The 144,179-nt window shown below is 40.1% G+C and overlaps 6 protein-coding genes and 1 long non-coding RNA gene across 13 annotated transcripts in view; 2 read left to right on the top strand and 5 right to left on the bottom strand.

Moving 5' to 3' along the window:
* Positions 1-15,410, bottom strand: part of LOC307016415 — a 59,443-nt gene extending 44,033 nt beyond the window's left edge. The window contains exon 1 of one of the 2 annotated variants that reach the window (XR_013801799.1): positions 15,304-15,410. This is a non-coding gene — a long non-coding RNA (uncharacterized lncRNA). Of the gene's footprint in view, positions 1-3,152; positions 3,219-15,303 lie in introns of those variants that run through there. The other variant, XR_013801800.1, reaches the window with a different exon arrangement.
* A 36,170-nt stretch (positions 15,411-51,580) lies between these two features.
* On the bottom strand, positions 51,581-56,612 carry LOC307016360 (zinc finger MYM-type protein 1-like). Of its 2 annotated transcripts, XM_079645435.1 has the most exons (3): positions 56,289-56,612; positions 55,528-55,611; positions 51,581-55,383 (listed from the first exon to the last, which is right to left on the bottom strand). In XM_079645435.1, exon 3 carries the CDS (start codon positions 54,809-54,811, stop codon positions 52,964-52,966), a length of 1,848 nt encoding a protein of 615 aa, XP_079501561.1. In that variant the 5' UTR covers positions 54,812-55,383; positions 55,528-55,611; positions 56,289-56,612; the 3' UTR covers positions 51,581-52,963. The 2 variants fall into 2 exon arrangements, with proteins under 2 accessions (XP_079501561.1, XP_079501562.1); XM_079645436.1 differs by having other exon boundaries at positions 55,528-56,600.
* A 139-nt stretch (positions 56,613-56,751) lies between these two features.
* Positions 56,752-58,307, bottom strand: mrm2 (mitochondrial rRNA methyltransferase 2). Its single transcript, XM_079645437.1, has 2 exons — positions 57,967-58,307; positions 56,752-57,340 (listed from the first exon to the last, which is right to left on the bottom strand). Exons 1-2 carry the CDS (start codon positions 58,298-58,300, stop codon positions 56,910-56,912), a joined length of 765 nt encoding a protein of 254 aa, XP_079501563.1. The 5' UTR covers positions 58,301-58,307; the 3' UTR covers positions 56,752-56,909.
* A 373-nt stretch (positions 58,308-58,680) lies between these two features.
* On the top strand, positions 58,681-62,510 carry nudt1 (nudix (nucleoside diphosphate linked moiety X)-type motif 1). Of its 2 annotated transcripts, XM_079644137.1 has the most exons (4): positions 58,682-58,861; positions 58,952-59,112; positions 60,646-60,791; positions 62,165-62,510. In XM_079644137.1, exons 2-4 carry the CDS (start codon positions 58,961-58,963, stop codon positions 62,335-62,337), a joined length of 471 nt encoding a protein of 156 aa, XP_079500263.1. In that variant the 5' UTR covers positions 58,682-58,861; positions 58,952-58,960; the 3' UTR covers positions 62,338-62,510. The 2 variants fall into 2 exon arrangements, with proteins under 2 accessions (XP_079500262.1, XP_079500263.1); XM_079644136.1 differs by having other exon boundaries at positions 58,681-59,112.
* Position 62,511: 1 nt separating this feature from the next.
* Positions 62,512-73,662, bottom strand: snx8a (sorting nexin 8a). Of its 4 annotated transcripts, none has more exons than XM_079644133.1 (14): positions 73,526-73,662; positions 72,267-72,333; positions 71,433-71,560; positions 70,569-70,698; positions 69,588-69,778; positions 69,145-69,265; positions 67,606-67,742; positions 67,379-67,459; positions 67,128-67,288; positions 66,815-66,944; positions 66,651-66,719; positions 65,980-66,129; positions 64,319-64,468; positions 62,512-63,907 (listed from the first exon to the last, which is right to left on the bottom strand). In XM_079644133.1, the coding sequence occupies exons 2-14, from the start codon at positions 72,286-72,288 to the stop codon at positions 63,827-63,829; spliced, it is 1,551 nt and encodes a 516-aa protein (XP_079500259.1). In that variant the 5' UTR covers positions 72,289-72,333; positions 73,526-73,662; the 3' UTR covers positions 62,512-63,826. The 4 variants fall into 4 exon arrangements, with proteins under 4 accessions (XP_079500259.1, XP_079500260.1, XP_079500258.1 ...); XM_079644134.1 differs by having other exon boundaries at positions 73,530-73,631; XM_079644132.1 differs by lacking the exon at positions 73,526-73,662 and adding an exon at positions 72,431-72,637.
* ttyh3a (tweety family member 3a) lies at positions 73,647-99,415 on the top strand. Its single transcript, XM_079644131.1, has 15 exons — positions 73,647-73,940; positions 74,285-74,464; positions 77,791-77,960; positions 79,388-79,499; positions 79,951-80,171; positions 81,078-81,173; positions 82,453-82,525; positions 83,414-83,489; positions 87,258-87,313; positions 88,143-88,235; positions 89,495-89,587; positions 90,338-90,474; positions 92,566-92,739; positions 93,129-93,204; positions 97,100-99,415. Exons 2-15 carry the CDS (start codon positions 74,339-74,341, stop codon positions 97,373-97,375), a joined length of 1,779 nt encoding a protein of 592 aa, XP_079500257.1. The 5' UTR covers positions 73,647-73,940; positions 74,285-74,338; the 3' UTR covers positions 97,376-99,415.
* Positions 99,416-107,706: 8,291 nt separating this feature from the next.
* Positions 107,707-115,302, bottom strand: lfng (LFNG O-fucosylpeptide 3-beta-N-acetylglucosaminyltransferase). The gene is made up of 8 exons (XM_079643024.1): positions 114,799-115,302; positions 110,967-111,015; positions 110,654-110,756; positions 110,418-110,571; positions 110,226-110,311; positions 109,740-109,905; positions 109,543-109,628; positions 107,707-109,270 (listed from the first exon to the last, which is right to left on the bottom strand). Exons 1-8 carry the CDS (start codon positions 115,195-115,197, stop codon positions 109,204-109,206), a joined length of 1,110 nt encoding a protein of 369 aa, XP_079499150.1. The 5' UTR covers positions 115,198-115,302; the 3' UTR covers positions 107,707-109,203.
* Between the last annotated feature and the right edge of the window lie 28,877 nt (positions 115,303-144,179).

The raw sequence follows: 144,179 nt of genomic DNA, 5'->3' as shown, positions 1-144,179 counted from the left end.
ATCATCTGAAGTCTGCTGCTCTGAGCATGTCAGTTGGAGTTATGACATTATCGTGTTCCATGACAGAGGTGTTTATATTTGAGCTAACAATGTCCAGAGCTAACAACATGTCCAGAGATCAAAGGTTTCCATGGTGATGTGCAATAATCAGTGAGAGGAGAGCCTTTTCATTGTTCTGAATGAGAGATAAACCTCTTACATGTGAACGTTTTGTTGAAGAACCATAAAAGATATCAGTGAAATTTCAAAGCCTGAAGCATGTCAAGGAACTTGAGCATCTGAAGTCTACTTTATATTATGAATGGAAATATAAAAGGGTTGGGCTGGTGTTAACAACAGTATTCAAAACTAGAGAATGCAATTCCTGAAGAAATTGCTAGTGGGAATGCTTTATGCTGAAAAGCTGACGCTGAATTGCTATGCTGAAATGTATTGTGTAAGAAGAAAGGGAAGAATTTAGATTGAAATGATACATGAACACCGGCGGCTTGAATGTGTGATGAGAGAAGAAAAGAAAGTAAAAAGGCTTGGAAAAGCAGCAGAATATTTGAACTGCACATTTTTTAACTAACTTGATGGCGAATGATCTGTCGCCATGGCAACGGCATTTGATGACACCCTATAATACGCTTAGATGTGTTGATGGCTGCATCGTTACCAAACCTGTGAAGTTTTGGGCTATTTCGAGAATTTGAACTGAAGTTGGGAGAAAAACGTGTTTCATAGTGAGCATTGTGTTGCCAAGGCAACAACATTTGAAGAAACTGTCAAATAGACGTCTTTACGGCTGGACTGTTAGCACACATGTGAAGTTTGAGAACTTTTTTACCATTTTCATTGGAGTTATAGCAATATTGTGTTTTATGGCGAGGGATGCGTTGCCATGGCAACAGCTTGTGAGGAAAACTCATTAATGGCACATAGACATGTTGAAGGCTGGACCATTAACCATTATCTGAAGTCTGCTGCTCTGAGCATGTCAGTTGGAGTTATGAGATCACCGTGTTCCATGACACAGGTGTTTATATTTGAGCTAACAACGTCCAGAGCTAAAAACATGTCCAGAGATCAAAGGTTTCCATGGTGATGTGCAATAATCAGTGAGAGGAGAGCCTTTTCATTGTTCTGAATGAGAGATAAACCTCTTACATGTGAACGTTTTGATGAAGAACCATAACAGATATCGGTGAAATTTCAACGTGTGAAGCATCTGCAGGAAGTTGAGCATATGAAGTGTGCTTTTTGTGTACTTTCGGGTTAATAATGTGGCCTTTTGGCAGATTAACTAAAGGTGTGCGACTAATGCTGTGAGTAAAGATCAGCTTGAATTTATAATTGGCTTTAATGGAGACATGTTGAAGGTTTTTGTCACTTCATGCCCTCAAGAGGCATTTTGTTTAATTATTTTTTGCTTAATTTATTTTCATTTTTCAAGCTATGAGATGTTTTCCTATGTTTGTCATGACAAATTATGTCTCAGGAGTGTAGGGTTTGGAAATTATGGCAGGTTTAAAAACAAATATCAATGCGAATTTCAAGCTGTCCTCCACTCTAGCTTTGAGATCACACACCTTAACGAGCTGCTCAATACACAATAATGTTAAAATCTGAAGAAGGCCTCTTTACCAAGGTCTGAACAATGTTTAATATTTCTAAAAGTAAGAATCAGATTTAAAAGTTGTTGAACAAGAATAATGTCAGAAAGATGTGTAACATTTTAAAGTTGGAATGAGTTTCTGAGTGAAAGTATGAAGGAACAGTTAGCAGTTGAAGTCGAATGAAGATTTTTCAAGTCTGAAGAGTTTCTCCATTGACTTTAATGTTAAAAATGTGATGAATTATGGGATGGAATTATGAAAGTTATGAATGAGAAAAGTAAGCTTTCAGCGTCTCCATCAGACGGAAAAGAATAGGCTGAGACAGTGTGACCACGTCATTAGTCTGCTGCTCTAATTATGTCAATTGGAGTTATGACATCATCCTGTTCCATGACACAGGTGTTTATATTTGAGCTAACGACGTGTCCAGAGATCAAAGGTTTCCATGGTGATCAGTGAGAGGAGAGCATTTTCATTGTTCTGAATGAGAGATAAACCTCTTACATGTGAACGTTTTGTTGAAGAACCGTAACAGATATCAGTGAAATTTCAAAGCGTGAAGCATGTCAAGGAACTTGAGCATCTGAAGTGCACTTTTTGTGTACTTTCGGGTCAATAATGTGGCCTTTTTGGCAGATTAACTAAAGGTGTGCGGCTGCTGTGGTGGGGAAAGGTGAGGCTGAATTTACAATTGGGTTTAATGGAGACATGTTGAAAGTTTTTGTCACTTCATGCCCTCAAGAGGCATTTTTTTAAATTATTTTGCTCGATTTTTTTATCTTTCAAGCTACGAGATGTTTTCCTACGTTCGTCATGAAAAATTATGTCTCAGGAATGTAGGGTTTGGGAATTATGGCAGGTTTAAAAGAAAATATGAAGGCAAAATTAAATCTGTCCTCCACTCTAGCTGTGACATCACACACTCTAAAATCTGAAGAAGGCCTCTTTACCAAGGTCTGAACAATGTTTAATATCTCTAAAAGTGTTACACGAATAATGTCAGAAAGATGTGTAACATTTTAAAGTTGGAATGAGGTTTCTGAGTGAAAGTATGAAGGAGCAGTTAGCAGTTGAAGTTGCATGAAGATTGTTGAAGTCTGAAGAGTTCTCCATTGACTTCCATGTTAAAACTGTGATGAATTATGGGATGTATCTCTGGAATTATAAAAGTTATTAATGATAAAAGTAATAGCCATCGATTCCCGACCGAGCTGAACGTTGTGATGTTTGAACGGAGTTTCTGCGATGTTCAATGTGGGGAAAGAAGAGGCGCAAAATAACCCGACGGAATAATAAAGAATTTTGTGCGTAGCATAACAGATAGTTGGAATGCTGTGTCAGCATTCCAACTAAACCATGTGTTGCACTTGACTCAGCAGTCGACCATGACTTCATTTCCCTGCAGTGTTTACATGTTGCCTTGTCTAGTTTGAGTGGAGTTAACATCTTATATCTTGTATATTAAATATATAAGATGATTCAATATACCCCGGAAATACTTGAAATGTAGTAAACAAACAAAACTAGCACAATTGCAAATAACCCCCCTCTCACCTCAACGGAAATTTGATCTCCTTCATGTTTGCGACCACCTCTGCTCGTCAGTGAATTGCAAACGTCCTATCAGACACAGACAGATGTGTTAGTCCATTAATAAACAATATTATATGAACAACATTTCCATACTGTAGTATTTAGCACCTTGACTCTGCTGTAGACTTTGTTTGAATTTGCCAGAACGTGCCATAATGACAAATGATGGTTAAGCTGGTATACATCAAATCAAACAAGTTTCAGCTTATACTCCTGGACCAGACCTTGGTTTCACGTAGAAGTATAACCTTTTATAGTTATATAGAGGATTTGAACAATATATCAGTTTTATATAGATTCTGTGACATAACACTAGATATCGCCTTAGATTTTCTATATCATCATCAAAGTGTCTTTCCTTGTTTCAAAAGGCTGCATTACAGTAAAGTTGTGTCATCTAACCTGACCTGTCCTTGCTGTTTCTAATATTAGCCTCTATCCACTTAGCCATTATATCGACATAATTGATTGTTATCTATCAAGTCTATGTAAATATCTTTGGTCAAACCTACAATATTGTTGCAATATCAATAATGGTAATTGGTTAAAAATATGGGGATATTTGATTTATTTCCAACACGTGCAATTTCTGAGATGCTGGAGAAGCTACTTCTACCTATAAATGTGAGCCATCCCTTTGGCCAAGAACAGCAACCATTTTAAACTGGCAACTCACATCAATAGATCCTTTGGAGAAGCAGGTTCATTAGTCCATTACCCATCAGCCTACTGTTGCCGACACTGATGTTAAGTTTGGGGATAATTAGTTGTAATGTACACTGGGATAATTCTGAACATTAAGAAATGCACACTGCAGTAAAAACAGCATGATGCAACTCTAATGAGCGCCCAGAGTTGGTATCAAGATGGAAGAATGAAATATTCATGGAGGATTGTGAAGCCCGGTCTGAACAGAGACACTTTACAACCCTAATGAACCACTTAGCCTTCTCAGGCCTTCACCCTACTTTTACAGCACCTAAGACAGTCACATCAGATCACGGGTGCTATATTCACCTGAAAGTGGAGAAGTTCAATCAACCAGACTAACATTAATGACATGCATAACATAGCTAAAAATGTTCAGCTCGAACTGTCAAGGGTAGTGTCCCAAAATGCAAAACATGAGGGAGACACACACTTGTGAAAACTGACTGATAAATACCCCAATTTGTTTAGCAGCGAATCTAACAAATCATTTATTTGCTTGAAAAAGCAATGTTGATTTCTGAATCATTTAGCTGAGCAGCAAATATGCATGAGACAATAAAGACGTGCCGTGTTAATTTATCTGGCAAAACATGAGTTTTAATGAATTTTAATACCATCATGAACATTGACTGTAGTGCCTTCCACTAATGAAATTGCATGCAATAATAAGGGACTTCAATTACATATAGTTTTAAAATATAAAATATTATGTCACTCATTTGACAGATAACTTACACACATACCACAACTACACAGCCTGTATTTTTGTTAGGGATGCTCCAATCGCCAATTTTGGGGGCGATCACAGATCGCCGGAATCAGTATCGGCCAATACCGATCGCCGATCCGATCGAGTGGGCGAGGCCTAAATGGAAGATTTAAACATCACTTTAAATTTTCCATTTAAAGTGATGTTTAAAACTCAGTTAATGGGGCTCATTCACTGGGGCTTCCACAAACAACAATCAACTTAATTATTACATTCAAATGATGTACATTATTCAAGTTTACATTCACACTGGAGAAATGAGCGGAAGCACTCTCTTTTCCTCTTTTCCTCTCTCCCTCTCCTGACAGCCTGTCAGTATCTCATGGAGCTCACTGATCCAGTAATGAGTGACCCGACAGTGAAGAATACATATATTTATAACTAATTTAGCTTGTTCCAGACGTAGATAAAATAGCTAAGTGTGTTAGGTCTAACTCTTGTGTGTTTCGCTCCACTCACCGGTCCGGCGGGCAGAGTTGCAGGATTTCTGCTTCGCATACTGCTATTTTACTGTCTTTTTCAGACACCTTAAAATAATGCCAGACCGGTGAAGCCATTTTGGCGAGCTCGTTTTGCCGCACACTGAGAAAAGTATCATGTATTTTACGTCATGCGATTGGCTCTCGCGATCGGCATGTTTAGAGAGCACCGATCGATCAGTAGAGTGAGTATCGGCCGATCTCGATCGGTGACCGATCGATCGGAGCATCCCTAATTTTTGTACATATATACAGTACATATAGTCAGTGCTTGAATTGGGCCGGTACTCACCGGTACTCAGCCGCCGGCAATATACGTATATATTGTAAACGCAACGCAGCGCAAATGTGGGTCTGACTCTGCCTCACAGAGGGTGACTGGCTGTCTACATGACGTGGCCTGCCGACATTGCCACTTTCATACAGATCATACTAATGCCCTCGATTGGTCTCTGTGTGTCATTCAAGCTCGGGAGGGTGTGTGTTGGTGTATGTGCGCACCGGTTACGTGTATTGTTGTTAGCATCTGGTGCTAGCTAGCTGCGCTAACGGATATAAGGAGCTGTTTCAACAACAAGGTGGAGGGAGAGTCCTTTGCTGTCAGACTGAGAGGCTGATAACTACAGCTCTGGTGAGGTAAATTACTCTCTGAGTCTTTAGATAGTTAGCTTAGTTTAAGTTATCTCAGTGGGTCTCAAATGGTTCGGTCACTGGTTATGGCCTTGTACTTATGATTTTATGATTATTTAAATGTATACATTTTTGTTTCATATGGGTGTAGTCTCTTTATTTCCCCCTCAAAATGCACCAGATTGATGCATTTAAGTCCAACATTTAAAAAGAAATCTTACTGGGGGAGCATGCCCCCGGACCCCCCTATAGGATTTGAGGCCCGGGTCCACTGTTCCCAAATAGATTTGCAATTTTTTTTAAATAGTAACCCATCTCCATATGTTTCTTTTTGGGTAGTAGATTTAAACTAGAGGGCTATCACTTTGTGCAGCAACGCTATTGACAAATAAATCCAGCAAAATGGCACAAAAAACTGGTAGTGGCCTCAGGGACGAGGAGTCATTTAACCAGCCAGTAGGAGCCAAGCTTTACTTTCTTTTATATCCATAAAGAAAAAGTAAATCTGTTTACAGTTGTTTCAATATGGATGTTGAGAGGTATCCATATATCTCTTAATTTTGCTCTCAAAGTGCACCAGAGTGATGCATCTAACTTCAATATTTTTAAAAAAATGTTCCCAGTCCACTCCCCACTCATAAAAATAGCACTTTACCACTGCACCCCCTCTAATCTCAGATGCACCCTGATTCATTTTTGTTTAAGTACAGTGAGCCTTTCTAAAATATACAGTAAAGAGACAAACCCACCAGCATTATAGGATATACTATGACTTTGTGCCAAATACTTGTTGCTGATTTAGAGTACTGGCACCTTTTTTATTCCAATTCAAGCACTGCATATAGTGCTAGTTTTGGCTTCAACACCCATCAAAGGAGGGATCTGTATTTGCCAGGAGAGGACATTGTCACAACTTTTTCTTTTTTTTATCTTGGCCCTCAAACCAACCTTTGTGACAGTTTCTCACATGTTCTGTTTAAGTTTGAACCCGAGGGTACAGAAATGGTAACATTTCAAAAAGCCTGCCAAAAGTCTTCAGAGATGAGGGTTAAAGAGGTCATGTAGTTTCGTGTAACCACCAAAGTTTGGCTGCCCGTAGAAAAGCATATCTGACAGTACATGTCTGTGCCTCGGCCGGTGGGCAGACAGGAGTGAGCGGCCCTCCCTCGGGGTCTCACTCTGCTGTGTGTGTCTACTGAGAGGAGGGGGCGCGCTGGTAAAGCCTCTCTGCGGAGCACCCCTGGGACCCGGGCTTGTGAACGTTCTGTCAAAAGCTGTGAGCACCCACGTCAGGCACAGTTTGCTCGGTTACATACACTCCAGCGGAGGCTTTAATGAGTCTCTATGTTTCAGGTTTAACAGGCATATTTAATTACATTTAGCTATATATTCATTAATCATCACCTGCTATGATAAAGAAAACAGGACAGCTTCTCTTGGACAATTTAAACCGACTAAATCTGAAAGCGTGTTACACATTGCTGTTTGTTCCTGCAGTGTTCTCCCAATCATCTTATAAAACATTTTAAAACATTTTTTAGACAGAGAATTAAATATAATGTCATTTCACACCTATACCGGTAAAAAAAATGATGGGAAACCAGTAGGGACAATATGGCCTATTATCGATTGAGATCATTCATTTGTTGACATTTACAGCTTTTAACTTTTGCAAGCATTTTTTTCAATATTTCCCACTAATATAATTATTTAATAAACATTACGTGGATCCCAGATAAGGGGCATGAGATTGAAGGATGGAATAACCACTTATACATTAAAGTAATTTCTTTGCTAAAACTGACCTGTTGGCCCCTTTGAGGCGATGAGTGTTTGATACATGTCTAATGGCACCTACTCAAACTCCACAACAAAAGGACTATAAACAACCTCCCGGACGGTCAATCTAATGGCATTTAACCACTATTTAAGACATATGTAAAGGAAGTTAAAGACATGTTAATACCTACCATCTAATATGGCCTTTGTTAACGGTACTGATTTAATTGCTTTTTAAAAGACTTGTTTACCAATATCCTATTAACTTGTAAAAAATAAATTCCAAGGAAAGACTGCAATTTATAGTTCTTTATTTTAGAGAACAACAACATTGAAATAAACTACGATTTCTTTATAAGAATAGATCTGAAACCTAAGCCAGTCAGTCCCTAAAGCCCAATTGTGTGTTCACCTAGGGCCCAATTAGAGGAGTAGTAGTGGCAAGTCGAGCATTACCGGTCTCCGCAGGCCGGAGAGATCTGGACTCTTGTTTATCTCTCATTTCAATTGTAGGAACCAAGCATTAGACTATTTCTCCGTCACGTTATTAATAACTGCCAAAACAACGTATGCTGCCCGGCCAATATATGTGTTCAATTAGGATTATCCTGAGACACAATTCATCGGGGGGGTGGAGTTCAAGTCTCCATGCAGCTTGTCAAACTGCACAAACTTCCATAAGGCTTTAAAGGGTTCGGATTTGCAATTAACTAAAGCGACAGTGAGGAGAACAATGCACCTACCGCAGCCACCCCCACCATAGAGCTTTTCCATTATTTTAACAAGCACAACAACATATTGTATGTTAATAGATTTCCTCCCAGTCCTCTAGAGCTCGCCCTGCCTGTTGTCAGTCTTGTTGATTACCAGGAACGCAATTAGAATTTCAGGGCGCTGTTCAGCATTGGTATTCCTGATAATCAGCTTAATGCACCGACATGGTCTTCTACGTGTCACCCGCTGCTTTTACCGACCTGTTTCATCTTCAGGGAGTGTCTCTATTCGACCTCCGATGAGCATCATGTTTAAACTTTTTGTTCCGTTCATTTGAGACATGATTACATCTCAAATAAAGCCTTTAGCCTATGCAAATGCTTCAAGAATACTAATAAGCAATACCTCTGTTGCACATGTCGAAGCGGAAAATGGTTACTTTCATTTGACTCAAGGCTCATTAAAAAGGAAGGTAATTGCAATTCTACCATAATATTCCTGAAGAAAGGATAAATTAAAATAATTTGTAATTAGTCGTAAATGAGAAAGGCTCCCAAATCGTGTCATTGCAAGATAAAAGTACAGTAGAGCGCATATTTCTATAATTTCACATTTCATTCTAAGATTAATATTTTTGGTCACATCCCAACTGAGTATCAACGATGCATTACCTTGGACTTAAGCCATCCCCTGACTTTTTCTCAGTCCCACCAGCGGCCTTTAATGTTAATTTGTCGATTCTTCAGACAAAATATGAGCAAACTAATGACGTTAAAGTGGCAATATTAGGCTTTATAGTGTTTACCCTTTCCTGCTCTGTGTTTTTGTGCATGTAAATGGTCTGTAAAAGGCCAATTTCCTTGCCTGCAGATCCTACAGTTCACGCCAGAGGGAGTTTCTTATTTTTGCTTAGAGTGAATACAAAAATGCCGCAATTTGGCAATAGCTTGGCCATTTTGAAATTGCAGGATGTCCTGAGTTGCGTTGGAGATAATTCTCTCTGGAACCTCGACCAACGTTGTACAGAATTAGTAAAGTCAAGTTATGTAGAGCAGTGACATACACATTCACAATCACAAGTTCCAGCTTCTCAAATATGAGGAATAGCTGGTTTTCTCTTTTGAATATGATTGTAGAGTGAATATCTTTGAGCTTTGGAACATTAGTCGATCATGCAGAAATAATTTGTTTTCAACAATTCCAAGAGCACACACAGTTTTATGGATTTGTTTAAAATAAGAGGATCGATTTTCAACAGAGGCGGCAAATTCAGACCACTTTACCTCACTTGTTTTTTTCCCATAGTGCTGTTGTAAAACTAAAGTAACTATCAAATGTATGATGGTTGAATTAAAGGCCTGTTGTGAATGCGATGAAGACATCAGCTGTTAGTCGTACAGTGGGTCCTGCTTCTATCCCACTCCTACGCAGACATCCCACACAGTTATCAGGCACTATGAATAATCTATTCAGAGCACTCCACCAGTGTGATAATATGTTGGAGGGCGCTGCCAGATAATGATACACTTGTGATTCTTTGTATGAAAGTATTACAGACCCTGAAAAAAGAGGTGCAGGAACACCATTTTGTAATCTTAACTTTTTTATTCCAGTTCATATGTCTATGAAAACAGTTTTCTTGTATATTTTAAGTGCTTTATTCCAACCAAACAATGAACTCACTGCCAATGTATATATGGAATAGAAATTAGAACAAACATGGCTGCATGTTATGCAACTCATGCTTATTTAATGTAATGCATAAAATAATCATTTGCAATGATGGGCACATTGTGTATTTCATATTAAGGATTTTTTTGTGCCCTAAAGCTAATAACAAAAAGGTATATCATCACCTTTTACATGATATGGTTGATATGCAGCAGTAACTTATCACTTAACATTATCATTTATTTAGAGTCTTGTATCCGTCCACTAGGCCTAATATTTATTCTTTCAAAGCTCTATTTTTATTAAAACTTGTAGCTTCCAAGCTAAACTGTATTTGTATCACTCGATTAGGTTTCTGTCAAGTTCTTGTATTTATATTACATAGTTTTGAAGTATAAATGATACTTTTAAAAAGGGCCCTATAAGCTTTTGGGGGTTTACCCTTTCCTGAAGGGGGATATATAGGTTTGTGTGCATGTAAATGGTCTGGAAAGGCTAAAATCCCAAATTTCCTTCCAGAGGGAGTTTCTCTCGAACCCCGCCTCGAACCCCCCTGTCTGAAAGACCTCCATTGAACTCCTTGTTTTACATTGTTAAGATCAGGACATCATGTAACACTGGCGCTTCTATTGACTATAGCGATCCAACACATTGTATGTGATTGTGATTAAGGGGTGGGACATCTCTAATCGGTAGACCAATCACAACAGAGCCGGCCAGCTAACCAATCAGAGCAGACTGGGCTCTGGTTTCAAACAGAGGGTGAAAAGAGGTGCTGCAGCACAGGCAGTATGAGAAAAATAAAGACCTTGTCACAGCAGAGGCACAAAATACAAATATGAACCTGAAAGTGAGCAAATACGGCCCCTTTAAGACACTCATTGGTTGTGATAATATTGTTTAAAGTTGGTTTAATTATTTTCATTCTCTAGACTGCAAATGTTAAACTTTGAGCCTTTCATCAATGTGACCTATGAATAGCGTACTAATGGCCTCTGTTTCACCCGAAACCCTCCCTCTCCAGACGGCTGTGAGATGTTCTGTTTGTGATTTAACAAACCGAGAACCACTTAGTCATCAAGCTTAAAGCGGCTGCTTACTGTAGCTCTTTAATGAGCTGAGTTCATTCCAATTATGTAAGCATCAGAAATGGAGAACAAAGCAGATACATCTGAAACGTGTAGGCTTTATTCAGATTAAAGGCAATAATAGGACCTTGAAAGGCTTCTATGTCAGTGTTTATCTCCTTATATTTAATAGTTTCTCAATAAGCAGACGACTTGAAGTGGTGAAGAGGTGCCTGTTTTCATTTTTGCAAAGCAATGCCAGCGTCTTTCCCTTTGAGCTAGAGTTCTTGTTCATAACAGCCACAGTACAGACATTTAGCAAATTTATGCAGTCTAACAAAGTGCTTTTCCCTTTCATGTCTAAGAATCTAACAAACAAAGAGAAGATTATGCAGCGTGTATATCATCCAAAGCCTCAAATGATTTTGGTCCCACTTAAAACACAACCTGCTGCATAGTGTCTGCAGCTTCTCCTGCTTTCATTCAGCAAATTCCAGTAGCAACAAAATATGAAAGTTCTCTGATTATGCAAATTCAAAAAGCAGTTTTATGAACCAGCCGTTCCTGTACGTTCATTTACAAAACAGCTGACTTCTTTGAGCTCATGTTTAACAATTAAAAAAGTTCTGTGGAAAAAAACGTTTTCATCAAAGTTTTATACGCAGCTCAAGGCTTTTTTCACGCTGAAAGCCACTTGTAAGGAAGCATGTGAGCACATCATCACATTTATGTCAATCCAATCAATGCTTTCCATTAAGACTCGGAATAGATTTACGTAATTAAACCTCCGGGGCCGAGTCACAGCAACTCAATGATTTATCTAAATGGTTAAACGTCTCACTGATACCTGTCGTAATTCTGTGAACTGCTGCAGCAGACAACATTGGAAATGAAATACTGCAGGGAAAATGAAAAGATTTGTTTCTTATTTTATTCCTGCTCACTGCAAATAGGCTAATACTAGCCCGTCAGTACGGCACGAAGATGGCATGAATATAAATAACAGTTTTATTTAAATGATGCATTTTTCTCAAATCTGTGTACGACACATTATGTACAAACAATTCCATAACTGAAACCAGCCGAGAGCATTTTCTCGGATGTTCACATTATCCTCAGACAAACACAAGACGGATATTTACAACACTGTCAGACACCATGTCTGACAAACCATTCCAGTCACAAAGATGCTTCTTTGTCTGCATCATTTGAATAACATGTAGGTCGAACAGAATAACTCTATTAGTAGCAGCTGATATTCATCACCTCATCTACAATGAAAATTAGGCAACATATTTTCTAACAAAAGGAAATAGACGTCACATTTTGCCACTGCACCTGCAGCCCATGAGTTTCTTTAAATTGCTCTCCTCTCTAACAATGCTGGCTTTCCAAAACGCCCCAATTACACAGTCATTCACATGCCAGGGCTTTATCAGCAAATCTTTTCTAATCTGTTCACTTTTGTGCCTCTGAATTGCACTTTAAGGGGGCATATATATTTAGGAGGGGTATTTAAGCTCAATTGAAAAGATCCTGTTATAGATCCTTCAAGCTATTTAATGCTTATGTCCTCTTCACTGTTTTTGTCCACGACTGCTAAAATCTTGATGGAAGTGAAGCGGGCCAAGTTACTTACCCAGCTTTTGTGGTGAATTAAAAAGTTAGAAATGACATATTTATTCACAAAAGAAGTGAAAATACACTGTCAAATGTTACACAACAGGTGGTTTCCTTTGTATCCAACCTACAAATGCATTTGTTATTGATCTAGTGAGGAACAATAATATTGCATACTGATGATATTTTAATAAAATTATTTTATTTTTTATATCAATTAAAAAACCTGCAGCACATTATTTAGTCCACAGGCCAACACAGAATTTCTATTACAATGTATTTTATCTGCTACACTACTGAGCCCGTTTGTAAGCATCTGTAGCATTCATGCTGTGCCTTTATTGTCCTTCTTTCAATAACAGCTAAAACACTACGTCAATAAAAAGGATCTATTGTGCAGAGCTGAGCCCTAGTTTGAAATTAGAAATGTGTATGAAAAGCAGATATCAAGCAAAAACATATTTTGAGTTCTTGCTTTCACGACAGCTGCGTGAATGACGCCATACTTATAAAAGTCTTTGAAAAACCCCAAACAGTAAGTATCTCAAGATAATCTAGTGATCATTTTAAAGTTTAACGTCAGCTTTGCAGATTCCACAATTGTAAGATATAGTATAAGTTGTCACAAAGAAGAAATAAAAAAGGTTAGAGAAAGTTATGTAAAACAAAAAATATGAAAGTATTAAATGTTTGCTCTCTTATACAACTGAGAAATATATTGGGGATTGTGTTAGACCACAGCAGGCAGAAATTAATGGTCCGGGAGCATAAACTAATAAAAGGGAATGTTTATCTTCCAAAGGACATGTGTTTGAATATGGCTTGAATTTGAGGACAAAGAGGAGGAAACTGCTGCAGGACACACAGTTTTAGTGAGCTCATTAATTGGGTGGCAATTATGGAAACAAGTCCTTCAGGCTGTTTTCTGCAGCTGTACTGAAACCGTATATATTGCTCTTGGATCCATTAGTGATAGTCTCTTCAGTCCAGTTGAAAAAATGCAAAAGTTGCTCTGAGCTTGAAGGGAAATGTCCTGAGATCACTTAAAATGCAGTTCATTAAATTTGTTTTAGTTCTGTGTCTTTCCTTTTCCAGATATACAATTGTCTAACTGGCAACAATGCATACATAAGTTTACGAGAACAGTAAAAAGGACGCTTTCGGGCAAATGAATTAGAGGAAAAGCCTTTCACTAAGAGAATGTTGTTGTCATTCTTTCTCTTTTTAAACATAAAAGCATTTAATTCTTAAGGATTTTGCTAAATTGTTCCCTTTAAACCAACTTTAGGATGAAAGAGAATACTAAAGTTTGTCACTTTTGTGTAATATTCCTCGTTATCCTAACATCTGAGATTTCCAAATGTTATATTTTCCAACACATGAGAATGCCTTTAGATTAGAGTTGAGTTGCTCACATTTCATGACACACCGTTTGTTGTTCTTCAAAGAAACAAATGGAACCATTTTGTGAAATCTCTCAGTAGTCCATCAGTAGCCGAAGATGAAAGCGTAAAGATAGCATCATTCAATATTTAAGAAAAGCTATACATCAAAAATAATTTCATAGTATCATCACTTATTATGGTGGTGGCATCGTTTGCTGCTGCAGGAAATATGGGGAATGGATGTGTTTGTCACTCACAAATGTAAGATCTTGATACATTTAAGAGTGAAAATGTGATTAACACACACAAAGTATAGATACACTTTGATGTATGGTACACAAACACACGCTACTCTGGGGAATTTCTATACTTATTTTTTTAAGAAATTCATGTTTTTGCTCATATTATTTCTCATAGTATTTCTCCTTGTAATAACTCCTACAGCAAGTGAATATGCTCATAATTCACATGGTACCGTGTTAATATTTGGCTTGCAGCCTTTCATCACTCCTTCAATGCACCAAGGTTTGCACAGCAGAGGAAACTTTCCATGATAAACGTCCCCCCAGTGCTGCATTAAAAACAGTTGGAGTCTTATGGTATAAGGGGCCCACAAATCTAAACACCTGAATCTGACATGCATCACTAGGCTACGATAATTGCTAACAGTATCTCAATATTCATGAGTTGAAGCAGATAATCTTCTCTTATGAAATGTTGTGAAGCGATGATAAGATGCAGATGACCATCAGTACATGACTATTAGATACAAATGTGGCAAAGAGTGCAGCTGAATGTGGGAACAGTGTACTTCATGAAGCAGAAGCTCAGCAGTTTAGATGTGATTATGATATGAGGAAGAGTAAAGAAAGTGTCACATAAACCCACTGAAAGAGGAAAATGTTTCTCTAATGCTTAGCTGAAGGGACCAAATAGCACTTTTCAGGCTCAATCCAAAATGTCAATAGGCTGCTGTGTACACGACCACAAGAATGTTTACAGCCTTCAAGCCAACACACTATTTCACCTCTATTAGTCTGCAGCGAGACAATAAGAAACCCACAATAACAACAACAAACAGAGAAAATACTATCACACAGCACAATGAAAACATCATAACAGACAAGCCATAAGAAGCTTAACTAGCATAACAAAAGCGTTTCACAATTAGCATCACAACACAGCAGAAATAAGCAGCCAGCAGATGCTAACACATTTCCTAGAAAAACATCAACACAGCACTCAGAAGTAGCTTATTAAAACAAACAACTGTTGACGTTTACTTACTTGAGTCAGGCATTCAGTCTTTACCTTGGAAACACTCGCTGACAGCCCTGTGAGAGATTAGAAAATGGGTAAATAGTAGCTGTTTTGGTAATTAGCTCACTCTTAAGACCCAACCCAGTCTCATGGCATTTCGTGTTCACCAACACGATTTTTAATCTATTGATTCGTGTTCACCAACACGATTTCCCCCTTTTTTTCGTGTTGCACAGCACGATTTTAAAAGCAATGTATTTCTATTGGTAGTCTCACGGCATTACGTGTTATAGGAAGACCGGAAGCTGTGTGGTTCATAAAAACATGTTCTTACTCAATATCAAGCCACAATTATTGCTTTTATTTTAAATCGTATAATTTCTGACTTTTGTTGCCGTCTGTGAGAAAAATAAATGGGTCTGAGAGCCTCACGATACTGAAATCTGTATTTTTTTAATATTTTTTTCCTTCTAATTTGTTATTCTTTTCAAAATAACACACTGTTATTTACTCACCAATAACACATAATTATCCTTGTTTTTATTTATTGGTTTATTTCCATAATCTCTGGCTTTTTTGGCGTCCGTCAGGAACTCAATTTCAAAATAAAAATAACCGGAAACAGACGTAGGCCTCTAGGAGTTTAGGATGGCCGAAGACACTACATTACCCATAATCCCCAGCTATCGTTTAGGACTACAGTCCCCGTGATTAATCTTCAAGCTCTGGGATTGGATGTTGGAGTGGCAGTGCGCCAAGGTTACGCCGAGCGTCAAACAGCTGTTTGAAATGGAACGAGACCACGCCAGACTATCCAAAACTGGAATCGAACGCCCCCCCAGAACTACACATGCTGGCTATTGTGTTTCACAAAATGTTCTATGGGACGTCTCTACTGAACGTTTTCGTTTTTCCCACAATTAGAAGTTGCCATGACATTGGTGTTATCAAATGTAAAACATATAATTAATAAATGGGTGAAAATCGCTTGTGTCCATAATGCGCAGCATTAATATATACCCACATGACAGCTCATTGTTACTTTGTAATGTACTCCACTACAATACAGAGCTTAACCTGGTATTTTTACTCCACTACACTTATTTGAGTTACTTTGCAGATTCTGATTAATGATGTGAAATATAAACAACCCTTAAATCAGACTTTAGTTACACCTGAGTAAAATTCAGGGAAGGTGATTGTCAAGTGCCAACAATCAGGAGAGATATTTGATAGTTGGTGCTTGAGAAGACTAAACATTTATCTGCAATTGACATGAATGGAAACGAGTAATAAAGTATATTCATTACTCGTTATTCTCTACTAATAGTTAATTCAAGACTTTATAATGGCTATTTTGCACATCCCTTTCAAGATTTCAAGATTTTCAAAGTTTTTTTGACATATAATACACAACTACGGTGTATGCAATGAATGAAAATCTTGGGTCACAGGTTCCTCAACAGCGCATTACAAGACATCTATCAATGTGTGTGTGTACCTCTACAGCCATAATAACTTTATATTATTAGAGTAGGACACTTATGTATGTACAACATCTGAAGATTTGTAGTTTTATTCATGCTTTCACATAATTTTACAGCATATTGCTATACTATTTCAGACTCAGTATTTACATTCTTATATTAAAAGAAAATCAGTAATATCTTTAAAAACTACAAGTCATTTTATATCAGCTACGAACCGTTATGGTGTAAATACAGGGCCGCCCCTCCCTATAGGTCAATCACGCAGGCTGCATGGGGCCCCGCCTAGAGGGCCTCAGCTGCTGAAAAAAACAAAACATGAATAAACTAGAGCATCACTCGAAGGTGGGTTATTGTATGAGTCAAATGTACAACTTGCGAATGTTGTATAAGTCAAATTGCCGATTGCCATATTAAAACATTAACTGCAATTCACGACATGAAGAAGGCAGTCTCTGCATAGCATATAGGCTAATGGAGATGCAGTTATTTCCAGCATTCTTTATTTACCATTCATTCAAGTATGTTATGCCTTTTATCTGCTAATGTACAGGAGGAAGGGTGATAAACTGTCTGTCTAGTTGGCTTACATAACAGTTAAAGTTTACAGCCTAAAAAACATGGAGCATTTTTTCCCCTTTTATTCATTTTTATGTCAATTTGCACATTTCATGGTGATGCTCAGCCTCTCCCCTTAACTCCTAACAGTCATCATCATGTCAACCACAACACAGAGATATACTGATAGAAATATGTGTGTAGTTGTTGATACATTGCTGGGGAACTACATTTGAATACAGATTTAAGAAATATCAGTTTTTGAGCATGTAATAAGCATGTTTTGTCTTGACTATAGTATAATATAATATAGTATTTACATTATTGAATTGATTATGATTATTAGTAGAAGTAGTTTATTTGCATTAATTATATTGTAATCTTTTTGAGGCGGGGGGGGGGGGCCTCATCTCACAATGTCGCTTGGGGCCCCAAGTTGGCCAGGGGCGATTAGATCAAATCTAAAAGTCAGCCGAATTAGTGTTGATACTGCAAGGAGACGTATTGTGTGAAGAGAAATTGAAGATGTTGTTTAATTGTTGATATATGTATGATCCACGTCAAGTATTCAGTTCCGGCCGCATTTCTTCTAGTTTTTCCAAAGGTCTTCTCATCAGGGCTCTATAAATAAAAAACTACGGCAGATCTGTAATATGTAATGCAGCCGAACCGTGTATTACAATGCCGTTATGTGATGACTTTTAAAGAGAAAAGCAAGAACACTCGGAATTAAGTATTATTTTATTCTTTTTAAATGTTTTCCGATTTCATATCATATAAACACCAAATCCCAACATGCATTGCGGCTAAAACATCCAATCAGCGAGCTTAAACCATAGCTGAGGATCTTGGGTAATCGCTCGAAATGCCTACGTCTGTTTCCGTTCCGGTTATTTTTATTTTGAAATTCAGTTCCTTACGGACGCCAAACAAAAAAACGAGATTATGGAATTAAACAAATAAATAAAAACAAGGATAATTGTGTGTTATTGGTGAGTAAATAACAGTGTGTTATTCTGAAATGAATAACAAATTAGAAGGAAAAAAAGATTTAAAAAATACAGATTTCAGTATCCTGAGGCTCTGAGCCCCATTTCTTTTCCTCACAGACGGCAACAAAAGTCAGAAATTGTACGATTTGAAATAAAAGCAATAATTGTGGCTTGATATTGAGTAAGAACCAGGTAAGAACATGTTTTTAATAACCACACAGCTTCCGGTCTTCCTATAACACGTAATGCCGTGAGACTACCAATAGAAATACATTGCTTTTAAAATCGTGCTGTGCAACACGAAAAAAAAGGGGGAAATCGTGTTGGTGAACACGAATCATAGATTAATAATCGTGTTGGTGAACACGAAATGCCAAGAGACTGGGTTGTAAGACCACATGATACATCAGATACAAGCACTCACCCTGCTTAGGTGAACTAGTAAACTCCTCAGGGGAAAGATATGTGATTTAAAGTTTGAAGGAAATCTCTATTTGTGTGTGTTGAGGTGTTTAAGGTCCATAGCTAATACGAATGATGAGCAGCACAACGGTTATTTCCTCTAAAAAGCAGGTGTTTTCATGCTAGCTTCATTGCAAATTGACAGGCTAACTTTGAAATCGATGCTACGTGCTCAGCGGGCCCTGACAGTTTAAACACACCGCCTAATGAAGGAACTGCTGTTACTGGTGCCCATTGTGTCACATGTCTGCACTGCATGTCGTTTAGAATCCCTACACCAGTCACCGTTAAAAGAGAAATTACAGATGCAGCAGTTCCATCTTTATTATTTTCCATAATATGTGAAGATGTTGATGTTTACAGCTTTAAAAAGAAATCCAGATGTAACCAAACCAATAGGCCTACTATTTATTGGAAACAGAACACGTAACAAATTAAAAAGAATGCACCTGTAATCAGGGTTGGACTAGGTAGCAGTAGAGGTGGGAAGTAACTAAGTACATTTACTCAAGTAATGTACTTAAGTACAATTTTAAAATACTTGTACTTTACTTGAGTGTTTCCATGTTATGCTACTTTTTACTTCTACTCCAATACAATTCAGAGGTAATTTGTGTACATTTACTCCACTACATTTATGGAGTACCTTCTGAAATATAATCAATTCTTTAACAAGACATTAGTTACATCTGGAGTAAATCATAAGCTATCCTGCAGAATACAAAGTAATTAAAACTAGATGCACCTTTACCAGCTGTGATAAACACAAATTCATGCATCAATAATTATAATAAATATATACATATCTGAAAGAGGCCAATCTGCATAATGAGTATGTTTACTTTTGTTTCTGTAAGTATAGTTGTATGCCAATACTTACTTGTAACAGAATATTCCTACACTCGGGTACTTCTACTTTTACTCAAGTACAAAATCTGAGTACTCCTCCCACCTCTGTTACTGTAAGTAGTCTACATTAACTCAATGAGTGATCTTCAATTTTGAGTCTGTTGCGAGTATTTCCTTTCTCTGCTTCTTTATTCTTTTAGGCCTACTCTACTAGATATCATAAATAAATATTGTATTTCTTACTCTCAAATATGAAAAATAAATAACTTATCATCTGTTATTAGGATAAACGTTATTGATCCCTTATAAATCTCAAGCTACCCGGAAGTTTATAAAGTTAGATTTTATTTGTTTTATTGGAATTATGGTGCTTATGCTTTCATACTGTTAAACTGTGACAGAGTATTTGTACAATGTGGAAATAAGTTTTCTGAAGGAAAATATCTGTGTACTTTGTCCACATCTGCTTACAGTATATGCAACGTAAAATATGAGACTGTATAATACAGAAAGTATTCAGGAGGCAGGGAGGCAAGCAGCGTTTTTTTTACATTACAATTACATATAATCCACTTAAGACTTGCAGTGTGCTGTAACGTTTACATATTTTCATAAAAACATTTTGAATAATCCCTAAATACCTGCATCATTATTTTTAATAAAAAACAGTTTATCCTAATATAGAATAAGGATGATGCAATGTGATAGAAACCAGGTTGACTTTTCGGTTCATGACTGTTGAGCGGCTTTCGTTCACATAAAGGAAAGTGTGTTCATTGTTTACCATTTTAATGCTGAGTTTTCCTATTTAAGCCCAACCTGAAGACAATTGTTATCCCTCTTTCAGACTTGTTTGAGTTGCTCTTTGTTTTTCTCTGTTTTCAGCAGGTTTCTTACCAGATTTAATAAGCATGCATGCTGTTTTAAAACCAATTATAATGTACATAAGCCTTTATTTGTGAATATAACTAATGACAACTATAATTCAAAGTGACGCTTTCCTTTTACAAACCAGTGACACACTATGCATCCCCAAATAACTATTAAGGCCTGTAAAGTGGAGAAAAGTTTAATTTCATGTCGCTTTAATTGTAGAACAAATTAGCCAAAACTATATGTTACACAAGGAAATCAGAGATGCATTGTGACAGCACAGCATGTTGCTGTTATTGCTGGCATTATTGGATTTTGTGCAAAACATAAAAGTCATCATTTGCCAAAACCAAAGGAGCTGAGGCGTGAGGCGGTAAGAACTCAGAATGCAGACTCCAACAATTTCTCTAACCAGACATGAGACATAACATTGACATTATCTTCATATTAATTTTACATGGCATTTATTCAAATCTATCTCTATAAAATGAGCATCGGCACCTCATGTAGTCATAAACCTCAGCAGGAATCACATAAAGAAGGAGGAGAAGTTATATTCCAAATTTAATGTAATACAATTAAATTCCATGAAGATGAGGTTTCCTAACTTTATTGAACAAGTGTGTGAATCTGTACAGGCCCAAGCTGTTGTCGTTTTGCTGACCTTCTGAACTCTCATATCCTCCATAATTCAGAAATGAAAGAGGCAAAAGTTAATCAAGCAACAAGAGATAACACATTACTAAAGCTGACTCAAGATTTTAAGCCCACAAATACACAACAAGGGAAATCTTAAGGTTTTCCTCTGATTGGTGTATAATTATGTATAGCAAAACACCCAAAATACTGAGTCAGTAACCTGGCAAGACATCAAAGTGTAGATAATGTGAAACATTTTCTGCAGCCTTCTGTTTTAAATGCTGTTATTTTGTTTCTTTGTCATTATTTCTATTTTATTAAAGAAATAAATAAAAATAAGTGCGGAACTTTTTTCCATTTTATGCTACTTTGTACTTCTACACCACTACAATTCAGAGGTGAATAGTTTACTACTACATTTATTTAATCCTTGTGTGGTGTTCGGGTCAAATTGACCCGATTTCCATTTTCAATGAATAAAACAAAATATAAGGATATTTTCGTTCAACCTGAAACTCAATGGCCGGGGCTTTTATTGTGAAGGACATGTGGAATTGTTTTAATTTTTTTCCACTTATGAAAAATGCCCACCCTGGAAGACCCCCACAGCCAGCCGCTGAAGGACCCCCACAGCCAGCCGCAAGAAGACCCCCGCAGTCAGCTTCTGGAAGACCCCCACAGCCAGCTGTGAGGTCTGTGGACCCTCAAAGGACTCCAAGGCACAGACTACATGCAGCAACTGCAACAAGTACATCTGTGCTATACACACAAAGAAGTTCTGTACATGATGTGTTTCCTAAACGGACTTGCCCATTGACTCACATTATGTTCTGCAGCGTCACTTCATCAATATATTTTTCGGATATACTGTATTTTATGAATAGTGACTGTTAATTGTTTTTATTTGCTTTGTGCATGTTCTATGTAATTTATATGGATGTTTCATTCTCTCTATATTTCACAGCCAAATACTTTTGGATGTGTGGTTCTTGTGTTCCAATTGCTGCTAAATTGCTTTATTTCCTTCAGGGCTTTGATTATTATATGACAGATTAAAAATAATAAACATTAATGAAAAAAAAATGTTCATTTACATTTGTCCTAGAAAAGCATGAGCAAAATGTAAACCTAGTTTTTATAACAGTGTATTATTACAACATAAATTACATTTTTATAACAAAAAACAATGGACACTTCCATTGTTAAATTTGATCTAGCAAAGAGTATTTTCAAAAACTAATCATATATTTCATTTATATTGTTGGGGAATGATCTAAAGACAATATATATATAAGGAATTGTGCATGTTGAATTTAGTTCTGTATTTTTTTTAAACCCTGAAATATGTCCCGGGTCAATTTGACCCGAACATTACCAAAGGGTGCGAAATGTGAACATAACACAAGGGTTAATACCTTTAGTTACTTTACAGATTTGGATTAAGGATGTGAAATATCATCAACTCTTAAATCAGACTTTAGTTACACCTGGAGTAAACTCACAAGCTACCCTGCAGTATACAAAAAGTAACTAGCTGCACCTTTACCAGCTTAACACTTTATGCATCAATAATTATAATCAAAACATATAATGTATATTATTCTGAGATGGACCGATCTGCAGAATAAGTACTTTTGCTATTAAGTATATTTTGATGCTAACGCTTTTGTACTTTTACTTGAGTAACATTTAGATTGCAGGACTTTTGCTTGTAACAGAGTATTCCTACACTCTTTTACTTCTATTTTACTCAAGTACAAGATCTGAGTAGTTCTCCAACCTCTGCCTTTATATACATATTTTAATTAAAGTAGCTTTCAATCTAACAATCTGAATGCATTTCTCCTCAGTGGAGGCCAACAGGAGCAGATGTTGCCTACCTGTTAAGGTTTAAAACATGCCATTAAATACACAGCTCCACTCGTTTATAGTTGCTGCCAAAGATACATGGGACGGATGCCTGACTGCTGACCTGAATTAGCTGTTTGATGCCTTTGGCTGTGCCATGGGAAAAAGGACAGTCTGTACTTTGAACAGCGACAACTAGTTTCAAGGGTGGGGTAATGTTAAAATTAGAGCATTTCAAGAGTGAGGCAGAACATTGGATGAATACACTCGAAGAAGCTGGCTGAGATGGAGGGAGAGATGTGAAAAGGGAATGTTTTATATTACTCCCGATGCTGTTATATTTGTCTTTTAGTTTGAAAAAACAGAATAATATATCAATCATACATTCATTTATTATCCTAATATATATTGTTTTTGTATAACCTCATACTTAAAATACAAGATAATTCAAGAAGGACATTTTTACAATATTAAGTGCAGGCTTGTGTGCAGGCGTCTTGCAAGGTTTAGAAATGCAATTAAGGTGATTCTCAAAATTGCTCAACCAGAGTAGGTTTGTTTTTGTCTCCCAGTTAAACTGGCCTCCAGATGATAGGTTTCTCTTCCATTGTCCCTGTGATTACACATCCCTTGCGATGCTCATTTCAATTTTGTCAGGGATAATGCCACTTGATTTTCTGCTGCTGAATCTTTACAAAACATCTATCTATCAAAGTATCCATATAAATCATCCCTGACAGGGTATTTAAAAACAAATACACATTCAAATCATAAACGCCAATTCACACAGCACCTTGGCACTGACTGGAGCCCAGCATCAGATTATCAGACTCTCGTCTTCTTCTCCTTCTATCAGTGTCCACAATTACATTGATTAATAGTGGCATTTCATTCTATTCTTTTCATGACTGGCAATTGCTTTCTGTGCAACAATGTGAACATGAAAACAATAAACAGCTAACAATAAACAGCCATGCACAGAACATGTGTGTGTGTGTGTGTGTGTGTGTGCGTGCGTGCGTGCGTGCGTGCGTGCGTGCGTGCTTGGAGACGCTGTGATGAGAAACAACGTTCAGCTACATGACTCACATATTTGGATGAACACACAGAATCAGGATTTCATTGAACGTTGGTGCACCACTGGCTTGGAGACAGATTCCACTGCTTCAAGAAAACACACTTTGGTCAAGAATAATCAATGAGTGTGTTCAGCCGTGAATCAAGTTGAGTGGCTTCAAAATACGTGCTGGTATCCTGCAGAAAAATAAGTGGTACTTTTAGTGCTTTGATTTTATTTAGCTCTTTTTTATAGGCAACCCTTTAAGAAAGAGCATAGGAATGAGTGCTGGGAAATATGGAGAAAAATGAATTTTATGTTATCTTTGAAGAAAACCTCAATATCGATATTGCATTCATTGTTTTACTTCTGTAACATAGTGACATTATTATGTAGCACTCAAGCTTCTATTGGCTAGCGTTCCTACACATTGTACATGATAGGTTTCAGACAGAGGGTGAAAAGAGCTGCTGCAGCACAGGAAGTATGAGAAAAATAAAGAGCTTTTTGAACGTTAAAGACTGGAAACATGTCACAGTAGAGGCACAAAAGACCAATATTAACCAGAAAATTAGCATTATACGACCAATTAAACCAATTGTTTTGGTTACCTTAACCTCAAACTTCCAGTCAACAGCAGCATAGTTTTTATCCTTATCACATACAAGCTAATAGTCGCATTTCTTATTTTTGAACATACGATTATCCCTAGAGTGGCCATCATATGAAACAAAAACTGTTCAAGATAGAAGCGTCTTGATTTTCAATTCATCTGTGTAAAAACGACCTGTAGTTGTTTGTGTTTTCGTTTCACTGAACCATGACTGCATCCCTGCAAGAACAAGACTGCCTCTGGAGTGTGTGTGTGTGTGTGTGTGTGTGTGTGTGTGTGTGTGTGTGTGTGTGTGTGTGTGTGTGTGTGTGTGTGTGTGTGTGTGTGTGTGTGTGTGAGTGTGCAATGATGGCGATGATACAGACCATTTTCACTAACTCAACCTTGTATTTTACTTATGTTTGGTTCTCATCAGTATTTTGCTGCTATGTTTTCTTGAAGGTAATGTGAAGCAAATGTGGCATTATTGATTGGAAAGTCTACTTTCAACACATCGCAGTGGAGCGAATGTGTAATCACCATGACTGCAAGCTATATAAACTTTCACTTGAGTAATAAAGCTTCAAATTAATCAGGCAAATTGTGTTGTAGTGTTTGCTATCAGTGGCCCAGGCTGCTGTGTATCATCAACACACAGCAAGCCAATACTCGCCAGGTTCCAGGAAACACAAGCACTGTTTGGAAACCACTCACGTCCTCAATGGGGGATTGAATTGGGCTTTAGAAGAGTTTAAAACAATTTAACGTAAATTGAGGTTGTGGGACCACAGGATTCACGCTTGAAATGAAAAGTAGAAGCCATGCCCAGACAATCAGACTGAATGAGGATCACTGGCCAGATAACTGAAGTACACACATCTTTGAAACCTATAACTGGTGTTATTTTACATGGCATTAAGTGGGTAAGATGTTTTATAGAATGTAATAGTGGTTTTACGCAAAATGATGTCAAAAAGACATGCAAAACTACCACAAAGCTACGGAGGCCCTGAAGTGCAAGACGCCACAGCATTTCACAAAATTCCGCAGCATTTCACAAAACGCCGCAGCATTTCACAAAACGCAACAGCATTTCACAAAACACCACAGCATTTCACATTGGACGGAAAGGGTATTCCTCAGGGAGAACACTTCTTGTTTGTGATTGGACAGAGCCAGAAGCACTCCTGTGATTGGTTGTTTTTGCTTCCAGTCAAGAAATTACGCTTAGCCCAACACATCAGCTGTTAGCTGTTAGCACACACTCAGAGCTCACAGCTCCTCATACAGGGCTGCCAACACTCACGCATTGAGCGTGAGAGTCACGCAATTAACCCATATCTCACGCACTCACGCCACACTTGCCTTTCCTCAGGCTAAGTTTTCGTCCAAAATAAATGCATATAAAAATTAATTGAAGGAACAGCAAACCGAGCGGTCTACGAAATGGGACGGTCTTCTAGCTAGTTCAGTAAAGTTGAAGCGATATTGGGAGATTATGATTTCATGGATCAATAACTCATGAACAAAACGTTATTCAGACACAAATGACGTCTCCTAAGTACCGTGGTAAGGTTGACGAACTACAATCACATTTTGATAAAAAAAAGCCAATATGCGCCGTCCTCCGAGCTGGACACATTACATTGGTCTCTATCCGCAGCCGGAGAAGAAACGAGTGCTCAGGGACCGTCTGCAAAGTGCAACTCCCAAAAAAGTGAAAACAATAATATTCAATCACTATTATACATCTTATTACTACCAAACTCACTACACACATCAATAGTCTCCTGTGTGTCATACTACAGCAAGGAGTTTGGAAGAATATGCTTTTGAATAATTTTGGGGAATATTTATAATGTAAAATCTTCAATAAATATGGCATCATCTTAAATAACTTTACTATTATACAGTATATTTCTACCAAACTCACTATTTGCATTGTTGTTGTTAGCATCTGCTTAGCTAGCTGCGCTAACGGATAGAAGCTGTTTCTCAAACAATGAGAGGGAGTCAGGGAGAGCTCTCTCCTGTCAGGCTGAGAGAGATAACTAAAGCTCAGTGAGGTAAGGGACTCTGTTTAGATAGTTAACTTTAGTCTATTTATCTCAGTGGGTCTTAAACGTTTTGGTCACCATTTATGAGAATACATGAAAAACAGTTATGAAATACTATGACAGTAAAACAAGAATACAGGTTAAAAGGGGAGTGATTTGTAAAATATCCATAAAGAACAAGAAAATCTCTTTCCAGTTCTGTTTCATATGGGTGTTGAGAGATATCTTTAAATTAATTTTGCTCACAAAATGCGCCAGGTGGATGCATTTAACTTCAATATTTAAAATATATATCTTCCCGGGGGAGCAGGCCCCCGGACCCCCCGGAGGTGAGGACCCCCCACTTATAAAATAGCACTTTACCTCTGCTTACACCTATGCCATTTTATATGCTGTGAGCTGATTATCGAGCCTTCATTGTAAGAGTCGCGGGTACACTGTGTATGTGCGTATCCCACTGTAGCGCCTGGTACATTAATGGGAAACCCTAGTTTGTACATGTTCAATACATTTGTAACATTGTACACATGAACGTTTATTTTTTCGGTTCACCAAAAAAAAATCTCACTCCAAGCTGAACTCAAATGTTGGCAGCCCTGCCTCATATCTGTTCAGAAACTGGACAAAAGTTAAACATATACAAAACACAGACTGTCTATGTCATGGCGAATACAGTCGCTGCTTTATTTATGTCTGTATGACGTTGTTGTGAGTGTGGACGGAGCAGCTACAGGTTAGTTTAGCCCAGCGTTTCTCAAAGTGTGGGGCGCGCCCGACTGGTGGGGCGCAGAGATGTGATAGGTGGGTGTTCTTTAAAATTGAAAAGGATATTGCATTATGTTTGTTACTTTCGTTGCAGTTGTATGTCTTAAGTGTAATTTGGCATGCTTTTATTTTGAAGGCGAGTTTACGCTGTTGACAGTTGTTGTTGCTATGGAAACAAGACCATTACTCTCTCGTTCAGTTACTATAGCTTGCCCTCTGTGAATTCATAGCTGGACGTCCAATCAGCTCCTGTCATCACCTCGCAGAGACAAGCTTCTTTCATTTAACACTTCACATTCAAACATAAACTGAATAGGCAGATTCAAAGGATTTATTTCTTTGGAAATGTTATTTTAAATACAATTTAATCAAGTTATTTTTGGTAAAACTAATGACAAATATTACTAAAAACATATTTAAAAAATATATATAAAGCAAAATATAATTTGTTTTAATGTTTTTAAATGTTATTTTGTAGAATATCTTAGGCCCTCAGAGACAGGCTCGCCACTGGTAAAAATCTACACACATGTGAAACGCTCTCACAGACACACACAACAGCGTTGGAGTCGGGAAGAAAAGCAATGTGGAGCGAGAGAGAGAGAGAGAGAGAGAGAGAGAGCAAGAGAGCAAGAGAGCAAGAAAGAGAGCACACCTTTATCTATTTAATAAAGTTATAAAAATGAAGTAAGAAATCATTCCAATGTGTACTATAGGACAGTAAAAGGTTTAAAAGGGGAGGGATTAGTCAATTATGCATAAATAAAAAGAAAGAATGCTAACTAGGTAACATAAGATAAGAATAAACAAGTTTAAATTATTTGTTGTGATCGTATTCTAAAGATGTTTGGATTATTGAAAAGTATACAGCTCCCTTTCCTCTGAGTGTTGAGAGCTGTATCCATAAATTCATGTTGGGCTCAAAGTAGGGCTGCTCGATTATGGCAAAAATCATAATCTCGATTATTTGGGTCAAAAATGTATATCACGATTATTAAAAACGATTAACCATTTACTTTGAAAACATCAATTTATTGAAGAAAATAATTTGAAAAGTATGTTTTCAACAGTTGATTACCCTGAACTTTAAGTATAATTCAAATGAAAAAAATAAAATTGTTTTATTTCGATTATGTTGTTTTCATAATCGTTGCAAACCAAAATCGTAATTGCGATTCAAATATGATTAATTGAGCAGCCCTAGCTCAAAGTGCACCAGATTGATGCATTTAACTTGAACATTTAAAAAACATCATCCTGGGGGTGCATGCCCCCGGACCCTAGACTAGAGGATGTGACGTCCACCACCAAATAAAGCAGGTTAAAATAATTAATTATATAATAATTTTATTTTAGTAAACACTGAAAACGGGTCCTACAGACCCAGACAGCAAACAAAGGTTAAAGGTAGCATATAATAATGTTAAAATGTGCTAAATATATACACTGCAAAAAAACAAAAAAGAGGAGTAAAAGTAGCTCACGACTTGTTTTATTTTTTGAAAGTAGCTCTCATCCTAAAAAAGGTTGGAGACCCCTGTTATAGAACAATACATTTGACAATTTGAAGCTTGGCCTACCATTTTATTGGAGCGATGAGGAACAGGTGGGGCTTGAAAAGGCCCACCTGTTAAAAGTGGGGAATGACAGAAAAAGTTTGAGAACCACTGGTTTAGCCTGATGGATCCGATCCCGATAGGATTTACATGGAGATACGCCCCACATATTGCGCTGTCGGGCGTTGACCAATCACGAAGCGTCATTTCTTGACTGGCAGCAAAAATAACCAATCACAGCAGTGCTTCTCTGGCTGGCTCTGTCCAATCACAAACAAGAAGTGTTCTCCCTAAAGGAATACCCTTTCCGTCCAATTTTAAATGCTGTGGTGTTTTCTGAAATGCTGCAGCGTTTTCTGAAATGCTGCGCCGTTTTCTGAAATGCTGTTGTGTTTTGTGAAATGCTGTAGCGTTTTGTGAAATGCTGTGGTGTCTTGCACTTCAGGGCCACCGTACAAAGCCATGTGAAATGGCCACAAAGATATGCGAAATTATAACAAAAAGACACAAATAAGACACAAGAGATGCGAAACCATTGTAATGGGATGCAAAATGAACACAAAGAGAAACAAAAACGCCAACAAAACGTGTTAGGAACCTTGACTCAATAGTTTAGAGGACTCAAATGCACAACCCAGAGACAAAAAAGGTTTGAAGAAAATAATCTTCACTTGAAAAATCACTCTTTCAGAGGATATAACAAAATGTCAAAAGTAAAGCGCTCACAAAAACACTGAGTCTCTTACGCGATGGCTTGGATCTGGCTTCTTGGAGCAAGACGAACCGACAACTAACAAGGGGAGACAGGAAAATATATACATGAGGTAAGTGGACACAGGTGGAAACAATCAGGGGCGGGACAGACGCTGACCATGGCGGGAAAAAGAACCAAGGCAGGAAGTAAAGGGACCTCGAATGAGACAAGGTGAGTACAAAATAAAACAGGAAGTGGAACATACATAAACTAAACTAACATGAACATGACAACCACAAACATGACACAACTTAACATAATTGACGGGACACTACAAAACGGCATAACACTACCACAAAAAGACACAAGAGATGCAAAACGTCTACGATGAGACACAATATAATAAATATAAGATGCACATCTAAGAGACACAAAACAACTATAAAGTGATCAAAGAGGCAATTGTTTCAGTCTCTCACTGTCCTGCTCTGATTAGGCAGAGGTGGGACACAGTGTCACATTTTGTGCTCATGCCTGTAGCTTAAACCAAACATTATACATGTTGTGCAACAAACATTCCTTCAAACATAAAGAGTAAATCAAATAATTCATTATTAAAACTCATGTCAGTCAGTACCATCCGCATTATATTTCATCCGGCTAAAATGATGTTCTGATCTGAAATGGCTCAGTAAGTAGGAAGCCTGTCAAAAGGTAAAATATATGCCTCTTACTTATAGAACTTCAATAATATGGATGTTCTATCTGCAACTTGCTCCTTTGATTAACTCACTTCATTTGGATCTAATCTCCTGGGCTTGTTTCAGTCCAACTCCAATCGATGACCCTTTCTGTTTATTAAACAGTCACATGATCGTGAGTTGTATTTTTAGCACCGGCACCATAATCATTTATTGCATTGCCATGCTGATTCCAGATTATGTGGTAAATTCTTTATGTCCGCTATAAAATGCAGAAGCAGCAGCGTCAGACAAATGGCATACACTACAACATGATTTATCATGCTTTCTACTGTCATGATTCATATTTTCAACATTATACAACCAAAGGTGTCCTCATGATTTAATAATATTACATCAGCATCCCTTAACTTAATTCAAAGCTTTACTATTGCATGCAAGTTTCTAAGCAATTCCATCTTTAGAATCACCCTTTTTCCTTTCTGGTTCAATGATGAGCTACGTCTTTGTAGTCGAGAGGACAATTACTTTGACAAGCGCTCTTCATTAAAAATCCACAGCTCATTCAGAATTGACACATGTTATTCCCTTGACTTTCAGACCGAGCTCTCTTCATAATGATCCACCTCCTTCTGGTGACCGCTCTCCTCTCTTTTAGCTGAAACCACAGGGCCACAATCCTCATGAGGGCTGGTAAGCTGCTGCATTGGCGGTGATTGTCAGTTACAGTTAATGTGATGGATAGATGCAGCCTTTCAGAGCAGCATGGTAGCTGACAGGAGTGGCTATAGGTCGTGAGTGAGACAATAGCTTGCATTGTCTCATTTTGCGTGTGGCAATGGCTTTCTAGTATTAGAAATGTAAGCGTTAAGATAAATGAGCCTACACATGACATTTAAGAGTGATGAACTAGCAGTGGAATTGGATTAAACCTGTCTAAAGACATCATTGTTCTGGTCTCCAGCAGCATGACTTGCATTGATCATTTATTCAGACGGACAAAAACAGGGCCTTGTGTCAACAGAGGTCAATTTTTGTTCTGCTTCATTAGTCCGTTTTTTATTTCATTAATACAAACTCAAGTCACATCTCCAGTTGAGAATAGCAGCCCATTGTTCCACATGAACACAAACTAAATGCAGCAAGTACTCCATCCCAGTCACAGTCGATTTAACACAAGAATGATTTGAAGAAAAATCTGAGGTTTATGACTGCTGATTTTTTTTTATGTTACCACAACAACAGCAGTAGCCTAGTGCTTAATACATTTAGCACATTTTTACATCTATAATGTAAACTGATTGTATGTGTTATCAACAACAACAAAAACAATAGTCTAAAAACATTAGTTTTCTGTTAATTCTTCAAAGAGGACATAATGTGTTAATTTTCAGGTTGATATTTGCATGTAATGCTTCTTCTGCGACATCTGCACCTTTTTTCACCCTCTGTCTGAAACCAGAGCCCAGTCTGCTCTGATTGGTTAGCTGGCTGGCTCTGTTGTGATTGGTCAACCGCTAAGAGATGTCCCGCCCCTTAAACTATCACGTACACTGTTTTGGAGCGCTAGCCAATAGAATCACAAGTGTTACATAGTCATGTCACTATGTTACAGAAGTAAACAAAGGAGTCCAATGGAAGAGTTTCGGGCAGGTCGGAGGGAGTGTGTGGGAGAGAAACTTCAACTTTTTATTTGATCCTTTGCAGACCATTTACATGCACACACATAGCTTAATAACACACTTCAGGGACACCCTTAAAAGCATAAAAGGGACTCTTTAACAAGATTAGGCATCAAGCGGCTCAGTAAGGCTGCACTCGGGTACAGTTACGTAGATTACAGTTAGGCTAAACTTGTCTAAATGCTAACACACTCACAACAACAATGTCAATATGCTAATGTTAAGCAGGTATTATATTGTACCATGTTCAACATGCGAACACAAAGTCAAGCTTTGAATTTGGATTGTTTCCGGTTTTTTCAATCAAAAACTTGATCAAAGGACAATGAACGTCAGCATCAAATGTAATTATCTAACAGTTGATGAGAAATCTCACTCAAAACCACAAATATCATGAGAATATGACTTGAGGAAAAGTCAGTGAATAAACAATTTTCATACGTGAAATATGTGTTCATTGTATTCTTTTTCTATTTTTTTTTATTCTTATCACATTTATAATAAAAATGTACTTTAAGTTTATAAGGACAGTGGTGGACTACCCATATTTCAGCTATAACGTTTTATCCGACTTATACAGGTTGATTCAATTATTAATGTACACTGCAACATATTAATAGGAAAGGAGCTGGACTGAGAAATAAGAATTGATTATAAATATAATAAATGTATTGTTATGCGTCTCATGTAGTGACCACAATGTCACAGCAGAGCACTCGTATGAATATAACTTCTATTAATAAGCGGTGTGTACACTGAAGGACAGACCGAGCCTCCGGTGTCTGCACCTGCTGCATGGATCGTCTCAATAAAAGAACAGGAGATTCTCTCACAGGTTAACTTTGTTATTTATCGTGTCTTGACAACTGCTGAGATCATTTTCTCCAGGAGATAAGACTCTTCAATTAGTCAAATCATGTTCTGCATTGCTGTGTAAGTGGCAATATTCATTATTGCTCACATTGCAACATAAGGAATCTCCATGCAAACAAACCTCTTCATGTGGTGTCCAGCTGCTGGCTGATGAAGACATTTTCTGTTTCTATTGAACACTTTCTTTTTTTTTACCTTCACCTTTTTTTCTTTCTTTTTTCAGCCTTCATCCTTGCAAAAATGTTTTTATCAGATTTAAATCTGTTTGTTAAGATTTTCCTGGGCAAGATTGTCACATAAACCAACACAGAATTCACTCATACAGGGATGTGATGGCGAGAAAACAAATCCAACCTAGCCGCACTGTGAAATAAATTAATTCCTGGGAAATTATACATTGAAACATTTGCATTTGTAGATGTCAAATATATGCACATAATTATATGAAACCCTAAGACTTTAATCACATAGTATTTAATGCAATTATCGAGGCACTTGGGTCAACTGTAGTATACAGGATGTTTCACTGATGGTGCATGTGTGAATGTGAGAGGCAAACCGAAGGCAGAAAAAGACAAGGACAGAGCGACCTGTTCGGTTATTGTCTTGAGGACGGGTCGTTTCATTTTGTCTGCATTGACAATCGTGATTTTTCCCTATTAGGTTCCATTAGTTTAAGTTTAGCCTTTTTTAAAGGAAATCATCTGATATCATTTGTGTCACGATTCTCATGTTATGTCACGTTTTTAGTTTTGTATGTCTGGTTATGGGTGTTTTCCTCTTTGTATATTGTCTGGTCCTTCTTCCTGTGTTTTTCCTCCCTGTCGTTAGTTTCCCTGGTGTGTCTAATTGTCTGATTGTGTTCACCTGTCGCCCTTGTGTTTCTCCTCCCCTGCCCGGCTGTTTCTCGTCTTGTGATTACCCCTCCCTGTATTTAGTCTTGTCTCTTCCTGTGTTCAGTGTTGGTTCGTCTTTTGTTGTTGACTGTGTTCACAGGTGAGTGTTCTGTCTGTCCAAGTTCTATTCGTTATCCTTGAAATAAAGGTATAATCAGTTTAATCTGCATTTGGGTCCTGCTTCCTTCGCTCTACCGTAAAAGAACCAACCAACCAGATATGGGCCCAGCAGATCCTTTTGAGCAGGAATTATTAGATTTGTCCTTTTCTTTGACTTACTGCTCTGATCGATGGAGGGGAGCGTCCAGGGTTCAGCAGCGAGAGGCAGAGGCGCGCCAGATGGCTACGGAGAGACCAGGCTTGGTGAAATTCTTATCTGGCTGGATTTTGAATTTCCTCTCGGTGTGTGATTCCTGGCCTGCTAGCCCCAGGCATGCTAGCTCCCTCCCTGCCTCCCAATTCCCAATATGACACCACACGCCTCGGTGTGTTCCGTTTGGAGTCAACCCTTGCTTCTGCCCCAGTTCCTGCTCCTGTCCAGGAACCGTTCTCTGGAACTCGTCCGGCTTTTGGAGGTCCACGGAGACTCCAAACGGCTCCTAAAAGAAGGAGTCGCAAGTCCAGGCTAGCAGCCCGAGCCCCAAGAGCCATGGTTCTGGCCCCAGTTCTGGCCCCAGCAGTCATGGTTCCGGCCCCAGTTCTGGCCCCAGCAGCCATTGTTTCAGCCCCAGTTCTGGTCCCAGCAGCCATGGTTTCAGCCCCGGTTCTGGTCCCAGCAGCCATGGTTCCAGACCCAGTTCCGGCCCCAGCAGCCATGGTCTCAGACCCAGTTCTGGCCCAAGCGGCCATGGTTCCGGCCCCAGCAGCCATGGTCCCTTCTCTAGTCCCTCCTCTAGTCCATCCTCTAGTCCATTCCCGAGTCCCTCCTCTAGTCCCTCCTCTAGTCCCTCCTCTAGTCTCAAGTAATTTCTCTAGTCCCTTCTCAAGTCCCAACTCTAGTCCCCTCTCGAGTCCCATCTCGAGTCCCCTCTCGAGTCCCCACTCAAGTCCCTACTCAAGTCCCTACTGAAGTGCCGTTGGAGGTTCCGCTGGGGGTCCTGCCAACTCCATGTCCTGTCTCGTTGGGGGTCCCGCCGACTACTCTCCTGCCGGGGGTCTTGCCAACCCTATGTCCTGTCCCGTTGGGGGTCCCGCCGACTACTCTTCTGCCGGGGGTCCTGCCAACCCGATGTCCTGTACCGTTGGAGGTTCCGCTGGGGGTCCTGCCAACTCTATGTCCTGTCCCGTTGGGGGTCTCACCGACTACTCTCCTGCCGGGGGTCCTGCCAATCCTGTGTCCTGTCCCGTTGGGGGTCCCGCCGACTACCCCCTGCCGGGGGTCCTGCCAACCCTATGTCCTGTCCCGTTGGGGGTCCCACCGACTACACTCCTGCCGGGGGTCCTGCCAATCCTGTCCCGTTGGGGGTCCCGTCGACTACTCTCCTGCCGGGGGTCCTGCCAACCCTATGTCCTGTCCCGTTGGGGGTCCCGCCGACTACTGTCCTGCCGGGGGTCCTGCCAACTCTATGTCCTGTCCCGTTGGGGGTCCCGCCGACTACTCTCCTGCCGGGGGTCCTACCAACCCTATGTCCTGTGCCGTTGGAGGTCCCGCCGACTACTCTCCTGCCGGGGGTCCTGCCAACCCTATGTCCTGTCCCGTCGGGGGTCCTGCCGACTACTCTTCTGCCGGGGGTCCTGCCAACCCTGTGTCCTGTCCCGTTGGGGGTCCCGCCAACTACTCTTCTGCCGGGGGTCCTGCCAACCCTGTGTCCTGTCCCGTTGGGGGTCCCGCCGACTACTCTCCTGCCAGGGGTCCTGCCAACCCGATGTCCTGTGCCGTTGGAGGCTCCACTGGGGGTCCTGCCAACTCTATGTCCTGTCCCGTTGGGGGTCCCGCCGACTACTCTCCTGCCAGGGGTCCTGCCAATCCTGTGTCCTGTCCCGTTGGGGGTCCCGCCGACTACTCTCCTGCCGTGGGTCCTGCCAACCCTATGTCCTGTCCCGTTGGGGGTCCCGCCGACTACTCTCCTGCCGGGGGTCCTGCCAATCCTGTCTCGTTGGGGGTCCCGCCGACTACTCTCCTGCCGGGGGTCCTGCCAACCCTATCACCTGTCCCGTTGGGTGTCCCGCCGACTACTCTCCTGCCGGGGGTCCTGCCAACTCCATGTCCTGTCCCGTTGGGGGTCCCGCCGACTACTCTCCTGCCGGGGGTCCTGCCAACTCCATGTCCTGTCCCGTTGGGGGTCCCGCCGACTACTCTCCTGCCGGGGGTCCTACCAACCCTATGTCCTGTCCCGTCGGGGGTCCTGCCGACTACTCTTCTGCCGGGGGTCCTGCCAACCCTATGTCCTGTCCCGTTGGGGGTCCCGCCGACTACTCTCCTGCCAGGGGTCCTGCCAACCCGATGTCCTGTGCCGTTGGAGGCTCCACTGGGGGTCCTGCCAACTCTATGTCCTGTCCCGTTGGGGGTCCCGCCGACTACTCTTCTGCCGGGGGTCCTGCCAATCCTGTGTTCTGTCCCGTTGGGGGTCCCGCCGACTACTCTCCTGCCGTGGGTCCTGCCAACCCTATGTCCTGTCCCGTTGGGGGTCCCGCCGACTACTCTCCTGCCGGGGGTCCTGCCAATCCTGTCTCGTTGGGGGTCCCGCCGACTACTCTCCTGCCGGGGGTCCTGCCAACCCTATCACCTGTCCCGTTGGGTGTCCCGCCGACTACTCTCCTGCCGGGGGTCCTGCCAACTCCATGTCCTGTCCCGTTGGGGCTCCCGCCGACTACTCTCCTGCCGGGGGTCCTGCCAACTCCATGTCCTGTCCCGTTGGGGGTCCCGCCGACTACTCTCCTGCCGGGGGTCCTACCAACCCTATGTCCTGTCCTGTCGGGGGTCCTGCCGACTACTCTTCTGCCGGGGGTCCTGCCAACCCTGTGTCCTGTCCCGTTGGGGGTTCCGCCGACTACTCTCCTGCCGGGGGACCTGCCAACCGTGTGTCCTGTGCCGTTGGAGGTTCCGCTGGGGGTCCTGCCACCTCCATGTCCTGCCCCGTTGGGGGTCTCGCCGACTACTCTTCCGCTGGGGGTCCTGCCAACTCCATGTCCTGTCCCGTTGGGGGTCCCGCCGACTACTCTCCTGCCGGGGGTCCTACCAACCCTATGTCCTGTGCTGTTGGAGGTCCCGCCAACTACTCTCCTACCGGGGGTCCTGCCAACCCTATGTCCTGTCCCGTCGGGGGTCCTGCCGACTACTCTTCTGCCGGGGGTCCTGCCAAACCTGTGTCCTGTCCCGTTGGGGGTCCCGCCGACTACTCTCCTGCCGGGGGTCCTGCCAACTCCATGTCCTGTCCCGTTGGGGGTCCCGCCGACTACCCTATGTCCTGTCCTGTCGGGGGTCCTGCCGACTACTCTTCTGCTGGGGTCCTGCCAACCCTATGTCCTGTTCCGTTGGGGGTCCCGCCGACTACTCTTCTGCCAGGGGTCCTGCCAACCCGATGTCCTGTGCCGTTGGAGGTTCCACTGGGGGTCCTGCCAACTCTATGTCCTGTCCCGTTGGGGGTCCCGCTGACTACTCTCCTGCCGGGGGTCCTGCCAATCCTTTGTCCTGTCCCGTTGGGGGTCCCGCCGACTACTCTCCTGCAGGGGGTCCTGCCAACCCTATGTCCTGTCCCGTTGGGGATCCTGCCGACTACTCTCCTGCCGGGGGTCCTGCCAATCCTGTCCCGTTGGGGGTCCCGCCGACTACTCTCCTGCCGGGGGTCCTGCCAACCCTATCACCTGTCCCGTTGGGGGTCCCGCCGACTACTCTCCTGCCAACTCCATGTCCTGTCCCGTTGGGGGTCCCGCCGACTACTCTCCTGCCGGGGGTCCTGCCAACTCCATGTCCTGTCCCGTTGGGGGTCCCGCCGACTACTCTCATGCCGGGGGTCCTACCAACCCTATGTCCTGTCCCGATGGGGTAATAATAATTACAAAAAAAATCTCTTTTCCAAAAGAGAAACGGTCCCACTGCATGGCCAGCCGATTTAGCTTTTTTTCATTTCTGAAGGATATCAAAAAATCAATTTTTACTAGTAAGAATGATAATTCTTGATATCAAAAATGCAATTCTTACTAGTAATAATGTTTATTTCTGATATCAAAAATTGAATTTTCACTAGTTAGAAAGCGAATTCTTGATATCAGAAATTAAATTGTAACTAGTTGTAATGTGTATTCTTGATATAAGAAATGCGATTTTAACTAGTGAGATTTGCTTCGTTTTTCTCATTCATTTCAAGGGGAGTTGGAATTTGAACTATAGTTCAAATCCCAATTTCTGATATCAGGAATTCAATTGTTACTAGTTATAATTCAATTTCTATTTAACTAGTTACAATTGAATTCCTGATATAAAAAAAAGATTTTGAACTAGTTCAAATTCCGACTCCCATTGAAATGAATGAGAAAAACGAAGCAAATCTCACTCGTTAAAATCGCATTTCTGATATCAAGAATACACATTACAAATAGTTACAATTTAATTTCTGATATCAAGAATTCTCTTTCTAACTAGTTCAAATTCAATTTTTGATATCAGAAATAAACATTACTAGTAATAATAGATTTTTTGATATCGTTCAGAAATGAATAAAAGCTAAATCGGCTTGCCATGCAGTGGGAGGGGCTCTGACTCACCGCATCAGGGCATTTTTTAGGTTGACTTCTGTGCTTCCATCAGAAAAATGTACACATTTATAAAAAACAATCTCATTCTTGCAACGTGGCCTTTGAAAAATAATAATAATAACAAAGAAAAATCACTTTCCCAAAAGAGAAAAAGGTCCCAGTGGGAGGTGCTCTTACTCACTGCATCAGGGCATTTTTGAGTGATTGTAGTTTTGGTTTAAGGGACTTATGGCCAAGTGAGAGCATCACCCTTTGAATAAATTCAAAAGTGTTCTTAAGTTGTTGAGGGTATTGCAAATTGAGGGCGTAGATTAATCCAAAAAGTAGTAGTTATCTTGCACATTGTATCTAACCATCTCCGTTTCTAACTTTCAATATATTTTAAAAGAGATCTCTCTCTCATCTGTGTGCGGGGGCGGGGCTTCACAGACACGCTGCATCTCTCTCTCGCTCAGACATGCTGCAGCGCTGTGCAGTGTGCACACAGTTCTGCCGGTAATGAATATTACATTTTGTGAGGAAACTTTTCCACCAATAACTCCAATAAGTATTCCAAAATGTATTCACTTCAGGTTTACGAAAGTAACTGTAATCAGATTACTCGTTTTTCAACTGTAACGCCAGCTTAATACAGTTAGCCTACTTGAGGCTAACTGTATTAGCCTCAAGTACTGCGAGTACTTGAGGCTAATACAATAGTCCGTTGTTACTGTTTGAACTAACGTAGTAATGGCAGGAACTGCTTCGATAGTGTTTTTGAGGAGCTTCTTGATTACAGATTTGAAAACATCGTTGCTTCCTTTAAAAGTAGCACAATTCATTATGTCAAACCTTGGAAAGTATCTAGATATCCCCGCCCTAATGCCAAAGTAAATATCAACTGAATATGTGTCGCCATCTATGTCTGGACCAGTGGCGTTTTCTCCTGGAGGCCAAGGGAAGCCAGGCTTCCCCTGTTTTTTCGGATTGTAGTTATAATTTTAATAAATAAATAAAAACACTTCGTTTAGTTTCGGAAATTCTTTGTTGTGTGTTGCTGCCGGCCCGTCTCTCCCCCATTCTCATTGAGTATTTTACAAAGAGTGAAACAGCGCCCCTCTAGATGTTATGGTGAAACAGTAGATTGCACTCTCTGTTGCGAGAGGAGGCCAGCCGAAATTTGCTTCCCTTGGTGAAAAAAAATGGAGGGATTGACCAATCAGATGAGGCTCACATCATGCCCCTGCCAACCTGTGATTGGTCAGGGCCATGCCAAGGGAAGCCAGAGGCGGCTGGCTTCCCTTGCCTCACGATCCAATCAAATTGCATCAACTTAGTGGTGCAGTGACGCGTCCCAAAAGCGCTCGGTTTCCCTCGACAAAATAGCAATGGGATTTCTCCATAGGATTTTGGAAAATAGCTCGAAAAAAGGTCAGTGGAAAACGAACCTGTTAGGTAAATGCACGTTTTGTTCAGTCGGATAATATCCACATGTCTACCCTACTTTTATAATTTTCGAATCATAAATCTAATCGATAGAAGATAGATAGCGTCACTGCACCACTCTTACCGCCGTTAGAAAGTAGCAAGCAACTGAAGCAAGTGCAATTATGGAGGGTGGAGATTTGGAGTATTTAATCAAAAATAATTGTACTAAACTTCCGCTGAAGCAGCAACAACAAATACAATCTGATGACAGCGAACCGGACGTAAAACGTTAAAGGTCTCCTGATTTAGTTTGTGAATGAATGCTTATTAGAGTTTGGGCTGGAGAGTGCGTGCGGACCTGTCGGTCAGATAACAGGCGTGTGTAAGTCCTGCATCTGTATGATACAAATGTGTGTAAAATGATACCTGGCGCTGTAATCACTCATCTGGTTACGTTATTACATTGACCACCAAACCCCCCCCCCAAAAGAAAGGACGTATTATTGGCTTCCCCTAATTTTTTTCCCACGCCACGCTACTGGTCTGGACCGCATGCGTAAGGAGGGTTTCTGCCCCGTTACTTCTCTTCTTACTTCTATAAGAATAAAACACGGAGGAGGGAGATCTCTTTTTCTCCCCTTCTTCTGAGAGCCCTGCAGCTGATCTCAGAGCACGCTCCACTCCCCTGCAGGGGGGCGTGGTCAGCTGCAGCTCACAGAATCGGCCTTTTCTTTAAATATAATTTTTAAATGTCGATACAGTAGCCCCTTTTTTAAAATAGCTTTTATAGGTGTTGCTATCTGTTTTGTGTAGCGTGGTTCTACAAGCAAGTCAGTGCATTCATGGGGCGGTATCAGAGAGTAACAAGGGTCTGTAAATGCAATGAAAACATTTGGCCACAGCTAATCATTTATATTAAACATGTAATTTTTACTTTTGAATATTTCAGTACAAAGGATGTATTGATTAATTTAAGTGATATATGTGTACACATAGGCCTATGCATCATTCATTAGTCAAAACAGGGCTACATTTGATTTAATTATAAAAGGTATAATATGTGGTAAACTGAAGAGCCGTTTGGGAGCCGAAAGAGCCGGCTCTTCTTGGTGAGCCGAGCCAAATGATCCGGCTCACCAAGAAGAGCCGGAATTCCCATCACTACTTCTTCTTCAAGGCAGGGGAGGTTTCGCAGTAGGCAGTCTACTGTCCCGCAGCTGCTGCCTCTCTGTTGGACTCTGTTACTGCACCTTACTCACGAGACGATGTAAAAAAAAAAAATGGGCGAGGGGCGAACGCAGTAACCACTCCGCCAACGCCACAGTCACCCAAGTGGTTATGGCTAGAAAGGATCCGTCTTGTGTAAAACTCTCGCGAGAGTTTGGCTGAATGTCACATGGCTGAATTTTTACGTTTGGCAGGCAGCCTTTCAGTTACGATCGTTAACATCAGTGGGCCACAGCAAATGATGATGAGAAGCTAAACTATCTATTAATTATGTCAATTACAGGGAGTGTGATTGTTGAAATAGGGTGTTAGCGGTCTTGCTGGTGTTCAAAGAAGAATGACAACACTGTAGATCACCAACACTATGGTTTATTTTTTATTCACAGGCAAGTCAACGTTGTCGCAGTAAAAGTCCCAAGATAGCTCCTGGTGAAATAAAATGTTCCCTTGCAGTGTTTTACTATTATGTCTGATGTTTCTCTATTAATATTGCTGCTGCATTAATGTGTATGTTGCATCATGTTACGGCTGTAGATGTGTTTCCGAGCCTCTCCGATTACAACGAGAGTTACAACGAGAACGTGACGTCATTTTTACACTAGACGGATCCTTTCTAGCCATAACCCACCCAAGTCGCGCGGGCCGGATGAGAATGTCTGGCGGGCCGGATGTGGCCCGCGGGCCGCCAGTTGGTGGTCACTGGTGTACAGCATGGGAAAAACACAACGGCCCTTACGACTGCCCAGCCTACACTAGGAGAACAAAGAAAGTCCCTTTTTTTTTATTCCATAAAAGGGCTGATATTTAATTAAAATGCAAGGTATAGGTGGACTTTCAGTTCATTGAAGTATCCGACACAGCATTGGCTGAGCAAAGAGAAACCACCATGTAGTGTCAAAACATTCTCATTCCTTATATTTGTTATTAGATATTTTTCCATATCAGCAGAACAATAAAATAAAAGTGCACACAGACATCTTTAATAAGCAGATAAAGTAAATAAAACAGACAGTGTTAAAGACATATGCAGATACATTTTAATAAACCAAAATTGCTAGTGTCTTTGAGATTTAATCGTATCATAATACTCATGTGTCGCCCCTACTGTGCAGCTTTTCTGTTGGTTGCCTGGCAACCTAATGGTACCCTGGAAGTTAATGTGCCTGACTGTCAATGTGCCTGACTGTTCACCAGGAACAGATTTTGGCATATAAACTCCCCTAAAAATACGAACAATGATGATAAAAATATTGTATGCATTATAAGATGAACAACACATATTACTTTAACTATTTGTGGTATTTGGTGGATGAGTTTCTCTACACCACTGAGGCTCCAGGTGTGAAGTCTGTGCAACCAGGCATGACTCAGGCAAGCAGCTGGAAAAGTGCTCCAGATCTCCTCCAGGTGTGTCAGGGGCACCATTGTAAAGGAATGGCAAGATTGGTTTGTATTTAAACAGATGATATGTGAGTAAACTGCCGTTTGTTATTGTTTTAAATGTGTAGTTCAAGTAAAGCACTTTGTTACCTTTTTTGCTATCAGTACATCAGCAGTGTACTCCACCAGAGAGCAGGAGTAAACGTATTTTGGTAATTTCATCTCTGACAGTTTAGTACACTCTGCTAAAAGTTGATGTAACTCCAAACTTATTATAAGTAAATAATACATGTTTTTACCTCCAAAATGCACTAGGCTCTACAATCTACTTTAGTACATTTATATACAGTAACTTGGTGCCGCATTTCACTTAAGTTCAATGTGTAATACCACATGTTCTTCCAAACAGTATTGCTGTCTGTGTATAACTATAAGTCAAACACATCATCGGCTGCTAACAGCTAGCTTTCTTCACAGTGACAGTAATTGTATCAGCAGGAAGAGGCGTGCTCTTTTGTCCTTTCTCGATCTGTCTTTTGATAAGTAATAATTGTAAATACATGCAAAATTCCTGTTGTCCTGGAGGCATTGCAGGGAAGAAGATTCCAAATTGAAGCAGTTGTTGATCACTTCCGGCCTCTACTGGCCAGTTAAGAGCAGTGATAAATCAGCATTCAATGATGGAATAAAAGAGAAGATTACATTTGTTTTTCAAAAATTGTCAACCACAACAAGTCCTTGATCATACATTTATAAATAAGCACAAACGTATTCAATGATTAGCTGTGTACAGAGAAAAATATGCATACACATGACCTAATCCCAAACAGTTGATAACGAATCAGCAGGTTAGTGTTTAGCCGTGATCACTCATAGGTGTCTTTTGAATTCTTAAATCTATAAATTCACTATTTGGAACATTCTTCATAATCAAAACAAAAGATATGTCCTAGCCTACAGTTTCTAAACTTTCTTAACAGTAAGTTACCTAAAGCCTGGGGTTTCTTCTTTTCCCTCTTCTACCATCTCAGCAGCCTTGCCTAAACCCAGTAAAAACAGAAATCATGCCCTGAGGAAAAGAGGCGCAAAAAACAACAATCCCGAAATGCAGAGTTGTTTTTCAGGCAACATGTGTTCCTCTTTCTTTCCTCTTTTCTTTCAGGAAACCAAAGGACCATGGCAGGAGATTTTCTTTCATTTAACAGGAGGCTGAGGAAAAATGGATGATAGTGCATTTCTGAAACAAAATCAGAACAATAACATTGGAAACAAAGAGACTGCTCATCCTGCAAATGGAGGCGAGTCCTGTCACAAAGGAGAAGTTTTTAAAATGGTGGCTCCTGCCTAGGCACAATGAAAATAAATGAAAATGACGGCAGCAAAAGACTATTTTCATAAAAATGAAAGCCCTGAGAGCGAAAGATGAAACCACCATATGGTGAGGCGGTGGAGATTGTGACTGTGCAGGAGGAGGGGGACAGATATGGAGAGGTAATGGGACTCAGGTGCTGCTCTTTGTCTCATCAGGCCGTCCCTCACCCCCCACATCAACAACACAGCTCGGCCCTGCTTCACCACACTCATCCATCTTATAATGTTTTTTTTCTTTGTAGTGTTTGAATATTGCGTCTTCAATTTGTTTCAAAGTTGTGGAAGATAGGGAACTGATTGAAGCTCCCTTTCTCTTGTTGTTTTGCACAACTCTAGAGAATGGTAGATTAAGTTTCCCATAAACTTTATTATATTATTTACGTTGAAAGCTCTTACATGCTCCTGTGGCAGTGAAGCAAATCAGGAAACATCCTAAAGCAACCATTGTACTGAATAAATACATACTGTCAGATTGTTCTCTGCGTGTATTATCATTTTACACTAAGAAAAATAAACATTAATTGCTAAATGTTTGATGATTTTAGCAATTATTCAGTACTATGTTGCATGTCAAAACTGACACTGATAATATATAAACCCCCTTCCAATTAAAACAAGTCCTCCATGTTAACAAGATATTTGCAAATGATATGAATATTTCAAATCACAGCTTGAATCCACCAAAACTATATAAAAAAAAGGTATAACTCACTTGTCTTGCATAACAATGAGGATGTTTTTCCCCTACATTCATCAACCTCCCGCTGCTCTCCACTCTGGGAGAATGTTAAGACGCTTTGCCAAACGTGTTGTGTTCCTCTCCTGCTGGTAGAATGACAACTCCCCCAATAGGCGAAGTTTTACACCTTCCAGTGATGAGCCAAGTCAACATAACAACCACTCAGCACTGTTGGAGCAAGCAGAACCACCTTTCTCGCGTTATTCTTGGGAAAAACAAACCCCAACACAACACCCCTTGCTGTTCAACCGACCCTCCCCACAGTGCTGACATGAACCCAAGGGGCACCTGCTGCAACCATGTCGAGTTCTGCCTGTCGCTATGGAGAAAGATTAATGAGACGGCACACTCTGAAAGACTCCCCTGCTTCCTCTCCTACTTTCCAAGTAATCCGAGGGGGTATCCAGTCATCACATGGGATAGCCTCCCATGTGATGTGGGTTAATGTTACTTCAAAGTCTTGGATTTGATAAACTTCATTTATATAATGATAACCAGTGATGGAAGAAGTATTCAGATGCTTTACTTATTAACAGTACCGATACATTATTGTTAACATATTTCATATTGCTAAAATACAAAATTCTTTAAGTAAAAGCCCTGCATTTAAAATATGATTTACTATGAAGTAAAACTACAACAGTATTATCAGCAAAAGTAATCAAGTAATCATTGTGCAGACAAATTGCATTTGTGTGTGTGTATATCATTATATTGTGTACATGTGACATTTCTAGATAATATTGTTGCATCAAGTGGCATTTTCTAGACAAGCACATTTCTGATTGACTTTTTGATTTTATGAGATACATTTTGTTAAAAGTATAAAGAAGCATAAAATGGAAATACTCAAGTGAAGTACAAGTACCTTTTAAATTGTACTTAAGTAAAGTAGAGTACATTTACTTAGTTACTTCCCCCCTCTGATGATCGCCCAGCACCTTCTATTTGGTGTAAAAGTGTTATTTTGCACCAAAAACTATTACTTTTTGCTAAATTAAAGGAGACAATATTTTTTTGCAGGTGAGAGGAAAGGTGTATTTGCATGAAAATACAAAGTGGTTTATCATATTCACATTACACTTTTATTAGATTTTTTTGCAAAAACATTAACATTTTGCCTCTGTTGGAATAATGATATCTCCTTTGTCCAATCTGTAACAGTTACATGAAGTAAGATGTCATACAATTAGCCCTTGCACCATCTGTCTACTGCCCCTGCTACACTCCCAGTTGTATTTTCTCATTTTTTAATTCACCAGCAAACAGATCGGCCCACAATCCCCAGAAGATAGATTCCCTGTTGTCCCATGACAAGGTAATTAAATGGAAAACAAAACAAAAATCCAATTAAAACTTCTATATTTCGGCCCTTCTCACAGAACGCTTGAACTGGGAAATATTGCAGGCATGAGGTTCTGTTGTTCCCCTCTGAAACATTGATGACTCATTCAATGATGACAAGGCTTTTCTTGCTTTGTTCCCCAGTACAAAAGACATTTCTTATATGTAGGTAAGGAAAATGCCCCATAACTATTAGAAAGAGTGGAACCCCAGAGATATTTAAATAAAGATGAAATCGCTATCGTTGCAGCCATGTCCACTTAAGTCAAGTTTATTTGTGTATAGCCCAAAAACACAAGCAATGTCTCAACAGAACATCATCACCGTCCTGGTAGCTCTGGGGAGTTACGACAGTGATCATGTGATCTGCCCGGGGATCTTTGTAACATGACATTCCTTCTCTTTCTTCCCTCATTTCCTGTCACCTCTCTACTATCCACTATCAATATCAAGTCAAAACTGTTTTCTTTAAAAGTCACATCATCACTGTATATGTCACTATCATAGATTCTGAAATGTCATTGATATTCAGAATGTCATTAGCCTTACAGTGATCAAATACTGTACATAATCTATGAAGAAAATACTTGTTTGACACAGTCCTTTGTCACTTTCTTGATGTACAAATCTTAGGTGTCAGACACTTTGTTGCCTTCTGAATAGAATGTACGATATGATATGTAAATCTGTACAATGTGGTTGAGTTGGATTAAAATCAAATTGGAAGTAATTAAATGAGATTAAGATTTTCATCAATCAAGTTTATTTATATATATATCACAACTTTACACTTTTATTTCACCTTGAAGTCACACTCATGAAAAGATGAGACTATAATAACTAAATACTTTCATAATAATGGCTGTATTTATTTCATTTGAATGGAATCCTTATGGTTTACAACTTAAAAAACTTAATACATATTCAAAGAAATAATAGAAATATAACTGTAAGAATTTTTGAAGGAGAGTTAAAAGAGATGTAATGCAACATTTAAAGTCTTCGTTGACATACTGCCGTGACCCCAATAACATTGTCCAGCCTGTCCTCCTACAAAAAACGACCATATAAGTCAATTGTTCAGCAGCTTATTACGACCCAGAGTCACATAAACGACCCTCTGTAACGTTTGCAATCAACGGGAGCACTAGAGGTCGAAAACTTTAAAACGTGATTATACTGTAGGTCGTATTAAGCGCTTGAACAAACAACCTATTTGGTCGTATGAGTTGGATGACTTGTTGCATTATCCATGAGATGATGATGAGATGATTAAAAGTCGCATTGCAGGAAAAAGTTGCATTCGTAATGACACTGCTTCATGGTTTGCTGCAAATAAGAGTCAAGCTTTTCTAGATAAAATCTGTTTTGTTTTTTTGGTGTGGACTGAACCCTAACCTCCACTGTCTTCCACTCACTACAAAAGGGTTGTACGGTCAACTGATCAGTATCTTGACCAAACAAGTCATCTGGTTTTATAAATTATGTCTACTTAAGTAACAAGATGGTGTAGCAGAAACATGTATTTCATCCCTTCTCATTAGCTGATGCATAGGGCGATATTAAGAGCTTACCATTAGATAAGTGTTTAAAGAGCCTGATAACTGCTCTTTATTTCAGATCTTCAAAGAATTTCTATTATAATGAAGCCTTATTATTCATGATCTCCAGAGGGATAACAGCGACACTGAGAACTGCCACTTAAAGCCATAACGTTTCATCAGCTTAGACACAAGTAAGTACTGCAATTACAAATAGTGACCAGGCAGTTCATCAATGTAGTAAAAAATGCACTGTGAAAAAGTATTTGAAGGTGATAACGAAGATGGAATTAAAGTGCAGATATAAGGAACTATATAATCCCCATCCCCCTCTCCCTTTTCCTCTAACACACATCAATTCCGTCCCTGCCTGACAAACGTTCTTCTTTTCCAATATCTTGTAAAGTTAATAAGTCTGACACATACCTGAAGGAAATCCACATTGGCAGTGAGAATGTTAACATAAGGTCATTAGCTTTCAGTTTCCATCTGAACTCACTTTCCATACCCGCTAGTAAATGTCAGGCTCTGCTGATATGAGGATGGAAAATGGAGCCACTGAGTGCAACCTGTGCTTTGTTTGTTCTCCGTAGCCTGTGTTTTGTTTCTCCCCTGTCCCTTTGACCCTCCTCCCACAACAATGCTTCACCCTGTTTGCAATAATGTTCCTGACATTTTTCTGCAGGATTGACACAACCTCGAAAAAGCAGAGATCAAGAGGAGATTGCTTGACTATTCACTGACAACCCTTTTGTATGACACCCCCAGAGATACAGAAACAAAATACCTGAAACTTTTGGGAAAAACTTGAATAAGTCACACTGTGATATGCACTGGAGCACCGTGACTCCATCATCATGTTTGAACAGGCATGAATATTTTAATTGCATGCTTCATTTTCAACTCCCACATGAGAAACTTGGTTGTTTACGGGGAAACGTCCCAGTGTCATTATGTCAAATGACTTGCCAAAACATCGACATCGTAAACTGGAAGTGGCATCAATAAAAAGAGTTTGCATTGTCGTACCGTCCTCAGATTTTAGATTCATTTAGCTGAGAAGATGGTATAAAATTATGCTCATAATAGCACTCATTGCTTTGCATCAGTGAGTCCCTGCTTGGCTCGGTGTGCTAACATTCGGGGCCGAGTTCAGGGAATGATGAATGTTGTCAAAGGAGCAGTGCTTTTTGGCAGCTCAGGTCAGCCGAGGGAATGAATGGCACAATGGTTAGAAATGATATCACAATTGTCTTTAATTTCCTGTGCGAGAATGTTTGCTTCTGTATTGATGGAGCAAAATGTATAAAGGCAAACTACAGACAGAAGAGATATCTGTTATATTGCAACAGACTCATGAACATAATTCACCATTATCTTTGGTTGGAGGGGACTTATTATGCTTTTGGGGTTTTTCCCTTACCTGTAGTGTGGTATAAAGCTTTTTGTGCATGGCGATGGTCTGCAAAGGCTAAAATCCCAAAGTTCCACCCAGAAGGAGTTTCTTTATCACACACCTCCCCCCTTGTCTCCATTGGACTCATTTGTTTACATCCGCGACTAAGTGACATCACTACGTCAAACTCGTTTTTTTAATTGGCTAACGCTCCAACACATTGTACGTGATAGGCCATCGAAGCTGTTGACCAATCACAAAAGACTGGGCTCTGGTTTCAGACAGAGGGTGAAAAGAGGTGCTGCAGCACAGGCAGTATGAGAAAAATAAAGACCTTTTTGACCATTAAAGCATGGAAAAATGGCACAGAATTGCGACAAAATAACAATATAAACGTGGCGATTTGCATAATAGGTCCCCTTTAAAAACAAGCTTTTATTTTATGTTCCTTTTTTCTGAGTTGTTAACAAGTTGTTTTGCCTGTGTTAATAAACGACACACAGGTTGTATAGTAAGAGTAACATTTTTTGTCTATTTTCTCACTACAATATATTGTTAAAGTAAATTACAAAAGCTGTAAGGAGATATTAACATAAGCCCCTCCTTTGTTTATTTAGCCAATAAAAGCCTACAGGCGGGGGAACAAATCAATTCTGGGCTTTTCTAATTTCATGTATTCTGCAAGGCCTTTATCTCCAGAGCAAATACAACAGAGCACACAGGACGAGGCAGATGTTTCTATTAGGAAAGTCACTCGAGTGAACACAATTTTATTCATAATTACCTGTAAAAAGAAACACCTTCCACCCGAAGACTGTTTGTTTATGCACACAAATTCCCAGGTAAAAAACGTTTACGGTGACACTAAGTGGCAGCTGATTATACTCATTTTCATCCTCAATGTTATTACAAATACCCCTTTAAGCCTAAAATGACAGAAGAAGGAACTTGGGTTTATTTTACCAGCTTTTAATTAGTTATCTTAAATATAAAGGGTATTGTTGGGTATTGGGGGTCATACTTGTATCAGCCAGTGTTACCTTTGATAGCCTGAAAAGCATTGGAGAAAAACAAAAATCAGTTCAAAGAGTTCTTTGTTTTCAAAAATGACAACCATTATAGATGTAGATAATAGCCTCTCAGCGCCAAATCTGAATTTAAAATCTGCTGCTCTCTAGCATCTTTTCCCTCTTAGTTTACTCATCTCGCAGCTGGCCAGAGAAGAATGTATTAACCTGCGAATGAATCATCATTTATTCTCAGCCCCGGTGGAATTAACATAAATCCCATAGAAATGTTGGAATAATTTGAATCCAAATAGATACGGGATGGGTAATGAGAAGTTAATTTGGTCATCAGTTCACATCTTTCACTATCAGCTACATCGACAGGTACGGATGCTCCCATTCATCCCAAACAATCCTATTTAGAGGTCAGCCCCCTTTTATATGCAGTTTATTTAACCAAGAGTAAAGAGTGTTACTCATTACTCCTGAGACAGAAAGGCTAAACAGCCGCCCTATTAATTTATTCATGTGAGCCATCTTTTCCTTTGCTGCCATAAATGCAAATCCAGTCTTGATTAAGCTTCTAATTTTCATTTATTCAGACTTTGAAAATCTATTTAGGAATAAGTTGATTTCATTAACAATAATTTATGATATTATTTATAATTTGAAGGAGTTCATTTTCATAAGAATTGCAATTCATACTATAAGGAACATGTATTCAAGGATACAATAAAAACGACCAATTTAGCTTAAATACATATAGACTTCTATAAAGTTCAATGTTTAACTTAAGTGCTTTTCTGTATACAAAACAGATGTACTGTATAATCAACGCTTCTCAAAAGGTTACCTACAGGCATTTTGCACAGCACCCCTAACACATAACACCCTCTAAGTGCTTATCAGGCCTGTTATTAATCTGTAAATGGCAGCAGGGGTCTCAGTCTCATAGGAATTGTGGAAGAAACTACTGGAGGCCTAAACACAGGGAGGCGATTCAAGAAGCCTGGAATTAAGGTTAGTCTCCATCTGCAATCTTTTCAAATGTTTTGTCTCATTAGTCAATTATTATCAGATAAATAAACAGATCTTTTAGTGTATTAAATCAAATATTCGAGCCTCTTGTGGGCTCTCCCCACCTGTACGGGCTGCAGATGGTTTAATCCAATAGCAATAAGGTCAAACCACAGTAATTGCATGCTTTTGCGGGGGAATTCAGAGACTTTCCGGCAATAATGTCATACAAAGAAGAGCAAGACATTAATAATAATAATTGAGGGAAAACGGCTGGTAACAAAATACTTTTCAAAGACAGAGGAGTAAAATACAGCAACCCTTTCCCATGCTTAGGTTGTATTAAAGACTTAAAAAAAAACAGGAAAAAATATAATTATATATTTACGCTCAATAGAAGACCTAAGTATCTCAGATCATTGAGTACTTTGCATCTTAAAAGCTGAACCTATTGAAAGCATACACACAAGAAATGATTTGTACATGTATGAGAAATTATGTATTTAAAAAGGAAGGAGGTCCACTGAGGTGGAATATGCGCATGTGCTATGCCCCTGCTGTATGGAGTTATTGCAATTGAAGAAGAACAATTGTGTTCATGAAATTGTAGACATTTTTTTATTTCCAAGGTACTGTGAATCCCTGATACATTAAATAGGACTTGTCTTTTAAACTGCAGCTATGATAGAAACATAATTTCAGTACCAGTTGTTCTGAACTCTTGTCAGACCAGAATCAAAGCGGTTTACAACAGCGAAGACACACAAAAAAAGAAATGGTACTTTCAAAAGTGTCCAACACAGTGATTTACAGAAGATTCTTAAAAGAAAATCTGTCAACTGGGCTGTAATAACTTTCACAGGAAACGTACATCTCTGCACTGTCAGACAGCAGAGCTCGACAACACTCGGCAACACTTCAGTCTCATCGCACTTCCCATTAGTCATGCTGTATGTGACTCTGTATTAGGTTGTCCCATCATAAGCTATCAATGAGAGAATGATTACATATTTCTACATGACTGGCAGTGCAGATTATTAGCATAAGCAGCACTGGTAAATGACTTTCCGTAACAAAGCAAATACCAAACTGACTGTGTAGAACAAACACTGTGGGGAAAACAATAACTTCAGAGAAAAACACAGCATTGGGCTCTGGAGGAATATCACACTGATGTTTCTTGCATAGCTTTCCATATTACTGATTCACTTCTGTTACAAGTTTGCATGGATAAAGATCAGTAGCAGCAGTATTGTGTCTGTGCAGGGCCGGCCCTAGACATTTTGGTGCCCTAGGCGAGATTATGATTTGGTGCCCCCCCCGCCTCCAAGCAATACACAATAGAATATATAAAGAATAAATGAAAAATCTCTACAAAAGACCAATACACTACAAAAACTGAAACTTATTGACATAGTTAATATACATAAAGAAGGTTTCAAATGTATTCATTATTGTATGGACATGTTTTAATTGGGGGGTGGATGTCACATCCTCTAGGGGGGTCCGGGGGTATGCCCCCTTCGGAAAGATTTGTTTTAACATTTTAAAGTAAAATGCTTCAATCTGGTGCACTTTGAGCAGAATTACTAGAGACTAGATCTAGGGGTACAACTCTAAACACCCATATGAAAAAGATCGGTTTACATTTTAATAACCAAATAAGTATGTGAACATAACCAATAACCCACAGCCAATAACAAATAAATGTAACATATTTTTTATTTATTTTATCCTTATTATTATTATTGTAGTTATTAAATGAAAATCACTCATCAAACAAAAGTAGCTTCTCTTAAAACTTCAAGAAAAGAAAGTGCAAACGTGGACAAAAATATAGCCAACGGAGCTCTTACAACTGAGGTTATTGCAAATAAATTAAGATAATGAACAACATTACACACACTATAAATCAAATGAAACAGGCAATCAGAACAACAAGTCTCTGCTATGTTATTGTGTCCTTTAATTAGTCCAAATCCTTAAAGTCGGACACGTCTGGACTTCCTTGCTGCAAATTCATTTATTGTGTCGTCAAATGATATTTGCCCCGAAACCTTGCGATTGATGCTTATTAAAGCTAATCCATTGAGGCGTTCTTGAGCCATTGACGACCTCAGGTATGTTTTAATGAGCTTCAATTTGGAGAAGCTCCTCTCCCCAGCAGCAACTGTCACTGGAATAGTGACAGCGATCCTGAGGGCCACCCACATATTTGGATACACTTCGTTCATTTTCTTCTCCTGTAGGAAAGTCAGAAGTTCCAGGGTAGTCATGTTGGCTTTTGGCAAAGCTGGGAAATTCTGCATCTCCAGTGCAAGTTCCCTCTTATCCAGGTCTGACTGCCCACCCCAGCTCAGGGTGTTGCTGAGTGTTTCACACTGCTTCGTCAGATCTTCCTTTGGCAGGTCAGGGAAGTTGAGTAGCACCCCAAACTTTTTCTCTACTTCACCTAAGGCCTTGAATCGCTCCTGCAGTGATGCAATGGAAACATCCACCACCATATTGAAAAAAGAAACTTCGAGTTTCTTTAGTGCATCACTCACTTGCTCCTCCTGGGACTCATAGGAGAACTGTCTCTTGGTTGATCTCAGCCTCTTCTGCTTGAGAACAGCTTCCACATTCATTTGGCCACAGATGTCTTTGGCAGATGCTTGGGCAGAAGCAAATCCATTGCCTCTGTAGCTGACCAAAGAAACTTCTGTTTTTCTCAGGAGGTCAACAGCAATATCCAGCTGCATTGACACTGATTGCAACATTTTGCTGACATGTTTGATGTTGGTCAGGATGTCATACCATACCACAGTGCATATTGCAAAGCGGTATGATCCAACCTCTTCAGCCAAAGATTGTGCCTCAATTTTTACGACTCCATCTGTGGCTTTATCCCTCACCTCTAGAAGTGCATCTCTGACTTCTGCAGCCTGATACCTTACAGCCTCTATGCTGTTGATCCGACTCTCCCATCTGGTATCAGACCATGATTTCAATGTGATGTTCACATGGCTTTTTAGGATGGACCATCTCTGAGTGGAGGCAGAGAAGAGTGTGAAAAGCTTCTGCAGGTAGCCAAAGTAGCTAGTGGCTTCTGCAGAGCTTTTTGCTGCATCAGCTACCACCAGGTTCAATGTATGTGCTCCGCATGGCACAAATAAAGCCCTTGGATTGATTTGAACAAGTCTGGCTTGGACTCCTTTCCTCTTTCCTTTCATATTTGCACCGTTGTCATAAGACTGCCCTCTACAGTCTTCAAAAGGGATATCAAGCTGTTCTAATCTCTTTAGAATCAGGGTTGAAAGGCTTTCTCCAGTGGACTGTTCTACCTCAAGGAACCCCATAAAATGTTCTTTTATTAGGGGCGTGTCCTGGGTTGTAACTAGTCGAATAATGACTGATAGTTGTTCTGTATGGCTCAAATCTGGGGTGCAATCCAAAATAATTGAAAAGTATTTGGATTGTTTGATTTCCTTGACCATATGGTCCCCAATCTTCCCACTGATGCAATCTATCAGTTCATTTTGAATTATTTTTCCCAAATAGGAAATATTGGTGGTTCCTCTTTGGACCTCAGCAACATGCTGTTTGAGGACTGGGTCGAACTTCGCCATGAGCTCTACCTCCTTCAGGAAGTTGCCATTATTTGGCTGGTTAAGTGTTTCTGTCGTCCCTCTAAAGGCAATATTTCGCTCTGCCAACGACTGAATTATTGCCACCAACCTGGTCAGGACTTCACGCCACTTCCTCTTTTCAGCCTCCATAAGTGCCATTTCTACCTTGTCTATAGTTAGGCCCTTTTCAAGTCGAGTCTCCAGTTCCTTCCACAACGTCATGTGCCTAGAGTGTTCTGGGCTGTTCTCATGTGTTTTTAGTTTGTCAGTGCAATTTTTCCAGTCATTTAGTCCACTGCTGATTAGTTGGTACTCTTTTTGGGAGAACAGCTTTCAGCAAAAGCAGTAAATACTTTTGTTTTTCTTGGAATACACAACCCAGCTCCTCTTGATTGTCTCTCCATTCACTAATCTTCTGTAAAAGTAGTGATGATGGCAACTTCTCCCTCCCTCCTTTTTAGGAAAAGTGAAGTCGGATTTTAAATGATATGGCCCACGTCTGACTAACTCCATCCTCACTGTATCACTCAGTGCTGGCCAGTCAGCAGGATCTGAGGGGACTGCAATGGTGGACTCAGGTGGGCCTGGGCAGTCAGCAGGATCTGAGGGGACTGCAATGGTGGACTCAGATGGGCCTGGGCAGTCAGCAGGATCTGAGGGGACTGCAGATGGGCCTGGGCAGTCAGCAGGATCTGAGGGGACTGCAATGGTGGACTCAGATGGGCCTGGGTAGTCAGCAGGATCTGAGGGGGCTGCAATGGTGGACTCACATACTATGCTCGTTATTCCTTCACCTGCAGGCAGGCAATCCAAACATGCAAAGAAGTTATTCATGCTTCAGTTTTCATTATTTATCATAATAATAACAATAATAATAATGACAAAAAAGTAGTGTATGAACGATTACACAGAGACCATAAATGTTTGGCAAAACTTACATTCTTCAGAGTGTGATGTACATGGGAGATCAGATGTTCCTTCTCCAGCAACTGGGGGCTTTTTGAGGTATTTCTCAAGTGCAGCTGGACATTTATAGGGTAGATATTAGCACATTACAAGCAAAAACATTTATATACAGTCAGGCAAAAATAACTGCTGCAATCTGCCTCAGCTGTATGCAAGTTCACAACTGGCCTATATAAAAGTGAGGTTCTGCTGCCCCAGGAGATCATTTGCAAACATAAGTAACAACTAAATAATAACACATGCCCATATTGGTTGGTCAGCCTCACTTTATACAAAGGAGCAGTTATCCAGATAGCTTTCTTCTGGCTAACATTAACATTATTTCGTTACATCAGCATATAAAACAAAGCATTGCACAATAATTAGACATTAAAAAGTGCAGAAAAATAAAAAAAATATAATAGAAAATAAACAGAAAAATAAATATATATATATACACACAAGTTGACCGTGAAAATAAACTATCTGACAAATTAAACACTATTGGAGGATCAATTTACAGCTATCACAATATAAAAGTAGGATATTATTTACAAAAAGATTATATAGGAATAATAACACATAAATAAAAACTTAAAATCATTTGTATCTATCATTCTGTATCAGAGGCTCGCTGCTAGCATGGCATCAAAGCTGTATCATGGCTACCTCCTTAGCTAGCTAGCTAGCTTAAAATCAAATGTCTAACGGTACAGTACATACTGAATTTTTTTTTTTACACAAGCCGACTTACCTCTGTCTTTGACTTTCGATTCCTCCTGTTCTTTTTTCCGTTTCCTTCCCGTTGCCCCAGAAGGCTTGGACCTTTTCATAATGCTAATGTTTTGCCTCTTGCTGTTGCGATCGTTGCGATCTCCGACACTTTCAGCTGGAGCTGCCGCGTCACTTTGGCTGTGAGCCACGGCCTGTGGGTGCCTGATAATAAGCGACCATCCCCCCCTTTCATCACTTACAGTTACAGCGCCCATCGTACAGGGCAAATGCAAAATGTTGCCGCCGGCCCGGGGTGCAAAGGGTGTTTACTTTGTTCAATTATTGTAAATGTATTACATCAAGGGCAGAAAATTAGGCAGAATAAAAATAAAAATATTTTTTTTTTATTAATTTTTTTTTTCTCCCAGCGCAGCGCGGCAGCGCCCCTCCAGATCTGGCGCCCTAGGCGACCGCCTAGTTCGCCAGTGGGAAGGGCCGGCCCTGTGTCTGTGCCTGCAGCTGTGAGCCTCACTGATGCCTCAACAGTGCCACCTTATGATCAAAGTCTATACTTCATGTTCACTCATCAAAAAAAACACAGGTTGTGAATCTCCAGAAAACGTCATTTTAAGACACACAGAAGACTACAAGACAACTAGGATTATTTTTCTGGCTTTTTGTAAATTCTAGCGAGGAAATATCTCTCAGCTGAATCCTTTCTGCTGGCGTTCGGCTTTAAAGTCTGAACATTGTTAAATACTCTTGAGAGTTTCTCCTGGAGTTCATGAGTGAGGATGCCGTCCCAGTATTTACAAAGCAGAGAGCCCCCCGGCAGTAAAATCTTCTCGGCCAGGTCTAGTAAAGAAAAACACATTGTGATGAGTTTCACATGGTCCATCTCCCGGAAACCGCTGGCGTTGGGCGCCATGTCGCTCAGGATGACATGAGCCTGACCGCCTGGGAGCAGCTCCAGCAGCTTAGCGTGGGTGGGGGGGACGGTGACATCATGACAGGACAGGAAGTGGGCGCCATCCAAAGGTGGTATGTGCAGCAGATCAATGCCAACTACTGTACCAGGTGGTGCCGCTGGATCTAGTATGCAAGAAAACATTACATCTGTAATTAACACAAAGATATTTATGTGGAACGTGAATGTTTTAATGGGTTACTTCCATCATATTTGATGGTAAGCTGCAATGTTAAGTCGATTAATTGTAATTTATAATAGTATTATTTCAAGCAAAAATGTAAAAATAAAATGTAGATTTTCTATTTTTCTCTTTTATATCGTATGCAATTGAATATCTTTGGGGTTTTATCTTGGACAATAAACTTGAATATATGAAAAAATATGCCAACATTTCTCCAGTTATATTAATTCCTGTATCCAGATTATTGCAATCGTATGAAAAACCAAAAGACATGTGACATTTACACATTTTACAGTAATGGATTCAAAAATAAAATCTCATTCACCAATTAAAAATCATGTTCAACAACTTCTCTAACACACCTTTGTCAAGGATAATTAAAAGCAGGGTGTCCCAAGATCTACAGCACTTTAAATGAACTGGGAACACACTACAGCATAATGAAGAGTTGAATCATTCTCTTTGACATAGCCTTAATAAAACCTGAAGAGTGTGCTTTACATACTGCTTTAGTTTTGCATCACAGTGTATCCCTTTTATTTTGTCCACCTGTTTCTCCCCTCTCACCTGTCCCGGCTGAGTTGACCCTATGCACGGCCACCTGGCTCCAGGCTCCAGGGGCAGCTCCGCAGTCCACCACACTACATCCAGGCTGTAACAGTCTGAACTTGTCATCTATCTCCAGCAGCTTGAAGGCACTTCTGCACCGGAAATTTTGTTTGTGAGAAGCTTTGACATACGGGTCTTTGAGCTGCCGCTGCAACCAGCGCTGCTCGGCAGCAGTTTTACTCTTCTTTAACTTCTTCATTAAACATAAAGAGGAGTGGAGGAATCTCCTCTGGAAGGAGAAACCCCACATTGTTTGACTGTGGAGGGTCAAAGCGTACGGTAAACTGCGCATGCGTGGAAATACAGCACGCCATTGGTCAAATACAAACACTGTGCGTCATACTTATATGTCCCCCATTGCAAAACACTCATAATAATAGTTCCTACTTGGGTGGTTTGGTTTATTTCAGCTAAATGTCACAATATGTAAAACTTTTAAAAATGTATCTCCTCTTAAACAATACTGTAATAAATTAACTTTCTATTAAGGGACTGTTGTGAAAAATACCAAAGGAAATCAGATTTGTATTTGATTTTCAACATAAGTAACATAACATTATATTGACACCTTGTGTAATTCATATTCTATATTTGAAAAGTGAGTTTAAATTAGCAGCACAACACACGTTGGCATACGTTTCTAGTGGATCATATTTTAATGTAACACATGGCTGATGTTGATTAGACCAGAGCCAGAGCCCATTACTCTGGATTAGACCAATCCGTGCTTTTACACATCTGCGTCATCTGACCACATTTGTACTGCTGCACGCGGGAGTCATAAATCCTGATTTGATACAGGATCTTATTTTTTCTCCTGACTTTTGGGGTTTACAGAGCAGACATTGATCAGGTGAGGACGTTAGGCTGAGCTCACACAGCACAGCGTTAAGAGCGAGTTTTGCCTCAGGCAGGTTCACGTTGTGTTTCACTTCCCCCTCAGGCAGGGGAGATGTTGAGCTCCAAGCTGCTGACCCTGGTTCTGGTGGTGCAGCCGGGCAGGGTGCTGCTCGGCATGAAGAAGAGGGGGTTCGGGGCCGGGAAGTGGAACGGTTTTGGGGGAAAGGTTCAACCTGGAGAAACTATTGAAGAGGGTGCAAGGAGGTACATTTATCGCCCCAATTGTTATATAACAAAAAGTGTTTCTGAAGTGAATTACCTACCCCACCTTTAAGTTTAAGTTTTCTTATAGGGTTTGTTAAAGGAAATGAAAAGTTTAATTATATTTAATTAATTTCACAATACATTTCTCGGCTCTTGAATGCATATTCTCACATCACTGATCAATCATAACACCTTTAACTTGAATTATTGTAAAGATAGGTTTTACTTCTGTAAAAGTAGTGCTACAAGTGTAGAAATACTGTCTTTCAAGTAAACACGCAACAGCATTAGAATAAAAAAGTAAGAAGGTAAAAGTACTCAATTTAATTTTATATTTTCAATATATGTATATTATACATATATAGATCAATATAAGTGTATCGTAACCTGTAATAATACTCAATACATTATTTGTTAATCTATTATTATTATTATTATTATTATTATTATTATAATTAATTATTATAATATCTGAATCTTCAAAGTATCATAAGTATTTAATAAATGTAGTGTAGTATGTACACTACATTTGTACAAAATTAACATCAAGGTTGTAGTGTAAGTATATCTTAAGCATATTTAATTCTCAAGTAAAGTTCAAGTACCTCAAAATTCTCCTTTGGTACATTACATAAAAGTAAATGTACTAAGTTATAGTCTACCACTGAACATAACACAAGATATGACGCAGTGTTTTTCCATTTAGATCAAACAACACAAGTGTTTTATTGTAACAGCATTAGTCAACAGTAGTGTGGTGTCCACGTGTTGAGGGGAGCATTGAAGAAAAAAAGGAGTGTGTGTGTGTGTGTGTGTGTGTGTGTGTGTGTGTGTGTGTGTGTGTGTGTGTGTGTGTGTGTGTGTGTGTGTGTGTGTGTGTGTGTGTGTGTGTGTGTGTGTGTGTGTGTGTGTGTGTGTGTGTGTGTGTGTGTGTGTGTGTGTGTGTGTGTGTGTGTGTGTGTGTGTGTGTGTGTGTGTGTGTGGTCATCAGTCATCAGCAGGAAGTTTGTTCCAAAGGGAGGAAGGCAATCAGGCCCATATTTTCTCTTAAAAAGAAAAAGAGACCTGCTTTGTGTAAAAATTATAGAAAGGCTACATAAATAAGAAATATCTTAAGGCTATGTTGGTAATGCCTTTCAACAGAAGCAAGTGACTAATCATAGTTCTTATTTACTATGAAACTCTTACATTTGAAGAGTTAACAATAAGCAGGCTTGACGTTAGTGTTTGGAAATATAATTAAAATGTAAAATAATTGTCCAAGAAATGTACATATACAACAAAATATCATGGCATAAATATGTAAAGTTACTCAAAAAATATTGAGTGGCTGAGATTGGAATTCAGGGCAAAATTATCTTTCAAACTCAAAGATCAGCTCACTGTCAGCCAATTTAGTTGACTCTAAAAACGAAATGCTGTCTATTTGTGTGAGCCACATACAAATAGACCCTTTCTTTTTGTGTGAAGTGTACTGTGAGCTTATTTTTAAAACACACTTCATAAAATATTCATTGGATGTTTTCTTTTTAGAGAGCTGCAAGAAGAAAGCGGTCTCACGGTGGATGCTCTCGAGAAGGTCGGAAACCTCAAGTTTGAATTTGTTGGAGAAACGGAGCTGATGGATGTCCATGTTTTCAGAGCTGACAGTTATAATGGAGAGCCAACAGAGTCAGAAGGTATGACTTCCACTACAACAATGCGGAATAACTGGAATGACACATTTTCCATCTTAAATATGTATGCAAATTATGATAGGATAAGTGGAGTTAGAAATCAGCGCTATGCTGTAACGGAACAGAAGTGCCACTTTTTACCTTCATAACCGATCATGCACTTAAGAGTTGAAGGGGAACTCCACATTGTTGTTGCACATTATTCCAAGTAACTCATGTTTAAAAAACTGCATTCCTGCAACAAAAAAGTCGCTTTTGGTTCCTTTTAATGTTGACTTCCTTTTTTGTTATCTCACCGCCAGTCTTCGTAGGTCAAGTTTAGATCTAAAAGCCAACTGAGAAACAGTTTTCAGTTCAACTTTTTAAACCACATAGACCAAAATGATCCTTCTAAGTAAATTGATTCAAACCGTCTTCTGGGAACTTCTTCACAGACATGACTTTGAGCAGGGACAGCACATTAGTTAAGGGCAGGAATATCAGTGGTGAAGTTAGAAACAACTGAATGAAGGAAACAAGGGGCCCTGTACAGAAGGAATGCAGAGACCTGCAGTGATCTTTATTTCCTGAGAGTTTAGTCAAGGTCGATTGGGTGAAGAGTACAGACACAGTGATGAGTCAAATAAATAGAGTCTGGAGGTCAAGAAGAGTCATCCAGCCAAGGGGCGCAGAGATAAAGGGAGGAAACAACTTCAATTAAATGTGCTGAAGTTAGTGAAAAGACTGGAGCTGGTGACTGAATTGATATATTCAGGTAGGAAGCAACAGGTGACGTAGAAGGAAACCTCTTCAAAAGTGGTAATGTTAAAGAAAGGATTTCATCCAGAGGGCGGATAGAAAAAGTTACCTACATATTATAGTTCAAGGAGAAACTGGGAAAAGTTCTGTCTTGTTTTAATAGTAAGACGAAAAATATGGATTTTAGAAATGTCCACACTTTTAAATCTGGTGATTTGTTTATCCCCTTCTTAACAAACATAACTATGTATCCATATATACTGTATAATTGTTGGCAATGACACTGAAAGGGTATGTTCACATTGTTTTACGTATTTTTGTACAATTTAAAAGTTATTTGTCTATAGGACCAAATCCACAGTGCTCATTAACTGCAACATTTCTAGCGTGTTACTATCCTTTTACTGCAACTCAGCAGGGAAAAGGAACAAGCCGCTTTTTCACTAAAATGTACTTAATAAGATTCCAACTTTGATTTGTTTATCCAAACAATGAAGACATGGATTCCTCCCTATATTTTGATACATTTGCGTTTGTCATTTATTCAGACCCCCCCTCTAACAGCTCAAGGTAGATGATGTACATGTTGGCTTCGAGTAAAGGAGGTGTGCTAATTAACTTTCCTTTTTTGTTTTTAGAAATGCGGCCTCAGTGGTTTGATCGTGACCAGATTCCCTTCAGTGAAATGTGGGCTGATGACGTCCTGTGGTTCCCACTGATGTTCCAGAAGAAGAAATTTGTCGGATACTTTAAGTTTCAGGGTCAGGATGTGATCCTCAGCCAGAAACTGGAGGAAGTGGAGGAACTGTGAGACATCCTGTGTTTCTGAGGACATTTATGACTGTGACAACAAGAATTGGGCTTCCAAATGTCTTCTTTAAACAGCAAGACACTGAGGACTAAACCTCGCACATGGAGAGTTTTACATGTAAAATGTTACTGATTTATTTTTTCAATGATAAATAAAAAACAATCAAAGCAGAAGTATATCGACAGAAATATTCATTCGGTTATTTTATTTTCAGTATAAGTGATTCAACACAATTTAGCAAGGCTTTGTTTCATAAAGTATTTACAATATCTACAGGTATAATTCAATTGGATTTCATATTCTGTGCAAGTTAGTAAACCTGATTCTTCTTTCCTGACAAAACAAATGTGTTTCATACTGTTTTATAGTTAATCATAAAATAAAAGTTTCTGTGAGGTAACGTGAGCCCATATAAGTGTCCCTTCGATTTTCCCCATTAGAATAATACATAATGTTCTGGTAAACCATATGTGTACAGATATTAATGTGCATTACGGGTTTCATGACAAATATCTGAAAAGTAGAGAGCCTAATATGACTGTTTGCCGTTATACACAGTAACACACTTAAGTTAGGATTTCTAATAGAATTGTGAAAAGATATCCTCCATATCCAAGTAGTATGGTCAAAAAAATTCCAGTGGCAATTATTTAATGTTAAAATACGAATTGTTACAGTTTCTATTGCACCGCAACTTGAATTTATATCATTTCTCTTTGGTAGTAAATCAATAGCTTATTGACATTAGGCCACTAGTGTTTAAACTTCTATTTTTTTAATCAATAAACTTTAAGTCTCTGCCCCTTATAGTATTATACATTTTGAGTGTTGGTTGTTCAAAATAGCTTATGAAATTAAACAGGGAGAGATAGAAAATATGTTGCTCCACATAAAAGTAAACACTTATAAAGTAAGAGAAACAGCACACTTGTCCATAACAAATATAAAGTAGACTGCTCCACGTCCTTGATAACTCAAATCTGTATCAGAAATACAATGGTCTGAGGTTTTTTAGTATGTAAAGCCTTCATGACTGGAGATCTACAATAATCCCATTCTTTAATAAAGTCAAACTTTTATGTCCCTCTCATGTTCTCTTCTTTAGTGTATAGAACTTCTTCAAATGTTAAGGTATAAACTGGTGCTTAAGGAAACGAGTTAAGCATGAATATAATGTCATCCCTCAAATCCTAAATGCTGACTGGTCCCTTATAAAATCCCTTTTAGAGGATTTTCCTTCCTACATTATTTCCTCATCAAGCAAAGCATAAAATGACAGATGTATGAGCCCACTGTATTTTCCGGTTACATGGTGGATGATCAAATCCCAAAATAAGCTGAGAAGTTGAGAACTCATTTACATAATGAAATACTCGTATTAAATGGAATGTATATTGAGTTATAAGAGACTTTCTTGAGCACACAGAGCGAGTTATTTTCCAGTTTGGGATCCTCTTCAGTGGCAGAGTTTCTCTCGTGCGTTCAGGTTTCAGATGGGGGGCTTCGATCCGTTATTACCCCCAAAGAGACAGCCAAGCTTTGGCTGGAGTTCATTCCACACCGCTCCCATCTGGAAAGAAAGCAAAAAGTAACTTCTCTTCACTCTTCACAGTTCGAGGAAGCTAATCTTCCTAATAAAAATAAACAATCAAATGTTGCTATGGGGTTTGGAGGAAATCATTTTAATATGTCTAAATAAAAATATCTTTAACCTTCTCAAAGGAATTTGAGGCGTCAGATAGACATCCAAATAAATCCAAACTGTGTGCTTTATTTGAGTTTAAAGTCAGGCAAAGGAATATGTGAGATTAACTTCCTGTGAAACTCAAGCCAACTAAAATACTACATGTAGAGAGTATCCTTCCACTGATACCATCCATCAACATTAGTTATTTCATTGGATTTTGAAAGCCAATTTAAAACTGATATAACCCTGCCGAAGCGTCTGTAAAAAAAATGAATACCAGACAAGCAGCCTCACCTCTCTGTGTCCTTGGACCTGGGAGTTAACGAAAGCCCCCAGAATGTGAGAAGTGATGGGAAGGTAGATGAAGATAAGCTGCGTCTCTTGATGAAGGCAGAACAGGGAGAAGTAGTTACGCAGCTCCATGGTCTGGATGGCGTTTTCTTGCTATTAACAGAATAATAAAAAGAGTAATTGGGAAGTCACCACTTATCAAATTATGATAATAATCAGTAAGAAAAGAGGAGAGAATAGAGTTCTCTGTGGGGACATTTCACTCCATTGACATCAGAGATGAGATGAGGCCATAAATCATCCCATTACATTTAAATTGGCTCTTTATTTGATTTACAATTGACCTATTGCCTCACCCTGTTCATCACCAACTCAGTCACTGTAACTGACACCAACACTGGTGTCCGTCTGATGAAGGAGTCTCAAAGAAGTTAAAGCATAATGCAAAGGAGTGAAATGGTCACAGTCACAGGACTTATCAGACATGTAGAATTACAAGCAAGCTGGCTTGCATTCATCTTAGCATATTATTTTACTGTTGCTAATATCTGTTTTTAGCCATGCTAGTTTTAGTTGGACTAACCTCAAAAGTAAAACATGAATAGCCTACCTGAAAACCCATGACATTCCCATTAGCCTCAGTGGTCTAGTTTTAATTAGCAAATGTTAGCATGCTAAAATGCTAAACTAAGATCGTGAACATTGTAAACATTAAAGACATCAGCATGTTAGCGTTTTCAGTGTGAGCATGTTGGCATTACCACTCAGCTAACCTCTGTGCATAAGTACTGTCTCATGGAGATGCTAGCATGGCTTCTCTCAAGAAAGACAGAGGACCCACCTTTTTGGAATAACGTAGCACAGCCAATCTTAGTGGATGTAAAGGGAGTTTTCTCAAACGGTTGGAAACCAGGCCCAATTCTATGCGATAATGTGCACATTTCCTAAACTCGGTAGTTAGATAGTAACTGCTTAGGCCTAAATCAATTTATAATAATAATAATAATAATAATAATAATACATAAAACACTTTTCCCAGTCCTCAAAGACGCTTAAACTTTAGTTTAAGTTTATGGCAGCTTTTATTAGATACATACATCTACTGAACCTCCAATAGAAAAATATTTTGTTTAAGATTTTGGGTAATAAACTGTACATAAAAGTCCTTCTATTTAATCTCCCTTATCAGGGTCCCACAGATCCCAAAAAAGTCTTAAAAAGAATAAAATTAATTGAACTAAGGTGGTATTCAAATGTCTTAAATCAATCTTTCAAATACTTTCACATGGAAATTAGGATTTTAATTGCAATAAGGTTGCACTGTAAAATGTCAAAATGATTGATAACATGTATTATTTTTTATGATAATTTACCAAAAATGTTCTGTACTATACTAACATTTTATTTCAAGCAGCCTTAAAAAAAAAAGTGTACTTTTGAATACCCATGGTCGTTTATTTATTATGCACGTATGGGAGTATCCAGTGGAACGGAAGATAAGGACATTTGGCCACAATGCATTTGGGAGGAGTGTATAAGTTATAGATCAGGCTAATGTAGCATTTTATGTATCAAGTACTGAAGTAAAACCGTACGCTATCAATCAGGAGGCATCCTGTTAGTCCCAAAGTGTGAACACAGAGAAACATAAAGAGATTGATCACCTGAACGATCCGTGACTCCAGCTGCTCCACAGACGCCTGCTCTTTGGGCTGCACCGAGGCGCTCATCATCTGCCTCTTCATCATACCGTACTTGTGCAGAGCTCTCTGGTGCTCGTGGAGCACGCCTTTCTCATGTCGCTCACAGAGATCCTAAAGGGGGAAAACAAATTTACATAAAACTCTTCTTATTTGCCTCAAAATATCAGGGAAATATAATATATAACAGTGATACACAACACCCAAGGAAGATAGGGGATTTGTTGTAAAAAATAGACACTGTTAAATTAGCATACATATTACAGTTAATGGATTTAATCGAGGCTATAGAAAATGCCACTTTATCTACCCACCTGTCCCCTTGTTTGATCTTTGCAAACCACCCACTACAAGAACTATGTTTTCAAGTGACTGGTTGGGTCTTGGTGCATCGTTATTAAAATGAATGATTACATAATATCCTGAATTTAGTTTGGCCCTGGAACATAGATTTACGAATAATACAGCAGAAGATTGTTTTTATAGCCCTGGTGGATATAAACCATTTTCTAGTTGTTGTTTTTTAAAGTAAGCATCATTGGATGTGAAAACTGCAAAAATAAAAGCAAAAATCACCTGTCCCTGGAGGTGAACTCAATTTAAATGAGCAGAGCAGAAACATAAACCTGACTCACTCTGTACGATTGCAGCAAATCCAAGAAAATATTTAGTTTTTCCACAACATCATCCTCTTCCCGTCTGCCCTGAGGACAGAAGCAAAACAACATTGTTTACCCAGTGCCAGTTTTGGACATGCAGAGCAGAGCAGGTGCTCCAGATGAAGGACTGAGGGCTGTACCTGCTGAGCAGCTTTGTCAGATAGCACAGCGAACTCCACCGACAGACTCTTCAGAGACTGACGCAGAGTCCCCCAGGTGCTTTGTGAAGAGGCCAAGGAGGGAAGAGACGAGCCATCGGAGCCCAGCGTACTGTCAAAAAATACAAATTATTACCGGGCAAGGATGTAGCATTGTGGTGTCTTAGCTGCCAAACTCATTTCAAACTAACAACCATGAAGTGGCACAGCAACACGGAGGATTCGGGTTCTTATTAACATTTGTTTTCACAATCCAAAACCTCTGGACAGACTTTTACCCATTTTAATGAAATACCTGAGCTCTCTGCCAAACATGAGAAGATCAGTTGCATTCTCCTTAGAGCGCTCGGCCATTTTCTCAGCTCTGTCCCGCAGCTTCTGGAAGCTGTTGTGAATATTCCTAATCAGCTCTCGGCTTGTTGAGAACTGGGCCTGAATATCAGCGGGGAGATATTCCTACAAAAACAGATGCAACAAACTTAAATAAAAATGTATGATGTATTGAGAAACGTATGTCAGGATGTCTGCGTGGTACATGTGACAAACCTTGGCCAAGGTTGCAATTCTGTTGGTCATGAACTCATCACCAGTTTTTTTGTAAGCGTCACGCAGCTTACTCTGAACATCCTGTGTGGGAAGACGGGTGTAGAGTGTGTGAGTGGAAAAGGTCACATGGAACAGGATGCATTTTACACAGTCATCTTCAAGATAAGGCTTATTGTGCAACAGACAGTGTCACAGCCGAGGCAGCTGGTTTCAGAAATGTTACGTACAGAGCCACTGAAGGTGAGGAAGGTCTTGACAAGCTCGTCCTCTGAGAAGAAGGGATGCCGAGCCACCAGGTTAATGAATCTTCCAAGAGCACGTCTCCTGCATTCAATGAACTCCCGCTCAGAGACGGAGGTCAGGACTGTGGACCGAGAGCAGAGAAAACAGCATGAGAGCGCACCAGGAGCGTTAGAGGTGTAATAGTTGGGGCAATTAAATAAAAAGGTAAAGACCATGAGGATGATAAACTAATGTAACATCCAAGGTTTTCCTCTTCTAAAACATTTCCTAGTGGACTAACATTCATGCGCTTCTGCCAACCAATCGATTTGTTTATTTAATTGACAGATCGGTGCTTTTCTCCACCAACAAAATCATACAAAAAGACACCACTTTAAATCTTGTGTTTACCAGAAATGTGCTTATAACTTTCTCAAGATAAATCATTCAGCATGAAAAATAAAATAAAAATAAGCAACTAATGAAATCTTAATCAAGTGAGAAAAAACAACCAATGAGCCTTTTTAACTAAGAGGTGACAGCCCTAGTGACTTCCATGTTTAAAGTCAGTTGGGTTGGAGAGACAAAAGGTGTATACAGCCTTTGTGGTTCCAAAGGGAGCTGCTCAAAATCAATGTATTTCCTTACACTGCCTTACGAGTTTGAAAATGAAAGTAATCTGGGGCAGTTGAATAAGAAACATGTGACCTCTTTGGCTCATCATCTCTGCCTGAGGCTAGCAGCTTCAGGCTACATTAGCTGCTACCAACATAAGACACACAAATCCTCAGTCGACCTATTGGTGGACAAGTTGCATTGTTAGTAATGTAAGCACTGGGTTTGGACAAGGACAAATAATGTATAAAATAATATATATATCTATCTGTTATAGAACCACTGTGTTTTATTCTGCTGCATCTATTTTTAAGATGTTTTAAACCTGTCCATCAGTGTTGATTCAGCTCTCTTTCTGCATGTACATTTAGTTTATTCACAATCTGAAATACAATTCCTAACAAATATAAATAATTGTACAATCTTTACTGACCTATACACTTTTAACTTTTGAGAAAAAATCTGCTTTAAGTCGGATCCACGTGTGGCATCATACATGTTATATAATTGATAAAGATCTCTCATTGAGACATTGTCTAATTAAGTGTGCAGCATATATTCATCAGAGTGTGTTGATATGATTATCCTTTATGAGGTACACTACTGTAAGTCACTGTGAACTGAATCAGGCTCATTAAACGCATCACTAGTTTCCCTGTTTCTTCCAGGCAATAACTTTGATGAATGGCAATGCCTGTGTTTGAAATAAAAGGGCCTGCAGGATCAGTTTGTATTCAAATGTAACATTCATTTTTAATCAAGCAGAAAAAAACACCCAGCTTCCAGAAGCACCTGGGTATTTACAACTGACTTTTCAGTAAGGCATATAAACCCAAACAATGTTTTAAACAATAATGGTTCAGAAGGAAAGATGAAGGGAATGTAGAATCACAGAAATACAATGGTGAGTGTCGAGTTCAGCTACATACCTCCCTTTAACATCCTTTTAGGTGGCAGTGCCGGCACCACTCTGTAGGCAAATCTCTGAAGCAAAATCTCATGGAAGACATCAAAATCACTATAGCGCCTATATACTGAAATCTTCAAACGCTAAAAAAAGATAAAGCAAAGAAAGAAAATGATCAGATAATGGGCAGGAGCATGCAAGATTAGGTTTTCTGTTGGCTAACGATGGAAAACAAATCTGTACTTTTCTTAATGTCGACTGCAAACTCAACAAAGAGCCCTTGCAGTAAAAGTAACCCACAGAGTAAATGATGTAAGCCACACAAGATTTAGAAATGAAAAAGATAAGTGAAAAGAAAATAAGTAAGACAAACATGAAGTATACTGCACCACATGTTCAGCTTTTCTTGTTGAGGTTATTCTAAGACAATCATTTACATGGAGAGGGGTATATGGGGTCCCTTGCCTGGCTGGTGACCTGGTACTCCACATGTTTGAGGAACAAGCCCTTCTTCTCCGGTATGAGCTCCAGCTGGACTGTGTCTCTGCCCAGCAGTTTGTCCAGCGTCTGGGACATCGTCAGAACGTCCTCCTGAGCCGGCTGCATCCTCAAAGCGTTCAGCTCCCGCGGCTCCCCGAGCTGAGGTTTGGGTAACTCTGTAAAGCACACAACCAGTACCAACTTTTCACAATTGTTTTCATGAATAAATCAAATTAAAACAAAATGTATTTCCTAACTGTGAGGAAGGCTGGTGTTAAACCCACTTTTCTCTATTCAATAGATGTGTCTCACTGTATTTTTCTTCAGCTAGAACAGTATTGTGCCTGTTATTCATCCCTTTCTGTGCATTCCATGAAGGTTGTGAATTGAATATAGAGTACTGTGACGAATGCAGAAAACTTGTTCTTGCTCAGATGAGGAAGTGGCATGCAGCTAGATGCCATACTGGCCACACCTGAAATAACAGAGAGAGCCTTAAATAATCACAGAAGGTTGGGAATGAATCTAAATCAGGCCAGAATAATGGCTACTCCTATGAAAACCATATAACTCCCCCCTATCATCTTCCCACTGTCGGACAAGTGAAGGAATGCAACACTTAAACACTGCTTGTGTTAAGTAAATTCTGTTTTTGTGAAAGAAAGGAAAAGTATGGGATGATCCAATATGGGGTATCATTTCCTCTTTTTTTTTTTTTAAATACTCCCAACTTTACTTCTGTTGAATTGAAAAAACATGGTGGATATGTCCCAGTTGTAAACTGTCACAAATAATTTCTGTTAGGAATGAAACCTTGAGTCTATATGAGCCAATAAAAGAGTGACATTTGCCCTGCTCATGTGCAATATATTACAGGATAGCTGAGGTTGTCCTCACAAACACAATGGGACCATCAAGCTACTCATTAAGCAAAAGTATAATTGTCACTGTCACACTGTCACCTACCTTGAATGCAGTTCTCCAACAGTTTGGGGCTTGGTTGCTTCCCTTGTTGAACAAGAGCAATCAACGCGAGCGCTTTATAGAGAGACAACTTGCTCAAGAATCCATCTGTGGAGTCAACTTGCTCAGCAATCTGAGAACGACAAAAGACAATATGGCGCGTCTCAGTACAAAATCCAAATTCAACTGCATTCCTCTACGCAAAAAGTGCTCACTAGACAAAAATGCGATGATATGCTGATGGTCAGGAAAAGGGAAATTCTACTGAAACATGACAGACATAACACACTCCCAGCAATGTCATCACACTCATGTGTTGAAGTATTACGTAATATGTCAGCATTGAAGGAACAACATGTGATAGTTTGTAATTATAAGCTCATGTCTTTATAAGTCTGCTAGCATACATCAAGCTTGTACCAACCCCCTATTGATAAGACGTTGAATCTATAGGCTACCTACATTATCTGTTAGCCTTAATACACTCACAATATCTTATCAGAAACAAACCAGTATTTGCAAAAGGATATTATATACCCCAGTGTTTAACTCATTCTTAATCCTTTTATTAGAACAACACAGGATTAAGCCTTTTTTAAAATATCAATATTTTTATATTCCAGTCCCTTACCACCCTGACAGTCTATGTTAGCCAATACATGGATATAAAGAGTGTGGGATAGATGGATGGATGGTTAGACACGAGGTATAGCAAGCTGCCACATGCCAAGACAAGAAGCAGAGTCATTATTTGCAAATGTTATTTACTGTTGCTTATGTTGTTTACAGTGGCGTTGTTAGTGCTTTTAACAGCTTTTTAAAGACTTATGCTCCAACTTCTTGATTATTTAAGTGTGAACCCCTCACCTGGCCTAACACCGGCTTGGAGATGTCGGTCCTTTGGAGCAACCGCTGAAAAACTTCAACCTGCACTCTCTCATCTGTCCTACAGCGGATGGCCTCATATACTTCCCTGTAATAGGCAGGAACTGATCCTAAAAGAGGAACAACACCTACATATCATCACAACCATCCAAAGTACTTAATCAGCAGCACATGCCTTGTAAAAACACTTCAATATAACACTTTATTTTTTGCATGTGTGGCACTCAATACTGAGATAAGGGTGATCTTACCACATTTTAAAGGACTTTATTTGAAATGATTTGCATTATATGACTATTTAATTATCCCAACACATATTATAACGTTTTCTCTGATGATTTTATGGTAATTAAATCAGACACCGTCAAATGAACTGTAACCCTATCCTAGCTTTAAAGAAGTGAGTCGTTTTTACAACAAATCTGAGCGCTAACTTATAGCCTACTGCAATGCACAATCGACTGTTTTTCACGTGGCAGGAAAATAAACACATTATAACGTCCATAAACCTGACATAATCTTTAATATTCATAGTTACAGCATCGAGTATCAACAAGGTATACCAAAATAAGATCAAACCCTCATAGAGTGTTGAAGGTGTAGCAACTTCATTTCGAGATCTTAATGTACCCAAAAGTTCTCAATGGTTTGTTCACATAGCGACTCCACCGAACAGAAATGTCAACCTTCTAAAAACATCTGAAACATTATGTTTAACCGGCTTAACAATGCAACAACAAACAAAACACCAACGTTGTTCGAAAATGATAAGTCAGCCTTGTGTTAAGAGGAGTATAAGAAGTTTTCGCTCTGTACCTTCATTGATCTCTCCTGCCATGGTTCAGACTGTCATGTGAGCGCAAGAGCACCTCCATGTGATTTCCTGCAGAAGAGAAAAAACAAGTAATTTATCTCTTAAAGATGTAGTGAGCGCTGGTTAAAGTCCAACTGTGGAGACAAGCACTATAAACTGAACTCACAGGCAGCTAATGGGCACATCATGTTTTGCAGTAATCTAAACATTAGGGTTATAAAGGAGTGAAGAAGCGCTGGAGGCTGTTTTCATATCAAAGCAGCTCAAATCAGTAGCTCTCTTAATGCAGTCTATGTGTCACCTAATATTCCTGGAAATATTGTCTTACTAACACATCTGATGTTTCCTTGTTTCACTTGTGCAAGTAAACTTTCCTTAATTGTATCTTCCTCATTCTTCGAACACAACAGAACGCTGCCTTCAAGTACTCCTGGCAAATTTGACTACATGTACAAAATCGTTTTTTTCAAAATTTGACTTGCCGGCATTTGTACATTTTGTATAAAGCGACAATGCTATGGAATGTAAAAGTGGGCTTTATAATCTACCTGTTATGCACATTACTTGTCCCTTTTTTCACGTTTTCACTCAGGGTGGTGGGAAGGGGGGGCTACCAACCTTGGTGCCCCTCATTTAAAAATTAAACAAGGCAAAAGTTCCATCTTGGATGCCACTATGGAAGTTCAAATATAACAACATGCCCTTAAAGCAGTCATTCTGGTGTAAAATATCAGATGAATTGCTCTCCAGATAGAGCTAGGCGATATATCAACAACATCTAACATCATATTTTTGACCAAATAACTCAATAAATATATTGCAGACATTTAGTTGAATGTGAATATTGGTTCAGTCACAAAATATTGATTTTTAATAAATAATCAGTGATGTGGAGACATATTGCTGACTATGACTAAATGGGTAATACTAATATGACAATCTATGAAGAGATAGAACAGTCTAGTAAGGTCAAAAACTTTTCAGTGGAAAAAACGAAACGCACTGCACATACTCCCCAACCACTGAGAAAATGCAATATTGTGTGGCATTCAGATGAAAAAAATATGAAGCAGCCGCAGAACCATACAGGCTATTAGAAAACATATTGCCAATTATGAACCAGAGCATACAGTTGGTGTCCTTTTTATTTTGTAACCCCTGCCCTTCAGAAATCCTGAGACTGCCACTGGCCCCGAACATAGCAACGCTTTCTTAGCTGTATTCACTATTTAGTAGTAGTTTTTACTAGTTTTACTATTACCCACACTACTTGAACTCCTCATGAGCTCCTCGCCATGGAGCCTCTGGATGGCGCTGTTGGGTCACTTTGTGCCGGGGAGGAGGGCTGTGTGCGGGCCGGGCCGGGGAGAGCCAGCTGGTTGAATGTCGTGAACAGTCTCCCTAGTCTCGCTGCACTCAACTCAACTGATAACTGGATTGAGCTTTAACTCGGACGAGCTTGTTTGTGCTATTGCGATGGAGTAAGACTGTAAAAGAGGAAACGAAGAATAACCGACTAAAGAAAAAAAGGATGTAACAAACCGACAACCAGAATGCGAAGTGGAACAAAAGAGACTTCTTGTTGTTATCCGCCTCCGTGCCCGAGTTCAGCGGACTGAACTAACCAGCAGCTAAACCGGCTAACGTTAGCTGAGTTAACGATAGCTACATTACCGGTAAAACAAGCTTTAAAATCGTTTATTTTTTATTAAAAATGTGAATAAAACCCCTGCACTCGGCAGTTTACTGCTAATATTGCACCAGGATGACCGCCAGCGACACACAGTTGACTTAAGTTGACATGTTAACAAGCTAACTAACGCTAGCTTCAGGTTGCCTGGACAAATAGCTAGCCACTAGTTAATGTTAGCAAGCTACTGGATCTACTTTTATTATATTTAACGCGAGCCAACGCAAGCTTACAAACTTCGTTTCTCTTGCTAGATGAGCAACACTGCTTTTGTCTTTCATCCCGGATACAGACGGACTTTATAAAGTGGATTCCTTTCTGTGTTTACAGTTTCGAGCATCCTTGTTTGCCTGTTTGTGAGTGAATCTCATTGACTTGCTCGCCATGGCAGCAGTGGTTAGCTACTCCCCACCATGGTGGGTGAACATCATACACAGACTTCCCCATTTCAACTTGATGTTCGAGCAAACAAGCAGTGACTTCCGACCAGAAGACTGGACATATCAACAGGTAACAGAAAATCCCTCTCTGACCCCTCTGTTTCATATCAAATGACCCTGTGATTCCCAGACATCCCATAGATGCATACAGCTACTGTTTGTTTCAGTGTAGAGTTCACTGTCCACTTCCTGGAACAGGATTATAAAGTGAATGTGGTTGTGTTGATACTTTTAGATCTGCAGCCTTACATGTATTAGTATTTTCTCAGTGACAGATGACCTGTTCGCACCTGTTCCTTCTTTTCACCTTTTGATCCATGTCACCATCTGTGTGTAGCTGTTATAGCCTCGTCTTGACCTTTGCCAGACACAAACCAGCTGTCTTTATAAAGTGTAATCAAAGCCACCTAAACTGTCATATCCTTTATATTTAATCTATAACCATAACCTGTATTTGTTATGGCAAATGAAAGGCAGTTAGACTTTTCCCCTTAACTACTCTACATGTCTGAACTATAGAAGTTCAACTGGTAGCAAAGGTTTACAAGTAGACTGCCCAGCCTAATGAACAGCTAAGACTGGGGGAGGGCAGAGCAGCATATTTTTCACAAGATAAATATGAAAGAGAATCCCTAAATGTGGGTCAAGAGGTACTTTCCTTTCATATGGCAATCATAGTTTTAAAGGATGTTTAGCACGTAATGTCTCCACATTAATGCAGATTGCTTTCTGCTACTCCTCAGTCGATGTGCAGAAGTGATAGACACAAACAAAAACACCAACCCTGACCCTGTTACCTTTGACCCACATGATGCAGTGAAATGACTGCATACATCCTGTTTGAAAGAAAAAGAATCACTGATTGTGTCAGATGGCACAGCGTTAATACGGATTACCTGTTTGGTTTAACATTAACGAATAAATCCTACAATCCTTCAAATCCCCCTAATAAATGCTGTGCAAACTGTTAATTAACTATTTAGTTCATTTAAACTGTTATTTTGCCATGGGCACGATAAATAGTTAAGTTTACCATCCTAAAATGATAAAAAAAAAAAAAAGTATTTAATTCATTTAATAATGGACTTTGTTTATTTTTCAAAATGCATCATTACTAATGCTTTTGTGCAGTTGTGGTTTTTAAAAGGCTCTGAGAGATTGGGTGATGAGGGCAGAGGGAATACATGGAGATAGAGGGTAATTTTCTAACCAAGTAAAAAACAATTGGCAGACATGGGTGTAAGAGAATGGCGTGGGTCCACCTTACAGTGGGAGTAGAAGTGATTCATGGTTCCTGAAAGATGGGAAGACATGTTCCAGACATGCAACGGTGTAATGTTAAAGCGTACACAGACATTCATGTTGAAAAAAAAAAAATAGGAATACAATACTTGTTCATTTGACTTTGTGTTGGTGTTATATTTTTGCTGTCTTATATCTTAAATTAATCCATGATTTAGTGGCAATGCTGGCCCCTATTTCTAACTGAGGGAATATGTTAGGGAGTGTTGAGTTTGACTGAGAAGGTCATCATTGTACCATGATCTTAGTTGTTATTGCCCAGCGCTGCGCTATGATCGGAGCCTCTTCCTGTTAGCATACAGGAAGTGGTTTTTGGCTGTATAATGGCTGCAGCTGTGTGTTCTTGGCGCTTAGTGTGTAACAGCTAGAATTTCAATGTAAACAAAATACATCTTAAAAGGATATTCAGTGGAAACATATACAGGTGAAACAGCTGTCGGAGTACAATTCTATCGCTTCCCTTACACCGTTAGCACCACAAGAAGAGAAAAAAGAGGTCATGATTAGACTAGCTTACTAAACTATTATCATAACCTTACTGTGATGACAGGCTGCTCATTATCGACGATGCAATGCTCTCACTGGCTTCAGGGGGAGTGTTGAATTGTCAGCTGTCAGTGGTGCTCAATGTAGGACTCTTTTATCATGATGCCACCTGGGGTGCCTTTTACATTGGCACCCTTACCACACACACATCAGAAGCTTGTGTGTTTTAGTCTTGTCCTGATAGTTCTGTAATATTATGTTATTCTGTGTGTTTTAGTCCTTTTGATATTTATTATTTTTCTTATGGTTATGATGATTGGATTGCCCTCTGCCAAACTCCAGGAAGTGTAGCTGCTGCAATGATGCAGATACTGTTTTATTTAGCTGTGCAGAGCAACATACAGCGGCCGAGTCTGCCAATGATGTACCTGATTATCCAGTCTCATTTCTTCACAGTCAATACTAAACAGGGTTGGTTTAAAGGAATAGTCTCACCAAATATTGTGTTGTCAAGACTGTGATTTGAGGCTTCAATTGTTCTGAGATTGAGTTCACTCAGTGCCTTGAAACAGACAGACAACCACAGCATCAGGGCGTGTCAGCCACTGTGATGCATCGCTGAGAAACCTGAACAAAAAGATCAACCCTGAGTAAAACAAAAGTGGCAGGATGGATATTGGCCCCAGCCGTGAATCCTCAGGAGCACACAGTGAACACAGAAGCCCTCTGTCTGACCTATATACTGTAGGAAGTGCTGCTGTTGGCGGAGAAGTTTCAGTTTGATTGTAAATGGCTCTTTCGCTAGCTTTGACATTATGCCATTGTATCATGTTGATAGCTGTAATATGCAGCATAGATTACACGTTGTGTCTTGTGCAGTTTTTCAGATTTTCAAGTATTGAGCTTTCAATTTGTCTTTCATTTGGAAAGCTTTGTCACTAAGCTATTTCATTAAATAGAGGGCTTTCTTTTCATTTGAATGAAAGTGATACGTCCTATAGTATTTACTGTATTACTTAATCAGCAGGCAAACACTTTTCTTCCATCACAGTGAAAAATTAACCTGTAAGAGATTTTAAAGGGGTCCTATTATGCTTTTTGGGATATTCCCTCATGTAGTAATCGTTTTTTGCGCATATAAATGGTCTGCAAAGGCTAAAATCCCAAAGTTCCCTATTGAAGTTGCATAGTGACATCACTATTTAGCACTCAAACACATCGTAGGTGATAGGCTAAAGGGCGGGACATCTTTAAGCGGATGTCCAATTACATCAGCCGGCCAGCTTACAAATCAGAGCAGACTGGGCTCTGGTTTCAGACAGAGGGTGAAAAGAGGTGCTGCAGCCCAGGCAGTAACAATAAGGCACTTTTTGGACATTAAAGCATGGGAACCTTTCACAGTAGAACATGAGCATTATCGGCCCCTTTTAATATTTGAATATATCATGCAGTAAAAAAAGGCAATGCATTTGATAGGTTATTGTTGTTCTTCAGTGCTACTTTGTGGTGTTTCTCTGTGGGAAACTTCTGAAGCCTATTATTCCAACTGTTATTGATGTGAGAGTGGTTTTGGCAATAAAGCAATAACCCCATCCTTCTCTCCACCAGTCTATCCTGCTACTGGGAGGAGTGGCGCTCGCCTGTCTGGCCCTGGACCTCGTGTTCCTGCTCATCTATTCCATTTGTTTGTGCTGCCGGCGGAAAAAAAATGAGGGTCAGCCCAGCGCAGACTGCTGCTGCACTGCCTGGTGTGTCATCATCGCAACACTCGTCTGCAGGTGAGTCAAAACACAATCAGAGTGGTAAGCATTCAGTCCCTGTTTCCAGACCCACAAGCATGTCCTTATCTTTTAATGCAGGCTCATGCGTCCTTTTATCCTGAAGAATTTTCCAGAACAACCTCAGGAGAGTTTCAACCATTCATCGATTTGTAAATAAGTAATTATTAAAAACAATTAAATGTGAATCATTAACCACGAAACACTCAACATTTTGCACATTCCCTTCTATATAATTTGTTCAATACTTTTTTGGCAGTTCACCACAGACATTGATCCCAGGTAGATTTAATGGAATGCTACTTTTGAGGTAAATGGTGTGAGAACTGTACCATATGGACATGCTTTCTATCCATGAACACTGCATTTCTTTCCCGTTTTCCTCTTTCTGTTGATGGGCCACTGGAGAGCGGTTGATTCAGAGTGGCACAAAGAGCTTGGGGACCTGATGAGTACAGGAACTGCATTACAATCACTGTGTCTGTGTGTGGGCTTGTACCCACGCGCACATGTGTTTTTGTGAAAGGAATATCTGCAGAAAATCCTACATTTCTTTTAGTTTTGTCACGAGAGTCAGAGTCCATCCCTGCACGCCTGTTAGCAATAATGAGATTGTCCTATTTTTGTGTGTGTTTTCGTATCTATTTTGAAGTTTTTCTTGAGGTATAACTGGAAGTTTCCACCAGTCCATCATCACAGCAGGGAGGTTTGTTTTGTCTGACACTGCTCCTGTTCACCTTTTTCACACTGTGGAGTGTGAGAGGAAGAGATTAGGAAGCGGGGAAAGCCCGTTGATTCACTGAGGGCTGCCGGCTGAACATCACTAGATTTAGATCCGAGTGATTCGCTATCATCCTCTTACTTGATCAAATCCACTCCGGCATAGTACTGGGATTAGCAAAAAGACCAAAAGCTGCAACACAGGAAGAGATATCAGATCTCGCTTTAAATCACTTTTTAGGGTATATAAATTGAGTTTATTTCTTGTCACTGACATTTACAAAGACATTTTGCAAATTGTACACACACACATTTTCTGAATATTTTATAGTTATTTTGTCGATCTACCTATAGAAACTGTTTCTCATGCAGTTGCTGGATCTGTTTTCCTGCAACCTGAGGCATGTCTGTGCAAATGAGAGCTGATCGCCTGCCTCAGTACAGCCTTTGTCAGGCCGAGTGTGAAGTTTTGGGGCATCGCTGGTCCATTCCTCCGTGTTTCCATGGTTCCGTAAGGAGTCTTTCTGCTGGAGCTGAAAGGGGCCCGTTGACCGGGGTCTGAGCCGAGGGGGTTAATATGGAGTTCACACGCCTCTCTGCCTGCCTGGCTGTCCCTCTCGCTGTCTCCTCTCTGGATTCTTTTTTAGATAATCCCTCCTCCTCACCACCACCCCTGTCTCCCCACCCTTCCTTTTGTCTCCCCTCAGCGCTGGCATTGCTGTCGGTTTCTATGGGAACGGCGAGACTTGTGATGGAGTGAACCGGCTGACGTATTCCCTGCGCCATGCTAACCGCACAATCACCGGCGTGGAGAAGCTGGTAAGACTCGGGGCACAAATTATACCAAAGTGTTTAATAATTCATCGTCCTGCTGCCATGAGCATCACTCGTTCCCCCTCCCACCAGAGCCCCCTTTACTTCAGGAATCACAATCAGAAACAGGTTTATTGCCCAGTAGGTTAACACAAACAAGGAATTTGCCTTGGTGTTTATAAAAAAGTATATATAATAAAAAAAGGCTATTGTAACATTCAAATATAGAACAATATTAACATGGAATAAAGATATACCCAAAAACTACTTACAGTATAATAAGTCAACATTCATAAAAATAAAATAAAAAAATGTGCAGCATTGGTATGAAAAGTGGAAAGCTGTGCAGATATTGAAAGGGGTAGCTTTGTGAAGGATGTGCAGGACTGACAGTATTATTATTATTATTATTATTATTCAACTCCATCATGACCTTGTTTTTATATTCTGGCTCCAGGTTTATGACAGCACATCCTCATTGAACCAGACGGTAGAGTACAATCTGCAGCAGCTCGAAGGCCAGTATGCGCAGCATGCCGACTACCTGTCCATCATCCAAAAGCTACAGGGCCAGCTGGACGAGCTGGTCAAACAGATGGTGGAGATCCCCTTCTGGGAAAACCCCAACATCTCCCTGGAGGAGCTGGCTGTCAATATTGAGCTGTACGACTGGTACAGGTACGACTCTGATGGTGCAGTCCAAGCAACTGTTGAAACAAAGAGTGCCATACAGAATCATGCAACACATTATATATGCAGCCCCTGCTGATGCTGCAGAGCAGGGAGTGGCAGCAGCAGGCAACAACAGACCATGATTCTACGTCTCTTTATTACACTTTCAATACAGATACACACTCTTTCAGTAATTCACTGGCTTGTGAATACTGTGCTGACGCTCATCTCTTGAGTTCACATATCGTCAAAAAGTCACTTCCCCGGCTAGACAGTGCAGATGAAGCCGCTCGCATGTCTCTGAATATAAATCTCTGAGGGAATTAGGAAGCAGAGGCCGGCCCAGACAACAAGGGATTAATTGAAGTTGTTCAGCATATCATCATGCAGCATACATACCAACAGCCTCAAACCTGCGTTGAGTTTGGTGCTAAATATTCAAGAGTTTGTAATCTCTCGGGGGTGCTTGAGTTTTCTAACATGTATGCCTAATATTTAAATATGCAAGTAGCTTAAGAAATGGAGTCATAACATGAATTCAAAGCAGAAAGGATGAGATGCATATTGTAAATACAAATGCAGGGGTTGCAAAGTCACTTATGTTGTTCAACTTAATCTTAAATAATCTATAATTGATATTTTTCATAATGATGTCAAATGAAGATGTGAAAACATTCAGGCAATGTAAAAGGCAGTTATCTCCTTATCATCCTCCTTTCCTTTTAATGAGATTTAAATAAATGATTTTTGGTTAGAAACATCTAGCTAATTGTTTATAGAATAAGTATTTTGCTTTAGTGGGTTTTAACAAAATTGTGTTTGCTCTAAGGGTAAAGCGTATTTGTTTTCATTAGGAAACGCTTTGCTGTGCTGCTCTTGGCCGTTTGTATTTACTGACATGTGTCCCCACAGGTGGCTGGGCTACATAGGCCTGCTACTGTTCGACATCCTCATCTGCCTCCTGGTGCTGTTTGGCCTCATTCGAAACTCCAAGGGAACGCTTATAGGGTGAGTCTCATCACAAGATCATGGCCACAAGAGCACTTAAGGGAAACTATTTGAGCTGTTGTCACAGATTTAGTGGCAATTATTGTACATGAAGCTTTCAACTGATCAAGGCCACATTGTCATTACAGTTTAGTCAGGATGAGTCAATGCCCTCTGAAATATCAGCACTGTCACAGTTCATTTAACATAAGGACCCTGATATCCTCAGTGTGTGGGTGACCGATAACATCACTTTATGAGACACTTAGATATACTAGTTTGTCCTTACTGTTTTATGTTCATTAGAGCAGCTGTAGAAAGTCTATTTGCTTTTTATAGGCACTGCCAGAGAAAATAAAACCTATTAATGTTTGCCCAGTTTTCCCTTTAAGGGCACTTAAAGACTTAAAGGCAAGTGTCTAATCAAACAATTCATTTTTACACAGTAAGTTACACGGTGATGGCAATACTTGGAGTTAATACATTAAAGCCATATATTTGTATTGCTTCATTTAATAGGGTTCAGTCTGTTACTGTGATTCAATGAGTAGTTTGTTCTGCTTATTGTTTCCCCATTGAACAGTCTTTGCTAAAGGGATTCCGCATCCAGATCCAGTCGTATTTAATTTAAAGGTGCCCTAGTATGCATTTTGGGGTTTTCCCTTTCCTGTAGTTGTATAGGTGTTTGTTCATGTTAATGATATGCCAAGGCTAAAATCTTAGAATTCCTTCCAGAGGGAGTTTCTATCCCCCGCACCCGCCTGACACGCCTCCATTGGGCGTAACATAGTGACATCAATATGTAACACTTATGCTTCTATTGGCTAGCGCTCCAACACATTTTACGTGATAGGCTAATGGACGGGACCTCTCTACGCAGTTGACCAATCCCAGCAGAGCAGGCCTGCTATGCAATCAGAGCAGACTGGGCTCTGGTTTCAGACGAAGGGTGAAAAGAGGTGCTGCATGTCAATGTAGAGGCACAAAATACAAATATGAATCCTGAAAATGAGCTAAATATGGCACCTTTAATAAAAGATGAAACCGTTATGTCAGCCTGTTGATGGACCTTCCGACGAGTGTTGCTCTTTCATTTGGTCTTTCCGTAGTATATCCTTTCTTCATCACAATGATTGGAGATGAGATTAGTGTATTGTGATTTAATAAAAAAGGTTTAATTATAATGTACCAACTTAATTAGCCTTAACACGTTTACTGCCACACTGTATTAGTTGTTGTAGTACACATAATAGTATTACAGGTTAAACAACCCCCCCCCCCCTCCTCTTGCTCTCTGCAGGGTGTGCTTCTTAGGTGTCGTGGCTCTGGTGATCAGCTGGCTCTCCCTCGGGCTGGAGGTGGCTGTCTCTGCGGTAAGTGACTCCACCAGAGCATGATCCTTTTTTCTTGGTAGAGCAGCACAGTTCATTACCTTCAATTGGATAACAATGTTTTTGTGTGCTAAACCAAAGACTACTTAATTTGGCCTTGTAAGGAATTGTATTTCCCTTAATCTGTAAAGTTGAGGAGTTAAGATGATTAAATGGTGACAAAAAAAAAAGAAAACATTTGTGTGATGTAATGAAATGCTGTAACCTCGCCATAAACATAACCTTAAATATCTCATTCTGGCATGTTTTGAGACAAAAAAACACTTGAATTCCCATGTTAAATCTACCCCTTCTCCCTTTTTAAAAAAATCTAATAATATGTGTGTGTTGTTCATTTCAAATGTTTAACTGCTGAATGCAAGAAGTATCCTACTTGACTGAAACACATCACATGTCTGAGCTACATACTTCACATCATTCTGCAAAGTGAAACATCCAAGTGAAATAACATTGAGCAAAATACGTTTTTAAGTTAAATATGATCTGTTTGTTCACAACCACATAGGACCCGATAACAAACACAGAGTATTCAATAACTACAGAATGCTTTCACTCATTCAGTGAGAAATGCCCATTGGTTAATGATCCATTTTGATTTGTGATCAACATTGAAAGGAAACTAATTGGGATTAGCATTGTCAGCAATATATTGCAGCTATTGTCACAGAATAACCCAAAGCAGCTGCCTTGTGGAGGACTGAATCTACTGTATTGATGCTGGGTCCTCAGCTGGAGTCCGCCTGTCCCAATGTCAACATGTTTTTATAGCAGCAATCAACAACTCCCATGTTGTACTGTTGGTAAGCAGGGAAAATGTCACTACAACTTCCTCTTATTCACTGTCTTTATTTATTGTGGGTTTTTTTCTAGACCTCCAGTGACTTCTGTGTTGCTCCTGATGTATTTGTGACCAAAGTGGCAGACCAGTATGGAGTCATCAATAAAGGTATGGACGAATCACAAGTGTCACTAAAACTACAGGGATTACCGTGTTGTGTTAAGTTGTTTTTGTCATACAACTCTGTGAATATTAGTCATATCAAATTGTGAAGGACGCCTGAATTGTTTGTCCCCTCCCCCTTCCTGGTTTGAATGCTCCGATTATTGTGCAGCAGTGAGGCGGCATTGTTCTAAAGAGTAGGTCGGGGTCTTGTCCATGAAATGACTCCCCTAACATCTGCGGCAAGGTCAAGAGGGCGATGAGTTGCCTTTTATAAGCCGTACAGAAGCCTCTCTAGTACTTCTCCTTGTAGTAATTGCCCAATCTGTCTCTTGATGGGATGCGTGTAAGGAGAAAAATGATAGAGCCTCAGGTGTGTGTGTGTGTGTGTGTGTGTGTGTGTGTGTGTGTGTGTGTGTGTGTGTGTGTGTGTGTGTGTGTGTGTGTGTGTGTGTGTGTGTGTGTGTGTGTGTGTGTGTGTGTGTGTGTGTGTGTGTGTGTGTGTGTGTGTGTGTGTGTGTGTGTGTGTGTGTGTGTGTGTGTGTGTGTGTGTGTGTGTGTGTGTGTGTGTGTGTGTGTGTGTGTGTGTGTGTGTGTGTGTGTGACGGAGATAAGAGCAGTAGAGGAGAGGATCAGGGAGCCAATATGTTTCCTGCATCCCTCTCCAGTCCTTGATAATAAAATGAGAAGATGGTGCTTAGAAATGAAAACACCAGGGACTTCCTGTCTACTTGATGTGCTTTTTTCCCCTGCTTCACTTCTTGTTTTTTTTTTCTGCTCTCTTCTCTAAAATATGGAGATTGCTCCATACACAAACCAAGCTGCTGGTTAGTCAGGGCAGGAATCAGAGCACCAGCTGTAAAATGTGTGATTTCCTCTGAACCACGAGCAACCAGCCTTCTCTGTTCTGTATTATGCTGCAGATATGGAGCTGTATTCTGCCCCAGGGCTGAAACTAGACAGAAAGTATTTCAATCAGGACAATTGAAGAATATTTATCATAATTCCTGTCATTTTGCAAATTGCAAAAACAAAGTACACAAACTCAAGAGGTTTTATTTGCTTTTACTTCTCAGTTACCCTTAATTTTCTTAAATAAAGATACATCTTACTCGTGGTTTTATATTTTTGCTTCACAGCTCATACCTTCTTGTTATTTCACCAAACAAATCTCTGGACATCTCAAAGTATTTTCTGACTACAGTACATTTATTGCGCTCCTCCACTGGATAGCTGTTATATTTTCTGGTACATGCATCATTTTAACAGCCCTCATTGTTTTTTTCTATTCTTTTGCTTTCTCTTCATTGCGCAATTTTTCCAGACCCATGGTCTCAATCCAGATGGAAAGTGAGAGTTCATCTGTGCAATGTATCATGTTGCAGCCTGTATCACTCTGGGCTGATAGGTACATTAGGTAGATAACGTTTTGCAAGCTTGGAAAACACAAAACAGCTTGAAAACAAACCACTCTGAGAGCAACTTTACTGAAGCTATATGTAGGTTGCACAATAGGACAAAATATGCCATAACATTGTTGAGAATTGCAATATAATAATGACTTCCAATAGATAAACTTATATTAAATATACTTCCATCTGCCTTTCTGTTACTTTAGTATACAGCTCAAATACAACAAAATTCTTGTTGACTTAAAGAAATAAGAGGAAATTATTTCAAACATTCTTTTAGTGAAAACATTGAGCACTGAACTGAACACAAAGGGCACAAATTAAAGTGCAGTTTTCAATTGCAACTTGAAGGTCACCAGTTCAAGTCCCGGCAAGACCAAGTGCCACCGAGGTGTCCGTGAGCAAGGCACCGTTCCCTACACTGCTCCCCGGGCGCTGTACATAATAATGGCAGCACACTGCTCCTAACACTAGGATGGGTCAAATGCAGAGAAACCGTTCCGTTACTAGCACCTGTACTATGTGATGACAATAATAGTTAAAAAAAGAAAAAAAGTAGCCAAATAGATCCCATAATGCAATACATCAAAGTCTTTAGCAATAATCGGTGCAGTTGACATGACGATGACAACGTTTTAAAAATACAAAACCCTATACAGTATCATCCCTAGCTTTAGGGACTGGCACAAGCTTTGTTTTGACTCCTTCACTCTGCCAGAATGTTAACCTGGAGGGATAAAGTGTTGCTAAATATCTATCCAATGAGAAAGCATGTTACCTTAGCCTGAGGCTGCTACTCACTGATAATCAGTCTTGATTGTAAAACAATCTTATGTTCTCAAATTCACAGTTACTGTAGCATTATTCTAATGTTCCACCACTGAGTTACTTTCAGAACAAATTGTTCATTTTTTGCTACAGTACATGGAACAGTGGCAAAACCAGTAACAGAATTATACTAAGGTGTTTCTTGAAACTTCTATAGCCATATTTTGTCTTCTTTCTGCCCACTGCATACTGACAGCCAGGATTTATAAGTGATAAGTCAAACAAGAATGTCAGTCTTTCCAACCATTACCATAAGTCAGATTCTAAGAAACCTTCTCTTCCTGATATGTATGTGTGTGGGCGTATTGGTGGTTGAAGCCTGCTTGAAATACACTTCTCCTACCGGAAATCCTCCTCATCAGTTCACTCAACTGTGTGGGAATGAAGCTCCTGACTCAGCAGTGAGCGCGCACGTCACTCCATGTGCTCGCTCGGCGCTGGTGTTCTCACAGCTTGTATTTGTGGATGTAGCTGTTGCTTTTGAGTCACTTAGGAGTTCTCATCCACTCCTACTCACTGCTGGGACTTTGGAACTGGAGTGGGTTGTTATAGCCGGTGAAAATCTAAAACATTAATTACAGTCTGCTGTAAACTGTGAACTATGAACAGAATGCAAGTTTGGTCATGTTGTAGTTTTAACAATAACTCAAAGGGTACCTGAGCTTTTCTATGGCTTTGTGTTCTTTTGTTGGGTAAGTGTTGCCGCATCATTGGAGAAATACTTCATACTTTTCCACCATGTGAACCTTATTATTTTGGAAAATTGCCCCTCAGTGCTTAGCTCAGCAGGAGTGCAGTTACAGGAGCACAAAATACCACGTCTCTGCATCGGCCTGTTACCTGGCTGTTGGCCTCTCTCCCAGAACAAAACATTGGTGGCTGAAGCAGCAACTCAGCAAAGAAATATCAAAACGCCACATTAAATGCAGATATCAGAATCCAAATACATGACTACGTTTGAATTATTAATATAAGAATGAGCAGCTATGATTGAATATAATAAAAAAGACAATGTTCTTATTGTAGTCCTAACACAGTGTGGGAGAATCTCTGCCAAGCCCCTATGTCAGTTTTTAGAAATAGTCAAATAGAATATTGCTGCAACTACCATAATTGTTATTATTATCGATCAATCTGCCAATTATTTGCCCCATTTACATAATTATTTCTCTGATCAATGATAGACGATTTCAGAATTTCCTTTCTTGAAACCATATCTCTTACCGGTTCAATGTTTCATGACTAACAGTCCATAACACAATCGTGTTGACATCTTGACACACACAGGTGTTTGATTCCAATATCAGTGTTTGGGATTTTATGAAAATAAAATTGTATTTTCAAACATAGTTAGGCATTTTAGTGAGACATCTGTATTAATCTTATGATAAACAACCATAATAAGCAGAAAATGAATCTGCAACTTATTTTTGCAGGATCGTTAATGAACATTCTTGTTCATCTTTCAGCCCTGTGTGTGAATGTATGTGGCTCTGCTGACATATTCTGTTCCTGCTGTCCTCTATATTCACAGATATCCTGATGCATTACCTTAGTTGCAGTTTGGAAAAAACCAACCCCTTCCAGCAGGTTTGTTGCATATATTACATTTGTTTCTAGAGTTTTTAACATCTTAAACCAAATAATTTACCCTTCAGATGATTACCCAAATACATGTTTTCCTATTATTTTACTAGCTCAACGTACATGTGATACTCAAATCTCAGCAGATATAACTATAGACTTTTATCTCTTCATGATGTATGAGATTGAATTAGTGAGAATTCTAGTGGGCAAAATTAGCCCCTCCCATTGCCTTTCCATGTAATAGTACAATACTTTCCATTCTGCCATTTTGTGTGTGTGTGTGTGTGTGTGTGTGTGTGTGTGTGTGTGTGTGTGTGTGTGTGTGTGTGTGTGTGTGTGTGTGTGTGTGTGTGTGTGTGTGTGTGTGTGTGTGTGTGTGTGTGTGTGTGTGTGTGTGTGTGTGTGTGTGTGTGTGTGTGTGTGTGTGTGTGTGTGTGTGTGTGTGTGTGTGTGTGTGTGTGTGTGTGTGTGTGTGTGTGTGTGTGTGTAACATGCACTAGCATCGGAGAACGTCTGTTAGAAGCTAGGGAAGAAAAGTGGCACTTTTACTGTGAATCTATAGTCTGCACTAATGGAATAGCTTTCATTTCATTTTGCAAACTGCATGAATAACTCAAAGCGTTTGAGTGCTGCTGAGGTCTGGCCTGCTATTGTTAGAGTGTAAAGAAAAGGAAGCTATATATACAGTATGTAAGCCTTTAATCTCACATCTATAAACGATCAGCCTCTACTAAATCTCCACGTGACTTCACACTGAAAGCTCTTGCTAATGTTTAAAATAATGGAAATAGTTTTGAGATGTGCCGGGCTGATACAGTATTCTTCATTTCAGAAGCTCTCTGGGAGCCACAAAGCGTTAGTGGAGATGCAGGACGACGTGTCCGAGCTGCTGCGCTCTGCCACCAGAGAGTACAAACAGACTCAGGTACATTACCAGCCCCAGCACCACACTCTTCACTGGACCTGCCAAATTACAACATTACCACATTCAAATGTCTGTCCCATGGCAAACGGATCAGGGTTATAATGTTTCATTTGAAATTGGAAAAGATCAAATACAAGGAGTTTTTCATCCTTCAAATGTTCCCTTGTGTTACCTAGAACTCTTCAAGACTTTGTTTTCCTCGGATGCCTCCTTGGTGAAAAGAGAATTAGAGTAAATCATTGATGAATGGATGTTAGGTTGAACTGCAGTAAAACTATTCCTGAGTCTCATTGGTTTAGTGATTTGCTCCCATACACATTTAACCCACTTTCGATTGTAAAACTCCCTCTGAAGGGAACTATGTGATTTTAGTCTTTGCAGACCATTAACATGCACTTCAGCCTTTATAACACACTACAGGAAAAGAAAAACCCAAAAAAGGATTTATATGTAAAAATAATAAATATATACAAATGTTAAAATTGTTCATTTTACTAAGCAATATATTTTTTCCAAAAATAAATGCTACATCACATGGTAGCTGTTTCCATACACAGTCCCGTCCCCCCACACCTTATCCGTGCTGTTTGTGATGACTAGTGGCAGTGAATGGGACTGACCTGCAGAGAAGTGAAGTGCACCTGTCCATAAAGACCTGCTGACGGCCCACCTGGGACCTGCATTATGTCCATTTAGCTGCATTAGGCTTTCACCGGCCCTTGTCAATACATCGCTGTGGTATTGTCCAGTGCCGGTCCTTACACTGTGTTGACATAGGCACAAATGGGAGCTGACATTGGGAATACAGCGGGGTATATTTCACTCAACATAGCCACACAGGGAAATGTGCTGAGGTCGTGGAAATGTTTATATCAGGCTATTATCAGACGTATTTTCTGTCGGAGCTGCACGAAGAAGGGGAGTACGGTAGTCCATTAAAATGTATCATACATTAAAATCAGCTTTCTCAGCTAGAGCTGCTGTTGTATATTGATGAAAGACACTGATGTGTAGAATGCATAATCAGGGAATAATCAATGTTAAAAATTGGTTTACTTCCTTATTTTTGCAACTGTAAGCGTTTACTTACAAGCAGGAAACTACGACTTAGCATTTTTCCAATGTAGACAATGATAATTAAATGCATTTTATTTATTTTTTCCAATGTATTTTATGGTCGTTTGTGGGATCCAAGAATACTCAGGTTCTAATGTTCGATTTTCAAATTAAGTTTGTGTTTTTTCCTCTTTCATTTCCAGCGAGATTTAGAAGAGATCCAGGGGATCCTGAACACCACGGAGATCAGCCTTCATCAGCTCACCGCTCTGGTGGACTGTCGCAGCCTGCACATGGTGAGCAGGGAGGAGGACACTTACAAACGGAGACATGCTTACTGTAGGGTTGCTCCATGTCTATTTAAAAAAGGGCCCAGCGATGTGATCTGTTGCGACGTCTTCACAGTGCAGCGTAGTTGTACAAAGCAACCTCTCTGTTCATGCTTGTGCAGCTGAATACACCTGTCACCATTAATAACATTTGCTCTCCTGAATGCGAGTTCTTGTCCAATTGATGCTGGCTTTGTACTCTTTATGAAGCTTGCTGAATGACAAGTACTTGGCTATCGCTTCGCTTGGGAGGATTGTCCCTCAGCGGCGTCCAAATTCCAAGTGCACACATGCAAGAGCAGCACTTTCTCTCTGCTTTCTGCTCAGCCTTCTCTGCTTAACATCCAGCCGCCAGAGCTTATTATTTCATGAAAATAAGAGTATCTCCAGGAGAATACCAAATGTGTTACTGCTGCGCTGTGCATACAGGAGGAAGATTTGTACTCATGATATTATGGGGTGAGTGGGGTTCTTTTCAAACCTAGATCGAAATGCACTGCTTGTAGGCCAATAGTGAGCTCATTGCTTTGACCTAGTTTTAAATTGAGAAATCTCAGCAGATGCATTTTAAAAACAGCCTTTCCACTACCTCTTCAATCTGGTTTTACTCTATTTCATTTCTTAGTGGTTTCTCAAATGTCTTTAGATGTTTGAATGCAGCAACTGATGTTATTATACCTGCCATAATAAAAGTGGTGTCTCCGCCTCTTCTTGCAGGACTTTGTCCAGGGCATGACGGGACTGTGCTACGACGGACTGGAAGGCCTCATCTACCTCGTGCTCTTCTCCTTCATCACTGCCCTCATGTTCAGCTCCATTGTTTGCAGTGTGCCTCACACCTGGCACAGCAAGAGGTGAGACATCCATTGCATATAAAGCCATCCACTCGTAACCACATAGGAACCAGTGCAAAGCTTTTAAGCTCCTCTGCAACCCTGTGTATACACTGCGAAATAATTTAGGAGGAAAAGCCTATCAATTAATTATGGTTTCATGGCCGTTTTTTTAACCCTCTCTTGCTTGTTTTTACACACATGGGAGTGAAGCTACGAAGTCAGGATTGATTGACACGATTATGGTGTGTGTTAGGCTTTGTTTACCACTAGTTTGTCTATAAGGCTACATCCTCAAATAGATTGCTTCCTGCATAATTGTGCTGAGTGAGCTGGTGTCTTCTCCTCCAGCCGAGGGGTGAAATCATCCTGATGTCTTCGTCATATCAGCGGCAGATAAGGTTTGCAGGATGGCTCATGGGAAAGAGGTTTTCCCAGCTGTCAGCTCAGCCGCACTCATAATGAAGTGATCCCTCCTAACAATCAGAAGCATGTTGATCAGTTTGGTCTCAGCTGGGGCTTCCTGTTATAAACCAAAGGATTACACGCCGCCAGTGTGTTTTCTCAGTGGTCCCCACTAAGCTTTTACTGTTTAATGATGCAAGATTACTACATGATATAAACCCTCCTGGAGTTAGGTGAGAATGTTTAATGTTTCTAGGATTGGTATTCGATATGTATACTCTGTAAGTTACTCTCAGGTTAATAGATGTATTGAAAACTGCCCTGAATTATTATCTGTGATCTCATGTGTTAGCTATGCAGGGAAATGCCTAAGGGATGAACACTAGAGGGAGACAGGCTCCATGACAACGCTATCATTGTTGCTCTGTTTTGACATGTTTAGTGCATTGTTGTTATTTAGCTTCACAACTGGGATCACTTTCTCTCTGCACGAAGGAGGCCACTGCTTTTTTTTTTTAAAACAACACGAACAAATGCATTTATTGTCCTGATGCAAATAAGGGCCGTTACATTTTCCTGCATAAACTTGATCCAATTACATAAGGCTATTTTTACCGTCTTTGTGTATCCCCATTGAGGTCAGTGGGAAACAGCATCTTTGCTTCACACAGCGGAGAGAACTCACCGTGTGTTTTCTGCCCGCTGTCATGAAGGTGAAACAAAATGTGAGAATAATCACAAATGTGACCATGTGGCACTTTTAGACTTCTTTTGTTATCAGTCAGTCAGCACACAGGGTCCCTCTGGTGGTGGTAAGGTTGCAGTGCAGCGTGATCTTTAGGTCTGCAACTGACTATTTTCATTATCAATCTACATAGTAAAAAACAAATGTTCCAATTTCTCAAAATCTAAGGTGATATCTTTAAAAGTCTTGTTTTTGTTAGACCAAGACCTAAAGATATTAACATTACAGTATATTAATAATAATACATTACATTTGTGCCTCTCAAGGGACCCAAGGCCGCTTTACATGGTGAACAAACAAACAAAAGGGCTAAATAATAAATTAAAAATGAAATAAAGAGCAAGGGGACTTTGATGGGTTAGGGGTCAAAGGAGTTTTTAATGATGACTTGAAGATGTCCAGGGAAGCAGAGAAAAGTTGTGATGATACATGTTTTAAAGGATAAATCATTATAAGATAAGATAGGACTTTATTTATCCCGAAGGAAATTGTTGTGCCAGAGTTTCAAAAATACAATAAACACAGCAGCATAATAATACAACTGTACACTAACATTGCAGTAAAAAGAGCAATTCAATATCTACAGGAAACATAGACGGTCACATAATTAATGTAAATATTAACAGTATTTAGTAGTGCAAAGAAATGTCGTGGCAGATACGTAATTGCACGTTATTATAGAACATTATTAATAATAATAATATTGCACATGTTATATAGCAGAAAGTGTTTTGTAATGATGGTAATGGTATTTATATTGCACATAGTGGGGGTGTGGAAGTTCTCAGTTCCCTTTACTGAAGGGTGAAGAGTCATAGAGTTTGATGACCACTGGGAGGAAAGACTTCCTGTGGTGGTCTTCGCTGGTCTCAGTCTACAGCTGAAAGTGCTAGTATTATAGTTGTATTTGTCAGTTTTCTTACTTATCCATTGGTTGACCGAAGGACTTCTGTTGATTGCAGGGACGACGATGACAGTGAGGATGAGTCTCTGAGCCACGGGGGGCGGCAGAACCACGACAACCTGTACCGGGTCCACATGCCCAGCCTGTACAGCTGTGGCAGTAGCTACGGCAGCGAGACCTCCATCCCTGCCGCCGCCCACACCGTCAGCAACGCACCTGTCACCGAGTACATGTGAGTCACCGTGCAGCAAACCACTGAGAACTGAGGAAAACCAGAAGTGGTAGAGAATGTATTTTCACAACCAAACCAGGTGGCAGATATTAGATATGTCAGGAGTCCGGTTTTATGTTCCCTGAGAGTCAGGCAGTGGACAGCAGATGCAGCTGTTGATCTCCAGCTGTGAAGCCTGTGAAACTCAAACTCATGAGTGTTCAGTGTTGGGGGAAACTGGGGGAGGGGATCTTGTAGTTTCTGTGTTTTTAAGGCCTTGGTATGCTGGAAACTGACGTGGAGAGTTGCATGTGTGCAGTATATGGTTTCATATCTTTAAAGCAGTGTGTAGGGGTTTATGCTCTTCTCAGCTCGCTATGTTTGATCCCACTGTTTGTTTAACTCAACAGGGCTCAGAACGCCAACTTCCAGAACTCTCGCTGTGAGAACACTCCGCTGATTGGACGAGAGTCTCCTCCGCCCACGGTAAGTTTTGCATTTCCTCAACAAACAAAAAAATACACAAGTACAGAAACACCTATGGAATATATATCTAAAGTCTCTGCTGAAACTGTAGAACCACCTTCTAGGCATTTGGCAGTATCTCTTGAGGGGCTGACAATTCAAACTTGTTGAAGAAAATTATATTAATTAATATTCATATAATGATGAAGCTAAAATCAGGAAGCTAACAATGAAATAAAAGCGTTCCTGTGTGCGTTTCCATCACATCTAAAGAAATTAGAAAACCATACAAATAAATCCAAAGACACATACAAAAAAAACGCGTTGCGAAACACTTTTTACGGTCGTCATGTTCATTTTCTTTTTCATTGTTATGGGAACTTTTTTCAACAGCAGAAATGCAGAGAAGGGAAAGGAGATTGCACATTTTCATGCATAAGAACATATTTTCTTAACTCCTCCTCCTCACTCACTATATTCCCTTATTGCCCCTCGCAGGACAGCAGGTTCCTCTCTTGTTCACTCGCTCGTTTACTCTTTATTCGATGAGTGTGGAAGCCGACAACAAACCATGTAAAAGTCCAGATTGTTCAAATCAAATTAGGAAAAGACCTCTCTCCTACAGAAACTCAATTGAGTCCGTCACTCCAGACAAAACACAGGTTTAGTTCCTCAAAAGCTTTGTGGTACCGAGGGTAAGTTGCTGCGCTCCAAGCGCCCAAATGAAAAACAGACACTATACCTGGACCTTTTTTATGAATAGGGTTGCAAAACAAATACATCATTTGTGTCAAACTGCCACCTGACATGAAATGTGTCTTGGATAGCGATGTTTTCTGTCTTTTATTTGACACAAGTTGGGCGGGGGGGGAATAAAGAATCCTGCACACTGTCACTTGACCTCATTTTATGAATTTAAGACCTTAGACACATTCGTAAAGACAAACAGCAGCACCATACATACAAACATGACCAGCTCTCACCGAGGATTTATATTGAAAAAGATCATTGCAGAATTATAGGAAAGTGTTGCGGGCATCCTCTGATTGGCAGATCTTTTCCCGGGTGAGAGCCAATAGCTTAAATTTCAATGTTGCTGTTGTTTGTCTATATCTTCCTGAAGGTCTGTATAAGCACCAATGATAGATCGTATGTGGAGTCTTTGTTTGATTTTGGTCATACGCGTAAGTCACTAGGACTTCTTGCTGTGTGTTTTCTGAAATTGTGTACCACTTTGACCATGTTAGGAACACACCTCAGTGACTCCCCCCAGCCTGAACCTCTAGCAGAAGCCCCCCACCCTCCCTGGTGTCCGTGTGTCTGCCTGGACCTAGACGCTGCTCTGTGTATCTACTCTATACTCTCTTCTTGTTTTCCTGCGAATCCATCCAGTTGTATTTGACTGCCGCGGACAGTAACAGCGGTCAGAGCTGGCAGTTAAAGCCTTCGGAGAGTTCAAGATCCTTTTGGTAACCTCATCTGCTACAGTGTGCTAACAGGTACAAAATAAGCCCCGCCTCCTCCCCCCCTGCTGGCCTGTTCCTCCTCTGTACCACCTCCCAAACTCCCGGCTCACCCTCTGTTCAGGTCCCACCTGGGCTGCTGGACCCCCCTTCCCCCACTCCACCCTCTGTCCTGACTCTTGCGTGTCTCACCTAAGTTTTGTGTCCTGTGGCCCTGGGCTGCATGTGTCCCTCCCCCCCGCACCACAGATGTATTGGGAGGAACATGTGAAGCTTTATCGGCCCTGAGGCTCACCGAGTCAAACTCTCTGGATCTGCTTTGTCTCGGTTTGGAGGGGGGACCCGGGGGCTAAGAGAAGAATATTTCTCACTTTTATTTAAAATAACAAAGGCTTCTGTTATTGGGTGTGCAGCACAGAGAAAATACCACATGACGGTCCCAACTTTGTTTAGTATTACCTTGTATATTTTTTAGCAGACGTCTTATTTTCTGGACTTTTACTCACTTCCACTGCATTTTGTCGTATAGACAAATCTGTCTGCTGCGACGGAGTATTAGGGCCACACTTAGAAAAAAACACAGAGAGATTTCGAGAATAAAGTCGTAATATTACGAGAATAAAGTCGTAGTTACGAGAATAAAGTCGTAGTTTCACAAGTGACTGGAGAAGGAGACAACAGGAGCGTCCTGCAATAAAATGAGGAATGTGGAGCATCTTGTGAAGCAGTACTTTAGTTTAGGTTTCTCCAATAACGAAGTACCTAATCTTTTGGCACATCAGCATCAGATTATCATAAGTATTAGAACTTTGAAAATGTTGTGCAAGAAACTATGATTATTATTTTGAAGAAAGAACCAAACGGACTTGGAGGAGATTGTCTCCTTTCTGCAGGAGGAAATGGCTGGTTCTGGCCGACTACAAGGCTATCGTTGGTTACATCTACGAGCTGTTCAAAGGGCATTTGTTGTTTCACAAGAAACGATGAGACTTGTAATCAAGGCTTTGGATCCAGAAGGAGTCTAACGATAGCCTTGTAGTGGAATCGGAATGAGCTCCCCATTGAAATCAGGACAGCAGATAGCTTACACATCTTCCGGCGCAGACTGAAAACTGAAACCTGATGTACTTATATGATTCTGTTTTCTTCAAGTTTGTATCTTGTTTGTCGAACGCACTTATTGTAAGTCGCTTTGGATGAAAGCGTCAGCTAAATGTAATGTAATGTAATGTAGTCGGCATGAAGCAGCCATTTCCTCCTGCAGAAAGGAGACAATCTCCTCCAAGTCCGCTTCTCAAGTCACTTATGAAACTACGACTTTATTCTCGTAACTATGGCTTTATTCTCGTATTATTACGACATTAATCTCGAAGTCTCTCTGTTTATTTTTCTTCTAAGTGTGGCCCTAATACTCAAAAAAGGCTGACTGCTGCTTTCAAATATCGAGACATACTTCTTTTCTTTTTCCCAGTTTTGACTTTTAAAACAAGGCATTAAACCTGGCTTTGAAAAACTGGGATGGACAGCTTTCACTATTTTCTTACATTTTATAGATCAAATAAATCTGCGTAATCCATAAAAGCAAAAATTAGGCATGCAACAGGCATTTTTTCTTCTTTTATTTGACATATAAGGCTTTACATTTAATTAAAACTGAATCTGTTATGAAAGTCATCTTTAGTTTCTGCATTAAAAATTGTGCAATTGTATTTAACATCCAAGTAAGTCACTTTTTATGAAGCTCATGTTGGTGCAAACACTGAAGGCTAATCAAAAACAAAATGTAAATAGAAGTCAAAGAAGTGTTTCCACACGAGTTTGAGATGCAGCCTTTCTGTGCTTGTATCGCCTGCATCCAAAATAAGCATGGGTGCATCCTAAATGTATACGAATGTGCACGACAGTTAAAAGCAAAAACTAGAATATGTGTATGATGTCCTCGTCCACTGTAGCTGTGATGTTCTCTCTCTGTGTGAACTATTTAACATCCCTTTAGATTCCAGCAGTCTGGGGTAACTAGTCGAAGGTAACTCGAGTCTCTGATCTGGGGAATCATGTTGTTCTGTTGTATTTTCCATCACTATATTTGTATGACCCTCACTTGCTTTTTGATGTCTTTTTTCAGATATTTCTTTCGTAAAACCTTTTTTTTTAAGCTACGGACCCAGAATCAGCACTTCTCTAACAGTGCTGAAATAGAGGGGTATGAGGCATGGCTAGAATGGGTGATCTGTTTGGTATTTTGAGCAAAACACTTTATAGACATGTTTTTTATATATTTCTATATATCTGAGACCTATAATAAATGCCTCAAAATAGTATAATAGGAGACCTTTAAAAGAAGGGATATTTAACATTGTTCTAATACTTGCAAGTCATTATTCAACTATGAAGAGCAAAATCCTAATTCTCGTTTTGTTTTGTGTGTGTCATGTTCTCTTTTTCATCCACAGTACACCTCCAGCATGCGGGCCAAGTACCTGGCCCACGGCCGCCCGGACCCCAACAGCCGCCCGGACCCCAACAGTCTCCCAGACCCCAATAGTCACCCTGAACCCAGCATTCGCCCGGACCCCAACACCCGCCCGGACCCTAGCAACAGTCGCCAGGACCCCAGCACCCGCCCAGACCCAAACAGTCGCCCAGAACGCAACAGCCGCCGGGACCCCAACAGCCGCCGGGACCCCAACAGCCGCCGGGACCCCAACAGCCCCCCACCCGCTCACTAAACCACAGTGGACCCCTCCTGTCCGCCGCACTGACATCTCTCCTGTGTCCTTCACTCATTTCAGCCCCTCCTCCCTCTCCCGTTCCCTCCTCCATCTCACTTGAATTTAAACGGAAAAACCACGTGTGCTTGTTTGCTGGTTTGTTGGAGCAAAGTCATAGTGCACAGAATCATCATCGGTGCTGGGAATCCATCTGCAGCTCTCAATGTGATGGAGCCAGGGCCGACTTTTACACTCCAACTTTCTGTTTTTACACATGAATGCACCACGACATGCACAGTGTCACAGCTAACAGGGAGTGCAGTGTTGAGGACTCTGGAAGTGCTCCTTAGACTAACACTGATTACTACTGGTTGTTGTTGTTGTTTTTTAAAGTACTGTAATGCACTCTCTCAGAAAGAGTAAGAAAATGCCTTCACATGATAAATACAGGAGGAATACGGGAATAGGTGAAGTGTAAACATTAATTCTCACATAGATAAAACTGTAAAATAGATACATTTCATGTCGCAACATCTCATCTTTCTGCTAATGGGATTTAAATTGCAAGTCTGCTTAAGATTTGCAAAATCCTCCAGTTATAGCCTCTGATACTGTATATATTACACATGTCGATTGACTTTCTTTTAGCATTCTAGGTTAAATCCGATATCTGGGACCAGTTTTTCATGCAGCACGTCTTACAGGTCTGAAATTGAATTTTTTGCATCTCTGGACAATATCTCCTGTGGCATTTTTTATTTTTAAATACATTGGTGAGCCACTATTCTACAGCGATGACTGTAACCTGTGAAGCTGTGAACTCAGCTCGACTCTGAGGATTTGAGAAGGACAAAGATGAGCTGTTTGGTTGAAATGCAGCTGTTTGAAGAAAAGAGTCTCAATAGGAGGACCATGCTCATCCAAAAAAAAAAAAAATGGGAGAAACCTTTACGAGTTTGACAAAGATGAGAAGTTTTTTTTACTACTGGAAGCAGATTTGTGTTTTTACAGACGATGGTGAAGCAGAGGACATTACTCCAGACGTTACGGTAATTCACCTCTTCACCAGACTGCTTGTTATTCTCTCCACGTTGCTGTTAAGTCGTAAAGCCTCATCTCCCTGAACAGAAGCGGGAATTGTCCAAACATCCTTGACTGTGCAGCAGTGATCATCTCCACCAAAATGAGTCAGAAATTCCTATCACAAGAATCTTAATTCAAGTTTACGTGACAATATGCATATCACAGTTTCTTAGAGAATTTCAGAGAGAAACCTTTTTTTGCATTCACAAATGTGTTTTAGCATTTATAACAAAAGTAGATACGAGTGAGTGGATGCTGTGAAGGGATCATGATTACCTTGCTCTCTATAAACCAGAAATGGTCAAAGGAAACCTGCTGACTTCCGGTCGAAGCGTGACGATCCTTCAAATGCGGAGAGAGATGTTTTGACTTCTTCTGCTTCAACTTGCTTCTCTTAGATGTGCGCTGTGACCAGTACAACAGGTGATTTTTTTTTTCTGAGACTGTGCCAAGAAGTAAAGCACAACTCTTTTATTATCTGAATATCTTTTTAAATGTCTTAACTCCAGGCCACTCTGTAAAGTTGACTCCTGGTTGAATGAGCCTGTCTTTTAAAATCATGTATGCTCTGTAAATGCGTTATTACACTGATGCAATCTTTCTGTCTTTGGTAGTAGTCATATTCTCTTTGTTGTTTGTAATGCAAGGCGGTTGTACGGATTATAAACATTTACAAAATGATGAAAAAAAAAGTGGTTAAAATTGAAATTCTTAAAACAGCTTATTCCACATTTTCTATTTGCTTTTAGTGTTTTTTTATTTCATAGAATTTCTAGAAAGCACAATGTGTTGCTTCTTTAATGTGAATACGGTAAATAGGTTTGACATTTTCTTTGAGTTTTTTTCTGGAAAAAATCACTGTAGATGTAACCTTTTTTTCTTTTTTTACTTCATTTTTGCAATCTCTAAATTGTGTACATGTGGTTATATTGAGCTTAAATGCTGTGTTTTGAAATTAAACAAATGTTAACTGTAGTGCCCTGCTCCATGGATTTCCTTTTTCTTTGCATCCTGACAGGAAACAGACACTAGGGAGCAGCACAACTTCACTGCAGCTCTGGGGTCTCCCATCTACTTTGACAGGGCACTGGTCGTTTGTCAACACTTCTTGTATCGCGTGTGGAAACAAAAAAGTAAAACACATCGCTTTAATAGTAAGAGATAAACATGTGAAGCAATACAACACCATTTCATTTTCTATTAGAATTATAAAAGTTTGTAAAGTATTTTTGATGTTTCCTTTAGTCAGTAAAAAGAAGTGGACCAAGTATTGAACCTTGTGGTACTCCGGTGCTTAAGTCTAGAGCTGGAGAGAGTTCATTATTGACGATAATATGCCAACGCCTACCAGTGAGGTATGATTCAATCCAACTGAGTGTTAATGGAGTGCAGTTAAAAGCTGACAGTTTGGACAGAAGGACCTTATGATTGACTATCAAAAGCTTTGCGTAGATCCAAGAATACTGCACCAACAACACCTCCTTCCTTTGTCAACCATTGCTTTGACCTTTTTTATAAAAAAGCAGTTGGCTGTTTTGGAGGAATAATTTGCCCTGAAGCCAAACTGCATGGGATGAAGTTGAAGGAGACGAGCTGTTCTGTCAGCCACCTTGGATACTACAGGTAAGATGCTAATTGGGCGGTTGATGCTCAGAGGGTCACCTGACTTAAAAATGGGGGTTACAATTGCAATCTTCCAGGCACTTGGGAATGTCCCATGTACCTAATACAGATGAATTGATAATTTGGGTAAGAGGGCAGACTAGGTAATCTTGCAATGATTTAAGCATTGCAGAATCCATAGCGTATGTGTCCTTAGCTTTTTAAGTTTTAAGAGACAGCAAGCCTTGTATTTAATATCCTGCATAACTACTAATGACATCAGAACCATGAATGTTCTTATTATACATCCATTGTTAAATGCCCAGCATTCTGTGCCACTTTATGACGTAGTATACTTGAAATAGTTGCTCTGCAGCATGTGTACTCGCGATTGAGAAACGGCCTCTGTCGGAAACCAGAGCCCAGTCTGCTCTGATTGGTTAGCTTGTCGGATCTATTGTAATTGGTCAGCCGCTTTGAGATGTACCGCCTCTTAGCCTAACGTACAATGTGTTAGCCAATAGAAGCACAAGTGTTAGTGATGTCACTATGTTACAGTGCAAACATAGGAGTCCAATGGAGGCATTTCAGGCACGGGGGTAGTGTGCAGGAGAGAAACCCCTTCTGGAGGAAGCTTTGGGATTTGAGCCTTTGCAGAACATTTACATGCACAAAAAAACTATAACACTACAGGAAAGGGGAAACCCAAACCCCTTCAACATAAACTGAGATTAAACAGTGAAACCTGCTGGAAAATGTGGTCACAACAACAACAAAAAGGGATTAAAAAAGGTAAATCAATTATTTAAAGTGGACCTATCATGCTATATTTGAATAATATAGTGTAGGACCATACCTATATAAGGCATATTTATACTTTTTATTTTTCAAAATACAAAACAGATCATGCATTTCAGGCATTCCTCATTTCGCTCAATTGAACACTGTCTTTGCATGGGCCTATTCTGTGAGAACAGCACCATCTACAGGCCTGGCATATGTACTACAGCGTCTCCAGCGCTTTCGAACGGCAATGTCCGTGGCTGTCTCCTCCTGATTGGTGGAGTTGGCCCAATAGCCGTAGCGCCACTTCTGTGACGTCATAGAAGTGTTCAAATCTGGATCAGTCTGTATCAGATCCGTTGCAGCCCCTTTTTAAGAGATTTGTGTATGGAGGAAAATAGAGAGGGTTGTGTTTTCTGACACTTGGTGAGTTCCCTGCAACACCGGGGACACATATTCATGTATAAAAGACGTACAAAAGTGCATTTTGCATGATAGGTCACCTTTAAGTAAATATACAAAATGATGTAAATCTTTGCTTTAATGGTATTTCTCAAGATGATATGTGCATGTTGGAATTTGTTTCCTCTGCAGCGCAGCGACAGATGACTTTGAGAGGAGCAGAAAGGCAGTCTGTGCTTGTGACCTCTGGGCCGACAGCAGGCGGGGGGGCAGTGTCAGCGCCGGGCCACCAGCCTGCTTCATCAACTTCCTCCATCCCGCCCGCCAGCTGCTGTCGCCCCAAACACACAGACTAATGTGGAAGTCTGGGGGTTTAAATGGATTAGAAAAAATGTAGAGGAAGTGTGCTTTCTTTTTCCTAAAAACAAACCGTTTTATCTTAAGAATCTTACCATATTTGGACCAGGCTTTAACATACATTTCATATTCAACGTGGCAGAAACTACAATTGCAGCAACATTTTTGCAGTAAATACAATACCGTTCTTTGATTTTTTCGAGAATATTCTCTTAAAAATTTAATATAAAGATTCCATCATGTCCCCTGCTGTTTATCGTGGGGCCGACCTAAACAAAGCAGTAAACAAACAAAGCGTGATGGAGGCAGAGAGGTTTTTTCAACCCATCCCTGACATGCAAATGAAATTTCACACGGTCTCACTGTCGAGGAAATTGAATTACCCTGCTTGTTGCTGGACTGAAGGAATGCATCACTAATGCTTTGAGGTGAGGAGCTGAATGAAGAGGGGGGAGGAAGGGGGTGCCTCTGAACCCCCCAACCCCCCCTCCCCACAGACACTTCCTGAGTCCGGCTGGGCCCTCTGCCATCTTGTCTTCAATGCCAGGCAGCTGCAGGGCGGCCAGGAGGCACACAAGAGTTAAGGCAAGACTTCCATTAAAAATGCCCCCTGTAAATTACCCTAAATCATTTTTATTGAACCATGCGGATCCTTTCTCTTGAACAGTTGAAATACATTCTATTCCCACAAAAAGTGATGTAACTGAGTATAAATCTGTGGTTTGCATGTTTTTTGTCAAACAATACAAATGATGTCTACAGTAAATGACTGGCTGACATTTTTCCAAAACACATCCCATAAATATTTAGATGTCTTTCTGACTAGACTCCATTCATTTCATATGGTAGGAAAATGAGAGGACTTTAGGGTGCTTTAATGTTTAAATTACACAGTGGAGAGTGTTTTGGAAAGCCTTCTCATCGATATCTGTTAACTATGTTCATTGAGGTTGTTAAACCCTTGGGTTCCTAACCTGTCAGGTCCCTCTGAAGGGCCACATGACAAATCTGAGGGGTTGTGTATAATGAAGAAGAAAAGTATGTTGATTTTTTTAAAATGTTCCACAATCTTTGCTTTAGAGGAGGGAAAATAAGATCATTTTGACATTTTGGTCTTAAACAGTTGTTTAAATAAAACCATGTGAGACATTTAGGGGGGGCAACTGTGGTGGATATGCTTATATTTGACCGACATCTGAAATATAACAAGGGGGATCAACGTGTTACTGTTTTTTTGTGGAGTTACAAGCTAAAAAGATAATAAACAACTTGTTAAATATGTTGTATTTCAAAAGATAATAATATATTTTTGAATGCTTAATCTTAAACTGAAAGGTAACAGTGAATGCAGCTGCCAAATGTCATTTTGTAAAAGTAAAAATATTCTCTCTAGCAGAAGATGTATATACTCAAATTCAGTTAAAGTATCTCTGCCTGTATTCCTTCTCTGCTCATAATGTTCACTTTTACCTCTTCTCTCCTCCTTTCTTTCTGTCTGTCATCACAGGATAGATGAGGCAGACGAAGGCAAACACAGGACGTGAGCACCTTTGTTTTCCGCTTCTGGAGGGAATGCTGCTGCTTTGTTGCTGCCATGCTTACAAGGTCACAGGGTGCCTGGTTCGTCTCTTTGTGGGAGGGGGGGCTCCTTTGTAGGCATCACCGCACCAGTCGCAGGGAGCATGTACCTAATGGAGGATTTATGGAGCCGTGTGCGTCCTTACCTCTTTACTCCTCCTGCTCACTGTGATGCTTCAGGACTTTCTCCAAACTTGTTTTCTCATTCCTGTTCTTTTAAAGTCCAATTGTCCATCTTTCAGTGGTCCCCCACCACCTAACCACAGATTAGATACCATTTATACCAGATATTTAGTCACATTTACTCTGCTCAAAGCTAGTAGGCTACAGTTATACCAGTTTTCCTCCAAAAGTGTTGCAGTGATCAGTCACTTCCTGTCAGTTATGCTACTGATATGGTGTATTATTAAAATAACAGTTATGAGTAATCCATGCCTGAGGTTGTGCAGCATTATTTGCATACTGATTTGCATGTCTTGGAAGCACTATTACAAATTTATTTTACACGATTCTACTTTGATGCAAATTTCTGACATATAACACATGCGGTTATGCTGCTGTATGAGCTACAATACAAACTAAATTATCTGTTTAAGATTATTATCTGGATTAATTACAATTACAGGCCTAAATGTACAATAAGTTATGTTCCTAAAACCCTAAAAAAAATGTTTCAATTTGTAATCAAATAGCATTGAAGTACAGACATAATAGATATAACTTAAATTTATCCCCTCGCCCTTATTAAATTTAAATATAATATTGAGTATTCCTTCTAGCGCTAAAATTCTGAATGATTAAGTCTTGAAATTACCTTCAGGTATAAAATGTTTTTGTAAAGACCCTGGCAGGAGGAAGTTAATGTGTTTTGTTTTTTAAACCACTTTATGTAGAAAATCTATTATTTCCTTTAATGCATCTTCCATGATTTCATACACCAAATTCCTCAAGCCTCCACTCAAGGGCTGCTCACGACAAGGTTCAAGTCCCTCTCTACAGGATGTGATACCTGGATTATCGTAAACGGCCACTCGTCTGCCTTCAGAGCACATGTTGAGCAGGATTAATGCCTGTGCCAGTTGCTGTGAGATCTCTCTGCGGGCCAATGGGACTTGTCCCGCCGCTCCTAATCCTGCAGACAATGCAGGCTGTTAATTGGAGACTGACTGATATAGCAGAGGGAAGACAACGTGCGAGCGGCCAGCCTCTCTGTAATCCCCTGCACTCTGAGGAATGTCAGCCATACTTCACCACATCTACTCCAACTCCTCACCTCCCACCCTGGGGTTTCCTTTTTACTGACAGTTAGAGACGCTGTTTTGTTTTTGAGTCACACGAACAGAAAGAGAGTAGTTTTACAGAGCTGTGAAATGTCACGTCTCCCACTCAGAGCACTGATGGGAGGTGTAAAGAAGCACACCCAGGTGTTTGTGTTTTAATCAGCAGGGAACAAACTATTAACACACCTAAGTGTTTCCTGTCGTCCCACATTAGGACAGGGTTGAAAAACATTCGCCCTTGAGTCCTGTGAAGCCTTGATGCCCAGTATCAGAGATTTTTGTTTAACTAAATACGAATAAACCTTTTTTCCCAGAAGACATTTCGAATCTCACAGTAAAACAAGCACAGTAAATAATAAAACGATGCCTGCTTTCCATTTAGTTGCTTCTTACACCTCTTTGGTGGTATTGATTACACCTGGGTTTATCCTATGACAAACTATGCCAATATCTGCTGGGAAGAAGACCCAATGTCAATCAAGTAAGGCCCCCATAAATAAATAAAAATAGAACTACAACTTTTTCAATGCGGGGACATTACACGGCTGACAGACTCCCTGTCTCTCTCCCTGGGGTGAAACATTCGTAGATGGGCATATTTCTCTTCAGGTGTAACAAAAACTGAAACTGACACAAGTCATGCAGGACTTTTATGTTGTGTAAACAGATCCTGCTCGACTTTTGCTTTATCACTGGCAGATCATCTTCAGTCTCCAGACATATTTCACCAGAGCTCACTGACATTTAGCAGGATTGATGGATGTCTGCAGTTGGGTGTTTATGTTCTTATAGTCCCCCACCTGTTCACCACACCATTCATATGCAAAACAGCATTACTCAAATTATTGCACTGCACAAACGACAGGCCCGTGGAGACGTTGAGAAATGCTTTCTATCAGCATACTGACTTGTTATTTAAAGATAATTAAATCTGATAATTAGACTGAAATTATGCAATTTACATCGGAAGAACTACTCAAATTCATTGCTTAAATGAAAGTAATATTATCTCATAGAAATTATATAATTGTGGAGCTCATGCAACATCTCCCACCCCCTTCTGTCACTTATGTGCGAAGCATCCTACTCTTTCCTTCTACAATGCTAACTTTGCAGTATATGGTTACTATTACTTAACAAACAAACAAACATATCTAAAAAACCACAACTGAAATGACTGCTTATTGACATAAGAGCTGCCGAAACAGAGATTTGATAAAGATTCTAACTCTAAATATAAAGCAACAGTGAGCACCTGGTTAGCTTAGCTTAGCTTAGCCTAGCACTAGCACTCTAAACAGGGGGAAATGGCTAGACTGGCTCTGGCCAATGGTAAGAAAGTATGCCTATAAGACTAAAGATCACTAATTAACATATCATAATTATTTCAAAAGTAAACAAAGCAAATTTCAAGTCTTAGATCGGGGTATGTTCTGCTGCTTGAAGGGCGATGCAAAGAACAATACAATTAAAAACATTGTGCACTTCTATTTAAGTAGCAATACTAGTAACATATTGACTTTACTATCACTACTGATGGTGTCATCACACGTCCACATGAATAGTTCCCCTTCCTGTCAAAGTTCTGTCCTCTGTCCAACTGTCTCCCTGTTTGAGGCTGAACACTTGGCCAACTTGGGGCATAAATTAAAATGCAAATAGCGTACACTTAAAGGCTCAGTCTGACTGTATTTATTATTCTTCAACTATTGGTATGGGAACAGACATAAGTGCAAAGCAAACATTGAGGAAAGATAAACAGGGGGAAATCACCAAAGTACAGTAATCACATAACGACTCATTTAAAGTTGTACACAGATGTGACTGGTATGTTTGAAGAAGGGATTACGTATAAACTGGAGGAAATGGTTTAAGGCTCATTTAAATCTTTATCTACTTACTATTTTTACTTTTATCGCACGTGCACCACTAGAAAAATGTTAAATATAAGTGTCCGTTTTGAGAGTCTGATCTTGAAAAGATTAAAGACAGATTAGTTTACACTCTTATGATTTGTTATGTAAGTAAAAAACCTTTTCTCCTAAAGGATAGGATCAGAGTGCCGCATATCCGATTACTGTTTGCACTTTCACAGCTTGCCAGTTTAATAATACAAGTGTTTCATGCTTAAGCCACAAGCCCTCTTTTCCCAGGGTGTAGTGCCAAAGGAGACATCTCCCGCTTCTTTTTCTTCTTATTATTAACAAGCTGAGTAAGACTGATCAAGCGTTTGCCACTCATAAAAGGCTATAGCTACCAATCAGACTGCTTTGAATGTCTTGTTTCATGCAATGTGTCATTTAGAACTTCTGCGCAGATTTATGGAAATGTTTTGAGTCAACAGTGAGAAAACAGGGTGCAGAGGACTGTTTGAACATGAGATTTAGACACATAAAAGGCTTCAGTTTTTCCCACTATACATCTCTGCAAGGCAAAGCTGTGATTATGGTTTGTGGTGAGGATGTTTGCTCCGTGTAATTTGTCTCCCATGGAAGCCTTTGGAGATGGAGTCTGTGCTCTGTGTCTCCTAGAGTTCATTTGTGCTTATGCAGAATGATTTTTTACTTTATGCTGATAATTAATCATAATTTCCACGTTTTCTGTGTTTTTGCAAGAACTCGGGCAGCGTACAAATCTATATCCTGTGAGGCAGCTTTTTTAGACAAAAAGAAAAGTACCCCTTAATGCCATGAGAGCAGTTTTTCCTAAGTTGTGCAAAAGGATACTCCAATACAAGTAACGTCCATCTAGTGTAACATGTTGATATATTATAGATTAGGATTGATCCATTAATAGTTTAGTAATCTTTGTACTGGTAGCTGTCGGCTGTGGAGCTATCATGACCTATTATTGACTGCTTTTAACTAAACTCTATGTTAACAATAGCTGCTGTTTAAAATAGATATTATACATCCTAATCAGGGAACCCCATGAAACTTCCCCAGTTGATTGTTTACATTAGGACTATTCTTTTTTAAAGAAATTACAAGTCTTCTTAAATGTCGTGTTCTGATATGCAAATGCAGAATCATCTAATGCCAACTCGAGAAATCTGCAGATGCAAATAGACAAAGTGTAGTATAAGAAACAATCTGTACTCTGGATGTTTCCTTTCCCTAGTCTAAAATAAGAACTGTTATGGAGACAATCTCTCAAAATTGACCGGTGCAGGAAGTGTTTTGATGTTGATGGGGATATTCTTGCCCGTAATTGTTGCCTTAAATGTCTCATCTTGAACTGGAAATAAAAACATGACCAAATATGTAAAGTTTCTCAGTGGTTATGCACCTTTATTCAAAGTTTCAGGTCCCACCTTGGGTCCCATGGTAGTTAATACCAGGATCAGCTCATAATCCCTGAGAAGCCAGTGTTGGGAATGAACCTTTCAAAGCCTCCAGATACTGGAGAATAAACACCACATTCATTTAGCACAGTTCAAAAAAATCAGTTCAGGGTCATTAAAAGCATTATGTAAACCACAAAGGGGAAATTACATTTTTTTTTTTACATTTTACAATTACTACTAATTTAAACAGTACACAATACTGTAATCAAAATGTACAATGTGACCCAATATGGGTGAGAGAAGACACAGAGGGAACACCTCCATGTGAAAACACTCATGTTGCTCCTGTAAAGTCGTCACCTCGCAGGCCTCAACAGTAACATGTGTAGATAAATAATAATATTTTGTTATTAATAACAGAAAAGCTCACCAGTCTTTCGTGCAAACTGTTACAGACTGTGGCTCGGATTATATGTGGTTATTATTTAGGTTTAGCCAATGTTTGGAAGTGATTTTAGCTTTTTTGGGTCATCCAAGCTAGAATTCACTCCTCTTTCTTCATTGTTGAGCCTTTGAGGTAAGTGTCTTTTCAGGAGCAAACATCAGCTCATTTGAAACTCAGCTGTGCAATTATTAAACAAAAAAAAACATCCCAAAGCAATTTAAAATATCAAAATCTCTTTCCCCTCATTAATTTCCCTGATTGTAACAAATGCAAGGAGTTTTTTTTAAATAGATATAAATGAATAGATAGAGATTTTGACAGGTTATTTGTGAATTGTGTTAGTATGGACACAAATCTGAGGCATGTCAATAAAAGGACGTAAGTTAAGTTACCAAAAAAATATCAAAAAGGGAAAAGTGCTTTGTCCTGATATACCTCAGATTAGGTCACTGAACGACGCATTTGGAATATCTGCCTACTGCCAGCTCAGTTTATGAAAGAAATAACACTGTCAACTTAAAAGCACCAAAAAAATCTTCATATTAGAGCGTTTGTCCGGAGTCAAAGTTAAAGATCTAAACAAAAATGCCTGAAAAAAGCCCAAAAGTATACAAGCAAAGACCTATATGGCTTTGCATTTTTTCAAGCTGAAACAGACAAAGTGTTAATGAAAGCTGGCAAAAAGGCTCGCATATAATGGCAATACATTCTATGAGAATCGCAGATACATTTACAAGCAACATATACATCACAAAGCTCAACTGATTGCCTGCAAAGCTAAACGCTGAAAGCAACTTCCTGTCTAGAGCTGGGGTCCTGCTCCAGAACATTATGGGGCAAGGTCCTGGCTCCGGACAGGAAGGGAAAGTCCCAAGGCGGGCCGCACAGCAGCCCAGTTAAACTAATAAAGACCGCACGAAACTGCAGTAACAATACAGCAGCCGCGCGGTCTAATACGAAACACTGGTCCCCACGAGCCTTTCAGATACCGAGGCACGACGGGGACGAGGATGAGAAAGGAGCGGTCGCCCTAAAAGGCAACCTGAGGGGGACACCACGGGGTGTCTGGGTACAGGAGGCAGTGCACAGACTTGAACCTGCAACACACAGATACAAAGTATGGAGTTAGATTTGTTGAGAGGTGAAGTGGAGGATAAATCTGTACTGAAAAACTGTGACTTTATTTAAATGTATTACGTCAACAGATTTAACATAACTGTAATATAACATAAGGTATTAGGTTCAACGTAATAGTATTGCTTTTAACTAACCTAATACATTTATGTGAAATGTGTTGACATAATACATTGAATGAACAATAATTTCAGCTTGTTAAGTGTGTTTAATTATATGTAGAACAATCTCTCACCTTGATGGATCCTCCTCCACAGGGAAAGCTCCTTTCAGATTAATGATATTACTTTTGTTTTCAAACATCCCATAACTGAGGGTGATCTGGAAGAAAAAATACAGGGAGAAATGAGCATCATGTAAAAGAAACACAAAAGACTTTGATAAGAAAAAAGACATAAAAAAGGTTGTTTTTTAAAAACATGAGGCTCTCACCTGTTTGTGTATCTCAGATCTTGACACCTGTTGCAGGTTCTCCAGGTGGGAGTGGAACAGGCTGCTGCGGGTCAGAGGGACCCCCAGGACCGACTCGATGATGTAGCCCACGGTGCAGTCGTCGGGCAGGCGGATCTTCTCTGCTGTGTTCATGAAGTGACCGCCACTGAAGACACAAAAACAAACAAGAAACTCAGGTTAGATGGGACATTAAGGCATTTGTTTAGCATTTACTTCATAAAAAGTCTGTATTCACATGATTTCAGGCAGACCGCAAACAGGAGCGCAGCACTTGTTGAAATTATCAAACTTATCAACTTCTTGTTGAATTGAACAGAGTTTCTTCTTTTTTGCGGAAATCAATTTGACTTTTTACACTCCTGTCATCCATTTCAATGATGATGGGTTTGCCGTTTACCGCCTGCATGATTTCCATGTGAATGCAGCATAAGGTACAAATGTTTTTAGTGTAATTCTGTTTCTCACCTGGCCCATGGGCTCATCTTCAGCGCCAGACCCCGGCTCACACAGAAGCCGGCTCCTCCAGTAGCAAACCAGAAGTTGACTGGTTTCTATAAAGGACAGAGAAAAGTTTGTCAGTATATAGAAATAATCTAACAAATAAGAGGCATGTTCTTGAAAATATTTTTGCACCAGTTATAAGAATCTTCCACGTACCATCTTATTGTCCCCCAGCCTCTCTGTGGCCTCGATGGGCCGGTCCAGGCTGGGTTTACCGATGTACATGTCCTGGGTGTGGGGGAACTGGGACAGTTGCTTCACCAGAGTCCTCACATTCACATAGTTGTCGTCATCTACGTGACAGAACCACCTAAGAAAAATAAGAACTGTTAGAACCTGATATGTTCATACTATTGAGTTATCATCATAGAAATAAATATTAAGGTACTTACTTTTTCCCCGACTCTATGAACTTGTCATATTCCACCGCCATCTTGCAAGACAGCGCCTGTCGACTATGAGCTGCAGAGCAGTTGGTGTTGATGGCGTGACTCCCTGTGGCAAGGAAAAAGCAGAAGCTTTATTAGTTAAAGATAAATCCATCAATGGAGGCTCTTTGTAATTTAATAGCATAATTTAGTGGAAAAACTCGAGCTGAATTTATTATTTAAAAAAATAGGTTTCTCATAAATTCAGAGTTCCTCTGTCCAATGAAAAAATGTGCATCTCTGTTCCCAACATGAAATATTCCCTTGTAAAACTTACCAATTTTCTTTTTAAGATCCTCATCCTCTCCATCCGTGAAGATGTATGTCTGTAAGCAAACAAAGTGAGAACACAGATCAGTAAACTTCTTCGTTAAATCCACAAAATCCTAACGACTTTGGCTGATCATGTGAGGCAGCCACACGATCACATTGAACATTGTGTCCAAAAAAATACCTTCTTCCTCATATCCAGCCCGGTGTGATTAGCATCAATCAACATGCCTTTTATGCAGTGGAAAACACATTGAGTTAAACAAGCCCATGCTCTAATAAAGGCCTTTTGTCCTGCATTTCACTCTCTCCATGGCAACTATGCTGCTGCCCCGAAGCATCCCAGACATAGAACAAAGGAGGAGGCAGACTGTCCGCCCCCACACACCCCATTCATGTATCCCATCCCCCGGCTGAGCCCCTTGGCTCTGCTGGACCTGCTGCCGGGCTTCAGTGTGTTGAATGCAGCTCAAACAGAAGCATAATGTAGATAAACCACAACACAGAGCTCACTGCTGTATGACTGACAGACTCAGGAATCCCTCCACGAGGCTGCAGGCGCTTGTTAAATGTAGCAGTTACTCGTAAAGGAGGTAACAACAAAGGGCATCTTACAGGGAGACTCTTTAAAAAGAAGCTTTTTATGATACCTCAGTGAGCAGGTGCAAGCTGGTGAATGGTGATGATGAAAGCTTTGTAACCGTCAGCGGTGTGTTTACTCTTCACCTGAGGTGAGGCAGCACCTGCGCAACATCACGCCACCTTATCTGCGCCACGTGCCTCTACACGCCGGGTCGTGGTGCCTTATCCCTCCAGACAAGAGCCCTTTTTGTCAACTATTAACCCACATTCCTGCAAGACCGCCACCCTGCTGCCGAGCAACTGCCAATTGTGATCTGCATCCAGAAACCGGCTTTGATGTTGATTCAATGGAAAAGAGAAATCTTTTTAGTCCAGTTTTTTATTTTTCTGAACACTTTGTGGATACAACTCTGAGCAGATGTTGCTCGATTCTGAAGCCATGAGCCGGTATTTGTTTAAGGAAGGGTGGTGGTTCCACTGGTGGAGGGATCAGAGGCTGGCGCTGTTTGCTTTAAAGTCCGCTGAATATACAGCCTAATCACTGAGGCAGCTGCCAGAGCTGCCAGGGCACTGACAGAAAGAGGGGTGGCGGTGGTGGTGGGGGGGGGGGGGGTGGGGGGTGGGTGGGGGGGGGCTGGAATCTCACTGCTGATTAGTAAATCCAAAGCCGTGTGTGGCCATCCACCCCCCCTTCACCCCCTATCCTCCCTCCTTTCTCCGGGCTACATACACGGCCAGAGCCCCTTGAATAGAACAATGCTTTGAGTTTTCATGCTGGGTAAAGTCTCCACTGGGTAAATTCTAAATATGTTTGCCAGCATTTGCATACAGCTGCAGGAGTTAACTAAAGAGAACCCCCCCTTCCCGGGAAGATTTTTTTTTGTTCTGTCTTTGGTCCTTAACTGAAACATAAAAGAACAGTTACTTACATGGAATACTAATTCATGTAAAAAAAAAAAAGACAGAAAAGAAAAGTTGGCTGTGTGTGAAGTAGAGATAAGAGGCGAGGGGGCACGGGGTGAGGAGATGAGAGCAAATATAAGGGGGGGGGGGGGGGGGGCCTGCACTCCTGACCGCAGGAAGGCCTGGCACGGCCCTGTGTGAGCTGATGGTGGTGCCTGCCTGGCTGGCTGCCTCCAGCTCGGGAAGGAAGGGCATCGGGCTCCCCTCCCTCCATCAACCACCTCCACCCTGGCTCCTTCCCCCTTCTATCCCAAAGATTCAAAGCATTTTCAGCTCCCCCCCCCCCTCAGAAGACATATATTAAATACCAGGCTGTCTTCTTTAATGACACCCAGACTCTTTCTGACCACTTGTGAAGACATTCCAACAACATCGCCAAGTGTTTTATTTTCTAAATTCTTAAAGCGCTCTTTGTTTGAAAGTTAGCTAATTACTGCTAAGAGAGGAATGCATGGCACACTGAGAAGATGACAGCTGCAAAACTGAAATAAAGCTCTGATAAAAGAAATGGGCCAGTTTCACAAATCAATTTACTATACTCTCTTGCTAGAGGAAACTCTGATCCATGTTCTTCTTTTGGGTTATGCGCCCTGGACTCAGAACAAAGCTATATTGTTCAAGGGGTGATAAATAGAAAACAGGAAGGGGTTCTATAATAGATTATACAATGACGTGTGATGAAAGACTTTCTGTCTCCAAACGAATGATGCAGAGATAAATCGGGTCTGGCATTTAATAACCATAGGGTAACCTTTTACATGACACTAACTGGTTGGATTAACAAAAATGCTATTTATGCTCTCAATGAGCTCAAAGATTAAGAAGGCCACAGGCATTATTGTGTCAAGACAGCTATCTCAAAGATAATCTTCCCTGTCTGTTCTCATGTAAACAGCAGCAGATAGTGTCTCCCTCTGCATACGAGTGAAGAGATTTGATCACAAAGTAACAGTAAATAAAAAAGTCTTCTAAATTGCTGTTTGCAGAAATAATGCTTTTGTCCCTTTTGTACTAAAGTGATCCAAACTCCACAGATGTCCCATCAGCTGAGCGTGAGAATCCACCCTGAATATCAATGATGGCCATATGTACATTGTGGGAACTGGGAGCATCATATGGCTGGCATTAAGGCCGTCCTTTGTTCTGTCTCTCCTGACCACCTGGCACCCTTCCTCCAGGAACTCCCTCTTGCATTGTGGGATTCAGTCTGTCCTTTTTGTGTGCGCAGCAACACACCAGCTGCTTGCCTATAAGCCCTGCTGCTGACTCTGTCGGATGGGCTAACTTACATCATGCAATACAGTGATTAGCACCAATTAGCACCATCAGCTATCGCCTAAGCAGATGTTTTGGGCCATGGTTTGGACATTAACAGGAGCTGTGCAGGTGATTCTTTCTGGGCTAAGTGGTTGTGACAGCCTATCATCATTACAATGTTACTGCCACTAAACGCAGATGAAAGCTCCCTCCACACATTACTGATGCTTAAGATAAAGAGTTTTTTACAGAAACCCCTGGCGTGACAGCACCTCAGGCAAATTAAGTAGACTTCTGATAAAAGCACATGTGACACCCATAGGTGCAGGATACAATCAGAATGAATAGCCGTTTCCTCCTCCCCTTTGAAGAAGCTTGGTACTCAAGGACACATTTTCACACTCAGCGTGCAGCATAAACTTGCCTATAGATGCACCCCTTTGTCCCAGTCAGGCATCCCCTTTAACGAAGCCCCCCAGTTTTCCCATCCCTCCAGCAAGCTTGACCCAGAGTCAGCTCCCACGTTCCCATGGAGAGAGGGGAGACAAGGGGCTGGGAAAGCTTTTCTTTCCCCTTCAGAAAGACGCTTTGTTAGTGCTGGAAGGGGGACAGCGCTGGAGTCGGTGCTGTGAAGCACCCATTGCACCGGGGGCCTTCACAAGGACACCCAGAAAGAGGAGGGATAATAGAGAGTGGGGAGAGAGGGGGGCTGAGAGACGGAGTCCTGGAACTGCTCCCTTCACTCTCAGGGACATCACTCAGAGGATAATAAAAAGTGACAGAGCCCAAGAAACTCAGCATGGTTAACAGGGGCTGTGAGTCTATTTCACTGTCATCTGGTGACAATTCAATGGGCAACAATGCAGCACATAGGCAGCCATCAAACAAACATCACCTGCATGTGAACATTGTTCATCTTTGCAGCAACAATGACATCTGCCCACAACAACAAGCACACCACTGCTTCACATAATCTATATTCCAACTTGAACAGAATAAAACTTGCATTAGATAATATTTTTCCACTTATTCTTTACCTGTGGTATGTTTCTTGAGATCCAGGTGTCCAGGAGCAGATTCAGCCTGGACTGGTGGAACTTCTTGGTGGTCTTCACAGCGATGAATATGTCATCAGCGCTGATGTCCTCAGCTGGAGGCGCCTCAGCGGATGCTGAGCGCGCGGGCTTCTCCACGTCCCTCCGACTCCGGGTCAGTTTGGTGAAGTACGCCGAGAATCCTTTCTTAGTTTGGGCGTCCTGCTCTTTTTCCCGAGCGGCATCCTGGAGAAGAGAGCGGGTTCCAGCATCTTCTCCCTTCGCCCCCTCATCCTCCACCTGGACCCGGAGATGCTGCACCGCCAGCAGCAGCAGCAGCATGCACAGACAGGCTGTGCTGGCTACAGTTATAGCGGTCTTCTTTCCGTTATTTTTAAACATTATTAAACTTAAAAAAGGCTATAACTATGACGCGGAATCCTCAATGCAAAGTCCATATGGTTTATTTAATAAAATACAAAAAAGTGAACCCCAGGTCCGTCAGCGTGCTTAGCTGAGTGAAGATTAAGTAAATTGGTTCCAGGGAAGATATAAGCTTCCATGCAGGCCACGCCTCCTGGGCGGTCCTTGAATGCAGCATGCCAGGCAGCGACATGGCAATGGGGCGTGGGCTATAGTCGTGTGTGTGTGTGTGTGTGTGTGTGTGTGTGTGTGTGTGTGTGTGTGTGTGTGTGTGTGTGTGTGTGTGTGTGTGTGTGTGTGTGTGTGTGTGTGTGTGTGTGTGTGTGTGTGTGTGTGTGTGTGTGTGTGTGTGTGTGTGTGTGTGTGTGTGTGTGTGTTGCAGAGTTCACTTAGGTTTGCTTTTAAGAGATAATACGAGTGAACGATTGACACAAAGTAGACACATCTGCAGGTGGTTACAGGAAAAATGTGTTTCGAAACCCCCCTGGAAGATAAAACTGCACCTTTGAGCACATATCCTAAAGTGTTATTTGTATAAGCAAACGTTCTTTTTACATTGTTACCATTATGTCTATTTCTGTACAATTAGTTTGAGAGTAACAAAAAACAGAGTCACATTTGTTGTAGGCCTATGTGCGCACTTACTTGGACTAAAAGCTGATTCTGATATAAATTTGCAGTCAGATTTAGGACATTTTTCCCGAGGTAAAGCTATTTGAATTCAGCCGGGTGTTCACCACAGAAACTGGCTCCATTGTTCCTCACTGACCTTGAGAGGACTCTAAACAGTTGGCTGCTTCTGAACACTTGTTATTCAAATTCTGGCTCTCACAACTGAGTGCCGTCTGCTGCTTGGAGTCCGACCAAAAGACTTGAGAGTCCATTTATACCAACATGCAGCTGGTGAAGCCTCAATAACCTCATGGCGCCCAGCAACCGCTACATTTGGACAGTTTGTATCAAACAAATGTCTGGTTAAACAGAGGTCTTTAACTTCGTTGCAAAACAAAACCCTTCAAGCTGTTAAATGCCCATAAGACATTTAACAATACCAAAAGTATGGAGAAAAACCCTTTAAGTCTAATGCAAAGGCAGCTGAAAACCCAGAGGATTTTGGCATCAATCCAGATATATAGGGTATTTGGGATAAGATCCCTAAAAGTCAATGTTGTTCTTTAAAGTATACGCAGTAATGTCTGTAATAAATTGTAATTAAAACACATCCCGCATCTCAAATCCTCTGCATTTACTGGCACAGATATGTTTAACAAATTTAGCAGGAGAAAAAATTGCTTTTTTCCACTGCAGGTGTTTCTTTCTTTTAAATTCTGGGACACCCTGTACATAAGTTACCTCTCTGCTTTGCTGCTCCTGACAAGGTCTTTTGTTAACTTTTTCAAAGTGTGCATAGAAACGCAGTTAAAGGCAAAGTGTAAGAAACCAGGCAGAGGGGGCTGTCTCTCTGGCCTCAATTCTTCTCCGATCAACCACCTCTTTCTGCAGGGGCTTGCAGGGCATTCGTCCCACCTCGGAAACTCTTTCTGGTTCTTTTAAGGGCTTGTAAAAACAATTGTTAGTGAAAGAGTAAAGTTCTCCAGTTGAATTAGATCCAATCTCCCCCTCTGTTCTGTTTCTTTCAGCCTTTTACTTATTCCAAGGACACAGATAGAAAAACGCTTTCTTGTCCCCCCCCCCCCCACACACAATCTAACATTACTGCTGGATTCCAGTGAGATTAAATCCAGCTTCTTCAGAGGAGCCCACTTCCTCACCATAGTGCCCACAAACCCACAAATAAACACCACAGTGTGCTTGATTTTCTTCAGCATGATTAAGGACATGCTTCATATCAGCATGGTGGGGGATCTGAGGACTGCAAAGTCAAATGTAAGCATTGCTATTTTTAGTTCCTATAAAGAAGATTAGATGCAGGTAAAGAATCCCAGAATGCAATGTAGCCAGAGTGTCACAACATTTCACAATCTGTCCACAAAGCTTCATTTCATTCACTGATAAAAACCACAAAAAAGAAAAGCACATGTGTCTGTAAGATGCCAGCCATAACGTGATACTCTGCACAGTGTATATATATCCAACATGGAAGAAATTATATTTCTTTTAACTCAGAATGTTCCATTGTTTTTCAGTCCGTTTAACATTCCTCCTTTGATGTTTCTGCTTTTTGAAGAAGCTTTTGTTCATCAGTAACTGGTTCAAATATAGATTTAAACAGTTGCAGTCTTTCACAATATAATCTGAAATGCTGCTGTGCATCAAAGAGTCTTATATTATACCTCCAACACCATGAAAACCATATTCTTAAAGCAGCTGATCATTCAGATTAACAAATGTGCATCTCCTTTTTCATTTAAATGGGAAATTAGAGCACATTTTTTCATCAATTTATTATCAATCTAAAAATATTTTAGTTTCAGTGTAAAAACTCTCCAGGGTCTCTTCTTTGTTGTTGTGTGAAGCGAACACGCACGGTGAATTATGTTTCCCTAATAAATTGTAAGATAATCATGGTGGTTCCTCTTCATCTTCCTAACAAAAACAACACGATGAAGGTCAGGATCATTTTAATCATGAACAAATTGAATGACTCCACTGACTGCCCTCTGAGGATCGGTGGATGAGAACCGGGCGGAGGGATCAATCTTCGGTTCTGTTTATTTTCACACCATGGAAACTCTGGCTCTGATTGGATTACAGGTCACACCAGAAGTGAGAGTCAGGGGACCGAGCGGCTTCAGTTTCCTCCTCATGCAACATTAGAAGAAACTCTCAAAGGACCAAAGGTTGAGAAGGATTCAGCTGCTCCAGAGGCAAATAAATACCTCCCATGTTATTGATCTGCAGAGAGAGTTCCCATACGTTTGTGGTGCTATAGGTAAACACCATTAAATGGTAAAAAATAAATAAATTGAGACAAAATTGTTAATGCTTGGGATTACAAATGATAATGCAAAATACTTCATAATTGTTCTTTCTCTGTAAAGTATCAAAACTGGCAATATTTTTATTATATGCTATGAGGGAGAAAAAGTATACTGCAAAGATACATTTAAATACAAGTTCTGTATTAAAAACTTCACTTTATTAGACATGTGTATGACAATGATGAGCTTAAATGATTAAACTATCAAAATAAAGTGCTTGTAGCTAAGAAATACAAAATAAATAAAATGGCCCCAGTGAGTGTTTAATCTAATTTTTTATTATTACTAATGCATTTATGTGTAAATAATAGCATTTTACTGTTGTATGATGGCGATGAAGAGACTTATACCTTTTTACATTTTTTTGTTTTGCTTGATTTATTATAACACATCATATAATATCAGCTTATCATGTGTTTTGTGTAATATGTTACGTACAATATATATTTCTTATTTCTTATGTTACTTCTGTTATTCTTTTTTTTGTAAAGCAGCTTGACTATTGAACTGTAATTGATCAACCAGCTGCAGGGGTCCGGTTACATGCTGGCATGCCTGGACATGTTGAACATCATTTCTGCTGTTAAATGATAGGATAATAAGACCCATAAACCATTTTTCACTTATAATTGTTTCTGAGCTTCTGAGAAATATAAGCTTTATTAAATCAAATTCTTTGTTTTCACAACTTTCACAGACTTTTCTACACCATACAAGACCACTTATTGTTACTGGAAACAAGATATTCACTGGAGACCCTTCAGGTTTATATTTCCACTAAGAGCTCAATAAACTCAGGGGAACTCTAAAAGCTGCTGACAACTTTGAGTTATTTCCATATCATAATGTCAATTTAAAGAGGAATGTGGTGCTTGAATCTTAAACAAATCCTGTGAAAAGGTTCCTTGTGTTTGAGTAAATGGCCATTTTCTCCTCCAACATACAGTCCCTTTTTGTTTGTGGCTACCTTGCTGGGATGCACTACGGGAGGTTGAGCGCACAAAGAAAAGAGTCATTGAGGTACTTTGAATTGTTTGTCGTGGTGCTCTCTCATCAGGCCTTTTCTCATTTAAATGTGTAAATCATGTGAACCAACGCAGAGGCGGTGTGATTTGTTTTTCTCTGAAATCGCAGGATATTGTAATGTAAAGAGTTAGTTGTCCCATGTCAGAAACATGACTTCTGAAGGATGTATCCGTAGCGATACTCCAAATCTATTGGCTAAATAAACAAGCTAAGCGCTCTGAGGCGATGCGAGGAGAAAGATATGACTCTAGACATCCAATGAAAACAGGAAACTCACGGCTGGTGGTTGATGTCCTATTTTAAAGTGCACCCCCTCGTCATAATTGTTCCCTTTCCACTTTCTTCTCCATAACCAGGCGAACACGAGCTATTTGCATAACTGTTCAGACCTGCTCATCACCCCCTGCTCCTGCCTGCCCTACTTCCACTCTGTCAGCCTAATGCTTCCCAGCACTCTCTCTTTTGTGCCTTTCTCTTGTTGCTCTGGGAACTTATAGTGATCGACACATTCAATTGGGAGGTCTCTAGTCTAGTCTAGTCTAGTCTCCAAACAGATATGCTTGTAGTGTGAAGGCAAATGATTAGATTGCCATGGTCTCCTTTCTTGTTGTACTTTTTCTCACCAGCGTTACATGCAGAGGGCTTTATGCTGGAACATGAAGAGCTACAGAGATATGATCTGTATGTATTATATAGAGGAAGAATAGGGCTGTGGGATCGGATACTGTGAAAATGACAGAGCACTCTGAAGTGTCAGACTCTCACGGGACGGCAGGCTGAGTGGAGCTGCGAGAGAGAGAGAGGGATGAGGATGCATTTTTGCAAATGCATCCTACAGGTTCACAGGAGAACAACTAACAACGCCTGCAGAGCGGAATTAGGCACATTTCCAATATTAATAAAAATCCAGAAACGATCAATTAAATATTGGCTACATCTAAAATAAAGTGACCCCCACTCCTACCACCACAAAGCCTTGCAGCATCAAGAGATGAACAAGGGGAAGAGTCCCCTCTCTCAGCTGGTCCTGAAACTCTGTTCACAAACCGGTTCAAACTGTGATCAGGGCCAGGCTGAGCCCACATCTATTAGAGTCAACCAAATTATAACAAAACACACAAAAAACTACCTCACTTATTGGAAAACTAACACAAAGTAAAATGCAATGCTATCTGGCCCTTAAAAGACAGTACACTGTGGCAACCTACCTGACCACAGTGACTGATGTTAAACACAGGAAGTTGGTGACAAAGTACAGACTGAGTGCTCACAACCTGGCCTTAGAAAAAGTCAGGTACAAGAAAACATGGCTGCCAAAAGAGGAGCGATCATGGCAACAGTTTGGAGGAACTGCTCTGGAGACAGAGCAGCACTTCCTCACACAATGCCCAACTTTTGAACCGGTACGGAAACAATTCTTCCCAAAACTCAATGATAAGCATCCTCAAATATTTAAAAATGAAAATGAAAAACTAAAAATACTTCTCTGGGAATATAAAGAGAGCTGCATTGTGGCAGGACAGTTTGTCTCTGCCTGCCACAGTCTGAGGGAACCGGAATGAGCAGATACACCAGGTCTCACATCTTATATATCTTAAGTATATATATCATATTATATTTTGTATTAATGTATTATGTGAATGAAATGAATCTGTATTCCTTGTAAAAAAAAAAAAACATGTTCTTAGCAGTTTGTTTATAACTGTTCATTTGTTTATTTGTATGTATTTTTGTATAGATGTTACAACTATACATAGCTTTGGCATTACTGTATGTAAATATGGTCATGCTAATAAAGCTTTTGAATTGAATTGAGGGAGGGAGAGGGAGAGAGAGAGAGAGAGAGAGAGAGAGAGAGAGAGAGCGAGAGAGAGAGAGAGAGACAGGGGCGTATTCTTCAGCTGTATGGTCCTTGCATGCCGGTGGAAGGATGCTCAGCATGCAGCTAAGAATTAAGCAAAAATCTTTCCCATAAATTCACACTCTCACCCACTCAGTCTCACTTGCTCACTCTGCCTTATTTCCTCTCCATTACACATTATATAGAGAGAGGCTCAGTGGGAAAACTGCTGAGGTTACACTAGTGTGACACATGTATCTTTTTTTTCAGATATGTATGTGTGGCAACAGACTTTTGGGTTAAGTGTTATCAGTGTTTAGTTAAAAATTAATTATAATGTCTTGTTGGAATCAACTACTTTGTCCAAATTCAGTTTTTGGTTATAGTATTTCAGAAGGGGGTATAGCTCAGTGGTAGAGCATTTGACTGCAGATCAAGAGGTCCCCGGTTCAAATCCGGATGCCCCCTTACTTTATGAAAAATCTCAAATATTAACAGAAACATTTCCCCTGCCTAGATAGTAATGAAAGGATTTAAAAAAACGTTACCTAGAACTTAGAGGAAATACGTGTGTATGTAAACTCCTGTTGAACAGGATCCTGGAGTGTTCACCATCTTTGTTTCGGTCTTAGTGAAAGTCAGGTTATATCTCTGATGCAGAACAAACAGTCTCTGCATGGTCTTCTCTTTGACAGTTTATACAATATCTGGTGAGAGCACAGTTTGAATAAACCACAGGGAGCCATTTTATGGTAAATCATTTATTGTTCTTGCTTTGGTGAATGATGAATGAATACCTGAATTGCACAAACATCACATGACCTGGAGAATTGAAACATAAATATTAAATATATCATCCTAACGTTGGTTCCATTCAAGCACCTGACCTTTACTTTTTAACTTGATACAAAACAGCATAGATAATCCGATTTAGAGAATATTATAATCCCTTCATTGTAAGGGCATTCTTTTCTATTCTATATAGGATTATCTCTGCTGTTTATAGGCTAAATGCTAAAACTGCGAAAACCTTTTTTTTTTGTGACATAACACGTGTTGATCACATCCATTATCTTCTATCTGTTTATTTTAAAAGACATTCAAATTGAACAGTGAAGTGAGACCTTTGTGTTTCCTCCATTCCTACTGCTGACTTCAGGTATAAAGGCGAGGGGACTCCCTGGCGTCTGACACTTGAAAGCGTCCTGTTACTCGATCTGTTTAGAAACGACCAACCCTCCGCGACCTCCCCACTTCCCGGGCCTTGGGGCTTTGCGGTCTCCCCCAATGGCCTAAAGGAAACCACCGAAAAACATTCCCCATCAGGAAAAGACCGAAAATGTCTGAGATGCTTGGTCTCCCCTGAGCTTTTATCACAATATTCTCTTCTGATACTGTGACACCACCGTCCATCATCCCTACTATATACTCCATCTGTATCTATGATTTATAGCATGTTTTTCTCTGCAGCCAGGGGTCTATTAGCATCTAGTAAGATTAATTAACCTCCTTTTAATTTCCCAGTCTACAATATTTTAACCGTATACTTGTTGTTTTAAGACTTGTGGATTTGAGTTCATGTTTTTGTAATGCGGAGCGGCAAAGCTCAGTCATGGCTTATTGTTTACAGAGATCGAGCTCTACAGGGAGCAGGGTGATATACTGCAACATGGAAGGCGAGACAAATTAAGAAGCCATGACAATGAAAAGCAGATGTGACTGTAGGGCAGTTAAAGGACTTTACTGCAACGTGGAAACAGAGACAATATAGCAAATGCTGAAGACACTGTTGTTGAATAATTGTTGAAGACACTCTGGTAATTGTCCAAACATAGGCTTCTCTTCTTCTTCTTCTTCGAGTCCTTAGCAATCTCAGATGTCGTTCTGCCAGTATAGGGCACAGGCCACAGCTGATTGGGTAGGTTCTGCCAGGTCTTCTGGACTGCACCGGTCCGGGGGGCATCGGCACATTCCAGTAGGTGGGACATTGTCTGCACTGATCCACAGCTGCACATGTCTTCTGTGGTGTAGTTCCACACTTTCATCAGTGCTTTGCTAAAATGCATACAGTGTGAATGGGAACTTTTTTGTTTTAACTTATAATTTGAAGTTCAGAAATCACTTTGTATTCTCTACTGTTCACTAGTCTTACCATATCTGACTTATGGCACATTTCCACTGCAGCGGGGTAGCCCTGTTTAAGCGTCCCTAAGCGTCCTCGCTCAGGCCTCGGGCTGCCTCGCTGGCCGTCCGAGGCCGTGACGCATTTCCATTACAGTTTAGGACCTGGGGTAGCAACGCAGTGTAGGCGGGGCATCTGTGCAGAGACATCCTGGAACACTTTCACATTTCGAGTTGTTCCGTCGAGCTCCCGCTGGATTTGATCATCCCCAATGAGATGTAGGAACGTCGTCACCTCCTCGGTCGACCACGGTGTGCTTTTCTTTGACGTTGCCATTTTTGTCGCTCCTCCGTTTACAAAAATGCTGTGTATAAAAATGCTGCAAGCTTGCTTCTAGATATATATGCGACGCTAGGGAGGATCTCGTGCGCGACTTGTGACGATTCTCTCTGACCAATCAGCAGTCGAGAGTGTTGACGTCACTTGTTCAGCCCTGGCCCTGGCCTGATAGAACCACGATTTTATGGGGCCGAAAAATGCCCGCTAGCCGGTGCTGCGCTATATGGAAAGGCCACCAAAAACTGGCCTGGCCGCTTGAGGACGATTAAGGACGCTTAAACGGGGCTACCCGCAGCAGTGGAAATGCGCCATTACTGTGCCGAAGTCTGGGGCAATAACTACAAAAGTTCTATACATGCAGTATCTATTCTACCAAAAAGAGCCATACACAATGCAAATACCTTGATCACACTAACAAATTATTCCTGCAGTCAAAATGGTTCAAATGTAATGTTTAAATCATGTTTAAGGCAAATAATAACGTTTTACCAGGAAACACCCAAAAAATATTCACTCAACGAGTGGGGGGATATAGTTCAAGGAGACAATTTCAATTTGAAATTCATAGGGTCCGTACAACCAGAAGAACTTTTTGTATCTCAGCCTGTGGAGTGAGTCTATGGAACAGTGTGAATGTGGAGCTACAGTAAAGCGATGTCCAGACATTCAGTTCAAGAGGAAAAACAGAGAAATTGTTTTTCTCGAGGTACAGGGATGGGGAAGATGTTTGACAATGTGTATGTGTATATGTGTATACAGTATGTGTGAGTATGTCGGTGTGTATATGTATATGTGCATATATGTATATATGTGTATGTGTATATATGTGTGTATGTACATATGTGTATATGTATATATGTCAATCAACAGGTAAAGCAGAATAATAATAATAATAATAATAATAATAATAATAATAATATTAATAATAATAATAATAATAATAATGAATTATAATTATTGCAGATTATGGATTATAAATAAATCATTTAGGGACAAGGGGGTGAGATTAAATAAATTATACTTCTTCTCACTCCTTTTTCGAACACTAGATGTGGGACTGTTTATGTTGCTAACGCTGTTGTTGTTGTTGTTGTTGTTGTTGTTGTTGTTGTTGTTGACTATCCAATGCAACATGTTTTTTTTGTTTTGTAATTATTTATTTTACTTGTTCGAAATAAAATGTATCAATCAATCAATCAATCAATCAATCAATCAATCAATCAATCAAGAAGTCAGTGTTGATTACACAATGTAATGTCTGGAGAATAATCGTCCCTTCGGTTGCCTTACAATGAAATTCTGTCAGCCTCTGGATATGATCTTTCAGAATAATTAAGGATCCATTTCCATCAATTAAAATGTAATTACATATAAGGTTTAAGGCACAAAACAGGAGGAGGATAGCAATTGAGATCCGCCTACTGGAGATTGAAGCTAACAGACCAATGACAAGGAAGCTCTATAGTCTGAACCAAGACGGCAACACATCTTTATTGATTTCAAATCAAGCAGCACATTAAAACCCTAGACCTATTCATTGCATCATTGGTTACCAGAGAGCCGTTTGGTAGGAAGCAACTCAACCAAATAGCTCACAGCAGCTGAATAACCAGAGTAAATGTTAAGTGTTGAAACTCTACTTGCCAAATGAGACTTATTGATGGAAGAAGCAAAGAAGGTAAATAGGGAGATTGATCAAATTAAATACTAATATACCATGTTTGTTACTCTTTTATCATAGCATTGAGATAAGTGTTCCCTAGTTCATACATTACGGTTGTTTCCTTCTTTCTACAGTAGACTGCTGTGAGTGTTGCTAACAAAGTGTGAAAAAATTGATTTCTGGATCTCATTTGTAAATCCACAGATACATAGCCCCTCAAAGTCAAAATCGACCTTGTCTTTCGTGAGAATTTTCTGTGAACCCTCATCATTTTCCCAGGGTTCACATCTGCTATTTATATCCATGATCCGTTAATTGCTATTAATATCAGGGAGCTGGTGTTAAATGACTACAGCAGGACTCAGTATTAAAGGATAATGGGCCATACAGGAGCTGCCACATGGCATCTATTGAACACACCACCTGTCAGGAAATCCTGCATCGTTACTGATCCACAAACACACACCGTCTTCCCAGGCCGTCCAACCTGGTTAGTTGAGGGAATCCATTTCTGTGACTGGGATTAATTCCTGGCAGAGGGCTTGGCCCAGCTCCAGCCAGGGAACAAGAGCAGCTTCCTTCTCTCAGAGCAGCGGTTTATCTCCTGCGGTGGGTCCAACCGGGCTGATCCTCTCATATTAAATGGATTAGCAGAGTCCTTGTTCTACTGTCAGGAGCTCATGAAAAGAATAGGGGTTTAGCATGTCGGCATTTTTCTTCCTGACAACACTGTAAATGTAAATCATGTACTTATTGAATAAATCTTCCAACCTCTGCATACTGGGTCTTCTAAAATGAGTGAACTTTAAGTATATTTTCACACTATAATGTTGGTAACATGATTCGTAGCTGACCTCCAGCCCTCTTTAGCCCTTGTAGTATCCGTGGGAAACTGTAGCATTAGTGCTGCTTACAAGCCTTTTTTATTTCCCATGGGAGACATCCATGACAGGTTAGGTTGGGACCCAAATACTGCATGGCATGACTCGGAACGTACAGATCATGTTACAGATATCAGGAAAAATCCCATGAAGGGTGTGAGGTTCAACATCTACATGTCAGACGGGACTATTCTCAGATAGGACATTAGTGCTGCACCTCAGGAGCCCGAGCCAAGAAATGATGAAGTTATTTAGCGCCATTTGCACTTCGTGAAGACTTCAAACACAGATAGTGTTAGATCTCATGCTCTGCCAGTTTTTGAGTAGACGGATGGCAGGTGCTCCTCCCTGCCTGCGCTCTGACTTTAATCTTCTTCAGAAGGCAGCCGACCTGCCACCCTCGCAGGCTCCCATACGGGCGCCAGACTAATCACACAGTTTAATGGGAGCCTGTCTGTGGCCGAGCCCTCACATCACCACAGATGTACTGAGATCAGGCTGGGCACTAACCGCTCTGACCCCAGATCAGCCCCCTGTCCCTGCTCGAGGACCGACCCTTCGCTGATAAGCTTGTGTTAGTCTGTCTGGCCAACATGCTTTTAGTGTGAATCTTTATGCTGATCAGGAATTTTTACTCTATCGACTGCAGGAGAAAAGCCAAGCTAAGATTCATGTGATATTCTTGCTTTTGGATTTATTCAAATAATTTGGCTCCAAACCTAATTAAAGCACATTTTAAAAACACTTTAGGAGTTCTCATAGATTGTATATATGCATTGCTTACTTCACTGCTTCACTGTTCAGAATGATTTACTTGCAGATGTTCATTCACAACAATGTATGTACAGAGTTTGAGACTATAAGGCTTTGTATTGTATTGGCTTAAAAGTATGTAAAATGTCCACATTTTGTTCACATTAGCATGGCATTAGCATTAGCATTAGTATTAGGCTCTGGGGGCAATGAGCAATATTTCGGTTGTATCCATTCCAATAACTAATTTTCCCGATGGTAAAATGTTCACAGTCTGATTGAGAGATGACCTGTAGCCTACTATAAAAATGTATTTTTCCCAAGTTTACATCCTAATTGTATAAGCGTGTGTGTGTGTGTGTGTGTGTGTGTGTGTGTGTGTGTGTGTGTGTGTGTGTGTGTGTGTGTGTGTGTGTGTGTGTGTGTGTGTGTGTGTGTGTGTGTGGTAAGTCTGGCAGTTAGGTTGCATGTCTATTTAAACACACATAGCAACAGTTTTTTTTGTCACGTGCTCTACCACCCTCCCTCTCTGTCTCAGCTGGACTCGGCCCAGTATCATTAAAGACTGTAGTCCATTCAGTGAGGCAGGACCGGCCCCTGGATTGAGGCCACACTTACTCACTGGCCCTTTCCCACAACCTCCAGGCACCTTGGAGGAAGTCATCCATGCATAACTGTGCTCCTTAATCAAAGGCTGAATGTCCAAGTTGTCCCGGAGGTTTGCTGCAAGTGCGGCATTAGCAAAGCACATGCTCTCCTTTCACGGAGAAACAATGCGGCTCTTTGTGTCCGGCCACAAGTGTCTATTTTGATTTAGAAGGGGATCTCACAAGGAGATAGACAATGACGAGAATATCTCTGACTGCAGGAAAAGCTCAGGCTGCACACCACCGAAAATGAACAAGGCCGGTGTGACAGCATCTTCATAAGAGACAAGGCATGCTTTATGGGAAGATTAAAAAGAAGAAGCCTCCAACACAACTGATATCAAAGAAGTTAAGATATCATCAGCCCGGCTGCAGAGTAATGTCCTCTGAAACTGTTTTGACAGACTGAACTTATCTCTGTTTTTAACCGATGTAACAAGCTCAATCGGGCCCCTTAGAGCTGTCAAAATAAGAGCTTAATATGATAAATGGATGAGCGCAGCGGATCTCTGGATTTACTCTGATAAGAGCATTAGTGTTGTCGTTAGTGAGAGGTGCAGACCTAATAAACGTCATGAAATCCCCTGAAAATATAACTTGTGATATGTTCGATCAATCATATTTGGAAGCAGTGAAAAAACTATCAAAATTGACCTTAAAGCGTGAAATGTTGTATTCAAAGTCCATCCCACCTCCTCTGGCCTCTTCACTGATTTATAAATAACAGTGACCCATCTTTAAATAGGACATTGTTTTGTCTATTGTCTTTCCATCCGAGTGCTGTCCTGATCACTGATGCTGAAGCACTGTGGTAAACATCCTCTGACCCTCCACTCCCCTAGACTCTGACCTCATGTTGCTAATCCTCCCTTACACTGCACAGACCTATGTGTTTTTAGGAATGTGCATTAACGATTTGGCCAGCATTTTTTGTTTCGAACAGAGATATTAGTTATAGATGTTCAAATAATCATCCAGAGTTGAACGGACACACTTTGTGTTTTGCTTACACGATTGAAAAAATAAAGAATTGAGGGAACATTTTTACAATTTATATCAAATCATGGACATTTTGATTTTGTTGAAACTAACTATCAGTATGCTTATATTCTCTTTTTTTGTGCTCAAAAAATGATAAACACTTTTTTTTTTTAAACTAAAAAATGTATTTTATTTGCCAAAATAAAAATGCTTAAAGAGCAACATACAAATTAAAATAGTAAAACTCATAGGACAAAATAAAAACTAGGATCCAGTGAACTCTGGATGGGCAGTGTGATTTGAATCATGAAAGTTGGTGTTTTGATAAAAAAAAGTGAATATTTCTTTCTATATGCTTAATATTTGCATTACAGTGGCGGATGGAAACACACATTCATTTTCAATGTTCTTCTTCAGGTTTAGATGGAATTCCGTCAAACTATGGAATCTAGATGGAAACTGGATTAGAAATTGCAAACTGTTAGTGCACATAAACCAATTTTCAGTTATTTTGCAGAGATGTTTAAAAAAAAAAAAGCACCAGCTCTAGGAGCGGGAAATAAAGCTTGCTAAACACGGTTTCTCCTTTCAACGTGATTAGGCTCAGAATCCGACTGTTTAAAGGAGCTTTTTAGAAAGGATGTTTAGGGGCTTGGAGCTGGGGGTGTGCTGGAGTGGTGCATGGTTTCTCATTCTTCTCATTATCCGGCTCGCTATTTTCATTGGAAAGAAGGACATCTATCAGGAGCCCCTATAGGTCTTTGTGGAGCTGAATAAAAGGATCACTGTGAACAGACCTGTCTGTGGGTTGCTCAGACATGGGAGACAACAGATGTGTTAAACATAGCTAGCTCCCTCACAAAAAGCCCAAGGAGCTGAGGCTGCATGCTCTCTAATGGACAGGCAGCTATATGTTAATTGCTGAATGGAGTCGGTCAAAGCTCCTCCATGCTGTTAGTGAGCACGTACAAGGAGGAATGCCACATCATAAAAGGAGAAGACTGCGCTTACCTCCACCTTTTAGGAAACTGCAAAGAAAAGGCTGTAAAACAGTTACAAGACCTTTAACCAAACTGCGTCTTAAAATCCCACATAAACCCAGCTTTCTCTGATGTAAAAGCACAACAGGTTTCTTTTCAGAAGGATTGGGTTGTTTGGACTTTGCAAGATCAACCTTGACTTGAGTATCCAAACAATTGGGTAATTTGAATCAAAAAGAAAATTGATTAATCCAACGTTAGATCCTGTTTTGTTATTCTTTTTGCAGTGATGCTGTCTTGGATTTAATTGGTATTGGATTGAAAACACATGCATGTGCTATCGCCACCTTTTACTTAAAAAATATGATATGTAGCTTCCACTACGATAGAGCTAAAAAGGAGGGCCTGTTGCTGCCGCTTCCTGCTTGGGTGACGCTTACCTTCTGTATTCCTGTGGGAATCAGGGTAATCCAGGGAGATCACAGCACAAATGCTTTATTTATTTACCCTAATAGATTTTTACATCAACTTTAACTGTTGCAACATGCAGTGCTGCTTATATGAAAACACAGATGAAATGTGATTTTTTTTTGGGTTGATTTCACCTAAACACAGAGGGGTTTGATTTCACTTCTGCACCCCAGTATCCTTCTGTGACACTGAAGGAGGAGAAGCAAAGGTCCCTGCATCAAGCCCCGGAGCCTAAACAATGGGAGCTTGGCGTGGACAGCCCGAGGCGAAGCCATCTGCCACGGAGAGAGTGGGGTCCCTTTGTCAGATATTGTGGAATGTGAAGGCAGATTGATGAGGGCCGGGTGATTCCTTTAGGGCCCGGTGAGGCAGCCGGCAGCGCAGAGAGCCCGAACAGACACCACAGGGAACTCCCACTCCTTCTGTCTCCACATTTAGCAGTCACATGACGGAGTTGCTAGACGCTACAACCTGGGAAAAGGGAGAGTGTTTCTGAGTAGGTTATATATTTAAATAGATATTTAAATATTTCAATAAGTGTTCGTTTTTCATTGGTAGATTTTTCAGAGTGGCTTGTCCCCTCTGCTATGCTGCATAAGAATGTGATGCCAGGACAAAGTAGTGTGTCCAGGCCTGGATCATGACCTCTGACCCTCTCAGCAGGTGTGTGTGTGTGTGTGTGTGTGTGTGTGTGTGTGTGTGTGTGTGTGTGTGTGTGTGTGTGTGTGTGTGTGTGTGTATGTGTGTGTGTGTGTGTGTGTGTGTGTGTGTGTGTGTGTGTGTGTGTGTGTGTGTGTGTGTGTGTGTGTGTGTGTGTGTGTGTGTGTGTGTGTGTGTGTGTGTGTGTGTGTGTGGATGGCCTTTATAGAGAAAAGCCGGTCCAGAGGCTCTTTGGCTTTTGTAGCGCTTGGGTCAGGGAGGGGGAGGCAGGGCAGATGTTGTGCGAGAAATCCCCCGGGGAAAGTGTGCCGCCACTGAGGGAAGGGGTCAGGGCAAAAGGGCGGATCCCTGACACAACCAAGACAACAGATAACTCTGGTTTCCATGGCAGCTTGCTGCATCACTAAGACGTCTGTTCTTCAGGACATGAAATAAGACTTTAGGCTCTGAGATCACCCACAAAACAATCCTTTATTCTGCTTCTCATAGAAGACTAACTACGAAATGTGGCGTTTGGGTCAGATTCTGTTTCAGTTCGTAACATGTTCAAGAAACTTTAACTGGACGAAGCATCTATTCTGTTTCATGAATTCACCTACATTGGAATTTTTTTATCAAAATCCACTTCCCCTTCAAAGTGCACCACCTTACTTTCTACCTCTTCATCACAAATTCAATCTTACAAAAAACCCATTTGATAAGCTAATAAAATACAAAGATATTGTCAAAGAGTCCCCACCCTTTTTGCCTTGTGAACTGTTACACAAATCAGTATCTTGTTTGGGCTCAGATGATATTTCATGGTTGTTAGCATTCCTACTAATAAAAGAGATGCTGTAGGGCTAACAGAAGTCAAATGATCACAAAATATTAAAGATTAGAGAAAAGTCGCAGAGATGAAAACACATTTGAGTTTCAGCACTTTGTTTTGTTTTTCTTTGATCTCCAGTAAAAAATCTCACAAACCCTCAAATTAATCTTGTGACCATTTGGAGGGGCCTGACCCCTAGGTTGGGACCCACTGAACTAAACTATCTCATTGTTTATAAAGTGTTTTAAAATAGCTCCACTTTGAGCAGCTATTACAGGAAAAGGCTGTTCATTAATAAAATATAGAGGGACACTAAGCTTTTTCTAAGTAAGTAAGTATTTATTATGTTGTTTCAGTGGTACCTTTACGAAGTTATCTGAATACTTCTTCCATCTTTGAACACAGAAAAAAACATTTTTATCTGTTCATGTTTACAGATTAACAGCTAAATTGTTCTGTTGTTGAATAGCTATTTTTAAGAACATATTTGGGCACTATTCCCATCATTCCTTGATCCCATTGTTTTGTTCTCGCTGCTCTTCTGCCCCACACAAACACAATGCTAAATCTTTACCAATAAACAGAGCCTATCAAAATAAACGTTAATGTCTGGGGAAGGTTTCAGCTGTGGAGCTTCAAAGCCGCAGGGTGCAGCAGAAATAAGAGCAGATAAAAAGCACAGCGTGTTGTCCCCACTGTTTACTGTAGCTGGACTGTGAGTCATTTCCTCTGAGGTGACGGCTGCAGAGGAATGTGACTTGCTGCTGATGTCTTTGATCAAACCCTGGCTCCATCAGGTTATCTCAGTAAATAGGCAATAACCCATTCGCTTTAGGTGGCTTAAGGATTCACATTCTGGTTAGCTGCTCGTATGGTGGCCGACCCGTGCAAACACGCTACGACGGCCCTAAACAATTTGAAGTGAAACGCTCTGCACTTTCAAAAACGATGTATATATGAAAACGCAAATGTTCTGAAAAACATGCTTATGAAGACAAATCTTCACCAACTTGACGAAACATGCGCAGCGTTTGGTAAAAGCACTGCATTTACAAAACACAACGGAAACCAGCGACTAAAAAACTGTTGGCATTCAGTGACTATAAAGTACATTCTCGCAGAGTTAGTCTATTTGAAATGACTAGGGTAGCTGTGTTAACAACCTAGCTTAAAGCAGATCTGCAATAATATCGGAAGGAATCATGTGATCACATTGTTAAAAACAACAATAAAACTTATATTTTAATAATAATAATAATTCATTACGTTTTTATTAAAGCGTAAGTGAAAGTGACCGTGAAGGTGTCAAGTGTGTCAAGTTGGTGAAGATGTTTCTTCCTTTGCATATTATGTTTTGGCAAATTTGTGTTTTTATTTTATTTCCATTGTTTTCTAAAGTGCAGCGTGTTTCTCCTAATGAAAGTGTTTGGGCTGTTGTAACACATTTGCTCCTGTTGGCCACCGTATGCACGTGTCGTTATTGCAACTACAAGTGAGGAGAGTTTTATTCAATACACTAGCTGCAGTCCCTACTGGACAGGATGATGAGTCATCTTAGTGACAACTTGGTTTAATAAAAAACAATGTATCCCCCAGAGATTTACACAATTACAACTTTTCATTATCCTTGCAAATAAAATCTTACTGAATGAAGGGTCATAAAGGGCATGTGATACACTTTGAAACTCTGTCATTATTAATAACCACACTGCAACATAAAGAATGTTGTTCTTCTAAAGCATCAAAGGAAGTGATAACTTGAGTAATAAATAAAGCTTGCAACAGAGATTTCAAACAGCCAAAGCGATGTGCGGAAGAACTTCCGAGATTAGTTTGTGGGCAGGAAAACTTTGCCCAACAGTCTTGGTGTTTTCTTTTTCTTCCTGACCTTGTCCGATATACACCATTGTTTATCTCTGTCATTCTACAAAGCTCCCTCTTTGCAACAAAGCTCGTAGTCCAAATGCCTTTCCCGTGACGCATGGCATTTGTATAACATTACCAGGATCACAGCCCACGATCAAGATATTTGAGGTGGATGAAAGGAAGTGGGTCAGGGCTCTGGACAAAGTCTTGAACTCCAGCCTGCATGAAGAAAGCACAGGTCAAATCATACTTAGATATGCATCTTCAGCCAATGGTTGGCCATAATGTTTGAAAATAACTCCTTAAAGTCCTCAGTCATCTCTCTATAGCGCTATTGTTAAGGAAGGACAAAAGAGTTTCATATCATATCAGAAAATCCATCACAGGATTTAAAAGAATATGAGCCTGTTCTCAAGCTACTCTTTTTTTGCTTTTCGTGCCATGAAAATACTGGTTTTGAACTTCCTTTCTTCCTTTTTGTGTCACTTCTTACATTTACAACCAAGTGTAACGCCAAAGTTCCTTCTAGGAAAAACTTTCCAACAAATGTGCACTGCTTTCCCCGTATTGTGACTGGCCCCCTTTCTTTGACCGCCAGCGTTTTAACCTCTTGGGAACATTAATGTCTGTTCAAAATGTCATTGCAATCCAACTTGATAGATGATTGTTTCATTCTTGAACAAAGTGACAGACAAATAGCATACCATTCACAGGAGAGACATGGAAACAGATTTAGGACCAGATTGCTTGTGTAAATGCAATGCCGCTCTTAGCTTACAATAGCATTATTAATGGATTATTAAATACAAAAATGGGGGGAAAACAATGTGAACAGAAAACTAAAACATTGACAACTATTTCATAAATAAATCAAGCAATACAGACAGAAAGTTAATTCATTTAAAATTGTTAATGGTTAACAGTCTTGACTGTTGATGCTCTGGAGTTCCTCTCTTCTTTAGAAAGATACGTCCCAGTATCCTCTGTCTTCTGCCAGAAAGGATACAGGTATCGCCATACCTCCATGAGCCAACACAAACATGGAAACCTCATCAAAGTCCGAGCAGAGGTGAAGGGAGGAGTCGTTTCCTCCCTCTGATTAGCAGGAAGGGGTCATCCACCTCCTCTGACATTGTCTCTGCAGTATTGACGGTAAGACCCTGATTTCCCAGGTCATCTCCGCTGTTTCACCGACCAAAGTTAGCCTGACCTGTCCGCCCGTAGGTGGAGCATAGAGACAACGTGTACGTGTCACATCTCCATGAAAGAAACCCCATTGTGATTGTGTTTTCGTACTCTGTATTTCGTCAAATACCTTGCTGGATATTTTTTTCGGTATAATCAAAATACTTTAGTGCTTCTTACATCATGCCGGCATTATGTAGTATGTAGTTCATAGCAAGTCAGTAAGTGACCTGTCTATTATTACATTGCTTACGCAGTTTTGATGCCACTTGTGATCTGAGTCCTAAGTATATTGAACATCAGAGGATGGTCTTTGCCTATTTAGGAGATAAAAACCATGATGCTAGCCAAATTCAGCAGCCTTGAAATAATATAATACAAGTCCTGAAAATAATGCCCCAGGGGCTAACATTTAGTGTCTTCAAGCCTATAATGATGTTACACTTGCTTTGTAGATCAAAAATGTCAGTTGAGATCAAATATTTGTTTTAAATGTAGCCCTACTGCTTTATTTGTTCCCCCCAATAACCAGATTGCACAGCTCTTCTTTACATCCTGCATGTTTCCTTTCATGCTTTTATCTTCACAAGATGGTTGTGAAGATTGTTAGATCTACTGCAGAGCACAGCTTTAAGTAGAAAAGCTTTTTATGATATATTTTTTCCCAGAGCAGCATCTTCGATCAAGTCAGTATGTTGGCGGGGATTGGAATAACAGGACAAATAGCAAGTAGGATGTGAGCAGCCCAACTCTGACCTCCATCTGCACAGTTTCCTCTCCAGTCTCCCTGGGTGGGACTCCCCCCAGGCAACTAAAACTCACACATATCTACTGTTCCCCAATCGTGTCTCCAATTATGCAGTGCTGCGCCTCTCAGACTGGATATAGTGTTTCTCAGGGTGCTGAGGTTAGGGACTCTCGTAGTGGAGTGTTTGTTGCAGTTGGGCTGCTGCCACCGGCGATATTAATCTTCAGTCATGGAGCAGGAAATCAAAAATAAGCTGTAGAACACACTGAATTAGTAGAAACAGCTAGATAATCCACTTTCTCCATAACAATAACGTGACAGACATGTTTCTCAGCAAACATCATAGTGCTGAGATCATGTATAACAGAGGAAAATCATCTTGACACAAGACTTTGTGGGAAAGGGAGCCATGGCTGTGTTTCATTGGCTGCTTTGATTAAAGCAAACAGCACCGTAGAACTGAAATAACTGCACTAGATGAAAAGTCAGGAGATAACCCAACATTTTTATATCAATGAAAAACAAGCATGTTACCTCATGGTGGAGCTTTAGAGAATAGTCAGGGGATCATCAAAGCCAATAGGCTACATCAACTTGGACCCATAAATGTCTGCAAAGTTTGTGCTTTAAGCGGATGTTACGGTATTTTGTGCATGAAAGAAAATGTTGACATTTTGTTAGCGCTAAGAATCAAGGATCATCAATCCTTAGAAACAATCCTTCAGGGCCTTGAACTTCTGTATTGTTGAGCTATTCCAGTCTGGACCACAATTGACAGACAAACAATGCACTAGAGCTGCTGATAAAACATCCATTTTGTTTTCCACAAACAGTAACATGAGGACATGGATCAGCATGTGGCTTGAATTTGCCTGGTTGGCTCACTGGCCAGCAGAGTCAAACACTTCCAGCCCTCACAGAGAACGGGGTTCAATCTGATGCATCACTCAATCCCCTCAGGAAGTGTGTGCACCAGTGCAAGCAGAGGAAGTGTATTCTCGCTCCACAGATCTCTGTTTATGTTGGGGCCACCTCACTAGGATGCAGAGCAACTTTGATTTTTTTTCCCTTTACATGTGTATGTCATTAAATTAGTCAATTTTTCCACATGATGAGTGAAAAGCAAACAAAGATTCTGTTGTTATTGATGGAGCGCAGGATGTGGCTCTTGGAAAAATCACAGAGATGGGTTTGATGGAAGGGAAGTGTCCTCTGTGACATTAGGGTTGTCCCATACCGGTTAATTGTCATTACTGCAATACACTGATTTTCTGTGTTTGGACGGCAGGTCAGCTTATGTAACAAGAGGTTACTGAAATCACCTTTATGTCTACAACAGATCCAGTGTGCATGTAAGTGTAGAGCTTATTGCTTTAGAAATAAAAAATAGTTTGAACCAGCTCTAAGTCAAATAAATGGATTTCCAGTGGCAGATCAGGCCGGATAAAGGGTTGGATAAAGGCTGATTTCTGAATCAATGTCACAATTTAGTAAAAGTTGAATAAAGACATAAATGTCAAAGAAACTCCTATTGTAGATATTGGCTTTGTCAAATGTAGAACTTTTGTACATGCTGAAGTGAAACACTAATTAGAAAAGATAAGAAAGAGATAAGGTCTGGTTTGTTTTTTAGTATTGGATGATGGTTTCTATTTTAGGGCTTTCTAAACAATACACAACAGGAAAGTGCAAGGAATAGATAGCAGTCGGTTCGACTGTTCTTATTCAAGCTGTTGATGTTAGCATGTCAGCTAGTCCGCTAACTCCAGGAGGAACCTAACTCAGCATTTCTTTCAGGTCCTGGAGGCATTTTTTGCCACATTATTTTATTGGATTGGCAATATGTTAAATACATTATTTCAAATGTACTTGGTCCGTTTTGCATGGTGTCCCAGAACAGTAGGTCTACTAACTGAAAGGTACATGCTAGTTTGTTAATTGGGTGTAAGCTTAATTAGGGCTAAAGCTAACCTAGCTGGTGTAGTTGTCAGTGTATGATGCAGGGAATTGGCCTTAGGGTTTTCCATAACTGGAATGCATGGAGGCTCTATTGAGTCTGTGAATAAATAAACATAATTTCTTTCTCTATAAACTAAGTATATTTTCAAAAACGTTTGAAAATCCAATTGAGTCCTGGGAGGCCTCTGAATTCAATCTCTTTGGATTGTGGTGGTCTATACAGATGTAATCTATTTTAAGATAAGGGCATTTTCTATTTGCTTGAGTGGGGGGGGAAATGTAGGATTTTTTTTTTCTTTTGAAGAATGTTTGGGATTTGCTGTTATCTCCATCATGTTTTACACACTGCTGTGAAACAGAGATGTTCTGGCAGCCAGGCACACACAATGGTACAGGGTTATCAGCAGTGTCACTTCATTGGCTTCTCTCGCAGTGAACCCCCCCCCCCCCCCCCTCTGTTTCTCAGAAAGGGGGTCCTGCTGCAAGATTTGTTTTGCCTGCAGAAAAGGCATGTCAGCCAGGGCCATCATTTCTACATAGGACATGTAGGTCATGATCTCCATTTCTTTTCATTTCCATTTTTCACACAATGACCCCATTTAGATGGTCCTGTATTCAGAATGTTAATGGAGATCTGTGACTTTAAATCTCTCTCAACTGTAATGTCTTAATTAATAGGAAAAAGCTTAAAAAACAGACATCACAAATGTTTTTTATTTGATTCTTTTTTACATCCTCAACGTTCTCTGTATCAACTTTGGACAGTAAGTAGTGAGTTTCTTACAGTTTGACTTGTATTGCTGACATATCCAACTTTTTAGCTGTGATGTCGGTTAGCACTTTTTATTTTCCCCATTTGGTTGAGCCCTGTCCAAAAAAAGGAAAAGTATGTAGCATATACAGTACTCTCATGATAATATGCAGATTTTCTAACATTAGACTTAACATTTGATTTAGAGTGTCTGGATCTGCCGAGAACGAAAAGCAGAAAATACCTAAATCAAAAAAATCATAAATTCAAACCAAACGTCAAAAGCGTGAAAAAGTTAACAGAAAACTTTACAAAGGCAGATCTGTAAGATTTTGTGTGCGCCACACACATTGTTTCTCTCTGCTTTGTCTGAGGTGTAAAGAACTCCATTTCCTTTCTCTTGGTAACATAGTGATTGTACGACTACAAAGGGAAAACAGTTTAAGTTGCACAGACAGTGGGCATGCTCTATCCCTTTTGTTATCTTGTTAGCTGTAATTCACAGAGGCAAGAAGATACTCCTTTTTCTCTTCATAGATAACTGGTAATGAAACAGATCATTATGAAACTCCCGTCACTTCCTTCCCTCTATGTTTGCAGCAGCAGCAGCACAACAAGATTTGAAATGCATCCTCAAGTGACTAAATTGAAGTGGTGCAATACCAAGTCCCTATAGTACCCCTTGCTGTATAAGATAACATAAGTTAAGAGGTACTTTATTGATCCCAAATTGGGACATTTTTGTATAATGATTTACAGCAACATACTGAAGTGGTAATGTGCGTGGCAGGTTAATTTGTTGTCGTCTATAATAATCAATAACCCTATTAACAAGAACATTTTAATTGTTACGAATAATAAGTCAATAAATGTCTAATTATAATCCAGTGAGAACTGGGCCAATGTGACAATATCTGACTGAGACGGTGGGAACCAAGGCCACACATGCAGGGACTGGATGGTGTTTTCTCAGGGAAAATGACTGAGCAGAAATCTAAACAGTATAGACCAAGAAGAAAGAAGTCAGCAACAACAAGATTCTCCACAACACTGTGGTTTGGTTAGGTTTGCAAGAAATGTGTTTTCAAAATGAACCCAACTGTGGTTAACCAAGAAGCAGATTTATGGTGTTACAGTTTATGAGCTCATGTGGGGAGACAGAGTCAAAGAGTTGAAATGTTGTCCAGTTGAGAAATAACACTGGAGGGTAATAAAACGAATTGGAACACATACAAATAATATAATTTCTCATAGTATGTTACATCACAGTGATTTGTTATGCTGTCTGAGATCATTTTTGCCTATAAAGTATACAGAGTAAAGTAATGAAAATATAAAACAAATGTAACATTAATCGGTTAAAGTAACATATTAAACATATACATTAAAGTAAAAACTCAAAATGTTTGGGGTTTCCGAAGGGTTATCTGTATGTATTATTGTCAGTGAAAAAGCTTTTGCGTAGAATATGACAAAATATATGCTATGTTACAATCATGATTACATTTATGCTGAACATTTAATAAATGTTTGACAGCAATAAATGCACTATTGTTATAGAGATGATTTAGCTTCATTGCCCATTTTAAAACATTTGTAGAAGAGTGATAAAAGGGTAATCAGACGTTATACTGTAAGTAACATAACTTAGATTATGTAATTAATATATTTACTTTTTTTTTTAAACCCAGCTACTGAAGCACCTCTAAGAATAGCTGCCCTGAAATCAAAGCAATCTGTTCCTCGAACATAAACACCACAGTAGCAGTGTGCAGTTCAAAAAGAATGGAGAAATTAGATCCAGCGGAGGATGCGAGAAGGAGAGATCGATTACTCAGAGGTTTCCCATGATCCTGCCTCTCTCCAGGGAGAGCCAGCCTCTGCTGCTGCGCTGCGTTGGTCTCATACTGTCATTATCACCGATGGGAGCCACAATAGGTCAGGGAGATGAGATAACATTGTGAGCGGCAGAGCAGCAGGTGAGAGGCTCAACAGGGCGCGATTAGGTATCCGGGTCCCAGGGTGTAGCATTGCCTGGGGCTTCAGGGGCCTTGGCCCTGCCATCTGCCAGGGTGAATTCCTCCTCCAGCACAGGAACTGCTCGATATCAACACAAACTGTTGCTGTGGGGCGTAGCTTTGAGTTTCTCCTGTTACCTTTAAATAGAGAGGAGTCTCAAAGACAGGCTCAAAGAATGCCTGCAAATAAAGGACTGAAACTTCTGGTATTCATTCTGGTCTTTAACATTTAAAGTTCTGCTTTTTAAAGCTATGTATGTGTGTGTATACACAGTTGAGGACAGTAACAGTACATTTACCTAAGTACGTACTGTATAAATTCCACTTTTAGGTATTGAGGTACTTTACTGTCCTTTATTTCTACTTCACTACACTTTGGGGGCCAATATTGTATGTTTTACTCCACTACATTTATTTGATAGCTTTAGTAATTTGGAATACTCAAATTACTAAAACTAAAAAAACAACAAAAGATCTATCCAATATTAATACAGGTAAAGATAACCAGTATTGATTGCTTGGTGACATTGACAAGCTATTCTTGGCAGTGTATAGTAATAAATAAAATAAAATCCTCTATAGTGATTGAAATATGATAATGCAAAATGCATCATTCATTATAATTCATCAGACTATAGATTTCTTCAAATGTTTAGTTTTGGTCATTTAAGTATATTTTAAGGATAATACCTTTGTACTTTTTCTTCAGTAAAATGTAAACTGCAAGATTGTTTACTTGTAACAAAATATTCAATACACTGTGGTATAACTACTCATACTTAAGTGAAAGATCTGAGTACTTTGTCCACCTCTGGTTATAAATGTCTTCCATCTGCAGACCAGAGTCACCTGGCATCATGCATGAAGCACTGAAACAGCACTTATTAGATATGCAGTCCAGATCCAGCCTGGTTTCTGGATATTGAGCGGCTCCGTGGCTCCAGTGTGAGGCCATCATTCAGCGAGAGCACACCCTGGGGATGCCCTGATGACAGCCATGCTGGATGGTTCTCACCTGACCCGAGAGCCCTGCTGCACGCAACACCCATCCTGTGACCCGCCAGCACCAGCCCCCACTTTGATCTGACAACATGGTGTAAAACTGGAGATGCCCAGCACACTCACACATGCCAGACATGCAGTCTGTCTGACGGACAGGCGAGAACACGGCTGAACATGAGAATATTGAATTAGGAGCCGTCGTGCAAATCTGGGATGTGTTGCAGGGCTCTCCGCTTACTCGTCAAGACAGGTGAGCGACAATCAATCAAGAAACTGTAATCAATAGTTTGGGGTATCTGGAATCAAACAGCCGCTTCAGAACTTTACACTTCTAATTTTCCGTCATGTGTGAATCACAACATCATAACCAATGTTTTCATAGCAGACACATCTCGCAAATGATGTGTGAGCGAAGAGTGGGAGCCACATCTGTTGAATCACTTAAAATCAGTTAAGAGGCTGAGGGTGCTGCTGCAGATATCAGACACTGATAACTGTGACCCCGACCTCTAACCTGAGAGTAATAGATCTTGACATGCTCATTAACCTCCAGATCTACTTTCACTGACTTTGAGAAATTCCGACACCAAACCCGGACAGTAAGCCATACCAAACCACATCTAATATGTGTACGTACAGTTTGCAGCACATACACAGATGACCATTTGTTTGTGACTGAATGCAATGGAAGATATTTTTTAATATGATGTTTTCAGACACCAGTCCATCTCCAGTGCAGGAACATTGGCTGTCTTTGTGCAGATCGTGAGGGCTGATGACATGTCCAGATGTGGAGAGTGACCCTGCACTGACCCTCATGCAGCCCAGTGTTCCTGTTGTGCATCCCCAGCAGTGAAGATGCTGGACAGTGATGAGTTTGATGGTTTCGTATTAAAATGCGGTCTATAAAACTAGAAAGATAGAAAGAAGTCTGTGGCCACAACAGCATAAAAGTCACATTTTAGCGTTATCCACGTCTTCCAACATTTAATTTATTGTGTCACTTAGAAAATGTCAATTAGTAATACAAAAGATAATAAAACCATTAATAAATCATGTATTATTATACTTAAAGCTGACCAGCGATACATACAGTTTTAAAACTAGCCCAAGCTTTAAGTGAAGATGATCCCCTATCCTTGAACAATGTATAGATATAGTAAATCTAATTTTTGCAGAGATTACAATAAGCACAGATGAAGGAAAAGTGGGAAAATTGACCCAGGAAAACAACATGGTTTATTTGTTTTGTGATATGTTGAAATTATCTGAGAAAGGAACTCAAACTTAAGCCCTACATTTATCAGCTACAACATGAACATGATAAATATAATCCAACAAAGTAGTATATTATATAATTCGGAAGTGGGCCATTCTACATAATGAGAACTAGTTTTGCTACTATATTTGTGTTTTGATGCTAATAGCTATACTTTTACTAAAGTTACATTCTTACTGCATTTATTTTACTTTTATCTCTACACTTGTTTACTTAAACCTCAAAATTATCCAAAACCTACCTCCATATTTAGCCCAGCCTAGGATGAGGCCTGTTGTGCTGACAGTGCTTTATCTGTTCCAGCCCAGGCTTCTCTACACATAACAGGTCTCCATCTGTTGAGCCCTTCAGGTCTGCTGCTGCTGTTTCTCTGCTGCTCGCTGCAGACAGCCTCCAAACAACCCAGAACGAGGGTCCAGGGACTATACAACCCCCCGCCGCCCACACCTCCTGCTGGGACACCAGAAGGCCTCTGTTTTGATAGTGGCTATTACCCTCATAAGGCTGACCCTCTGAGCTAACATCCCTGCCATTAGATACACAAGTAAGCACGACGGCAAGTACGCTGTGTGACACTGGGTAAACATGTTGGCAAACTGCAGGAATGTAAAGGGAGACAGTTCAGAAGAGTGTTTGTCTGCCACAGACAGAGGAGAGACGTCCATCCAGAGTTATGAAACATGACATATGACTGTTAAAAACATGGTTTGTCCATATTTTACTCCTTGACGGGATAGATTTATTGTGTATATTCAGAGGGCCATCTCTGAGCTCTCTGGCCTGTTGGGGTTGTTGGACTGTGACGAATGGAGCACTAAATCTAAATCTATACCGTTCCCCCTCACCTTTTGGCGATGACTCCAGGTGGAAAATTGGGAGAATTAAGCAGAGCCATGAAGAGGCGGAGAGAGGCTGGCTTCTCCATCACTAAAAACCAACGTCCCCACCTGGAGAAGAGCATTGGCTCGTCTTTCAATGTGATGAAGGAGGACGTGCTGACTAATCTAAATTATAATCTTAAATAACAGGCAATTCAATCAAAAATCATTCCGGCCATAAAGAACAGTAGGACCAAAGGTGCTGTAAAATTAATTAATATCCTAAGGAAACTAAACTAGACAATGCGAGCAGCACTGTGAGTCTGGACATAATGGTAAATGGTAAAATAATGATAGCATGGGGAACTTATCTATGTTCAGGGTCATATATCTCCAGCTGAATATCCTCGTAATATAATACATTTACAAACCATTCAAAGGGTGTTATGTTCTCAGTAATGTAAGTTTCTCCAGGTCAAATGTGGAAAATTCCCACCTACAGACTATTGATGTTATATTCTTTGAAAGCTACGAACCTTAATTATTTTTACCTTTGACATCGATATCTCAATGGGGCTAAACAGATTTTCAGATTTCAAACTGCATTTCCCTCAAGCACATAATACCCTGGGTAAATTGCAAAAGCATGCTAAAATGCCCCCTGCTTATGTTGACATTGTTTATCATGCTAGCATGACTAAAAGGTATATAACCTAGCTTTCAAATTTCACAATATGAAGACAACACAGTGATAAATCTAGGATACAAATACAGAATCAAAAAAACACACAGCACATTATAAGTAACTTTTGTATACAACTAAACGAAAATGTGCCTTGCCAAAAAGAAGGCAAATAATCCAGTAACCATACATTGGTTGCTTTGACATACATATGAATTACATGATGAACATTTTTGTAGCCATTGGTATGCTTCAAGTGAGAACAAGGGACTATACGATACAATACGATAATACTTTATTGTCCGATGGAGTCTGTTCTCGAATGACAGCAGCTCCATTTGCAACATCAACAAGGACAATATTTAGAAACAAGGAAACATATATTTAACATAACATCACGATCACTAAAGAGAAACATGCTCAAGACCCTCTAAGGTACATTTGATCTGGGACTTATCTCTGTATTTCATTTGAGGATTGACTAAAGAGTGCTTCAGTATAACCTTATTAAATCACAGGACCCTGTATCTACGATTT

This window comes from Notothenia rossii (genome assembly GCF_949606895.1).
Source record: "Notothenia rossii genome assembly, chromosome: 8".
In the NCBI taxonomy this organism is placed as follows: domain Eukaryota; kingdom Metazoa; phylum Chordata; class Actinopteri; order Perciformes; family Nototheniidae; genus Notothenia; species Notothenia rossii.
This window is presented reverse-complemented; position numbering and strand designations above follow the sequence as displayed.

Bases quoted from the DNA above. Each gene is read 5' to 3' on its own strand.
- LOC307016360 (XM_079645435.1), bottom strand. From the start codon at position 54,811: ATGACGTTGTGGAAGGAACTGGAGACTCGACTTGAAAAGGGCCTAACT.
- mrm2 (XM_079645437.1), bottom strand. From the start codon at position 58,300: ATGCGCAGTTTACCGTACGCTTTGACCCTCCACAGTCAAACAATGTGG. The intron at 57,341-57,966 runs GTGAGAGGGGAG...CTTGCATACTAG, and splicing joins GGTCAACTCAGCCGGGACAG to ATCCAGCGGCACCACCTGGT.
- nudt1 (XM_079644136.1), top strand. From the start codon at position 58,961: ATGTTGAGCTCCAAGCTGCTGACCCTGGTTCTGGTGGTGCAGCCGGGC. The intron at 59,113-60,645 runs GTACATTTATCG...TTTTCTTTTTAG, and splicing joins ATTGAAGAGGGTGCAAGGAG to AGAGCTGCAAGAAGAAAGCG. The intron at 60,792-62,164 runs GTATGACTTCCA...TTTTGTTTTTAG, and splicing joins AGAGCCAACAGAGTCAGAAG to AAATGCGGCCTCAGTGGTTT.
- snx8a (XM_079644133.1), bottom strand. From the start codon at position 72,288: ATGGCAGGAGAGATCAATGAAG. The intron at 70,699-71,432 runs GTGAGGGGTTCA...TGTCGTTCTCAG, and splicing joins CCAAGCCGGTGTTAGGCCAG to ATTGCTGAGCAAGTTGACTC. The intron at 64,469-65,979 runs GTGATCAATCTC...TTCTGTTAATAG, and splicing joins TGGAGTCACGGATCGTTCAG to CAAGAAAACGCCATCCAGAC.
- ttyh3a (XM_079644131.1), top strand. From the start codon at position 74,339: ATGGCAGCAGTGGTTAGCTACTCCCCACCATGGTGGGTGAACATCATA. The intron at 88,236-89,494 runs GTACATTACCAG...TTTCATTTCCAG, and splicing joins GAGAGTACAAACAGACTCAG to CGAGATTTAGAAGAGATCCA. The intron at 89,588-90,337 runs GTGAGCAGGGAG...CTCTTCTTGCAG, and splicing joins ACTGTCGCAGCCTGCACATG to GACTTTGTCCAGGGCATGAC.
- lfng (XM_079643024.1), bottom strand. From the start codon at position 115,197: ATGTTTAAAAATAACGGAAAGAAGACCGCTATAACTGTAGCCAGCACA. The intron at 110,572-110,653 runs GTAAGTACCTTA...TATTTTTCTTAG, and splicing joins TTCATAGAGTCGGGGAAAAA to GTGGTTCTGTCACGTAGATG. The intron at 109,629-109,739 runs GTGAGAGCCTCA...TTTTTCTTCCAG, and splicing joins GATCTGAGATACACAAACAG to ATCACCCTCAGTTATGGGAT.